Source organism: Hevea brasiliensis, chromosome 5 (genome assembly GCF_030052815.1).
Source record: "Hevea brasiliensis isolate MT/VB/25A 57/8 chromosome 5, ASM3005281v1, whole genome shotgun sequence".
NCBI classification, from domain to species: Eukaryota; Viridiplantae; Streptophyta; class Magnoliopsida; order Malpighiales; family Euphorbiaceae; genus Hevea; species Hevea brasiliensis.
This window is the reverse complement of record NC_079497.1, coordinates 12,991,101-13,126,799: the sequence shown is the minus strand read 5'-3', so window position 1 is coordinate 13,126,799 and position 135,699 is coordinate 12,991,101. Positions and strand designations below refer to the sequence as shown.

The 135,699-nt window shown below is 35.3% G+C and overlaps 3 protein-coding genes, 1 long non-coding RNA gene, 2 other non-coding genes and 2 pseudogenes across 12 annotated transcripts; 4 read left to right on the top strand and 4 right to left on the bottom strand.

Moving 5' to 3' along the window:
• Window positions 1-9,461: 9,461 nt before the first annotated feature.
• On the bottom strand, window positions 9,462-11,198 carry LOC110661946 (uncharacterized). The gene has a single exon (XM_021820786.2). The coding sequence runs from the start codon at window positions 11,079-11,081 to the stop codon at window positions 9,807-9,809; it is 1,275 nt and encodes a 424-aa protein (XP_021676478.1). The 5' UTR covers window positions 11,082-11,198; the 3' UTR covers window positions 9,462-9,806.
• A 31,193-nt stretch (window positions 11,199-42,391) lies between these two features.
• Window positions 42,392-61,205, top strand: LOC131180077 (probable LRR receptor-like serine/threonine-protein kinase At3g47570; annotated as a pseudogene).
• LOC131180412 (small nucleolar RNA R71) lies at window positions 56,523-56,630 on the top strand. Its single transcript, XR_009149187.1, has one exon. It is a non-coding gene; the product is annotated as a small nucleolar RNA R71 (small nucleolar RNA).
• A 6,352-nt stretch (window positions 61,206-67,557) lies between the features above and the next one.
• LOC131180509 (small nucleolar RNA R71) lies at window positions 67,558-67,665 on the bottom strand. The gene has a single exon (XR_009149276.1). It is a non-coding gene; the product is annotated as a small nucleolar RNA R71 (small nucleolar RNA).
• Window positions 67,666-83,971: 16,306 nt separating this feature from the next.
• Window positions 83,972-87,606, top strand: LOC110634785 (putative receptor-like protein kinase At3g47110; annotated as a pseudogene).
• A 171-nt stretch (window positions 87,607-87,777) lies between these two features.
• LOC110651797 (uncharacterized) lies at window positions 87,778-90,589 on the top strand. Of its 5 annotated transcripts, none has more exons than XM_058147033.1 (6): window positions 87,784-88,150; window positions 88,306-88,351; window positions 88,453-88,613; window positions 88,689-89,501; window positions 90,090-90,145; window positions 90,194-90,589. In XM_058147033.1, exons 1-6 carry the CDS (start codon window positions 87,944-87,946, stop codon window positions 90,309-90,311), a joined length of 1,401 nt encoding a protein of 466 aa, XP_058003016.1. In that variant the 5' UTR covers window positions 87,784-87,943; the 3' UTR covers window positions 90,312-90,589. The 5 variants fall into 5 exon arrangements, with proteins under 5 accessions (XP_021662903.2, XP_058003016.1, XP_058003017.1 ...); XM_058147034.1 differs by having other exon boundaries at window positions 90,094-90,145; window positions 90,194-90,331; XM_021807211.2 differs by having other exon boundaries at window positions 87,778-88,150; window positions 90,090-90,589.
• LOC110652223 (uncharacterized) lies at window positions 90,547-95,300 on the bottom strand. Of its 3 annotated transcripts, none has more exons than XR_009148865.1 (5): window positions 95,001-95,300; window positions 94,498-94,574; window positions 92,800-94,010; window positions 91,107-91,295; window positions 90,547-90,762 (listed from the first exon to the last, which is right to left on the bottom strand). It is a non-coding gene; the product is annotated as an uncharacterized LOC110652223 (long non-coding RNA). The 3 variants fall into 3 exon arrangements; XR_009148864.1 differs by lacking the exon at window positions 95,001-95,300 and having other exon boundaries at window positions 92,800-92,919; window positions 93,812-94,010; window positions 94,498-94,781; XR_009148863.1 differs by lacking the exon at window positions 95,001-95,300 and having other exon boundaries at window positions 94,498-94,781.
• Window positions 95,301-127,242: 31,942 nt separating this feature from the next.
• LOC110652222 (RNA polymerase II C-terminal domain phosphatase-like 2) lies at window positions 127,243-130,513 on the bottom strand. Its single transcript, XM_021807780.2, has 7 exons — window positions 130,405-130,513; window positions 130,030-130,302; window positions 129,268-129,478; window positions 128,278-128,435; window positions 128,114-128,184; window positions 127,905-128,010; window positions 127,243-127,500 (listed from the first exon to the last, which is right to left on the bottom strand). The coding sequence occupies exons 2-7, from the start codon at window positions 130,189-130,191 to the stop codon at window positions 127,297-127,299; spliced, it is 912 nt and encodes a 303-aa protein (XP_021663472.2). The 5' UTR covers window positions 130,192-130,302; window positions 130,405-130,513; the 3' UTR covers window positions 127,243-127,296.
• Between the last annotated feature and the right edge of the window lie 5,186 nt (window positions 130,514-135,699).

The following is a 135,699-nucleotide window of genomic DNA, read 5'->3' as shown; positions in this document are numbered from 1 at the left end:
AGACTTGGCCACAAAGGTCAACAACGCATGCAAGGATTGGCTAAAGAGGGCTTACTCAGTATTGTCTACTTGTGAATATTGCCTAATGAGAAAAACATCTAGAAAACTATTTGGAAAAGGAACTAGAGCTAAATTTTCATTGTAATTAATTCACTCTGACATATGTGGTCTAATGAATGTAAGGGTTAGGCATGAGGCTATTTATTTCATCACATTTATAGATGATATCACTCGATATGGTTATGTTTATTTGATATCTCATAAATCTGAAGCTTTAAATTGCTTCATTAAATTTTTGAATTTAGTTGAGAATCAATTAGACAAAAAAGTTAAAGCTTTAAGAATCGATCAACGTAGAGAATATCTATCTGATCAATTCAAGGAATTGTATGATGAAAGGGGAATAGAACAATAGTTGACTATTTCTGGAACTCCACAATAAAATGGTGTTGCAGAAAGGCAAAATAGGATCATATTAGAAATGGTTAGGTCAATGATGGCTCAAGCTAATTTGCCAATTACCTATTAGGGTAATGCACTTTTAACTGCCACTTTTGTACTTAATCATGTGCCTACCAAATCAGTTACTTCCACTCCATACGAGCTTGACAAAAAGCAAACCAAACCTAGGCTTTATGAAACCTTAGGGATGTGTTGCATTTGCTTATGATCCATCCCATAGATTTGGAAAACTAGGTCCAAAAGGAAGGAAATATATCTTTATAAGATACTCTGAATAATTAAAAGGATATGTTCTAATAGGTGAGCAAGAAAATGGAAGTATAAATAAATTTGAATAACAAGATGTCACATTCTTGGAGAATTATTTTCCAAAGCAGGATGAGATAAGTCAAGACTTATCTCTATTTGAAACTCGTGACCAAGAAGCTTTCGCTATAGAAATTCAAATGGATACGCTTCTGAGTGGGAGCAATATGAATATAAATGAATATGTTCATTCAGATTCACCATTGCACCCTGAAGTGAGTCTAACTTTGATGCCCATTCTGAGTGGGAGTAACATACCCATTGATAAGTCAATGAATTAATCTCAGCTCTAGTGAATTAGTCGTACAAGGGTTCCTCGTCGTCGTTTTGAGATCGAAGGAGAAGCATTTATAGTTACTTTCGATGAAGAAGAGCCAAGGAATATAAAGAGGCTCTTCAAGAGCCAAGGAATATAAAAAAGGCTCTTTCATGCCCAGCTAAAGAAAAATGGATTAAGGTAATGGAAGAGAAAAAGGAGTCTATGAAATCCAATCAAGTTTGGGAACTTGTTGAATTACCTAAAGGACGTAGGGCAATTGGGAACAAGTGGGTTCTCAAGATAAAGCGTATGGCTGATGTCACACCTTACCCCTCTGTAAGGCATAACAAGATCCCGTAGAATACCTAATGAACTACCGAACTTTACCTACCGATAACTTGTTAAGTACACTACAAGGGATTTTGAAACCATTTTCTTACTTTTTAAAAGTGGTGAGCATTTTTGGTAAGAACTAAAAATATTTAATTGAAGATTAAAAGCTAGTTAAAATTATTGTCCATTTTATTTTTTCGCAAATTCTGGAAAAATTTCGACAGAGTGCCGGCAGTAATTGAGAAAAACCAAAAATTTTACCTGTAGGAAAAATACTTCCAATAATATTACACTTCACCAATTCAATCTCCAAAACTCAAATCAACACAATTCTCATCCTTCTCCACAATTCAAAATAAAATTTTATCTCAAATAGTTCAAATTAAGCTATGCACAATGCATTTAAAATAAGAAATTTACATTTGCAGTTAAATTTGCAGACATAAAAATCCAAAAGATAATAATATTACATATTAACTATACAACTGCTCACTTACAAAAGTACATATCAGTAAAAAATTATTTACATCAAATAATTACAAGGGTATAATCAAATACCCGTACAAACGTCTCTGGATAGTCCCCACAATCAGCAGCTCACTCTACTGCTTTTTCCTTGCCTCTATCTGCGACAGTAAAAGGAGCTATTGTTGAGTATAAAAATACTCAGTGGTGCACAATAATATGTAAAATGCATAATATAAAACATTTATGAATAATTTACAATTCAAAAATCTCGCAATCACATTTCACAATTTTTCAAAGCTCATTATAACAAAGTTTTGGTCAAACAATTTAATAAACACAATGTTGCCAATTCATACACAACTTAAGCCATGACACAAAATTTCTGATCAATGCCATGTTGTACACCACGGCAAAGCAATCTACAACCTCACTAATCAAAATCAATGAGGGAGGTGGCTAGCTAGCTAATGAGTACTTATCCGATCTCGACCTCAACTGGTAAGCCAGAGAGGGAGGAAAATAAATGATCTCAACCCCATAAATGGAGGAGGAATAATGTGGTATTGTCATGCTAAATGTAAACACAAAATCAATTCAAAACAATTCATTCAAATAATTTGTGAGAAATTTGGTCAATTTTCAAAGTCATATTCACAATCATAAATGGCAACACAATTCATAATTAACTCAAAAATCAAAATTTCAAGAATCATATATTTAAACAAAAATTACTGTGCACAGACCTGATATGAGTAGCCTCTAGGCCTTGACTCAGTCCCTTAGCCCTTCCGGGTCTTTTTCAGCTGAAACACACAATTGACGGTGTTTCAGTATCTTCTCTCACAATAAATCCAATAATTAATTTATATATGCTCAATTCTGGCCATAACATGTTTAAACTAACATTCTTGGAGTTTTTCATTTCGGAGTTACTATTCATGGTACTATTCAAGTCAAAATATTGACTTTCTTATACTTAATAGGTATGTGAATTTCAACTACACCCACATACCACATTTTGGTTACCTAATTTGTTGGTTTTAGTTGCCCCTTCAATTTCTAGGTCTCCTAAGTGCATTTCCAAATTTTCAATTTTGGTGTCCTGTTTTGCACTGTTCCATTGGTCAAGTTGCTATTAGAATTTTACTAAGTATTATTCATCAAAGTTGTTCCTTATTGTCTTATCTTTAATTCCCTTTTTGAATCACTCCATTTGGAGTTTTGTAGCCCAAGATATGGCTATTTGAACATAGCTGGTCGGATTGGTTTAACTCAGATTTCTGGGCACCTAATTTGGTTCTGGTAGTTTTAGACCACTAACTTTAGGTGGAAAAATGACTGGGTTATGGGTAGAATTTGGGTTGGTGTTCTTCATGAAAGTTGTAGTTCTATGTCATACCTTTTCAATTCCACAAAAATTAGGTCATTTGGACCTGTATAGCCCAAGTTATGGCCAAATGAACAAATGTTCATTTGGTCATTTTGGTACAGTGGTAGTACACTACACCCGGGTTTGACCTAATTGTTCACTATGTTAATGTTATTTTCTGGGCATGGTTCCTGAATGAAAAATGTGCCATTATGTGTCTATTTTCATTTCCAATTGACCTCACACCAATTGGATTGGTAAAATTCTAGTTTTAGTCCCTGAAAGGGACCTAGGTCAAGCTGCCAGAATAGTGACCCTAACCAATCCGAATTGCAATCTCATTCTACCAATTCAAACACATCACAAATGGTCCCAATTGACCATTTTAAACCTCAATCAAGGTCATTTGCATCATTTAACTATTTCTCAATTTTTCCCAAATTTTCAAGAGGTTAAGAACCCTAATTACACAATTATGCAAACTAATGTAATTAAAGTGTATAATCATTGTCTATACACCTAATTCACCTCAATGAGCCATTCAATTTCACCAAATTCATGCAACATTTACCCCCCTCATAGGCTGTCTGAAATTCACTAAAAGTCCCCCAACAATTGTTTTTGTTTTAACTTTCCATAATTTCTATGTTTACTTAACCAAAACATAGGCATTAAATTAACAATTTCAATTTAAATTACTAACCTTAAACTTTGGTATCCAATTGCTCCAATTCTTCAATTTCTCCTTTCTTTTTCTTCTTCAATCTCTTTCTCAAGTTGAATTAACAAGCTTTTATGAGGAATTTTTGGGAAAAACTAGGTTTAATTGGGTGGAATCAAGCTTGAGTTCAAGCTTTAATGGAGTGTGTTAATGGAGGTGGCAAAGGGGAGGATTCGGCCAAGCTTGAGGAGGAGGAAGAAAGTGTTTTCTTTTTTATTTTTTTTATTATTTTATGTCTCTTATACTTAAATTGACTTAGTCAAATATTGTGGGAAAATAAAAATTACTTTTGACATCATGTGTGATGTCATAGGTATGATGTCATAAATCATATTTCAATTCTTTTTCTTTTTCCTTTATTTTCCCTTGTCTCTTTAATTTAATTTTAGACTCTAAAATTTTTATTTCTCTGATTTTATTGAATAGTTAGGTCAAGAGTCATCTCTAGGGGTGAATTAACCAAATTGCCCCTCGCCGGTCTAATCCTGTTTGTAAGTTATTCAATATTTCTTTCGGATCCCTGACTTAATTATTTGACATGCTTAACAATTCTTTTCTGTGATTTTCTCTTTTTCACTGTGTTTGCAATAGTCCTAAGGACTGCGGCGTCACATTTTCTGGTTCAAAATTTGGTTAAGACTGACCTCGTAGTCACTTCCCGGGAAGGTCACCCATCGCTATGACTCCTAGCTCATTTAACCTTTTATGTTCTATTTTTTTTATTTATACTTACCTATCAGGTAGTCACTATTTATTTTTATTCAAGGCTTATCTAGGTGTCTTAGATGTGATTCTAATCCCCTTAATCATCCAGACCGACACCGATCACCGGAACAGTGAAATACACCAGGCCATGCAAATAGGGGTGTTACAGCTGATGGCAGTATTGAAAGATACAAAGCTTGCCTAGGGGCTATGGGGTATACATAATAGGAAGGAATAGATTATGAGAAAACTTTTTCACTTGTTATGAGATTTACTTCAATAAGATTAATTTTGATTATAGTAGTTAATTTAGAACTTGATTTACATTCAATGGATGTGAAGATAGTCTTTCTCAATGGAAAATTGGATGAGAAAATATACATGGAATAACCCATAGATTTCATCAAAGAAGGCCAAGAACACAAAGTGTGTCGACTTTTGAAGTCAATTTATGGCCTTAAATAGTCTTCAAGGCAATGGTGTATTAAGTTTCATAATGCAATCATGTCATCTGATTTCACTATGATTTGTGAGGACCATTGTGTATATATTAAGCAATCTAAAAATAAATTTGTAATCTTATCATTGTATGTAAATGATATACTTATAGTCAGAAATGACAGTGAGTATCTTAAGACTATCAAAGGATAGTTATCATCTAAATTTGAGATGAAAGACATGGGTGAAACTGCATATATTCTTCGAGTTAAGATTTTAAGGGATCACTCAAAGAAATTATTATCTCTTTCGCAAGAGTCATATATCCAAAAGGTTTTAAAGCGATTTAATATGTAAGACTGTAAACCCATAGATAATCCCATTTCTAAAGGTGAAGCTCTAAGCCAAGGACTAGATCCTAAAACTCCTCAAGAGATAGAGCAAATGAAAAATATTCCTTATGCCAGTGCAGTCGTAAGTTTAACATATGCTATGATGTGTACAAGGCCTGATATTTGCTATGCTGTTAGCATGGTGAGTCGATATCAATCCAATCTTAGGTAAGCACATTGTAAAGCAGTTAAGAGGATATTAAGGTATCTTAAGGGCACAACTGATTACCCATTGTGTTATCAAAGAAGTGGTTCGCAATTGAAAGGCTATACAACTGCTGATTGGGAAGGTGATTTAGACGAGAGAAAATCTACCTTTGGCTATGGCTTCTTACTAAACAATGAAGCTATATATTGGTGCAGTAAGAAACAATCATGTATAGCTTCGTCAACAATGGAAGCTGAGTTTGTAGTGTTTTCAGCTGCTATCCAAGAAGCTGTTTGGTTAGAGCGATTCTGGTACACTTGTTAATTTCTGACAGTGTTGTTGAACTTGTGACTATTTATTGTGATAGTCAAGCAGCAATAGCTTATATAAAAAATCCCAAGTATCATGGAAAAACCAAACACATTAACATCAAGTACAACTTTGTTAAGGATATGGTTGCACACAAAGAAGTAAACATGAAGTATATTTCTGGGCATGAGAAGATAACAATACAGTTACTAAGCCTATAGCAAAAGATGTTTTCTATAGGCATATAAATTCATTAGAATTGCGTAGATGTTAAATGTACTAGTACATTTTTTTATGTTCATGTAAGTCATATTATTATGACAATGTTATTAGCACCTAATTGCAATTTATTGCAAAATATACATACATATTTTTGTTTATGTTTAAGGATTTTTATTATAAGTAGTATGTCGGATAGATAAAAAGACTAGCCTTCTCATTCAGGTAGTCGCTTTCATTGACTAAAGAGAAAATGAAGATGAGACAGTTATAAGTTTTATATTACCTGTGAGATAATATTGAGAGCTCAAAACTTATAAAACACAAAGTCGTCTCGAAAAGTAGAGATCATTTGGTTATTGTAATAAGCACATTGACATCATGTGAATGAGTCACATTATTTGTCTTAAATGCCAGATGTGAGTTCTGAATGAACAAACTATATAAGAGAACTCAAATTTGGGAATTAGAAATGCCTAAATTATCATAAGTACGATGTCTAGAGTAAAGACATACGCTGCATGAGAAAGGAGTTGATACTATAGCATGTGATTCATACCAAATGTGCTAGTGTCCAACTAGGGAAATACAAGTGAAGATCTTTGCTTGTAATTGTGTGAGACTCTAAAAGATTATGAGTAATCTTTGCCCGTACCCTCATGACTCCAATATGTTACTTGAAACTTAGTTTAATGTTTGCTATCTTAGGGTGTTGTCAAAGGACTATGAAAGATACGGTATACGATATGGTGGGGCATTCCTAGAAAAGCGAGTTAAATTAAGGTTGAGAGCATCAGGAGAAGAGGAAGATCATGGAGTACTATCACATTAAGTTTGTGTTCATAGATCGGTCAAATACATCTAATGAGTTCAGAAGAGATGTAAATGTGATATAATGATCTAAGGTACTGCATATTGCATCTACTCTATTTTCTGTATTCAAGGAGCTATATTATCCTTATAGATATATAGCACTTGAACTCTTGAAATATGCACTGGTCACACAGTCTATTTATTAAGTATGAAGATTGCAGTAACTGAGAAAGAAAGCTGATCCTATCATGAGTAAGTGGGAGATAACGGCATGAACATCCATAATGGGTTCTATTTAAGTAAGCACAAAATACAAGATTTAGAACTTTATTATTATAAGAGTCCATTATGAGTAGATTTCCTATTGAAATAAGAATTGCGTAGAGCAATTCTCTGTATTTTTACTGTGTGAAGTATTACAATAAAGTAATACAAGTTGACACTAAATAAGAGAATAGAGTTATATATAAACCAAAGAAAAAAAGCTGAAAAAAATAGATATGCATTTTTTGGCATAATTTCAACAACACAAAGGAGAAAAAAAAGGTTCTTTTCTTTATGTTTCTATATTAGTATTTTTCCTTGGTGTGATTTTAGTTCTATAAAGGTGCTTTCATCCAGTACTTTATTCTCTATAACTTCTTTGGGAATTATTTGCAATCTAGGTAATTTAGACTGTGAATTTTATGTTTAATTCGTGAGTACCATGTAAATAAATATGGATTAGTGATATAAGGTTAGTTATAGGTTACTATATTTGATCTAACATGGTTGAGCCATATTGATTTTTCTAACACATACACTCTATCTTTTCTTGCGTGCGGACTAGTTAATTATCAACATTATATAGTTCCAAAGTCAATCCATTCAATTAGTCTCTTATGTACATGCATTCCTGACAAACGCTAATCATAACTAGACCTGTTAATGTGATGCCATTATCATCTTCAATATTATTATAACCATCGTGAAAATGGACAAAATTTATCAAAACTAGGATGATCTGCTAAAAATTGAGGAATTTTGAAAGATAATATTCAAGACTTTATCTTTTTAAAGATATTATTACCAATGTTAGGGAACAATAGAAGCAGAAGATTAATCCTGTCGCATGGTGGAATTTTGCCAACGATAATTAATATTTTTATTCATTCTCATATTTAGATGAAAGAATTCAATTTTTTAATTAAAAAAAATCATTTTAAAGGAAATAAAATCTATGCGTGATTGTGTGGAAATTATTTTGATTCTTTTTTGCAATTGATTTATTTCAAATAAAACCCATTGTGAAATAAAAGCCTGGAAAGGTGTTTTTGTTGCTCATATAGGGAGATGCAATTCTACATGAGTGGAATGATGGAGGGGAAATGTAGCTTTCAATTAAATTATGTCTAGACTACCAAATGTTTTAAATGACTTTGGTGAAGCATCGTTTAATTAGATGGGGTTTGTCTTTATTTCATAGAATGGAATCACAAATTTTCCTTGATTTGCCTCTGCTCGTCGGATAAACATTTCTTTGTTTGGCTTGTTGCAAGAGAATCTTCAATATATTATTATTTCTTTTACAATTCTATTAGTAGCTCAGCAAGATTACTTCCAAATGAAGATATGCATTCTGAATTAAATAATATTGAACACTTCAGCTGGCCAGTGTTTTTCAATCTTATCATTGTAAACCATACCTTCCTGAAGACAAATGGCACTACAAAATATTTGTTACAGCCGGCTTTCGTTCTCATTCTTCAGTGTTTTCCTTCATTATCTCCAGCTAAAAAAAAAAGGAAAGAATTGTTGTTTTATCTGCTTATTCATTTATCACACCTGCTTAAAAAAAGGAAGATTTCTAGACTACAATGACATCAGAGATAATAGAAGAGGAGAAGGATGATGAAACGACTTGCTTCATCAACAGAGAGGCTCAAAAGAAAAGGATCAGACAGATAATAGAGTACCAAAAATCATTGTATTGGTCTTCCTATTCTTCCTCTTCCTTCTCCTCTTCAATTGCTTCCTCTTCCTCATCCTTTTCGTGTAATAAAAGTGGCAGGTTGCTGGACTTGATGAAAAGCGGAAATACTTCTCTGAGGAGATTATTTGAGATGGAGCATACTACTTTGGCAACGCATTTTCAGGATTATAGCGGCTCGCCAATCATAAAGCCTATACCTCTGTGGGGCAGTGAAACAGATGATGAAGTCCATGATCCGTGGGCAGCCATAAAACAGATTGGGACATTTAAAGATTTTGGGAATGATGGAGTCAGTAATTTTGCCTCAGACGGTAGCTTCATGGGTAGAGAGTTTGGCCTCAGGGATAAAAAGCTAAGGAGCAAATTGACCAGAAAAAAGTCATTTAGAAGATTGCCAAGATTTCGCTTTTGGGGATTCATGAGATTTGGATTCAGGTTGAGATTGAAACGGCTTAGAATTATGATATGTGGTAAAAAGTTCTGAGATTGGACTCTATTCTTTTGATCAAATATTGTGAACTACTTTCATAATTGCACATAATAGAAATGTAAGATAACTGAGCTTCTTTGCAATTTTACTTTATTCCTTGTATGAAATTTGTCATCAAATAGTGACCATATTTACATGGGTATCAAAGATCCAAAAAGATTGAAAAGGGAAAGAAAAATGGAATCAAGAAATGAAAAATATAAAATATTGTCAGAAAGAAAGAAATGAGTGCTGCGCATATATATATATATATATATAAAGGTTCCTTTCAAGCAAGCAACAGAACAGAGTATACCCATCTTTTAGTCATTGGCTCCTGTCAACTCTTGCTCTGACTTTCACAGGTTTATCAATTATCATCTCCTTGAAGAAGCTTACTGCATTTCATTCCTTCAATAATCTTCAAGAGTTGCAAATGTTTGTACAGATGACACAGTGATCAGAGATTAATTCTGCCATGACACTTCCTCCTTCTATTCTGATTCTACTGCTTTGCTTGTTCCATAAATGTACCCCATAAGTCTCACCACTAAGCTGAAGTAGCTTGGCTTTTACCCATCTGGAATCTGCCTGATTTTCTGGTTTCTTAAAAAATCCGCCTATCCTATTCCAATCAACTGGGTAAAAGGCTATGGGCGGCAAGACTGTAAAGTTATATCCGGGTCTTCCAGCCACTCTCTCAACTACTCTGGAGACCAGGTAGGGTCCATTGTGACCCCATTTATTTCCATCAAAAGTTGCAGCAAATTCCTGTATGAACTTGAATAGAAGCGGATGATTACTATCGAAGACCATAACTGCATTATTCAATCTGGTCCAGTTTTTGGACGCCACATCAATACTTTGTGCTCCAATTGAATTTCTCAATCCTGTGAAACTTTTTAGGACGATGAAATCTGTATCCAGGTAGATGCCTCCATACTTGAATAAAGCTGCGAGTCTAATAAGATTAGAAAGATTCTGAGCTAATGGAATTTCGCCAGGATCTTTGTTCCCACTTTTCATCTCGTTAAACCAAGATTCTGCTGGGGTGTTCTTGACCAGAGAGGCCAAGTCAGGTGCAACTGCAGTAACTTTGAACCCGCGATCAACTAGTGGTTTCAGCATCCTGTAGCCTCGTTTGGAATCCAAAGCTCCTGATAGAATCACTAAGCATCCATGAGGGTGGACTTTGAATAGGCTCTCCATGGCCGAGAAATCTCTTCTTCCAAAGGATTCTGCCGGTGAAATCCATGTCATGAAAAATTGAACCTCACATTTATCGTCGAAAAATGTCTGAATTCGACTGTGAAATTTCTTAGACAAGTTGTTGGACTTGAAAATCTCAAATTCTGGAATCTTTTTCCTGAACCACTCAATTCTTTCTTCTTCTGAGACATTGAAGGGAGGAATTAGAGAATTCTGATTTGCACTAAGAACTTCTTTGTTCTCTCCCTGTGTAGAACGAAATGGTAAGCCAAAAACAGTTGACTTGATTGTTTTTTCAGTTGAATGAATCTGAAGAACATCTGAAACTTCATCAATTTCAATGGCAGAAGATTGCAGATAAAACTTAGAGACAACACAATCTGCAGAAAAAATAAAGAATATAGCAGCAATTGTAGTAACACAGAGGGTAATAGTTTTGGCATGGCTAAGTAGCCTATAATCCAACACCTTGTGAGAAAAGGTTCTCATCCTGATATTGATGAAAATTGGGAATCGGAAGAATGAATTTCTAAAGAATTTTCATTGTGATGAGACAAAAGCCAAACTTAGACAGACATAGTCTCTACATTGGCTTTGGTCCGAGTTTGAAAAACAAGCTTTAATTCTGAGACCTGGTTTCGTCAGAGTCATATTTGGCAGGTACAGAAGCCGCCATTGACGCGTGAGAGAATTTTCGACATTATAAATGGGGAAATTATTCAATAGACCTGGTATACCATGTCATTAGATGACATAGTACACCCAATCAATAATAATATGACACATCATATTTTTTAATAAAAAATTTAATAAATAAAATTAATATATTTAATATTTTTATTGATTCCGTTAATATTAAAAATCTACCGTTAACTTAATATTCACTTTCTTATTTAGAAAAATAAACAAGAGCCGATAGCTTTTACATTCCCTCATTCAGCACGACTCCTATTTCTAAAACTTTTTCAGAACAGCACGTAACCTAAATATGCATAACAATAAAACAAAAAACATAGGGAACTAAAAATCTAAGCACTGCAAAATCAGATTCTTAAGTGCAGGTGTTTTCTTATTAGTGGAAGCTTTCTCAAATCACACTATGGACAAACAAAAAGGTACGCCTCCATATAAACTTGTATATAAATTTTAATTATATATTAGCCATGGCATGACAAATCGTAGTAATCAAAATATATTGTAATTTGTTGTTATCTTAGGCATAGGAATTAGGATACATAAATCAACTACAGTGGAGGATTATTATGTGAAGAATTTTTAAAATGCGTATTATTATTATTATTATTATTATTATTATTATTATTATTATGTTAAGTGGAGAGGATTGCTATTAACTTTTCATAATCTTTTGGATTAATTATAAAAATAATATAAAAATAAAAACTACTTAAAAATTTAATGTGGATTTTAAATTATTTACAAAAATAATATTTATTTAGAAAAACATCACCGACTTTTTATTAAAAAGTTATATATTTTCAAAAATATCACTTTCAATAATATTTTTAGAAGTATGTAATTATATACTTTTAAAAATAGCACTTCCAATCGGCATATATTTTTAAAAACGCTATTTCTAATAGCATTTTTAGAAGCACATGAAATAAAAGATAAAATTATTTAAAAGTGTATAATTATTATTTTGTTTGTATTCTTTCTTTTATTTTTATTTAATGATTTTCTTTTTAATGAGTGTACAGTAAATATATTTTAAAATTATTTAAATAAAATGATTTTTATAATTTTTAAATTATTTAAATTAAAATCAAATAAAAAAAATAACCTAATGGATAAATTAGAAATTTTATTTTATTTTCAGTGTGTTTTATTTTTTTTAGGGTAAACTCCAATATAATCTCCGAAATTTGATAAAATTAATAATTTAATCTCTATATTTTAAAAATAAAATAAGTTAGTTTATTATTTTTTATTCTGTTAATAGATTCATCCATTTGCTCAGCTTTTATCTAATTTTAATTAAAAGTTTTTAAGATATGTATGTAAAATAATTAATATCTTTTTATATATGGAAAGGTATTTTTTTTTATTAATTATATAGAAAGGTATTAAAAAAAAAAGGATCCTAATATTTAAAAACTATATATTCTTTATGGAAGAAAGCTCAATTTTATTTTATCAAACTCAATTTTATTTTATCCTTAACTTTTAACTGATGACCAAATAAAATTTGTTAATTGTTATTCAAACGATTAAAAAAAAAAAAAAGAGGGAGATATGAATTTTCACTAAAATAATATAATATTTTAAATAAAATTAAATATATTCATAAACAAATTTTATATCAATTTTTAATTGCAATTTAAATTAGCAATTAGATGGGTAGTAAAAAATGATAGGTATTTTTCTATGCTTCGAAATTGTAATATGTTATTATTTATTATCATGCATTTTATTTATAAAAATACTTCATGTAAAATAATGAATTTGAAGAAAATTAATTTCAAGCACAAAATTAAATTTATACTAAATAATGATAATTTAATAGAAAATTTTTAAAAAGTAATAATGCAACATCCTGAATTTTTAAATAATTATTTTGTGCAGTCACTTGAGTATTGTCTGGTTTGGCAGATATTGTTGCTATTGTGGGCCTGAGGCCCTGTGTGTTGCGTTTTGTTGAATTTTCATGCAGAGAGTTAGGTCTAGTTACAAGGAAAACTCTGTTGAAATTTCAGCAATACCTTAGGATTTATTCTTACTTTTATAGATTAAATTAATTAGTTAATTCTATCAGTTAATTGATAGAGGTCAATGTATATGTATAGGTGAACAGTACTGACCGGTCTTCTTCTATCCAGTCGGACTAGCTATAGTCGGGTCATTCTCTCAGTGAGTAGATATTGATTTTAGTTATAATTTCAATATTATTATATTCAAAGCATGTTCATGCATTACTTAAATATATATGTATGTAGTAAATATTAGGTACGTTTTATATTGCATTTGTTCTTGATGATATTGCTGTGATTATTGTTTTATAGTGATCTAGAGCTGTGTGTGTGAGTGGGTGTGTACGTGGTGTGTATATGGATATGGGTAGGATGGGTAGATGTGATTAGAGCTTGACTCGCTGGGACTCGATCCTTTTTATGGATAAGTCGGGGTAGGCACGACTTTGAGTTGATCTCGCTGGCCCCCGCATTTGGATATTAAGAGAAAGTTCAGCTTTGAGTTGATCTCACTAGCAGAGGTTGAAACTAAGAGAGCTGTATAGGGGATCAGCTCCTATATATATGTGTGTGTGTGTGTGTGTGTGTGTGGGTATAGATATGACATACGGGTGTGTGAGTACTCTAGATTGCTTTTAGTACGATTATGACCTGACCTGTTTGAATTGTGTGAAGGTGTTGCATTCATTTTTAAGGATGCACTAGACTTAGGTAGTTATAGAAATTATAAGTAAAATCAATATTTTACTTTATGAGTCGAATACTCACTCCTGTTCACCCATTTTTTTAGGATATAAGAGAGTTTATCCTTGTGTTTAATCTGCTTCCTATCTCACAGGTCTACTAGCTGTTATTTTTGTATTTTGTATTATTAAATTTAAATTCTAGACCTCCGCATATATAGAACCATTTTACCTAGCTTGGGATTGTAAGATTAATTATTTTGGAATTGTAAACTTATTAATCTATGTATGTGGAATGAGTGGATGGATGATCATGTTGGATGAGGGAGTTGGACTCCTATTTGATCTTATATTGAGTAATTGATGATTGTGAGGGAGAGCTGAGCTCCATATATATATTGTGATCACAGATCTAGTGAGCTAAACACTCCACGTTGGATGGTCCAGTTTATGGCTGGACTTTGTCCAATTGATTTCTTGAAAATGGGATTGTATATGGGCTTCAAGGTTGAGCTAATGAATAGTTAGGCTTACTATGGCTTTGGGGGCCTTATACTGACCCAAGTCCTAGTGCCGGTCTGGCCCATAATTTGGGTTATGACAATAATGGTATCGGAGCTTAGGCTCTAGATTCATAGGAAGTACATGTCTAAGGCTTAAGAAGAGTCTGGTTAGGAGTTCATATGCGGAGTATAGGATCCTGTTTCGTCTTCTTCTATAATTCCTTGTTTCTAGATTCTACATTATTCCTTATATAATGTGAGAGTGATTCAGTTTAGTATCTTAGTTTTTATGAAGTACTTGGTGATGTAAACTAGAGTTAGCAAACATGTTGAGGTCTGCCATGGGGATACGTACTCCAAGAAATGCTATGTTTCAGTCAGTATGGGTTTAAGTGGTGTGCCTATCTGGTGTAAGGCGCGAGGACATAAAGGTGGCTTTTGGCTGTATAGCTGCCCTAGATGGGAGTGAGGGTATCACTGCTGGCAGTCATCAGTGGATAGCCCAATTAGAGAAAATTATAGTATCAGTAAATCCGAGAGAGATAAAAGATTGGGAAATTAGTCTTTTGGGATGTACCGTAATGACTATGCAATATTCTCGATGCTTGTGTTGTAAGCTGGAGATTATAATACCAACATGAGATTATTGTATAGAGTTGCATGCTTTCTCATGGTGAACCAAGATGAGGGTGTTTGTAGACTGTCTCTGTTTTGGTATAGTTATGCCAGAACAGAGTTCTATTTCTGCAGAAGAGTTTAGAACTCTTAGTTAGCAGTTTAAAACCCTTGAGCTAAAACCTTGAAGGTCACAGTTGGGTGGTAACTAGAGCCAGTAACTCAGTTATCCTAACTTGAGCATAGAATTATAGCATAAGTAGAACGAGACTAGAGGTTATTAGTATAGTTGTAGTGTAATGATGACACCTACTTAGTGAAATCATCTAGTCTTCGATATGAGATCGTTAGCAGTATTGGTGTTATAGTGAATATATTGCCTAAAGTTTAATGAAGATAGCACCTTCTTTGCGTGACAATGGAGCATAAGTATGGCTCTACTCCCTAAAGGAGACTGGAGGTTATGAATAATATTCGTAGCCTATGAAGTGATATTCTTGGAAAGTTTACAATATAAAAAAAAGAGTAAATAGCCTTGTATAGTTATGGTAATGCGGTAGAGGTAATACCTCTCTTGTAGTCAGTTATGCTATAGAGTATGGTAATGTCTTCTCAGGAGAGACAGAACAGTACTGCTAATATAATGATCTATGGAATGATGTCCTAAATGAGATTGTAGCGTAATAGGAAATAGTGGCTCAGGTATCCCCCCTTTAGGGAAAGTACAATTTTCATTGTAAGGATCATAAGAGATCAGATCATAATGGATTTAAAGCTTTAGAGTAGTGTTATGGAAAGTCAATCACTATGTTATGGAAAGTCAATCACTATATTATTTCTCTGTATATTTTGTATTCTGTATTCCTATTTAGGATTTCTTATTTAGGATTTCTTCCTAATTAGTAGAACACAATTATAGGAATCAATTGTATATATATACCTATGTACAGATTAATTGATATCAATGAGAATCATCTCTTTCTACATGGTATCAGAGCAGGTCATCAATCTAAGGTGACTATTTGTTCTCACTACCCAGCTCAGGAGAGACCTTGGCCGCCGACCGGCCGTTTCAACCCCGATCAATATCGCCGGCGTCATCTCAACCCCCTCATTCCACCACTGTGTGCTGTTGCTTGATCCAGTATAACCATTAAAGGACTTCTGAGGTTTGGCTCTCAGATCTTATTTCGGTATTTGCTTGATTTGTGATTTTGGGTTATTTTGCTGCTATAAGCACTTTGGATTAGCGTTTCGGTTAGTTTTCTTTGTCTCAACAAATGGCAGACAATAAGAATGTTATTTCTGATGTGATTCCGGTGATGACTAAAATCACGGAACACAAACTTAATGGTTCGAATTACCTGGAGTGGAGTATAACTGTTAGGGTCTATTTAAGGACGATCACCTTACTAAAGATCCACCCACTGATGATACACGACAAACTTGACTAAGGGAGGATGCTCGGTTTTTTTTACAGCTTCGGAACTCGATTCATAGTGAGGTAATTAGTTTAATTAATCACTGTGAATTTGTTAAGGAATTGATGGATTACTTAGATTTTACGTATTACGTAAAGGGAATATCTCCCATATTTATGATGTTTGTAAGGCATTCTACCGTGCTGAGAAAGAGGATAAGTCTCTCACAGCTTATTTTATGGATTTTAAACGGGTATATGAGGAACTTAATGTATTGTTGCCTTTTAGTCCTGATGTGAAAGTTCAGCAGGCCCAACGAGAACAATGGTCATATGAGTTTTCTTGCAGCCTTCCTTGAGTATGAGACTGCTAAATCTCAGATTCTCTCCAGTTCTGAGATTTCCTCTTTGCATGAAACGTTCACACGGGTCCTTCGTACAGAGAGTACTCAATCTTCACAGCCTGCCAGTAGTGCTCTTATTAATCGTAATCCAAATGGACAACAGGGTAATAGAAGAGGAAGTAGAGGAGGAATTACAGGTAATGTAATCGGCATAATGGAGAGGTTAGTTCTAATCGGGACTCAAGAGGAGTCATTTGTTATTATTGCCATGAGCACAGCCATACAAAATATAATTGTCCGCAACTTGGAGAAAAAATCGGTGATCACAGATGGCAAATATGGCAGTGAGAATTCTCTGATATCTTCCTCTAGAAAACTATTTTGGTATCTGCAGAGGATTTTGCACAATTTTCCCGATGTCGTGCATCTCTAAAGCCTACCGGTTCCTCACATCGCGATCACGAGTCGTAAATCCACTACACGCCTTGTGTCTTTTTCATCCAAATGGGTTATTGATTCTGGTGAGACAAATCACATGACAGGTAATTCTAGTCTTCTATCTGCTTTTCAGTCTAATCTCACTTCCTCTCATTACTTTAGTGATGGTTCTACTTCTTGTGTCATGGGTTGAAGGCTGAACCCGATTTCGTCAATTTCTTTGTCTTCTGTTTTGTGTCTACCAAAATTCTCTTTTAATCTACTTTCTGTTAGTAAACTTACTCGTACCTTAAATTGTTCTGTTTCCTTTTTTTCTGACCAGTGTTTGTTTCAGGATCTTACGACGAAGTAGATTATTGGTAGAGGACGCGAGTCAGGTGGTCTCTACATTCTGGAAAATCATGTACCGCGGTCGCTTGTTTGCTCCAGTACCTTAACACCTCTTGAAGCTCATTGTAGATTGGGTCATCCTTCTTTGTCTACCATGAAGAAGCTGTGTCCCCAATTTCAGTCTTTATCAGTACTAGAATGTGAGTCGTGTCAGTTTGCAAAACATCATCGTTTGCCTTCTTTGTCTAGAGTCAATAAACGGGCTTCATCTCCTTTTGAGTTAGTTCATTCTGATGTTTGGGGTCCTTGTTCTGTTACATCTAAAATTAGATTTCGTTATTTTGTTACTTTTGTTGATGATTACTCTCGTGTTACCTGGTTATATTTAATGAAGAATCGTTCTGAGTTGTTTTCTATCTTTTGTGCCTTTTGTAATGAAATCAAAACTCAATTTAATATTTCTGTGCGCATATTAAGAAGTGACAATGTCAAAGAATACTTTTCAGCACAATTTCAGCCTTATATGACACAAAATGGCATTCTTCATCAGTCTTCCTGTGTGGATACCCCATCCCAAAATGGCGTGGCCGAAAGAAAAAATCGTCATCTTCTTGAGGTAACTCGTGCTCTTCTTTTTCAGATGAAAGTACCTAAACACTTTTGGGCGGATGCAGTTTCTACGGCATGTTTTTTGATCAATCGTATGCCGTCTTCTGTCCTTAATAGGGATATTCCTTATACTACTTTGTTTCCTACAAAATCTTTGTTCCCTATTGAACCCCGTATTTTTTGTTGTACCTGTTTTGTGCGTGATGTTCGTCCACAGGTTACTAAATTGGATCCAAAATCTCTCAAATGTGTCTTCCTTGGGTACTCCCGGCTTCAAAAAGGGTACCGTTGTTTCTCTCCTACTCTTAATCGTTATCTTATTTCTGCAGATGTCACATTTTTTGAGTCCACTCCATTTTTTCCTCCATCATCTGTGTATGAGAATCAGGGGGAGGAGGATGATCTCTTAATATATACTGTCCAACCAATGTCTAGTCCTCTCCCACAGCCTGTTCCTTCTGTCTCTAGACTTACTCGACTTCCCGTTGTTCATGTTTATTCTAGGAGATTAGAGATTCCTGACTCAGATCCTCCACCAGCTACTTCGTTGGGAGATCCTATACCTCATACTAATCATGATTCTGATCTAGACTTACCCATTGCTCTTCGTAAAGGTAAACGTTCATGTACTTACCCTATCTCTTCTTTTGTTTCTTATAATCAATTGTCTTTTTGTTCTCGATGTTTTGTTACTTCTTTAGACTCTGTTCCTATCCCTAATACTGTTGATGAGGCACTGTCTCATCCTGGCTGGTGTGATGCTATGAAAGAGGAAATGGAGGCTTTAGATGCTAATGGTACATGGGAACTATTGCCTTTGCCCACTGATAAGAAAGCTATTGGTTGCAAATGGGTATATACAGTAAAGGTAAATCCTGATGGTTCTGTGGCTAGGTTAAAAGCACGCCTTGTAGCAAAAGGATATGCTTAGACATATGGAGTTGATTACTCTGATACTTTTTATCCTGTAGCTAAACTTACTTCTATTCGCTTGTTTATCTCTTTAGCAGCTACATATGATTGGCCCCTGCATCAATTGGATATCAAGAATGCTTTCCTTCATGGTGATCTTAAAGAGGAGGTGTATATGGAGCAACCACCTGGGTTTGTTGCTCAGGGGGAGTTGGGTAAAGTTTGTAGGCTTCGAAAGTCTCTTTATGGCTTGAAACAAAGTCCTAGGGCATGGTTTGGGAGATTCATTGAAGCAGTACAGGAATTTGGTATGCAAAAGAGTAAGTGTGATCACTCAGTATTTTATAGGCAATCTGAGGCTGGTCTAATTCTCTTGGTAGTCTATGTGGATGACATTGTCATCACTGGGAGTGACTCTGCAGGTATTTCATCTCTTAAAACCTTCCTCCAAACTCAGTTTCAGACCAAAGACTTGGGATTGTTGAAGTATTTCTTGGGTATCGAAGTTATGAGAAGTAAGAAGGGTATTTTCTTGTCTCAAAGAAAATATGTCCTCGATCTATTGACAGAGACAGGAAAATTAGGTGCTAAGCCTTGTAGCGCACCAATGACTCTAACTTTACAATTGTTAGCAGGGGACAGTGAGTTGTTTGAAGATCCAGAGAGATACAGGAGATTGGTAGGAAAATTGAACTACCTTACAGTCACTCGTCCTGACATTGCTTATGCCGTTAGTGTGATAAGTCAGTTTATGTTTTCCCCAACTGTTGCTCATTGGGAAGCCTTGGAACAAATCTTGTGTTATCTGAAGGGCGCTCTAGGAAGAGGTTTGCTATATGTTAATCATGGGCATTTGAATGTTAAATGTTTTACAGATGCCGATTGGGCTGGATCTAAGGTTGACAGGAGGTCAACTACTGGATATTGCGTTTTTATTGGAGGAAATTTGGTGTCTTGGAGAAGCAAGAAGCAGAGTGTAGTTTCTCGTTCTAGTGCTGAATCCGAATACAGAGCCATGGCATAATCAGTATGTGAGGTAATATGGATACTTCAATTACTAGATGAGACAGGTTTTAAGACCTCCCTGCCTGTGAAATTGTGGTGTGATAATCAAGCTGCTCTTCATATTGCTTCTAATCCGGTGTTTCATGAGCGGACCAAACATATTGAGATTGATTGTCACTTTATTCGTGAAAAGATTCAACAACAGATTATCTCAACAGGACACATCAAAACTGGAGAGCAGTTAGGAGATATTTTCACAAAAGCTCTGAATGGAGCTAGGATTAACTACATTTGTAACAAGTTGGGCATGATTAACATCTATGCTCCAACTTGAGGAGGAGTGTTATGGAAAGTCAATCACAATGTTATGGAAAGTCAATCACTATATTATTTCTCTGTATATTTTGTATTCTGTATTCTTATTTAGGATTTCTTATTTAGGATTTCTTCCTAATTAGTAGAACACAATTATAGGAATCAATTGTATATATATACCCATGTACAGATTAATTGATATCAATGAGAATCATCTCTTTCTACAAGTAGTAAGGGAAAAAAGGGATCCTATAGATTCCCTCCTTGAGGTATTAGAGGGCAGTTTATAGCTAAGAAGAGGAAAGGACAATGACTACAAGTCAATGAGAATAAGTCATAGAATGTCAGTTGTAACGGCCCGGCCCACTAGTGATATTGTCCGCTCTGGGCTGAAGCCCTCACGGTTTTAAAACGCATCACTAGGGGTTACGAACCGCCAACTTATAAACCCAGCTTCTCTCCCGTGTTTTGCCGATGTGGGATTTGCCTAGGGTGTTACAATCCCCACCCCCCTTATGGGACTCAGCATCCTCGCTAAGGTTTGCCCCACCATTGCTCAAGGTTGCACGCGGAGCGGCTCTGATACCACAAATGTAATGGCCTAGAGCTAACAATATCACTAGTGGGCTGGGCCATTACATTTGTGGTATCAGAGCCGCTCCGCGTGCAACCTTGAGCGATGGTGGGGCAAACCTCAGCGAGGACGCTGAGTCCCATAAGGGGGGTGGATTGTAACACCCTAGGCAAATCTCACATTGGCAAAACACGGGAGAGATGCTGTGTTTATAAGTTGACGGTTCGTAATCCCTAGTGACGCATTTTAAAACCGTGAGGGCTTCAGCCCATAACGGACAATATCACTAGTGGGCCGGGCCATTACATCAGTAGATAAAAGTAATTATAGAAATAAAAATTTGGATAGTTGGTTTCAGATATAACATCAGTAGAAGTGCTAATTAAAAGATCAATTCTGAGTAGTATAAAGGTGAAGATGACCTAGCAGAGACACTACAAAGTACTGTTATCTAACATAGCTATTAGGTTAAGAAGAAGAATGGAACTAGGGAATAAAGTAATCAAGGTTTTATTTTGGATAGATAAAAGAGATGAATTAAAGAACAAACTGAATAGCCAATAATAGAACAAGATTAGGAAGAGTAAAGTCAAGATTAGGTTAAGAAAAAGAATGGAACTAGGGAATAAAGTAATTAAGGTTTTATTTTGGATAGATAAAAGAGATGAATTAAAGAGCAAACTGAATAGCTATGAATAGAACAAGATTAGGAAGAGTAAAATCAAGATATAAAGGAGGCAAAGTGCAGTTCTAGGAAAGTTAACAAGATAAACAAAATAATAAGGATAGAGAGCTTAGAAAAGGATGACACTAAGGAGGATGTTTGTCATAGTATAAGACCCAGAAGTGCAGAACTCAGAGCAGATCATAACTGATGCAGTGTTAGGAGCTTGAACCTAGAGCTCAGAGTTGTAGGTTTGGATTATACTTCATTTGTTTTCTATCCCCAAGGTGGAATGAGGGGCAATGGGATAAGAACCCTTTAGATTATTGACAATATAAGGAAAGTTAAGTAAAGTATGCAACTAAAGTAGGTAGTAGCTATAGGGTGTGTAATGGTAGCTTGAACTGTCCTATTAGGCAGAAAAACAAAGTCAGTAGGTATTAAGTAGAATAAAAGTCAACCTAATAGATTCAATTATGCTTGATGAGAAAAGAATAAGGGATAATGACACATAGGCTTTAGGTTAGACTATTGAGATGATGAGAAGGTAGTTAAAGATTTGTTATGAATGTTAGGCGAATGTCTTTAGTGTGATCAATAGAGTCACTTTGTAATAAAAGCAATAGTAATAGAAAAACAGTAGGGATAGAACGAGAAGCGATGTGTATAGGTGGTTATAAGTCACTAGGAAGTTTAAGGATTCAAGGATACCTATCTAATCATGAAGGGTAATTCCTTACAAAGGATAGTAGGGGACGATAATGTTTTGATGGTCATATTAGGAAGGAGGAACAGGAAGAATCATCCATGGTGAATGGCTTGTGTTCCATAAAATGAGTAGTAGGTTAGTACTATAGTATGATACTATATAGTAGATGTACTGGTGAAAACCAATCGCAGAGTTAAGATTAAGAAATAACAAAAATGTGTATTTCTATATTCTTAGAGTGAAAAAGTTTAGCTTTGATGATGACAGGAGTGTAGCTCCATACAACTTAGTGTTAGGGGTATTTAGCACTAGTGAGGGACACATCTGTTGAAGGTACTGATGTGAAAAATGTACTTATTGTCCAAGAATTTGTAAATGTATTTCCTGAGAAGTTTCCAGGATTGCCACCGGATAGGGAGATAGAATTCTGCATAGATATTGTGCCAGGTACAAATCCCATTTTTATGTCACCTTATAAGATAGCACTAGCAAAGCTAAAGGAACTAAAGGAGCAACTACAAGAGTTGTTGGATAAGGGTTTCATCCGGCCAAGCACTTCACCTTAGGGTGCTCCTATTCTGTTTATGAGGAAGAAGGATGGAACTTTGAGGTTGTGTATTGATTATAGATAGTTAAACAAAGTGACTATTAAGAACAAATATCCACTTCCTTGGATTGATGACCTGTTTGATCAGCTACAAGGAGCAAGTTATTTTTCAAAAATAGACTTGCAGTCAGGTTATCACTAGCTGAGGATTAGAAGTGAGGATGTGCCAAAGATAACGTTCAAGACTAGGTATGGTCATTATGAGTTCCTGGTGATTTCTTTTAATGCACCAGTGGCCTTTATGGACTTAATGAATAAGGTGTTTAGGCCGTTCCTATATCACTTTGTCCTTGTATTCATAGATGACATTTTGGTCTATTCTTGAATTGTGGAAGAGCATGTGTGGCATCTGAGGATGGTGTTATAGATATTGAGGAAGTATCAGCTGCGTGCAAAATTTTCAAAGTGTGAGTTTTGACTGGAAAGCATTTCATTCTTAGGACATATGGTTTCTAGTGAAGGTATTCGGGTGGACCCTAAGAAAATTAAAACAGTAATCGATTGACTTAGGTCTATCACAGTCAATGATGTACGGAGTTTTCTAAGCATAATAGGCTACTACAAGCATTTTGTGTAGAATTTTTTAGAATAGCAGCTCCTCTAACGCAGTTAACTCAAAAGAATGTCCCGTTTGTCTGGTCAGACGAGTGTGAGGAGAACTTTTAAAAGCTTAAGGAATGTTTAACTACAGCTCTAGTGTTATCCTTGTCAGTGAGTGGAAAAGGGTATACAGTGTATTGTGGTACTTCCAGAGTCGGGTTGGGGTGTGTTTTAATGTAGCACGGTAAAGTAGTGGCTGCTTTAAGGTAATTAAAGAGGCACGAGCAAAACTACCCTACTCATGATCTGGAGATGGCAGTTGTAGTTTTTACATTAAAGATCTAGAGACACTATTTGTATGGTGAGGTGTGTGAGATATATACTGACCATAAAAGCTTAAGGTACATTTTCCAACAGAGACACTTAAATTTAAGGTAAAGGACATGGATGGAGCTTCTGAAAGATAATGACTGTATCATTCAGTACCACCCCGATAAGGCGAATGTAGTGGCAGATGCCTTGAGTAGAAAATTTTCTGGCAGCTTGACACATATATTAGTAGAAAGGAGACCATTGATTTGAGAGTTAAATGAGTTGATGGATCGGGTTTGATCTTAGCCATAACAGATTCGAGTGCACTTTTGGCATATTTTAGAGTAAGGCCAGATCTACAGGACCGGATTAAGGTTTCTCAGCACAGAGACCCACAATTGATGTGGATTATAGAAAGAGTACAATAGGGGAAAATTGTGAATTTGGATTTAATGTAGATGATGCCCTTATGCAAGGCTCCAGGATATGTGTGCCATATGTGGACAACCTCAGGCATGAGATCATACAAGAGGAACACTACATACCTTACAGTGTTCACTCATGATCCACCAAGATGTATCATGATGTGAAAAAAAGTACTGGTAGAATGGCATAAAGAGAGAAACAGTAGATTTTGTGTCCAAGTGCTTGACTTATCAAAATGTGAAGTTTGAACATCAGAGGTCATCAGAAAAGTTACAGGAGATTCTCATTCTAGAGTAAAAGTGGAAAATGATTACTATGAACTTCGTGATTGAGTTGCCTTGTACCACACGAGGACACGATTCTATATGGGTAATTGTGGATCGTCTAACTAAGTCGGCTCACTTCTTACCTGTGTGGACCACCTATTTTATTGCCCAATGCACCAGGCTTTATATTCGTAAAATAGTTAGATTACATAGAGTTCTTGTATCCATAATATCTTATAGGAGGCCCTAGTTCACTTCTTAGTTCTGGAGGAAGCGACAGGAGGCACTTGGCACACAATTAAACTTTAGTATAACCTTCCACCCTCAGACAGACAGGTAGTCTGAAAGAACCATTTAGACATTGGAAGACATACTTTGCATGTGTGTCCTAGATTTTGAAGGTTAGTGGGATGATTAGTTGCTATTAGTGGAGTTTTCGTACAATAACAGTTATCATTCCAGTATTGGAATGCCACCTTATGAGGCATTATATGGCAGGAAGTGTAGGTCCCCTATGTATTAGATAGAAGTTAGAGAGGCGAGAGCACATGACTTAGATCTAGTGTAGTACACTTCAAAGATGGTTTTTTTGATCAAGGAACGTTTAAAAATAACTTTCAGCTGACAAAAGAGTTATGCAAATCTAAGGAGGAAAGATGTAGAATTTGTAGTGGGTGATTATGTGTTTTTAAAGGTCTCTCCTACGAAAGGGGTTATGAGATTTAAAAAGAAAGGTAAGCTAGCACCCCGTTACATAAAACCTTTTGAGATCACGGATAGAGTGAGAGCAGTTGCTTATCGGTTAGAGTTGCCATCAAGCCTTTCTCATGTCCACCCAGTATTCCACATTTCCATGCTTAGAAAGAATGTTCCTGACTCTTCTCATGTGCTGCAACTAGACACAATGGAGTTAGATGAGAATTTAACTTTTAAGGAACAACTAGTAGCTATAGTGGACTAGCAGCTGAGACAGTTTCGGTCAAAGCAGATCCCCATAGTTAAAGTTCTGTGGAAGAGTCAATCTGCAGAGAAATGTACCTGGGAGTCAGAGCGGGATATGCGCAACAAGTACCCATATTTGTTTAATATGTAGTTCTTTATTATTATTCTGCCTTGTGCAGAATTTGAGGACGAATTTTCTGTAAGGGGAGAATAATGTAGTACCTTGAAGTTTTAAATAATTATTTTATGTAGTCACTTGAGTATTGTCTGGTTTGACGGGCCTAGGAGAGGCCGTATGATGTTGTTGCTATTGTTGGCCTGAGGCCCTGTGTGTTGCATTTTATTGAATTTTCATGCAGGGGGTTAGGTATAGTTACAAGGGAAATTTTACTGAAATTTTGGTAATACCTTAGGATTTATTCTTGATTTTATAGATTAAATTAATTGGTTAATTTTGTCAGTTAATTGATAGAGGTCAATGTATATATATAGGTAAATGATGCCAGCCAATCTTCTTCTATCTAGTTGAGCTAGCTGTAGTCGGATCATTATCTCAGTGAGTAGATATTGATTTTAGTTATAATTTCAATATTATTATATTCAAAGCATGTTCATGCATCACTTATACATATATGTATGTAGTAAATATTAGACACGCTTTATATTGCATTTATTCTTGATGATATTGTTGTGATTATTGTTTTATGGTGATCTGAAGCTGTGTGTGTGAGTGGGTGTGTACGTAGTGTGCATATGGATATGAGTAGGATGGATAGTTGCGGCTGGAGCTTGACTTGCTGGGATCTGATCCCTTTTATGGATATGTCAGGATAGGCACAACTTTGAGTTGATCTCGCTAGCCCCTGCATTTGGATATTAAGAGAAAGTTTAGCTTTGAGTTGATCTCATTGGTAGAGGTTGGAACTAAGAGAGTTATATAGAGGATAAGCTTCCATATATATATATATGTGTGAGTATAGATGTGACACATGGGTGTATGAGAGCTCCAGATTGCTTTTGGTGTGATTATGACTTGACCTGTTTGAATTATGTGAAGGTGTTGCATTCATTCTTAGGGATGCACTAGACTTAGGTAGTTATAGAACTTATATGTAAAATCAATATTTTATTTTATGAGTCGAACACTCACTCCTGTTCACCCATTTTTCCAGGATACAAGAGAGCTTATCATTGTGTTTAACCTGCTTCCTACCTCGCAGGTCTACTAGTTGTTATTTTTTATTTTGTATTGTTAAATTTGAATTATAGACCTTCGCATGTATAGAACCATTTTACCTAGCTTGGGATTGTAAGATTAATTATTTTAGAATTGTAAACTTATTAATCTATATATGTGGAATGAATGGATAGATGATCATGTTGGATGAGGGAGTTGGACTCCCATTTGATCTTATATTGAGTTGTTGATGATTGTAAGGGAGAGCTGAGCTCTCCATATATATGTATATTGTGATCACAGGTCCAGTGAGCTAAAAACTCCCCGTTGGATGGTCCAGTTTATAGCCAGACTCTGTCTGATTAATTTTTTGAAAATGAGATTGTATATGGGCTTCAAGGTTGTGCTAATGAATAGTTAAGCTTACTATGGGTTTTGACGGCCTTATACTGACCCAGGTCTTAGTGCCGATCTGGCTCACGATTTGGGTTGTGACAAATAATAACAACAAACAAAATAAAAAGAAATAGATTATAAAAATGATACAAATTCTTTTCACTTAATAAGAACAAATTCTTCCCCTTTTTATTATTTTTCTCCTTTATATCTTCTCTTTGGGCGATCATTGGTAAGTGAGAAACTCACCAGTAGCTACACCAAATTATTATTTTTTTTTGTTTTTTTAAAATAAATCTCTAGATTCATCTGTTTATAATAGATTTGAATTTATCTTCTTAAATCTATGTACGTTAGAAATGAATCTAAGTTCTCTCATCAATATTGAGGTCTTAATTTGTTAAATTTGGAGGGAGTATTGGTCAAATTATACTTTGAACTTATATAAGTTATTAGATTGCTTTACACATCAAAATGATTAGTTTATATTTTTAACCAGATACGGGCCCAATTATACAGTCTTATAAATAGTTGAAACCTCAACCCAGTCCATGCTCTAATAACATGTTAAATTCAGAGGGAGTATTAGTTAAATTACAATTTATTTAATTCATTTTAATTTGAGTTTGTATAAGTTATTAAATTATTTTACACATTAAAATGATTAGCCAAATCAATGTTACAATCTAACTATTTATATTTACTCTTCAAATTTAGACTTTCCCGATGTAAGATTTATAATCTCAACATAATCTCTCATTATTAGGAGTCCTATCTTCCCTTAATGGAGTTTTGTTTTTATTTTTATTTCATACAATTTTGATGAGCTTTTTGACAATTCAAAATATAATGTTGATCATTGATTCTTTTAACAATGGAAACTAATAGCGTAATGGAGGTTGATAGTGTAACCTATTGAAATTTAGTGGTTTAATCTTTTATGCAAGCACAGAGATAACAAGCTCCTAAAAGAGCCCGTTATTATTTATAGGATTATTCTTCTCTGTCTAAATAATCTTTTAACAGAAATTTTCAATTTTCTGTATTTTCTGTATTTATATTTTTTCTATAATTCTTATGGATGAATTGTTAAATTTAAAGAAAAAAATTGAAAAAAATAAAAATTTTAATATTTAATATAGAAAAACAAAGTATAAATTTCTAATGCCATTGATTTAAACAGTAACTTTGAAGTTAATCCTATATAATAATTAACATTTATTATTAATTAATTAATTAGGAAACTGTTTGTAAATAATTAACTTGCCTTTTTTGAATTGCTAAAATTAACTTGCTAGTTCTCTCTCTTATCGTTCTATTTGGAAATTGTGATATTAACTTGACAAAGTCAAATCCATTGCATCATGTGGAAAGGAAATAGGATCTCCTATGGAAACTTCAAATCAAATTGAAAATATGCTGGAAAGGGTTTTTAATTTATTGATTAATCTTTAATTAATATGTGGCAGATGGGGTCTCAATATATTAATACCTTTTATTTTATCCGTGACAAATAAATTAAGAAGCCTAGAAGAGACATAAAAATGGAGAGAGTACATTAATTTCAAATTTTAAAGTCTTCGCAATTCAATCACTCAAACCTTACCAGAGAATTTTGGAGTAGAAGATTCATTGCAAAACAAGAATTTTTAGACCACACAGCAAAGATTTTTTTTAAGAAAAAAATTCTCATTGAAATTTAAATTCATTCAAATCTCACAATTGTAAAAATAATTTTGATATTGTTCAATAGGCTTAACTTTAATATATATATATATATATATATATATATATATATATTGAATTGTACATTTTAGTCTTTTTTAATTAATTTTGAGCTAATTTTAAAATTTAGTGTTTATTTTGGCGAGAATTCAAAATTAGAAATTTATAAGACTGATGTAGTAGATGACATAATAAAAATATTATTAATTTAAATGGTGTTACTAACGTGGCGGATAAGACGGCGATTGACTAAGACATTGTTCTGATGTAGTAAAAATATTATTATTTTATATGTTTTTGTAAAAGTGGCATAAACTTTAATAATAAAAAAATCAAATGTTTTCATTTTTTATCAATTTTAGCCAATTTTATTTGACTTTTATTAATTTTAACAAATTATATTTTGATGGGAGAAGATACACAAAGAGAGGTAGGTAGAAGGCAGGTGAGAGATGTCATTTAAAAAAAATTTTATATTATTTAGCACAATAAAATATAATTTATTATTATTTTCAAAGAGTGTAGCTCTCTCTTCCCCGCTCTCCACCTACCTCTCTCTTTGTATCTCTCTCTTTGTGTCAATTTTTGCCCTCTCTCTCTCTCGTTGGAAAATGATAAATTATTTTTATTAAAAATATAATTTAAAAATAGTAAATTATTTTTATCATAGAGAGAGAGGAGCCGTGGGGTTGGGGGTGGGGGGGAGGGAGGAAGAAGAGGCACTTCAAATTAAATATTTCTCTCTCTATCTCTCTCTTTGTATGTGTTATTTTTTAGAGGATGACCTCTTTCCACCATGCTCTAGCTCCCTCTTTCTGTGTCTCTCCTCTCATTCAAATAGAATTGACAAAAATTAACAAAAATAAACAAAATATTAGTTTTTTTTATTATCAAAATTTGCACTACATCAACAACAATGTCTTAGCCAGTTGTAATGTTATTCGCAATACTTTGTAAGATAATAATATTTTGACCACATTATGCCCCCCATTAGCTTCTCAAATTCCCAATTTTAAGGCTAATCAAAATAAATAGTAAACTTTAAAATTGAATCAAAATTAAAAAAAGAAAAAGCCAAAATTGGCGATTAACATAGTGGTTAGACTTTTTTTTTTTTTACAGTTTAGCTTATTCAATATTACGAAAAATTATAAATCAATTTTTTAACTTTTTCTCATCTTTTATTGCTAAAAAAATATAAAATAATGTTCACTCACACACATATATAGAGAACAAAAACTTAATTTTTATCTCAAAGAGTAAATCAGGAAAAGTAATGCATTCATAAAAATATTAATAGATAAAATATGTTCAGATAATATATATATTCCACCTCAAAAATGTGTTATTAATACATAATCAATTTTAATTAGTTTAAAATTAAGATTTACTATTGATTAGTCAATGAGAGATGTCTAAATACAGAGATGAGGCCAAAAAAAAAAAAAAAAACAAGACATATCCTTCGATTGTTCTCTCAATATAAAAATAAAAGTCTAAAATTAGCAGTCTCAATCAAATTTCATTCTTCAATAAAATTTTTCTCTGCAGAAGTTTCCACCTGAATTCTAAAATCGCTTCCATAGTTGAAAAGTATTTACATGTTCTATTGTTATTATTTGAGTTGAAAAGTATTATTTTAAATGTATTAATTAGAAGCTATTTAAAAATAAAAATTTAAAATAATTAATTTATTTTTTAATAATATCTAAATATTATTTTTCTAAAAAAAAAAAAATTAGAATCACAATAGACTCTCTAATTATATGGTGTCATGGATAACTTTTATTAATTATGTTATTTTGTATGACTCTTTTATTTGAGATTCATTTTCATTATATTGAGGTGAATTCTACATAAATTTTTAAAGAAATAATAATAATAATTTTTCTACTCTCTGCCAAGAGCCAACCATCTGGTCTGTATTGAGGCAAAGTCCAGGCTTTTCTTTTTTGCTTCCCATAGGCCCATGACAGAGGAAAGGGAAGGATTGGGCTTTTAGCCCATTTTTAATGTTTAGGGGAAACATTGATATATGATACTTTTTAAAGAAATTTCTAGCCTATCCCATTAGAGGGCTCAGCCTTCTTCCTCTAGCACAGCTCCTCGTCGAAGCCTTTTTTTCCAATGTTACCTTAACATACTAGAAGGGGGGCTTTGGGATCCCTCAGTCTCCCCCAGCTCTATATTTAAAATAAAAGAATTTAATTTTTTAAATTAAAAAAAAATACAATTTAAAAGAAATATAAATCAAATATAATTTTATGAAATTTCAATTGAATTTTTTTTTCGTACAAATAATTCATTCCAAATGAAATCTTCTATATGATTAACAGTGTTTTCAAACCATTTATATCACTTAATCTCTTTATTAAATTAGTCCAAGTATATTTAAGATTTTTAAATAATCTGTATATTCTCTAGCAAAATTGAATTCTAATTAATATATATGAAATTATAATTTTTCATTTTGGTCAATTGAAGTGATCTTGTTGAATAAGCATAAAGAATCATAATCTTCCAACTAAATGGAATATACAATTACAGGAATTTGACGATTGTTGTGAATTGTTGAGATAGCTAAGCTAGAAGTAACTCTATTTTTATCAGCTAAAAAGCAAAATTTTTTAAATATTCAAATTTAAAATCTTATGGTTTTAAAATTATTTTTTATTTTATTAATCTAACGTTCACTAACAATAAATAATTAAATTTTATTAAAATATAGAAAATTATGTATTACAAATACATGTTGCCTTTATCTTTTATAATTTACAATTAAAAGGAAAATTAATAAGTGTAATAAATAAAGAAAAATTATACACAAAATTTTGATTTTTTTTTTCCATTTAGTCTTATATTAGCAAAATTTTTATACATTTTTATTTTTCACTAAAAAAATTTTAAAATAGTGAATATAAATAAATAGATTGCAATATCAATTCGACTAGTCATTTTGATGTGTAAAATAATTCAATTACTTCTATAAATTTAGATTAAAATCAAACGAATGTATAATTTATCTAACACTCTTCAAAATTTAACAATTACGTAGATAAGAAATTGAAGTAAGCCAAACTCATTTGAATGAAGCCAAGGCTATTGAAAAATTATATCCTACCATGGTGATTCCATGTAGGTAAATTTATATAGAATGACAAATAAATAAATTAATTACAAGTAAGTAAAAATAGTTATTAAATTTTGAAAATAAAAAAACTACTGAATAGTTATTCGATGGTTATAATTTTTAAAGACTCACTTATGTATATATGTTTAATTCTTATTGGATTACCATTTTATGTAAAATATCCTATAGGGAATCACTGCTGTACAGTATAATTACTTCAAGGCTATTAGATATCAAACCTCATAAATATATAAGTGTGAAAATAAAAAAGAAAAAAATATTAAAAGAAAGTATGATGATTATAAATTGAGATTGAATTGTCTATCCTAATTAATGAGGTTTGAATTTGTGCAAACTGTGGTTGGAATTAACATCAGATTTCTCATCTTGAATTAAATGAAATCAAAATTGTCTATCCTAATTAATGAGGTTTGCATTTGTCCAAATTGGGGTTTGAATTAACATTAGATTTCTCATCTTGAATTAAATGAAATCAAATAGGCATTTATTACATTGGACTTGCCATTGTGAATTTTAATTTTTAAGCCCTTTAATTTTTATATAATACTAAAAAAAATGTCGTGCTTCCCTACCAAAAATAAAAAATACTGTCTAAAAAAATACTAAACATGAATAAAATTAGACTTAACTATTATATATAATTTATTAATTTTAGTAATATCACAATCTAGCTTAATTATGAAGAAACGAAAGCGTAAAAAATACAAATTTATACTATTGAATTCAAAAATTTTCACCTGGGATCACATGCATCATGCAAGATTTATTTTTATCTATTTGATTTCAATGATAAACAACATATTAAAACTCTTTTAATATATTTTTGGATCTGTATTTGCCATTTAATATTTTAAAATTAATCAGATTAATTTTAAAACCCTAGATTAAATCAAGAACGATTACACTAACCTCTTGATGCACTGCAGCGTGTCTGCGCCTTTGAGATTTGTCTTCAGGACACCAAATGTTGTCCTTCTAGCTTGTCCACATCAAGAACACCTATCGCAGCCCTTGAACAGCTTCTAAAACTTTTTCTATTAATTAGAAATTCAAGTTCTGCCTTTTAAGAGATTAGAGATGTAAACAGGATACTAGAAATAATTTCTAGTGTTCTTAATTCAAGAGATTGATGGCTAATCTCTTTGAATTGATGAGAGATAAAGAAGAATAGATGGAGAGCCTCAAAATGGCGTGACAAAGGAGAGGAGTGGTTGCTTGTTACTTTTCTTTTCATAACAACACTTATATAGCTAGGTTAACACATTGAACCCTTGGCACATGTTACCCTTTGATTAGCTCTAGGTTTAAGTGACCCAATCACATTGTGCCAAGTGTCAAACCTATATTTAATCTTGATTTTAATCATCTTACATGATTAAAAAATATTTGGCAAGCTTATGTGTAATCCCATGTGTCACCATCTCATGGTGCCACGTGTCACACTGTGAAATGACCAAAATGCCCCTATGTCTTAATTTTGAGTTCTTAACCCAAAATAATTATTTTTCTTCTTCTAATCAATTTATATCAAATATAAATTAATTAATTAATCTCTATTAATTATTTCTCATTAATTAAATTCATATTTAAACACTTTAAATATAAATTTAACTTATATTATACATCCAATAATCTAGATTTGGTTTCAAGTCATGCTAGGGACTTTGCAATTTAATTGCAAACCAAACCTATTTAATTAATCAATTAAACTCTTTAATTAATTAATTAAATCATATTTAAATAGGTGATAACTTGTGTATGTGTGTGACTTACTAGGCTCATCACTAATTGGCAATGAGATATGATATCAACTCTTAATATCATCAGAACTCTTTCTTACCATAAATGATTTCTCTAAATCATTTTATGAACCTCATAGACCATCGATAACACCTAGAATAGCATACCATGGCCACCAAATTAGTAATAAGGTTTACCTTAAATGAACCTATAATCATATGTTACCATGCACTAGAATCTCTCTGTTACAAAATCCCAACTCAAGCTGGAGTCATGGTTTATGTCAAACTCCATTTGCTATGAATATTATGTTCTCTTTTAATTCCAGTTCTTGATTAAAAGATTTTCTCATCGAAACTCTTTCGAATAAATCTATCTGTCTGGCCAGAACTTGAAACATCAAGAACAATTAAATGAACATAGGATTTTATCTCTATTTACTTAGAGGAACAGATTCCATCTTGATCAACACCTACCTCCATATATAACTAGTAGGAGCCAACACATGCCCATATACCCATACACAGTACAAGTATGAAAGCAGTATCAAACTCAAACTACCTATATACAAGATAACTGTGCTATCTCAGGTCTAAAGATTATATGCACTGATATGATTTATGACAAAACATTGATAAGAGTAAACTCCATGTGCTTGTCATAAGTGTCACAGGTTCGGCCTACTTATCATTTATAAGTGCCTATCATGTTTGTTATATGGCATGAGACTCACCATTCCATCTTATTTATATCTCATATAAATAACTTGGGAACAAATATGAATACAATCTTTCTGGATAAGTCATGTCCTTATTATGAAGTATCCTCGATTGTGAACCTATTTATGATACTTTGTGCTAGAAATACTGTCACTCATGTTCTTAACAACTTAAGAATAATATTTCTAACAAAATATCAATGGACCTTTTCTATTACACATAAATATATTATGTAAACGGAAAAGTGGATATGGCTTTTATTAATAAAAATATGTACAAGATACATACTAAATGATATGCTCTAGGGCATACTACTAACAATCTCCCACTAGCACTAGAGTCATTCATTACAATATCTTAGACCCATCTTCTCAAGATGTCAGTCTAACTGAGCTTGTGACAAAGGCTTAGTGAATGAATCAGCTGGATTTTCAGCTGATGCTATTTTCTGCATGGCTATATCGCCTTGCCCAACTATATCTCTGATAATGTGGTAGTGCCTTTCTATGTGTTTGGATTTTGGGTGAGACCTTAGTTCCTTAGCCTGTATGACTGCTCCATTGTTGTCACAGGGCTGGAACCGACTCAATGGAAGGAACTCTTGTAAGTTCATCATGAACTTCTTTATCTAAATGACTTCCTTTGCGAGATCGATGCAGAATATACTCACTCAGAGTGGAATCTGCAATGTGCTCGCTTGGAACTCTTTCAACTGACTGCACCTCCTTTACAAATGAATACATATCCAGAGGTAGACTTTCTATCATCGATATCTGATTGGAAATCAGAATCAGTATAACCATCCAATTGCAAGTCTCCACCTCCATAAATCAAGAATAAATCCTTAGTTCTTCTCAAGTACTTAAGGATATTCTTGACAGCTATCCAGTGTTCCAAACCTGGATTGGATTGATAATTGCTAGTCAAACTAACAGCAAATGCGATATCCGGCCTAGTACACAATATTGTATACATTAAACTTCTAATAGCCGAAGCATATGGAATCCTGGCCATCTTATCTTTTTCTTCAGGTGTCTTTGGAGACATCTCTTTAAAAAGGTGGATACCATGTCTCACTGGTAACAATCCTCTCTTGGAATCAAGCATGTTAAACCTCTTTAACGCTTTTTCCAAGTATAGACTTTGGGATAAATCAATTATTCTTTTCGCTCTACCTCTATATATGCGAATCCCAAGAATATAGGTTGCCTCCCCTAAGTCTTTCATGGAGAATGTATTTGATAACCATACCTTTATAGTTGTCAACATATCTGTGTCATTATCCATCAACAGTATGTTATCCACATATAAGATAAGGAAAGTGATAGCACTGTCACTAACCTTTTTATATACACATGGCTCATCCTCATTTTTTATAAAACCAAAGGATTTAATGGCTTCATCAAAACGGATGTTCCAACTCCTCGAAGCTTGTTTCAACCCATAAATGGATCGCTTTAGCTTGCATACCTTGGAACCATATTGGGATTCAAAACCCCTAGGTTGTTCCATGAAAATGTTTTCTTCAATGTATCCATTGAGAAAAGCTGTTTTGACATCCATCTGCCAAATCTCATAATCATAGTATGCAGCTATTGCTAATAAAATCCTAATTGATTTAAGCATGGCAACGGGCGAGAAAGTCTCCTCATAGTCGACTCCTTGCCTTTGGCGAAACCCTTTCGCTACTAGCCTTGCCTTATAGGTCTCTACCTTTCCATCAGAACCAATTTTCTTCTTGAAAACCCATTTGTTCCCTATAGGTATAATACCTTCAGGTGGGTCAACAAGATCCCAAACTTGATTCTTATACATGGAATCAATCTCAGATTTCATAGCATCAATCCATTTTGAAGAGTCTATATCTGATATAGCTTCTTCTTAGGTAAGTGGATCATCTCCATGATCTACTTCTTCATGAGTAGACAACTCTTGTTCTTCTTCATGAAGAAAACCATATCTCACTGGTGGGTGAGATACCCTGGTTGTTCTACGAGGAACAGCTGTAGATATTTCATCAACGGGTATAGGTTGACTAGATGGATCTATATCCATCTGATCTGTTGGTTGGTCAGAATTCTCCAATTCTAACTCTATTTGCCTTCCTTTGCCTCCTTCTTGAATAAACTGTTGTTTAAGAAATGTGGCATCTCTACTTATCACAACTTTTGTGAAGTAGGCAAATAAAAATAATATCCAAAACTATCTTTTAGATATCCAACAAATCGACCTTTTTCTGATCTGGTCTCCAATTTATCAGTGTTCAGCTTTTTGATATGAGCTGGACAACCCCAAATCTTAACATGCTTAAGACTTGGTTTTCTTCCATGCCATATCTCATAAGGTGTGGAATAAACTGATTTTGATGGAATCCTATTCATAATATACAAAGCTGATTCTAATGCAAATCCCCAAAAGAAGATTGGCATATCAGTATAGCTCATCATACTACGTACCATATCCAATAGGGTACGATTTCTCCTTTTAAATACACCATTCAGCTGTGGCGTTCCTGGAGGAGTCAGCTGAGAAACAATGCCAAGCTCTCTCAAGTATTCATCAAATTCAGTACTCAAATATTCACCTCCACGATCTGATCGAAGAGCTTTAATACTCTTTCCTGTTTGATTTTCTACTTCAGATTTAAATTCTTTAAACTTTTCAAAGGATTCATGTTTGTATTTCATCAAATACAAATACCCAAATCTTGATTTATCATCAGTAAAGGTAATAAAATAATGAAAGCCCCCTCCAGCCATTTCTTTAAATGGACCACATAGATCACTATGTATTAGCTCTAAAATATTTTCAGCTCTTAGCCCTTGTCCAACAAAGGGTGATCTAGTCATTTTGCCCTGAAGGCAAGATTCACAAGTTGGAGTAGGCTCAGAGCCTAATGAGGATAGAATCTCCATTTTCTCTAATTTTGTAATCCTATCTTCTGCAACATGACATAACCTTAAGTGCCAAATATATTTTGAACTTGAGTTGGTTTTCACCATGGCATTGCATTCATTTAGATTGCTATACTCTGGCCAGTGGAAACACTTTCTTACTGGCAATGGAAACACTTTCCTGTTGGCAGTGGAAACACTTTCCTTTGCCTTTGTCAGCTTTGGTCTTCCCTTTCTGTTTAGCTACTTTCTTTGAAGGACCAGGAATCTGAAGTTTCTTTTTCTTATTGCCCTTCTTCTTGTTGGACTTTCCAGCAAAAGAAGATGCAATTAAAGCTACCTCTTTTCCTTTATTGCCCAGCATATTCTTTTGAGCAATAACCAGCATGTTGAGTAAACCAGCTAAGGTGCATTCCTGTTTAGTCATATGGAAATTTGTCACAAAGTTCCCAAAAGACTCGTGAAGGATCAAGGATCAAATCCGTCTGTAGTTGGAAATCCATGTTGAATTCAAGATGTTCCAACTGCTCAATCAGCCGAATCATCTTGTGGACATGATCCCCAACATTCTGTCCCTCAGACACCCTCATACGGAATAGCTGTCTAGATATCTCATACCTAGCATTCCTGCTGTGCTCACCATACAACTCTTATAGATGAAGGAGGATCTCACTCACACTCAACATGTTCTCATGCTGTTTTTGTAACTCATTACTCATGGAAGCAAGCTTGTAACACTTAGCTCTCATATCATGCTCCTTCCACTAATCCAAAGTTTCATGTTTCTCTTATGTGGCCTCTGGAGGTAAGGGACCAGGAACATTTGAATCTAGAACATATCCTATATGTTCAAGGTTCAGGACAAGTTTCAAATTTCTTAGCCAATCAGAGAGATTAGGTCCTGTCAACCTATTGCGATCAAGTAAGCTTGCAAGGATATTGGATGGTGGTGGTTGTTCTGTGCTCATTATTATCAGAAAATTAATTGCAGAAATAACCAGATTAATTAGTAAATGTATCATGTAATTAACCAAAAATGATTATGGTCTTTTAATTAAATTGGTCCTTCCACTAACTTAGCGAATCCTACACTTCCAAAGTAGAAAACGGAAATCCTAGTTGGATGGATTTCTAGTGGGTGATTGAATTCTTATAATTCTATTGATCATCCTCAGGTACATCCATTATTGGAATTACAATAAACTATAAGTGAGCAACTCCTTGCCCATCACATCTCATGTGAGATTCAATCCTTTACCTAGCCCCTAATGCTCAAAATCTCAGGTACATCCATTATTGACTTATCTTGCATTAGTTAAGTTGATCCCATTGAGCCAGTAATTATGCAAATAATTTTAATATCCTCAGATACATCCAATATTGGCCACCAAACCATTTACATATTTACAACATCTCATGCTTAACAATTATTCTTAAGAAAATCTCTTAAATTAATTGCATCTTATGCAACTATTTAAAATTTCTTAAAATAATTACCCCAATGGAGGGCCTATGTTATAATTACTTTAATTATAGCATTTCCAACTTAATCATTTGTTTGGAAGATTTTATAGTCATCATAATTACTATTAAGGTCTCACTTTGCACTTTATCCATTTAGCATGCATATATCAGATAATTGCATACATTCACATGCATCTCATGCATTCATGGATAAGCAGTAAATATGGTATGATCATGGACTTTCTAAGGGATTCAATTCTGAGCCACCAAGAATTGAATCAGGGCATTCCTAGGTGCATTTCATTCATTCATTTTACAAGAGTTGCTGAAGGAGTACATAATCAACACTTGATCTTGAATTCCTCCCACTGGTCCCACCAATGCTCTTGACCTCCTTGAACTTCTTGCAATCCAATATTACATAGTAATCCTTGGCATACCAAGGCGAATTTACAAGAACTTAAATAAATGAAATTACAACCCAAAAATTAATACAAACTTAATAATACATGCCTAAAATAAATTAAAATAAATTAATTAATTTACAATCCCAAAGAAATATAAAAGAAATAAATCCAATCACATTGGTCTTTTATAGTCCATGATCATCCATCATGCATATCACTATTTAACAATTAAATAAAACATACATACTTAAATTAAATTGAATATCTCATATTCAACTTAAAAATTCAGATTTGAATATGATTCAAATAAATTTAAAAATTCAGATTTGAATCTCATTCAAACATTTTTTAAAAAATCATATCTGAATTTTATTTAATCAATTTTAAAAAATCATATTTAAATATGATTCAAATAACTTTAAAAATTCAGATTTGAATCACATTCAAACAACTTTTAAAATTCAGATTTGAATCACATTCAAACAATTTTTAAAATTCTGATTTGAATCATAATTTAATTGTGTGATAAAAAATTCTAATTAAACAATTTAATTAGACATAAAATGGATCTTAGATCATACAACAATTGCACATTCACCATCCATTTTCCTTTGCACACCATTGTGGTGTATCAACCATGCGCACCATGGTGTTCATCATTTGTGCTGCCACCTTGGCTTTGCAACCAGCAATGAACTTTTGATCTCATGATCAAACACACAATTAAATCATATAAACATCAATCTAAATGGCAAATATAGTGGCTCTGATACTAATTGAAGGAACGGAAGTGTAAAAAACACAAGTTTATACCATTGAATTCAAAAATTTTCACCTAGGGTCACATGCATCATGCAAGATTTATTTTTATCTATTTGATTTCAATGATAAACAACATATCAAAACTCTTTTAATATGTTTTTGGATCTGTATTTTCCATTTAAGATTTTAAAATTAATCAGATTAATTTAAGAACCCTAGATTAAATCAAGAACGATTACACTAACCTCTTGATGCAATCGCAATGTCTCGCCTTTGAGATTTGTCTTCAGGACACCAAATGTTATCCCTCTAGCTTGTCCGCACCAAGAACACCTATCGCAGCCCTTGAATAGCTTCTAAAGCTTTTTCTATTAATTAGAAATTCAAGTTCTGCCTTTTAAGAGATTAGAGATGTAAACAGGACACTAGAAATAATTTCTAGTGTTCTTAATTCAAGAGATTGATGGCTAATCTCTTTGAATTGATGAGAGATTAAGAAGAATAGATGGAGAGCCTCAAAATAGCGTGACAAAGGAGAGGAGTAGCTGCTGGTTGCTTTTATTTTCATAACAACACTTATATAGCTAGGTTAACACATTGAACCTTTGCCACATGTCACCCTTTGATTAGCTCTAGGTTTAAGTGACCCAATCACATTGTGCCAAGTGTTAAACCTATATTTAATCTTGATTTTAATCATCTTACATGATTAAGGAGTGGCTGCTGGTTGCTTTTCTTTTCATAACAACACTTATATAGCTAGGTTAACACATTGAACCCTTGCCACATGTCACCCTTTGATTAGCTCTAGGTTTAAGTGACCCAATCACATTGTGCCAAGTGTTAAACCTATATTTAATCTTGATTTTAATCATCTTACATGATTAAAAAACATTTGGCAAGCTTATGTGTAATCCCATGTGTCACCATCTCATGGTGCCACGTGTCAATCGTGAAATGACCAAAATGCCCCTGTGTCTTAATTTTGAGTTCTTAACCCAAAATAATTATTTTTCTTCTTCTAATCAATTTATATCAAATATAAATTAATTAATTAATCTCTATTAATTAATTTCTCATTAATTAAATTCATATTTAAACACTTTAAATATAAATTTAACTTATACTATACATCCAATAATCTAGATTTGGTTTCAAGTCATGCTAGGGACTTTGCAATTTAATTGCAAACCAAACCTATTTAATTAATCAATTAAACTCCTTAATTAATTAATTAAATCATATTTAAATAGGTAATAACTTGTGTATTTGTGTGACTTACTAGGCTCATCACTAATTGGCAATGAGACATGATATCAACTCTTAATATCATCAGAACTCTTTCTTACCATAAATGATTTCTCTAAATCATTTTATGAACCTCATAGACCATGGTTAACACCTAGCATAGCATGCCATGGCCACCCAATTAGTAATAAGGTTTACCTTAAATGAACCTATAATCATATGTTACCATGCACTAGAATCTCTCTGTTACAAAATCCCAACTCAAGCTGGAGTCATGGTTTATGTCAAACTCTATTTGCTATGAATATTATGTTCTCTTTTAATTCCAGTTCTTGATTAAAAAGATTTTCTCATCAGAAACTCTTTTCTGAATAAATCTATCTGTCCTGGCCAGGAACTTGAAACATCAAGAACAATTAAATGAACATAGGATTTTATCTCTATTTACTTAGAGGAACAGATTCCTTCTTAATCAGTACCTACCTCCATATATAACTAGTAGGAGCCAACACATGCCCATATACCCATACACAGTACAAGTATGAAAGCAGTATCAAATTCAAACTACCTATATACAAGATAACTGTGTTATCTCAGGTCTAAAGATTATATGCACTGATATGATTTATGACAAAACATTGACAAGAGTAAACTCCATGTGCTTGTCATAAGTGTCACTGGTTCGGCCTACTTATCATTTATAAGTGCCTATCATGTTTGTTATATGACATGAGACTCACCATTCCATCTTATTTATATATCATATAAATAACTTGAGAACAAATATGAATACAATCTTTCTGGATAAGTCATGTCCTTATTATGAAGTATCCTCGATTGTGAACCTATTTATGATACTTTGTGCTAGAAATACTGTCACTCATATACTTAACAACTTAAGAATAATATTTGTAACAAAATATCAATGGACCTTTTCTATTACACATAAATATATTATGTAAACGGAAAAGTGGAAATGCCTTTTATTAATAAAAATATGTACAAGATACATACTAAATGATATGCTCTAGGGCATACTACTAACAAATTATACCACAATTAAAAATTGCATTAAATCTGCATATGCATGCCGTAACTTGACTCGATGAAATGTTAAGATCACAAAAAAAATATTGAATTATCTTATTAATTTTAATATATATAGATTTGATGAAATTTGTATTTGAAGAAAAAAAAAATGGAGGTTTCTTGGTTGAATTCCAAGTGGGTTTTCATAAATCTTCTCCATGGGATTCTGGTTTTATGCATGAGCTTTGGCTTGGAATCTGCAATAGTTGCTGCTAATCGTGGAAATGAGACTGACAGACTCGCTTTACTCGACTTCAAGAATCTGATAACTCAAGATCCTCTTCAAGTCATGAGTTCCTGGAATGATTCAGTCCATTTCTGCAATTGGCTTGGTGTTTCATGCGGCTTGTCTAAGGATAGAATAGTAACTTTGAACCTGGAATCTCAAAGATTGGCTGGCTCCATACCACCTTCTATAGGAAACCTCACCCATCTGACAGGAATCAACTTGTACAACAACAGTTTTTTTGGTGAGCTTCCTCGAGAAATGGGTCGCCTATGGCGCTTGCAGCATTTAAACTTGACCTACAATTCCTTTGGCGGGAAAATTCCAACTAACCTCACTTACTGTAAGGAACTTACAGTAATTGAAGCATCTGTCAACAACTTCATAGGGGAGATTCCAGAGCAGCTTAGCTCATTGTCCAAGCTGGTTGCCTTTGGTCTTGCAGAGAATAACCTTACAGGAAGCATCCCAACCTGGATAGGGAACTTCTCTTCTCTGACTGGTCTTTCACTTGCCCTGAATAATTTTGTGGGAAAAATACCCAATGAAATCGGTCGGCTTTCAGGCTTGGGCTTTTTTCAACTTTATGGCAATTATCTTTCTGGTACGATCCCTTCTTCAATTTATAATATCTCTTCCATATACTACTTCTCTGTCACTCAAAACCAGCTTCATGGGGAATTACCACGAGGCGTTGGCCTGACTCTTCCGAGGCTTAGAGCGTTTGCTGGTGGTGGTAACAATTTTACAGGGGTTATTCCTGTATCGTTGTCAAATGCTTCTGGACTTCAGGTGCTCGACTTTGCTCAAAATGGTCTCACTGGGACTATTCCCGGGACTCTACAAAGATTGCAAAGCTTAGTTAGACTTAATTTTAATGATAATAACCTGGGAGATGGGGAAGTTGATGACTTGAATTTTCTTAGTTCGTTGGCTAACTGCACTAGTTTAGAGGTTTTGGGTCTGGCAAGAAATCATTTTGGAGGAGAATTGCCTAGCTCCATAGCCAATCTTTCAATCAAGTTACAAAGATTTACTGTAGGAGAGAATCTGATTCATGGAAGCATCCCTATTGGAATTGAGAACCTAGTTAGCTTGTACTCTCTGGGATTGGAAGGTAACTACCTCAGTGGAAATGTGCCAGCTGTAATTGGGAAACTGCAGAAATTAGAAGGTTTGTATTTGAATGTTAACATATTCTCTGGATCAATCCCACCCTTCCTAGGCAACTTGACTAGATTGACTAGGCTTTTCATGGAGGAAAACAGATTTGAGGGTAGCATACCTGAAAGTCTTGGAAACTGCCAAAATCTTCAAAACCTAGATCTCTCAAGTAATTATCTTAATGGAAGCATTCCCAAACAGGTCATCGGTCTTCCTTCCATCTCAATTTCTTTGGTCATGTCTCATAATTCCTTGACTGGTTCCATACCATTAGAAGTAGGTAACTTAGTCAATCTCGGGGAGTTGGATTTGTCACAAAACAAATTGTCTGGTGGAATTCCTAGCTCGCTTGGCAGCTGTGTTAGTTTGGAACGCCTAAATTTGGAGGGTAATGAACTTGTAGGAACAATTCCTGAGTCTTTGAAAAACTTAAGAGGTATAGAAGAACTTGATCTTTCAAGCAATAACATGTCTGGTGTGATTCCTGAATTTCTCAGCAAGTTACTGTTCCTCAAGCGTCTCAATCTTTCCTATAATGATTTTGAGGGAGTGATGCGTCCCAACCGCAAGTGCACGGGTCGTACAAGTAGTATAGAAAAATATCGATCCCACGAGGAGTTGTGTTAATGATTGAATTTTCGATATAAAAGTTGACTAAATTGAAGTATTTATGAAATTAAAATAATGACTTAATGGGTAATGGAGTATGAAATCTAAATGTGCAAATTTAATAATCTATTCAACTATGTAATGATTTAACTAAATTTGCATCAAATTAAAATAAAGCAAATTCAAATATGGCAATATTCAAAATGGCAAGTAATTAAATTCGATTAGAAATTAACAATGATAAAAAGGTGATTCCGGAGTTCGGGATTTCATATTCGAGCTATTTTGGGATTTTAAATTGGTTGTCCAATCTTATGAAACTTATGAGTTTTAAGGAGATTAATTCTTAAATCCTTTGAATTCCCTTTCGAGTGAGACAAAGAGTGCCTTAATCAAACTAATCCTACTTTCGTGGAGTTAGAATTAATTAAGACCCATTAAGTTCCTTAATTAATCTGTGAATCCTCTTAATCCTTAGCCTATTTCTAGGTCTAAGTTAATTAAGTCCAATTTCCTGATTATCTATCACAAGGCCTTCTCCTTTCGGTGCTTCAACCATGGATTAAGAACATTACTCAATGGGATCCTACATTAAGCATGTCATAAAGCATACAAGAAATGAATAAAACTCATTAAGACCACAAAATATGGATTACCCAATCAAAATTCACAAAATATCTCAAATATTACAACCCTTACTCCAGAATCAAAAGTAAACTACTCACTATCCATAATGCTTACAAGATATGATGAGTTTAAATGGAAATAAAGCTTTAATCTAAGCTAAGAAGTAAGGAATTAAACACTAGAAATGTAGAAAAGTGTAAAGAAAGAAAGAAATCTGCAAATCTTAGTTGAAAATGGTGTGGAAGGTGAAAATGGCTCCTCAAATTCTGCTCAGCCTCCTCTTCTTCTTCTTTGCTCCTTGCCTCCTTCTAAAATGAGAAAATGGGACTATATATAGCATTTTTCTGACATGGAGCCCTAAAATAGTATGTTCTAGGAGGAATACATTAAGGGAATCTTCTGCCAGCTCATTAATGAACTCTTTATGGGACTGCATAAGTGGACTGCATAAGTTATGCAGTCCTTATGCGATTTTACTGGTTCTGGGTCACTTATGCGGAGCTGCATGACTTGGTGCATAGGTTATGCACAAATTCGTGAATGTGCATAAGGGAGGTGAGAATGTGCATAAGCTATGCAGTCTCCTTATGCACATTTCGGCTGGTTCTGGAACAGTGATCTTCCTCCTTATGCAGAACTGCATAGCTTATGCGGCAAGTTATGCACAGTTTGGTCAATGCATATTTCAGCTTGAAAACTTGTTTTTGGCATCTTTTTGCTGTAGAAGACACTCCTCAATGGCAAAATTCTCTTTAGTCCTTCAAAAACACCATTTTTCCTACAAAACAAAGTAAAAATTACAAATTAGTGCAAAATTGACAACTATGAAAAACTAACTAATTAACTAATGAAATTAGCTAAAAATGACTAATAACCAAATAAAATGATTATGAAATTAAACCTAAATGATTATGCATAATGTATGCATCAAATACCCCCAAACTCAAGCTTTTGCTTGTCCTCAAGCAAACTTTAAAATGTGATGCAAAGTTTTTAGGGGTGCCTTATCCAAAGAGTTATGAAAATTACCAATTAAAGTAACTTAACACACCTTTAGCCATACCAACAATCCATATACCCATCCTTCAAAATGCAAAGAATCTAATGCTTATCCAAGCTTTCACCGCTTAGCCATCAAGTCAATTATCATTCAAAATCCCCAAACCAACCAATCAAAATAGAGAGTCATGCTCAAAAGGAATTCTAGAACAATCAATAGTCAAAGTGTCTCCATATGGAATGATGGAATTGAATGAATGAATGACTAATTTCCCAATCCCATAGGCAAATTCCCTACTCCTATCTCCACTAATGTAGCTAGTACCATCAAGAGATCAAAGGTCTTTTTAGAGATGTAATGGGGCCATGGGGTTCAAAATGAGGCTAAGAAGAAAGATGGGTAAAAGGATTCAAAGCATGAGAATATTTTCAATTTTGAAACATAAGGTACACTTTATTATATATTTTTTTCTTTTTCTCTTTTTTTATATGTGGGAGAGAAGAATACACAATGAGGATTGTCAAGTGCTAGAATAGTTTACAAAACACATACAAAATAGAGGGACATTTTTGATACTTTAACTTGTATTTTGCATTTTCTTTTGATGATTGTCCCTAAAATTGCCACCCCCAAACTCATTTCTTTTAATACTTTGGGTGGATTTCTTTCATTTTGAATGGCAATAGTGAAAAGCACATATACTAGCACTTTTACAAGATGACAAGCATTTCTTCTCCCTTTTATTGTATATATTTTTTTCTTTTCTTTTTCTCTTTTTTTTTTTATGTACCTAATATTGTAAATAATTATTCTCATGAAAAGGGTTGTAGTGTTTGGTTCATTAGCTAGGTAGCAATAAGGGATTCAAGAAAAATTAGGGATAAAAAGGCTCAAAAGGGGTTTGCAAGGGTAATTTTAATTAGGAAAAGGGCCAAAGGTTTAAAATGAGAAGGTTTAAATCAAAGAATGCCTAATCATCTCTCTTTTCAAGTACAAGCTGGTATTTCGCCTTGAAAGGTTTAGAAAATTTGTTCTAGGATTGGTAAGACATCATTTGACTACCTTATATCCAATAACTCCCTCTAAACACTCCAATCTCTAAAGGACTAGTTGGGTGGCTTTTTGGCTAAGAAGATATAGACAAGGGATAGACACTTCAAAACCTTGCACCTTTTAGGAACTTTCAATCCACAAACCCAACTAAAAGGTGAGTCAAATCACTCTCATAGGCACATTTTCAATACTCAAGGGATTTGGCAAAAGATTTTAATGCATGGTGTATGATTCCTAAAATGAGTAATGCATGAACTAAATGGAGGAAGCCTATTTGTATGCAATTTGTACAATTTCTAAGTGATGTATAATGTGTGTGTAAATGTGTAATGAATATGTATGTATGGATGTATATGTAAAATATTTACAATATATGTAAATGAAATGGGATGAGATGCTCTTATACTCAAAATGTGAAAAATAAAGCTAAAAATCAAAATGTGCACCCCCAAACTCAAAATTAGACATTGTCCTCAATGTCTCAAACAGTAGATATCCAAAACTCAAAGCAAATAATATTGACCAGGAATTGTAAAAATTAAGAACAAAAAGAAAGAGTTACCTGGTATGAGAATTCAAGTTAAAGGGATGCATAAGAAGTCGCAGTGTTATGCAGAGTTAAGTCTTCATCGAGCATGTGCATAGGTAAGGTGCATAAGCCATGCGGTGCTGCATAAGAGGCAATAGATGTTGCATAGGCTATGCAGGACAGTTGCATAAGGGAAATACAACCTGTGCAGTTCTGCAGAAGTAGCAGAAAGAGTTGCACAGGCTATGCAAAGGTTATGCATGAGGAAATTCATAGCTGTGCAGTGTATACAAAAAGCTGCTGCATGGGAATTTGCAAGGGGAAATGTACAACCAGCAGTAAAAGTATGGAAATATAGACAGAGTATGGGCAAATATGTACAAAAAGGCAATAAGTGCAATAAAAATCAAAGAAGACTAATGTAATAGCTATTCAATAAAACTTCAAAAGAAACAGAATTTAAAAGAAACTAATTCAGAACAAACAAACAAAATCCAAAACAAACTATAAATGTTTGAACATATTTACAAAGAAAAGGTCCTACAAGATTGAACAAAAGTAAAATAAACACTAATCTATGTCTATTGTTTTTCCTTTGTCCAAGGATGTTGCTAAGTAATGGTCAGCCACTGTCCGAAATGATGGTGCAGGAGGAGGTGATGGAGGTGGGGTGGCATGCCCAGAAGATCATGAGTTGTTTCACCATCTCCTTCGCTTCTTCTCGCTTGTCCCTGGTTTCCATGACAAGGTCAAATAGTTGATCATGACGATCCTTTAGTGTATCAAGACCACTGTCAAGCTTTCTATCCACAAAGTAGATATCATCACTAAGCCTGTCAAGGTAGGTGAATAAGGCTTTAGTGTTGAATGCAGGAGGTGCTGTGGATGAGGTAGGTTCAGCTGTAGGAGGTATGGGCTGAGCAGAGGTAGCTGGAATGTCCTGAGTAGGCTGAGGGGGTGGGGTAGGTGTAGTAGGGTGCTGTGGGACTGGTGTGAAAGGTTGGGTTTCTGGTTGTGCAATAGGCTCAGTTTCTGCTGCAGGGTGGCCAGTATCAAAATATGATAAATGGAACCCTGTTTTGGTTAAGTGTGCAGTATCAAAATAGGAAGTGTCCTCAAGTGCTGGGATTGAGTGCTCTGCAGGATTAAAGCCAAAATGCTTGGCTATGACAGTAATGAGCCCACCCAAAACAATGTCACCAATGGATTTGGTGGCAATATGCAGCACATGTTCACAAAAGAAGTAACCAGGAGATACCTTAACTTTGTGAAATGCACACCATAACATAAATAGTTCAGATTTGCCCACAGCACCAGAACTAGTCCCTCTGCCCAATATGGTGCTAGCCATCAGCCTATGAATAAACCTAAGTGCAGGATCAAGGATTTGGGATGTTTTGGATCTACCAGCAGAGAAAGTTTGAGGTTGGTTTGTTATGATTCTCCAAAATTGGGCAGGATTCCAGATGCCCTTGTTGGCTACCTCTACTCCAGTGTGTGGTACTCTAAAGAACCCATCAATTGCAAAACCAAAAATGCCATGAAATTGGTCTAATGATAGTTCTCTATTTTGCCCCAAGCATCTAAATGTCATAATTGGCTTATGGTCTACATCATGCAAGTTGAGGGTAGCAGAGAATGAAGAAATAAACTCCAAGACTAGAATCGGATAAACTACCTCTTGCTTATGCACAAATTCTGTCCAACCCATACCGTCAAGAAATGCAACTACATTGTCAAATAAACCCAAAGATTGTAGAGCATCAGCAGATATATACCTAGTAGGTTGTACCCTTCTATCTTTGAGTCTTTTGAAAGCAGCTTTTTGAATAGTATCAGGGAGAGGCCAGGGTAGCTTTGATACAAATGGGGTTGCTGAAATTGGCTTTTTGCTGGAAGAAGGTGTAGAGGCTGGAGCTTTTGGCTTTTTAGGAGGTGGTTCCGAAAATGGGGTGGGTGGGTCTTTGCGTTTGGACAGAGGAGGAGCAGAGGACATGGGTCGCACGGATTTGGATCAGATTTTGCGTCTGTATGTGGTTGGTGGAGGTGGTGGGGGTGTCGTTTGTGGTGGAGGATTGGGCGTGGGATGTATGGATGACAATGGAGAGACTTCGAGAGGAGAGGCGGGGCGGGAATGTGGAGGGGTATCCATTGCCGATGGAGAAGAGATAGGGGGAAATGAAAATGTAGGGGGATTTAGGGTTTTCGTGATGAGAGCGCTGGTGGAGAAGATGGGAGAAAGACGGCGAGATGCTGGAAGAAATGGAGGATGAAGGGCGGTCGTGGGGTGAAGAGTCGGGAAGTGGAGGTGGTGGGAATTTTCTTTGCCGAAAATGAATTTGAATCGGGTTTGTAGGAGACTGCATAAGGGAAAATGATTTATGCATAACCTGTGCACTCTTTTGTACATGTGTTAAAATGATTTAAACTTCAGAGAAATGCTTATGCACAAGTGCATAGGTTATGCACTGTCCTTATGCATGTTTCGGTGACCCTTGAAATGTGGAGGAGCGAAGTCATGCGGGAGTGCATAAGTTATGCACTCCCCTTATGCATCTCTCGGCAGAAGTGGTTGTTCAGAAAATTGGGTCATGCAGAAGTGCATAGGTTATGCACTCTGCTCATGCACTGTTCGGCAAGTTTTGGAATTTTGGTTGGTGGTCATGCAGATGTGCATAAGCTATGCACTCTGCTTATGCACTCTGCGGTGGGTTTTGAAATTCAGAATCTTTGGTTATGCGGAAGTGCATAGGCTATGCACATTGCTTATGCAGGTCTCGGCAACTTTTGGGATTTTCTGATTTCTGGTTATGCAGAAGTGCATAGGTTATGCACTCTGCTTATGCACCCCTCGGCAAAGTTGTATTTTTGGAGTTCTTGGTTATGCAGAGGTGCATAACTTATGCACCTTCCTTATGCACCCCTCGGCAAGGTTGATTTTTCTGGGTTGTTGGTCATGCAGAAGTGCATAGGTTATGCACTCTGCTTATGCAACCTTCGGCAGAATTGGAGCATTGGATTTTTGGTTATGCAGGAGTGCATAGGCTATGCACATTGCTTATGCAAGACTCGGCAGAGAGAGAAAATGAAGGATTTGAAGCTATGCAAGTGTGCATAAGTCATGCACTCACCTTATGCAAGTTTTGACAGATATGAAATTTGACAAAATGAGGTTATACAGAGTTGCATAAGCTATGCACTTTCCTTATGCACTTGCAATAAAGGTGAAAAATGGCAAGAATTTTGGTTATGCAGGATTGCATAAGCTATGCAGTTGCTTATGCACAATTCAACAAGATTAAGATTGCAATGGAACATGAATTGCAAGTGTGAAAAATACCCTAGAATGATGAAATATAATTTTATGAAGCACAAACCATGAGAAATTTTCACCAAAAACACATCAATATATTCAAAGTTCATCAAAAGTGCATCACACAAGCATGTAAAAATGGATCCTACATAAAAGACCTTTGAGAGCTATGCCATTTTGACTCAAATTCTGCAAATCAACATTTAGCACATAAAACTCCATAAAATTTGCATGAAGTTGCATCTAACCACAAATGATGAAATGAAGTCTCCAAGTTTTGCCAAGAAAATGCAACATTTCTACCTTGAATCCTACAACCCTAAAGGAGCTCGAAATTGCAAAAATGACCAACTAACCACCATAATATCATTATAAGCACAAATATTAGAAAATTACCCACCCAACCTCACCAAAAACACATGTAATCTGCTGCAGATTCTATTTTTCTGCTCTGCATAAACCAGATAGCAATTTCAGCAGTTCACCAACCTTTCTCCATTGATATACATCCAACCTCATCAAAAATACAAGCCATTTGCTGCAGACACCTTTTTTTTTTTTTTTTTTTTTTTGCTGCAGATTTTATTTTTCCTCTGTATGAACTAGATTGCAGCTCCTGCACAGATTATGCAGCAAAAGCTTATCAGTTCTTTTGAAGGACAAAATTTTTCAAGTTAAGAATTACTTCCCCAACAGTTCACCAGCCCTTTCTTCATTGAATTACATCTACAAGAGACAAAATTTAACAATGTCAAAAATTGAATTTGGGGAGATTTAAGATAAAAACAAAATTAATGAAGATGAAAGTAAATCAACAAAAGCAAAATAAAAGGACTTGGGATGCCTCCCAAGAGGGCTAATTTATAGTCCTTAGCTGGACTCTTCATGAATTTTACTGAAAAGAGGTGAGGGATTGGAGAGCTTGTAACAGCTTGCTCCTAGTATTGGGTCTCCAGTTATGTAATGCTTCAATCTATGCCCATTGACCTTAAAATTCTCAGATTTTTCACTCCAAATTTCTATTGCTCCATAAGGGAAAACCTTAGAAACTCTATACGGACCAGTCCACCTTGACTTGAGTTTTCCAGGGAACAATTTCAATCTTGAGTTGAACAACAAAACTGAATCACCTTCTTTGAATTCCTTTTTCCTCAGATGCTTATCATGCCAAACTTTAGTTCTTTCTTTGTAAATACGGGCACTTTCATAAGCATCCATCCTCAATTCCTCAAGCTCATTAAGTTGTAACAACCTTTTCTCACCAGCTTGCTTAAGATCAAAATTCAAGGTTTGAATGGCCCAATATGCTCTATGTTCTAGCTCCACAGGTAAATGACAAGACTTACCATACACCAACCTAAAGTGAGTAGTTCCTATAGGGTTTTGTAGGCGATCCTATATGCCCATAAAGCATCATCTAGTTTGATAGACCAATCTTTCCGAGAATTATTCACTGTTTTCTCCAAAATATGCTTGAGCTCTCTGTTAGAAATTTCAACTTGTCCTGAAGTTTGAGGATGGTATGGGGTAGCTATCTTGTGCACTACACCATACTTCCTCATTAAGCTCTCAAATTGCTTATTACAAAAATGGGAACCCCCATCACTAATTATAGCCCTAGGAGCTCCGAATCTGCTCAAGACAAATTTCTTCAAGAATTTCACTACCACTCTAGCATCATTAGTTGGAGTTGCAATAGCTTCCACCCACTTTGACACATAGTCAACCCCAACTAAGATGTATCTATTACCATATTAAGGAGGGAATGGCCCCATAAAATCTATTCCCCAAACATCAAATAATTCCACTTCAAGAATATTATTTAGGGGCATTTGATCTCTTTTTGACAAATTTCCACTCCTTTGACATTTATCACAATCCAACACAAATTTCCTCACATCCTTAAAAAGATTTGGCCAAAAGAAACCAGCTTGCAAAATTTTACTAGCTGTCTTAGAGATTCCAAAATGACCTCCATAATCAGAAGCATGGCAATGATGCAAAATACTCTGGACTTCCTCTTCAGGAATACATCTTCTAATTAGACCATCACAACATCTCCTAAAGAGTAAAGGGTCATCCCATCTATAAAATTTCACCTCATGCAAGAACTTTTTCTTTTGTTGCCATGTCATACCTAGAGGTAATATTCCACAAGATAGATAATTCACAAAGTCTGCATACCAAGGTAGTTTAGCAACAAGAGAGAAAAGTTGGTCATCCAAGAAGAACTCATCAATAGGGATTTCATCCAATTCTTCACCATCCAATTTCAACCTACTAAGATTATCAGCAACTACATTTTCAGCTCCTTTCTTATCTCTAATCTCCAAATCAAATTCTTGTAGCATCAGAATCCACCTAATGAGCCTAGGTTTAGCCTCCTTTTTACGGAGCAAATACCTGATGGCTGCATGATCTGAAAATATAACCACCTTTGAGTCAATAATGTAAGGTCTGAACTTTTCCAATGCAAAGACAATTGCCAAAAATTCCTTTTCAGTTGTTGCATAATTTGTTTGAGCCTCATCCAGTGTTCTACTAGCATAATAAATAGCATAAGCCTTTTTGTCCTTTCTTTGACCAAGAACAGCCCCAATTGCATAGTTGCTAGCATCACACATAATTTCAAAAGGTAGGCTCCAATCAGGTGGTTGCATGATTGGTGCAGTGATGAGAGCTTGCTTCAACCTGCAAAAGGCATCCAAACACTCTTGGTCAAATACAAATGGTGTGTCATTACTTAACAAATTAGACAAAGGTTTAGCTATTTTAGAAAAATCCTTGATAAAGCGTCTGTAGAACCCGGCATGTCCTAGGAAACTTCGAATTCCCTTGACATTGGTAGGAGGGGCCATCTTCTCTATCACTTCAACTTTGGCTTTATCAACCTCTATTCCTCTATTAGACACCAAATGTCCAAGCACTATCCCTTCCTGAACCATGAAATGACACTTTTCCCAGTTTAACACAAGGTCAGTATCTGCACATCGCTGCAAAATTTTAGAAAGATTAGCCAAGCATATATCAAAAGAAGTTCCATAAACAGAAAAATCGTCCATAAAAACCTCCATTATGTCTTCAATGAAATCTGAGAAGATTGCCATCATGCACCTTTGAAAAGTGGCTGGTGCATTACACAACCCAAATGGCATCCTTCTATAGGCAAAGGTTCCATATGGACAAGTAAAAGTGGTTTTCTCTTGATCATTTGGATGGATAGGGATTTGAAAAAAACCTGAATATCCATCTAAATAGCAAAAGTAAGAATGCCTAGCTAGTCTTTCCAACATTTGATCAATGAAGGGAAGTGGAAAGTGATCTTTTCTAGTGGCAACATTTAATTTTCTGTAATCTATGCACATTCGCCAACTAGTCACTGTTCTGGTGGGAATTAATTCATTATTTTCATTTTTAACAACTGTCATTCCACCCTTTTTTGGAACAACATGTACTGGGCTCACCCAAAGTCTTTATGCGAGATGGGATATATGATCCCTGCATCAAGCAACTTCAAAATTTCCTTTTTAACAACTTCTTTCATATTTGGGTTCAACCTCCTTTGATGTTCAATAGATGGTTTACAATTTTCTTCCAAACTGATTCTATGCATGCAAAAGTGTGGGCTTATTCCCTTAATGTCATCTATGGTGTATCCCAAAACTTTCCTAAATTGTCTCAACACTCTTAACAACTTATCAGCCTCTAAAGTACTCAAATTTGCATTTACAATTCTTTGGATAAGTGTTATTAGTGCCAAGAAATTCATACCTGAGCTGAGAAGGAAGTTGCTTAAGTTCTACCTTAGGTGCATCTTCTTCCTTGAATGATGGTTGCTTAAATTCTGCTTTTTCCTTTTGTGTGAGTTGAAAAACTGGAGCAGAAATGAATGGTGGACTTCCCTCTAAGTGTTGAGCATATGCAGCTACATGAGGGTTGTCATAGTCTATGCCTCCTCCATGAATCAAACAATTTTCAAGTGGATCTTCTGGATATTTCTTCCTGAAGTGTTCTTCAACCAGCTCATCAATGATATCAACTCTCAAGCAAGTATCAGCTTCAGAATGATGCTTCTTCATAGAGTTATTAATATTGAAAATTAATTGCTCTTCACCAACTCTAAGAGTAAGCTTTTCTCCTTTCACATCAATCAATGCTCCTGCTGTAGCTAGAAAGGGTCTCCCCAAGATAATTGGAATATTAGAATCTTCCTCCATGTCCAAGATGACAAAGTCAACAGGTATGTAGAACTTTCCAACCTTCAGGGGCACATTCTCCAAAATCCCTTCAGGATACTTGATTGTTCTGTCAGCTAACTGAAGAGAAATGTGGGTTGGCTTTAGATCTCCCATGTTGAGCTTCTCATAGATGGAAAGGGGCATAAGGCTAACACTAGCCCCTAAATCACATAGAGCTTTTGTAGAACAAGATTCTCCAATGTGGCATGGAATTGAAAAACTCCCTGGATCCTTAAGCTTTGGAGGAAGTTTCCTTTGGAGGATAGCACTACATTCTTCTGTCAAAGCTACAGTTTCATCATCTTCAAGTTTTCTCTTGTTTGAGAGAATTTCTTTCAAGAATTTTGCATAAGAGGGCATTTGTGAAAGAGCATCAACAAAAGGCACATTTATATAAAGTTTCTTCAAAACCTCTAAGAACTTCCCAAATTGCCTATCAAGCTTGGCTTTGTGAAATCTTTGTGGAAAGGGAAGTTGTGGCTTGTAGGGCTCAGGAGGTATATATTTCTCTTCTTTTTCTTCAAATTTCTCCTTACATTTTTCTGCACTCTCTTGTTTTTCACTCTCATCAGTCCCTTTTTCATTTTCTCTCTTCTCACTGTTTTCACTCTTCTCATCATTTATAACTTTACCACTTCTTAAAGTAATAGCTTGACACTGCTCTCTTGGATTTTCTGGTTGACTTGGAAGCTTTCCAAAAGATTTGGCACTTGAGGAAGATGCTTGTTGTGCAATCTGGTTTTCCAAAGATTCATTTGTGTGTTTGCATCTGCTCCACCTTGCTTTCACCTCTCTCATCTCCTCATCATGCTTGTTTTGGTTGGCAAGTATCTGTTGCAATAAAGCTTGATGGTGGAATTTCGTTCTTCTTTGTTTTGGTGGAGGGTTCATATTTTTCTGCTGAAAATTAGGCAATGGTTGCCTATTTTGCTGATATGGAACTTGACTCTGCTGTTGTGGTTGAAAATTCTGATTTTGAACTTGATTTTGCTGATTTCCCCATGAAAAGTTGGGATGATTCCTCCAATTTGGATTGTAAGTTTGAGAATAAGGATTCCCCATTTGCTTGTTTCCATAATTACCAACATATGCTGCTTGTTCCCCATAATCTACTCCACAGCTGGTTGTTTCCTCTGCATAAGCCACTTGTTGTGAACTTCCAGCTGATGATGTTGAACTAACCAACATACTCAAATCTTCCATCTTCTTAGCAAGGACATTTGTAAGTGCATCAAACTTTGCATTAATCATGTTGAATTGATCAAGATCATATATTCTAGCAGCTTGCCTTTTCTGAGTTGGAGCTGGTCCTCTTGGACTACTCCAAAGATGAGTATTCTTTGCAATTTTCTCCAATAGCTCATAAGCCTCATCTTCATGCTTTATAATAAATTCTCCTCCGGTTTGAGCATCAATAATTCCTCTGATTGCAGGAGTGACATTTGTGTAGAAATTCTGATTTATCATCCATTTTGGAATGGCATGATGTGGGCATAATCTTTCCAATTCCTTCCATCTCATCCATGACTCATAAAGAGTTTCATCTTCTCTTGGTCTGAAAGCTGTCATTTGATTCCTCAACTCTTGAGTTTTCAGTGGAAAATCATGCAAGAAATGTATCAGTGAGTTGCTCCCAATTTGTAATGGAGTTGTGAGGTAAAGAATCAAGCCAATCCAATGCTCTATCTTTCAAAGAGAATGGGAATAGCTTCAATCTTGCAGATACTCCAGGTTGTTTTTGCATATCACAAATCATAGCAAACTTCTTCAAGTGTGTGTGTGGATTTTCAGAAGGATGTCCTCCAAATTGAGAATTTTGAATCATTTGAAGAACTCCAAAATCCATCTTGTAACTATTTGCATCAATCCTTGGTCTTGCTATGCTCTCTCTCAAGTCATCAAACCGTGGAAAAGCATGATCCATCATACTTCCCCTAGGCACGTTTGCATTAACAACTTCTTCCCCTTGGACTTCATTTTCATTGTTTTGACCATTTCCAGCATTACCAACACCAATTCTAACTCTTTCATCAGCCATGCCTGCTTCAATTTCAATCTCTCTCACAGCTTCCTTCCTTTTTCTGGTCTCTTTCTTATTGGCCTTACAAAATTTCTCTATTTCCGGATTGAACAATAAGGTTGTGTCAGTTGTGCTTCTAGCTCTTCTCATAAAAAAAAATTAAAGTACCTGAAAAAGAACAAACAAACACAAAATGAAAAGATAACAAAGATAAAACTAAAAACAACTAAAATGATCAAAAACTCAATCTTAAACAAACAACTCCCCGGCAACGGCGCCAAAAACTTGATGCGTCCCAACCGCAAGTGCACGGGTCGTACAAGTAGTATAGAAAAATATCGATCCCACGAGGAGTTGTGTTAATGATTGAATTTTCGATATAAAAGTTGACTAAATTGAAGTATTTATGAAATTAAAATAATGACTTAATGGGTAATGGAGTATGAAATCTAAATGTGCAAATTTAATAATCTATTCAACTATGTAATGATTTAACTAAATTTGCATCAAATTAAAATAAAGCAAATTCAAATATGGCAATATTCAAAATGGCAAGTAATTAAATTCGATTAGAAATTAACAATGATAAAAGGTGATTAGGAGTTAGGATTTCATATTCGAGCTATTTTGGGATTTTAAATTGGTTGTCCAATCTTATGAAACTTATGAGTTTTAAGGAGATTAATTCTTAAATCCTTTGAATTCCCTTTCGAGTGAGACAAAGAGTGCCTTAATCAAACTAATCCTACTTTCGTGGAGTTAGAATTAATTAAGACCCATTAAGTTCCTTAATTAATCTGTGAATCCTCTTAATCCTTAGCCTATTTCTAGGTCTAAGTTAATTAATTCCAATTTCCTGATTATCTATCACAAGGCCTTCTCCTTTCGGTGCTTCAACCATGGATTAAGAACATTACTCAATGGGATCCTACATTAAGCATGTCATAAAGCATACAAGAAATGAATAAAACTCATTAAGACCACAAAATATGGATTACCCAATCAAAATCCACAAAATATCTCAAATATTACAACCCTTACTCCAGAATCAAAAGTAAACTACTCACTATCCATAATGCTTACAAGATATGATGAGTTTAAATGGAAATAAAGCTTTAATCTAAGCTAAGAAGTAAGGAATTAAACACTAGAAATGTAGAAAAGTGTAAAGAAAGAAAGAAATCTGCAAATCTTAGTTGAAAATGGTGTGGAAAGTGAAAATGGCTCCTCAAATTCTGCTCAGCCTCCTCTTCTTCTTCTTTGCTCCTTGCCTCCTTCTAAAATGAGAAAATGGGACTATATATAGCATTTTTCTGACATAGAGCCCTAAAATAGTATGTTCTAGGAGGAATACATTAAGGGAATCTTCTGCCAGCTCATTAATGAACTCTTTATGGGACTGCATAAGTGGACTGCATAAGTTATGCAGTCCCTTATGCGATTTTCAGCTGATTACAGGTCACTTATGCGGTCGCATGACTTGGTGCATAGGTTATGCACAAATTCGTGAATGTGCATAAGGGAGGTGAGAATGTGCATAAGCTATGCAGTCTCCTTATGCACATTTCGGCTGGTTCTGGAACAGTGATCTTCCTCCTTATGCAGATCTGCATAGCTTATGCGGCAAGTTATGCACAGTTTGGTCAATGCATATTTCAGCTTGAAAACTTGTTTTTGGCATCTTTTTGCTGTAGAAGACACTCCTCAATGGCAAAATTCTCTTTAGTCCTTCAAAAACACCATTTTTCCTACAAAACAAAGTAAAAATTACAAATTAGTGCAAAATTGACAACTATGAAAAACTAACTAATTAACTAATGAAATTAGCTAAAAATGACTAATAACCAAATAAAATGATTATCAAATTAAACCTAAATGATTATGCATAATGTATGCATCAGGGAGAAGTGCCAGGAGAAGGTATATTTTCAAATGCCAGTGCCATTTCAATTATTGGAAATGATGAACTCTGTGGTGGTATCCCAGACTTACATTTGTCTGCATGCTCCAAGAAAAAGCAAGAAAAACCTCTAAAGCTCAAGGTAATAATCTCTGCAACAATCGCAGTTGTATTTTCAATTGTTTCAATATTATGTTCTATTGCTATTATCCGCATGGGCAAAAAATCAAGAAAGAAAAGTTCCAAAGCTCCTCTTTCAGAGGAACGGCAAGCAGGTATGTCCTATTCAAAAATTGTGAAATCAACTGATGGCTTCTCTGCTGAAAATTTGATTGGCTCGGGGAGTTTTGGTTCCGTATACAAAGGAACTCTCTCTGGTGACGGAAAAACTGTTGCCATTAAGGTACTGAACCTTGAACAGCAAGGTGCTTCACAGAGTTTTATTGATGAATGTGATACATTGAGAAGCATACGGCATCGTAATCTCTAAGAATCATCACTGCTGCTCAACCATTGATCATCAAGGCAATGATTTTAAATGTCCGTTTTGAGTTCATGTCAAATGGAAATCTGGACAAGTGGTTGCATCCTAAAGCGGATGAGCAAGATCAAAAAAGAGATTGAGCCTTATCCAAAGATTGAATATAGCCATTGATATTGCTTCGCATTGGATTATCTACATCACCATTGTGAAACTCCAATTGTTCATTGTGATCTAAAGCCAAGCAATGTACTCCTTGATGAAGATATGACAGCCCATGTGGGTGATTTTGGATTGGCAACCTTCCTCCTTGAATCATCAAGAAATCCCTCAAAAAATGAAGTAGTGTCAGCTACATTAAAGGGCTCGATTGGATACATCCCTCCGGTATTTGTTTGACTGAAAATCAATACATGCATAATATGCTTCTTAAGTTAACAGTAGTACAATTGCCTTAATTGCTTATCTTAATGCCAAAGTGCAAAGCACAAGTGGATTTTTGTCGTGCTAACGACATACTATACCATATTGCAGTATGGAATGGCGGACCAAGTCTCTGTACTTGGAGATGTTTACTGATTTCGGGATCTATTCTTTGGAGATGTTTACAGGAAAAGGCACGGCGATGAATTGTTCATTGATGATCTAAGCATTGACTCTTTTGTTGCCATGGCTTTGCCTGAACATGCCATGAATGTTATTGACCCAACAATGCTTGAAGAAGAAGAAAATGATGATAATGAGGCAAATGAAGATGAAATTGAAGAAAAGGCAATAATCAGAAACAATAATGCACAGGCCAATGCAAATAGAATAGAAGAATGCGTAATCTCAGCAATGAGAATTGCACTCTCGTGTTCTTCAAGGGCACCAGGAAAGCGAATGACTATGAACTTAGTTGTCAACAAATTACATGACATTAGAGATTCGTTTCTTCGATCAAAGAACAGAAGTTGAAGAAGTATGAATAAATGTTTACCCAACACAGTATCAACTCATTTCTGCGGTACATGTAATTTGAGATCAGTCATTTCTTATTATGCGGTTGATTAATTATTATTCAAGCTGTTGTAATCATAGCTGTTAAAATCTGCTCCACCCAGTCAATCAAATCGATTTAGCTAGAAATCTGACTAATAAAATTATCAGATATAAAGAAGAACCATGAAGAAGAGCTGAGCTGACGTGGAGTGAAGGAGTTGAAGTTTAACTTATTCTGTTAATTAGTTTTAGATTCTGTTAGTTAGTTTTCAAGTTAGCTTCTGTTAGTCACTGAATTGTATATAACAGATGATTGATTAATGAATGATCAAGATTTCAGTTCCACTTTCATTTCTCGTTATGGTATCATAGCAATAGCTATTGTTCTCTTGATTCTTCTCTATTCACAGATCTCAGATCTATTCTTCGACAGTTATTTTTTTTTGTTGATATCAGTTACTTTGTTCATCTGATCTTATCTGCTATGGCTATTGAATCCAGCATTCCTTCACAAAATCAAGTTCCTGATCACTTGACCAATCCATCAAATCCTTTCTTTCTTCATCCCAATGAAAATCCAGCTTGGGTGCTTGTTTCACCGGTTCTTGCTAGTTCCAATTATCATTCCTGGGCAAGAGCTATGAAAATGGCATTGCAATTTAAGAATAAAGTGAAATTCATAGATGGAACATTGAAAATGCCAGCAAGCACAGATCCATTGTTCTCAGCTTGGGAAAGATGCAACACTATGGTATTATCTTTGGGCGATCATTGGTGAGTGAGAAACTCACCAGTAGCTACACCAAATTATTTTTTTTTTTTTGTTTTTTTTAAAATAAATCTCCAGATTCATATGTTTATAATAGATTTGAATTTATCTTCTTAAATCTATGTCCGTTAGAAATGAATCTAAGTTCTCTCATCAATATTGAGGTCTTAATTTATTAAATTTGGAGGGAGTATTGGTCAAATTATACTTTGAACTTATATAAGTTATTAGATTGCTTTACACATCAAAATGACTAGTTTATATTTTTAACCAGATACGGGCCCAATTATACAGTCTTATAAGTAGTTGAAACCTCAACCTAGTCCATGCTCTAATAACATGTTAAATTTAGAGGGAGTATTAGTTAAATTATAATTTATTTAATTCATTTTAATTTGAGTTTGTATAAGTTATTAAATTATTTTACACATTAAAATGATTAGCCAAATCAATGTTACAATCTAACTACTTATATTTACCCTTCAAATTTAGACTTTCCCAATGTAAGATTTATAATCTCAACACAATCTCTCATTATTGGGAGTCCTATCTTCCCTTAATGGAGTTTTGTTTTTATTTTTATTTCATGCAATTTTGATGAGCTTTTTGACAATTCAAAATATAATGTTGATCGTTGATTCTTCTAACAATGGAGACTAATAGTGTAATGGAGGTTGGTAGTGTAACCTATTGAAATTTAGTGGTTTAATCTTTTATGCAGGCACAGAGATAACAAGCTCCTAAAAGAGCCCGTTATTATTTATAGGATTATTCTTCTCTGCGTAAATAATCTTTTAACAGAAATTTTCAATTTTCTGTATTTATATTTTTTCTATAATTCTTATGGATGAATTGTTAAATTTAAAGAAAAAAATGAAAAAAATAAAAATTTTAATATTTAATATAGAAAAACAAAGTATAAATTTCTAATGACATTGATTTAAATTGTAACTTTGAAGTTAATCCTATCTAATAATTAACATTTATTATTAATTAATTAATTAGGAAACTGTTTGTAAATAATTAACTTGCCTTTTTTGAATTGCTAAAATTAACTTGCTAGTTCTCTCTCTTATCGTTCTATTTGGAAATTGTGATATTAACTTGACAAAGTCAAATCCATTGCATCATGAGGAAAGGGAATAGGATCTCCTATGGAAACTTCAAATCAAATTGAAAATATGCTGGAAAGGGTTTTTAATTTATTGATTAATCTTTAATTAATATGTGGCAGATGGGGTCTCAATATATTAATACCTGTTATTTTATCCGTGACAAATAAATTAAGAAGCCTAGAAGAGACATAAAAATGGAGAGAGTACATTAATTTCAAATTTTAAAGTCTTCGCAATTCAATCACTCAAACCTTACCAGAGAATTTTGGAGTAGAAGATTCATTGCAAAACAAGAATTTTTAGACCACACAGCAAAGATTTTTTTTTTTTTTTAAATTCTCATTGAAATTTAAATTCATTCAAATCTCACAATTGTAAAAATAATTTTGATATTGTTCAATAGGCTTAACTGTAAAATATATATATATTGAATTGTACATTTTGATATTTTTATTATTAATTTTGAGCTAATTTTAAAATTTAGTGTTTTTTTTAGCGAGACTTCAAAATTAGAAATTTGCAAGACTGATGTAGCAGATGACATAATAAAAATATTATTAATTTAGATGGTGTTACTAATGTGGTGGATAAGACGGCGATTGACTAATACATTGTTCTGATGTAGTAAAAATATTATTATTTTATATGTTTTTATAAAAGTGGCATAAACTTTAATAATAAAAAAATCAAATGTTTTCATTTTTTATCAATTTGTCACGACCCAACCTATGGGCCGGACCGGCACTAGGACCTGGGCCAGCCTAAAGCCCCCGAGGCCCGTAGTAAGCCTAACTGTTTATTAACCCAACTCTAAGGCCCATTTGGGCCCAAATTCAAGAAATCAAACGGACAGAGTCCGGCCATAAAATGGACTTTCCAACGGGGAGTTTTCGACTTACCCGACCTGTAAACACAATAAATACTCAATTGGGGAGCTCAGCTCACCCTCCACATACTCGTCAGCATAAAAATAAATGGGAGCTCAGCCCCCTCATCCAATCCATCAAACATGCATAGAATATTAAGTTTACAGGTCCAAAATAATAATTTAGATTACAGACCCAAATCAAATAAACATTTCTAACACATGCGGAAATTCTAAGATTTAATAAGTTTATACAAACATTAGTAATCGACCTGCGAGGGAGAAAGCAGGTTAACCTCAAAAATATCCTCCTGTGGCCTGGAAAAATTTTTGAACAGGAGTGAGCGTTCGACTCAGAGAGTAAAATATCAATTTTAACCATAATCTCTATAACTATCTAGTACTAATGCAACCTGTGGAGTGAAATGCAACAGCAACAACATTTTCACATCATAACATCAAAAAGGTAATTTGGAGCACTCACGCACCCGGTAGCATCAATCATAATATATGGGAGCTGATCCCCTATACAGCTCTCTTAAATCCAACCTGGTGCCAGCGAAGAACTCAAGCCGGACTTTCTCTTAATAAACCAAATCGGGGGTCCCAGCGAAGAACTCAAGCCGTGACTACCCCCCGAAGGATCGGGTCCCAGCGAAGAACTCAAGCCGTGACTACCCGTCCATAGTCCACACCACATCACACGCACACCAACGCACGCACACTGCTCCAAATTACCACAACAACATCATGGCACTTTAACAGTTATCAATGCAACATAAATCGTGCCTAGAGTTTAACTACATAAATATATGCATATAAGTGATGCATGGGCATGCTGAACATATAATAATATCGAAATTACAATTAAAATTAATATTTTACTCACAGACTTGACGACAATCACTGTGGCGGCTGGGCGGCGGCAGAAGGCTCTCCCGGCTCACCTGACAATTATATAACAATTATTTAAAACAATTGACTCAAAACAATTCAAGAAAAGACCAATAACGTCTAAGTCGTGCGAAAATCCGGTGAGTCTCCCCTATACCTAGGACCTATCCAACCTGCAAAAGGGCTCAAAACACACTTCTATATTCACAATCCATATGTCCACAACTCAATCATATCACACAGCCCCTCCTGGGCCCATCAAATCAATCATCCATCACAGTATGTAATATTTCAATTTAGTCCTTATAATTGACCATTTTTGCAAAAACTGCCCAAATAAGTTCTAAAAATTCTAAAACTTTGCCCCGCGGTCCTTAGCAATATTACTAAGCTATTGCAAAAAGAATCATAATTTTCTAAGCTACCACGAATATTTTATGGATTTTTAATCCTATTTAAGCACTAGAAAATTACGAAAAAGCAAGGTTCGGGTTTACCTTTGCCGATTCCGACTTCGGGAATGCGCTCGGGACGTCTGACAATGGGGGGCTAGCCAAAACCTCGGCCCAATTCGGAGACTTTTCCAGAATGCAGTGCGCCGAATTTCACGCACCGGTCAACTGTCGAATTTTCGCGAATTGAGGATACCTACACGAAGCACATAACACGGGGGTTAGTACATAAATTTTTCAGAATTTTCTAAGTTCATTAAATGCTCGGAAAAGCACTGCGAAGTTCCGTGGGACCCACTGAAAAACGGTGTCGGAAAAATTTGAAATTTATGTCGCCGCGAAGGTGGAGCGTGCTGGTACCCTCGGTTTTCTCGTGGGATTCACGATTTTCGAGAAATCTAGCCCAAAATTCGAAATGGGCTAAAAACTTCCCGAGCAAAAATTGGACAAACCGCTAGATGGATTTCGGCGTTCTTGGTGTCTATGGAAAGCTCTCGCAGAGTAGATAATTTTAGACACAAAACCCGGTCCAATTGGTGGCCGGATCGATCGAATTTTGGCCAGAGAAGCCGAAACGCCGCGCGCACGAGGGAGGGAATTCGCGCGCGGTTTCCGGCCGTTTGGGGCGGCGGCCGGCTGGCTGGGGAGGCTGGGTGGTGGCGCCGGTCGGCTGGGGTGGCAGGGGGAGGTGATGCGCACATTTTGCATAGTCATTTAGGTCTAATTTTATAACTATTTTATTTGATTATTAGTCATTTTTAGCTAATTTCATTAGTTAATTAGTTAGTTTTTCATAATTGTCGATTTTGGATTAATTTTTTATTTTTACTTTGTTTTGTAGGAAAAATGGTGTTTTTGAAGGACTGAAGAGAATTTTGCCATTGAGGAGTGTCTTCTACAGCCAAAGATGTCAAAAACAAGTTTTCAAGTGAAATATGCATTGACCAAATCGTGCATAACTTGCCGCATAAGCTATGCAGATCTGCATAAGGAGAAAGATCATCGTTTCCAACCAGTTAAATGTGCATAAGGAGATCGCATAGCTTATGCACATTCTCGCCTCCCTTATGCACCTTCACGGAATTGTGCATAACCTATGCACCAAGTCATGCAATTCGCATAAGTGACTCGAACCAGTAAAATCGCATAAGGAACTGCATAACTTATGCAGTCCACTTATGCAGTCCCATAAAGAGTTCATTAATGAGCTGGCAGAAGATTCCTTCAAATAATTCCTCCTAGAACATACCATTTTAGGGCTCCATGTCAGAAAAATGCTATAAATAGTCTCATTATCCCATTTTAGAAGAGGAGGACAAGGAGCAGAAAAAGAAAAGGGGAGTAGAGGCAGAATTTGAAGAGTCACTTTCACCTTCACACCATTTTCAACCAAGATTTGCAGATTTCTTTCTTCCCTTAAATTTTTCTATACTTCTAGTGTTTAATTTCTTATTTCTTAGCTTAGATTAAAGCTTTATTTCCATTTAAACTCAATATATCTTGTAAGCATTATGGATAGTGAGTAGTTTACTTTTGATTCTGGAGTAAGGGTTGTAATATTTGAGATATTTTGTGGATTTTGATTGGGTAATCCATATTTTGAGGTCTTAATGAGTTTTATTCATTTCTTGTATGCTTAATGACATGCTTAGTGTAGGATCCCATTAAGTGGTGTTCATAATCCATGGTTGAAGCACCGAAAGGAGAAGGCCTTGTGATAGATAATCAAGAAATTGGACTTAATTAACTTAGACCTAGAAATAGGCTAAGGATTAAGAGGATTCACAGATTAATTAAAGAACTTAATGGGTCTTAATTAATTCTAACTCCACGAAAGTAGGATTAGTTTGATTAAGGCACTCTTTGTCTCACTCGAAAGGGAATTCAAAGGATTTAAGAATTAATCTCCTTAAAACCCATAAGTTTCATAAGATTGGATAACCAATTTAAAATCCCAAAATAGCTCGAATATGAAATCCCGAACTCCGGAATCGCCTTTTTACCATTGTTAATTTCTAATCGAATTCAATCACTTGCCATTTTGAATATTGCCATATTTGAACTTGCTTATTTCAATTTGATGCAATTTTAGTTTAATTAATACATTGTTGAATAGAATATTGATTTTGCACATATAGATTTCACACTCCATTACCCATCAATTCATTACTTTAATTTCATAAATACTTCGATTTAGTCAACTTTTATATCAAAAATTCAATCATTAACACGACTCCTCGTGGGATCGATATCTTTTCTATACTACTTGTACGACCCGTGCACTTGCGGTAGGGACGCATCAAGTTTTTGGCGCCGTTGCCGGGGAGTTGTTTGTTTAAGATTGAATTCTTGATTATTTTAGTTGTTTTTAGTTTTATTTTTGTTATCTTTTCATTTTGTGTTTGTTTGTTCTTTTTCAGGTACTTTTAATCTTTTATGAGAAGAGCTAGAAGCTCAAGTGACACAACCTTATTGTTCAATCCAGAAATTGAGAAATTTTGTAAGGCCAACAAGAAAGAAACCAGAAAAAGAAAGGAAGCTTTGAGAGAAACCGAAATTGAAGCAGACATGGCTGATGAAAGAGTTAGAATTGGTGTTGGGAATGCTGGAAATGGTCAAAACAATGAAAATGAAGCCCAAGGGGAAGAAGTTGTTAATGCAAACGTGCCTAGGGGAAGTATGATGGATCATGCTTTTCCTCGTTTTGATGACTTGAGAGAGAGCATAGCAAGACCAAGGATTGATGCAAATAGCTACAAGATGGATTTTGGAGTTCTTCAAATGATTCAAAATTCTCAATTTGGAGGACATCCTTCTGAAAATCCACACACACACCTGAAGAAGTTTGCTATGATTTGCGACATGCAGAAACAACCTGGAGTGTCAGATGATGCAGCAAGATTGAAGCTATTCCCATTCTCTTTGAAAGATAGAGCATTGGATTGGCTTGATTCTTTACCTCACAACTCCATTACAAATTGGGAGCAACTCACTGATGCATTTCTTGCACAATATTTTCCACCTGGAAAAACTCAAGAGTTGAGGAATCAAATGACAGCTTTCAGACCAAGAGAGGATGAAACTCTATATGAGTCATGGATGAGATGGAAAGAATTAGAAAGATTATGCCCACATCATGCCATTCCAAAATGGATGATAATTCAGAATTTTTACACAAATGTCACTCCTCAATTAGAGGGATTATTGATGCTCAAACAGGAGGAGAATTTATTATTAAGCATGAAGATGAAGCTTATGAGCTATTGGAGAAAATTGCAAAGAATACTCATCTTTGGAGTAGTCCAAGAGGACCAGCTCCAACTCAAAAGAGGCAAGCTGCTGGAATGTATGATCTTGATCCATTCAACATGATTAATGCAAAGTTTGATGCACTTACAAATGTCCTTGCTAAGAAGATGGAAGATTTGAGTATGTTGGTTAGTTCATCATCATCAGCTGGAAGTTCACAACAAGTGGCTTATGCAGAGGAAACTACCAGCTGTGGAGTAGATTATGGAGAACAAGCAGCATATGTTGGTAATTATGGAAACAAGCAAATGGGGAATCCTTACTCTCAAACTTACAATTCAAATTGGAGGAATCATCCCAACTTTTCATGGGGAAATCAGCAAAGTCAAGTTCCATATCAGCAAAATAGGCAACCATTGCCTAATTTTCAGCAGAAAAATATGAACCCTCCACCAAAACAGCAAGAACGAAATTCCACCACTGAAGCTTTATTGCAACAGATTCTTGCTAACCAAAATAAGCATGATGAGGAGATGAGAGAGATGAAAGCAAGGCTGGAACAGATGCAAACACATAACAGAATGCTGGAAAACCAGATTGCACAACAAGCATCTTCCTCAAGTGCTAAATCTTTTGGAAAACTTCCAAGTCAACCAGAAAACCCAAGAGAGCAGTGTCAAGCTATTACTTTAAGAAGTGGGAAAGTTATAAATGATGAGAAGAGTGAAAACAGTGAGAAGAGAGAAAATGAGAAAGAAACTGATGAGAGTGAAAAACAAGAGAGTGCAGAAAAATGTAAAGAGAAAATTGAAGAGAAGGAAGAGAAATATATACCTCCTGAGCCCTATAAGCCACAACTTCCCTTTCCACAAAGATTTCACAAAGCCAAGCTTGATAGGCAATTTGGGAAGTTCTTAGAGGTTTTGAAGAAACTTTACATAAATGTGCCTTTTGTTGATGCTCTTTCACAAATGCCCTCTTATGCAAAATTCTTGAAAGAAATTCTCTCAAATAAGAGGAAACTTGAAGATGATGAAACTGTAGCTTTGACAGAAGAATGTAGTGCTATCCTCCAAAGGAAACTTCCTCCAAAGCTTAAGGATCCAGGGAGTTTTTCAATTCCATGCCACATTGGAGAGTCTTGTTCTACAAAAGCCTTATGTGATTTAGGGGCTAGTGTTAGCCTTATGCCCCTTTCCATTTATGAGAAGCTCAACATGGGAGATCTTAAACCAACCCACATTTCTCTTCAGTTAGCTGACAGGTCAATTAAGTATCCTGAAGGGATTTTGGAGAATGTGCCTCTGAAGGTTGGGAAGTTCTATATACCTGTTGACTTTGTCATCTTGGACATGGAGGAAGATTTTAATATTCCAATTATCTTGGGAAGGCCTTTCCTGGCTACAGCAGGAGCATTGATTGATGTGAAAGGAGAAAAGCTGACTCTTAGAGTTGGTGAAGAGCAATTGGTTTTCAATATTAATAATACTATGAAAAAGCATCATTCTGAAGCTGATACTTGCTTGAGAGTTGATATCATTGATGAGCTGGTTGAAGAACACTTCAGAAAGAAATATCCAGAAGATCCACTTGAAAATTGTTTGGTTCATGGAGGAGGCATAGATTATGACAACCCTCATGTAGCTGCATATGCTCAACACTTAGAGGGAAGTCCACCATTCATTTCTGCTCCAGTTTTTCAACTCACACAAAAGGAAAAAGTTGAATTTAAGCAACCATCATTCAAGGAAGAAGATGCACCTAAGGTAGAACTTAAGCAACTTCCTTCTCAGCTCAGGTATGAATTTCTTGGCACTAATAACACTTATCCAGTAATTGTAAATGCAAATTTGAGTACTTTAGAGGCTGATAAGTTGTTAAGAGTGTTGAGGCAATTTAGGAAAGTCTTAGGATACACCATAGATGACATTAAGGGAATAAGCCCACATTTTTGCATGCATAGAATCATTTTGGAAGAAAATTGTAAAACATCTATTGAACATCAGAGGAGGTTGAACCCAAATATGAAAGAAGTTGTTAAAAAGGAAATTTTGAAGTTGCTTGATGCAGGGATCATATATCCCATCTCGCATAAGATTTGGGTGAGCCCAAGACATGTTGTTCCAAAAAGGGTGGAATAACAGAGTCAAAAATGAAAATAATGAATTAATTCCCACGTAATGCTGACTAGTTGGCGAATGTGCATAGATTACAGAAAATTAAATGTTGCCACTAGAAAAGATCACTTCCCACTTCCCTTCATTGATCAGATGTTGGAAAGACTAGCTAGGCATTCTTACTTTTGCTATTTAGATGGATATTCAGGTTTTTTTCAAATCCCTATCCATCCAAATGATCAAGAGAAAACCACTTTTACTTATCCATATGGAACCTTTGCTTATAGGAGGATGCCATTTGGGTTGTGTAATGCACCAGCCACTTTTCAAAGGTGCATGATGGCAATCTTCTCAGATTTCATTGAAGACATAATGGAGGTTTTTATGGACGATTTTTCTGTTTATGGATCTTCATTTGATATATGCTTGGCTAACCTTTCTAGAGTTTTGCAGCGATGTGCAGATACTGACCTTGTGTTAAACTAGGAAAAGTGTCATTTCATGGTTCAGGAAGGGATAGTGCTTGGACATTTGGTGTCTAACAGAGGAATAGAGGTTGATAAAGCCAAAGTTGAAGTGATAGAGAAGATGGCTCCTCCTACCAATGTCAAAGGAATTCGAAGTTTCCTAGGACACGCCGGGTTCTACAGACGCTTTATCAAGGATTTTTCTAAAATAGCCAAACCTTTGTCTAATTTGTTAAGTAATGACACACCATTTGTATTTGACCAAGAGTGTTTGGATGCCTTTTGCAGGTTGAAGCAAGCTCTTATCACTGCACCAATCATGCAACCACCTGATTGGAGCCTACCTTTTGAAATTATGTGTGATGCTAGCAACTATGCAATTGAGGCTGTTCTTGGTCAAAGAAAGGACAAAAAGGCTTATGTTATTTATTATGCTAGTAGAACACTGGATAAGGCTCAAACAAATTATGCAACAACTGAAAAGGAATTTTTAGCAATTATCTTTGCATTGGAAAAATTCAGACCTTACATTATTGATTCAAAGGTGGTTATGTTTTCAGATCATGCAGCCATCAGGTATTTGCTCCGTAAAAAGGAGGCTAAGCCTAGGCTCATTAGGTGGATTCTGATGTTACAAGAATTTGATTTGGAGATTAGAGATAAGAAGGGAGCTGAAAATGTAGTTGCTGATAATCTTAGTAGGTTGAAATTGGATGATGAAGAATTGGATGAAATCCCTATTGATGAGTTTTTCTTGGATGAACAACTTTTCTCTCTTGTTGCTAAACTACCTTGGTATGCAGACTTTGTGAATTATCTATCTTGTGGAGTTTTACCTCTAGGAATGACATGGCAACAAAAGAAAAAGTTTTTGCATGAGGTGAAGTTTTATAGATGGGATGACCCTTTACTCTTTAGGAGATGCTGTGATGGTTTAATAAGGAGATGTATTCCTGAAGAGGTACAGAGTATTATGCATCATTGCCATGCTTCTGATTATGGAGGACATTTTGGAATCTCTAAAACAGCTAGTAAAATTTTGCAAGCTGGTTTCTTTTGGCCAAATCTTTTTAAGGATGTGAGGAGATTTGTGTTGGATTGTGATAAATGTCAAAGGAGTGGAAATTTGTCAAAAAGAGATCAAATGCCCCTAAATAATATTCTTGAAGTGGAATTGTTTGATGTTTGGGGAATAGATTTTATGGGGCCATTCCCTCCTTCATATGGTAATAGATACATCTTAGTTGGGGTTGACTATGTGTCAAAGTGGGTGGAAGCTATTGCAACTCCAACTAATGATGCTAGAGTGGTAGTGAAATTCTTGAAGAAATTTGTCTTGAGCAGATTTGGAGCTCCTAGGGCTATAATTAGTGATGGGGGTTCCCATTTTTGTAATAAGCAATTTGAGAGCTTAATGAGGAAGTATGGTGTAGTGCACAAGATAGCTACCCCATACCACCCTCAAACTTCATGACAAGTTGAAATTTCTAACAGAGAGCTCAAGCATATTTTGGAGAAAACAGTGAATAATTCTCGGAAAGATTGGTCTATCAAACTAGATGATGCTTTATGGGCATATAGGACTGCCTACAAAACCCCTATAGGAACTACTCCCTTTAGGTTGGTGTATGGTAAGTCTTGTCATTTACCTGTGGAGCTAGAACATAGAGCATATTGGGCCATTCAAACCTTGAATTTTGATCTTAAGCAAGCTGGTGAGAAAAGGTTGTTACAACTTAATGAGCTTGAGGAATTGAGGATGGATGCTTATGAAAGTGCCCGTATTTACAAAGAAAGAACTAAAGTCTTGCATGATAAGCACCTTAGGAAAAAGAAATTTAAAGAAGGTGATTCAGTTTTGTTGTTCAACTCAAGATTGAAATTGTTCCCTGGAAAACTCAAGTCAAGGTGGACTGGTCCATATAGAGTTTCTAAGGTTTTCCCTTATGGAGCAATTGAAATTTGGAGTGAAAAATCTGGGAATTTTAAGGTCAATGGGCATAGATTGAAACATTACATAACTGGAGACCCAATAATAGGAGCAAGCTGTTACAAGCTCTCCAATCCCTCACCTCTTTTCAGTGAAATTCATGAAGAGTCCAGCTAAGGACTATAAATTAGCCCTCTTGGGAGGCATCCCAAGTCCTTTTATTTTGCTTTTGCTAATTTACTTTCATTCTCATTGATTTTGTTTTATCTTAAATCTCCCCAAATTCAATTTTTGACATTGTTAAATGTTGTCCCTTGTAGATGTAATTCAATGAAGAAAGGCTGGTGAACTGTTGGGGAAGTGATTCTTAACTTGAAAATTTTATCCTTCAAAAGAACTGATTGGTTTTTGCTGCATAACCTGTGCAGGAGCTGCAATCTGGTTTATGCAGAGGTAAAGTACAATCTGCAGCAGATAGATTCTGTCCTTGGGCTGCTATCTGGTTTATGCAGAGCAAACAAAATGGAATCTGCAGCAAAAAGGGTGTTTGCAGCAGATGGCTTATGTTCTTGGTGAGGTTGGGTGTGTAACTTTTAAGTATATGTGCCTTGAATGTTAATATGGTGGTAAGTTGGTCATCTTTGTAGTTTTGAGATTATTTGGGTTGTAGGATTCAAGGTAGAAATGCTGCATTTTCTTGGCAAAACTTGGAGAGTTCATTTCTCATTTGTGGTTAGATGCAACTTTATGCAGATTTTATGGAGTTTTATGTGCTAAATGTTGATTTGCAGAATTTGAGTCAAAATGGCATAGTTCTCAAAAGTCTTTTATGTGAGATCAATGTTTACATGCTTGTGTGATGCCTTTTTGATACACTTTGTATATATTGATGTGTTTTTGGTGAAAATTTCTCATGGTTTATGCTTCATGGAATTATATTTCTTCATTCTAGGGTATTTTTCACACTTGCAAATCATGTTCCATTGCAATCTTAATCTTGTTGAATTGTGCATAAACAACTGCATAGCTTATGCAATCTTGCATAACCATAATTCTTGCCATTTTTCACCTTTATTATAAGTGCATAAGGAAAGAGCATAGCTTATGCAACTCTACATAGCCTAATTTTGTCAAATTTCACATCTTTCGAAACTTGCATAAGCAGCGTGCATGACCTATGCACATTTGCATAACTTCAAATTCTTCATTTTCTCTCTCTGCCGAAGTTTGCATAAGGGGAGTGCATAACTTATGCACTTCCGCATGACCAAAAACTCTGACTCTCAAAAACTGCCGAGGGGTGCATAAGCAGAGTGCATAGCTTATGCACTTCTGCATGACCAGAAACCCAGAAAAACCAAACTTGCCGAGGGTTGCATAAGCAGAGTGCATAGCTTATGCACTTCTGCATAACCAAAGACTCTGAATTTCAAAAGCTGCCGAGACATGCATAAGCAGAGTGCATAGCTTATGCACTTCTGCATGACCTCATACTCTGAATCTCAAAACCCACCGAAGACTGCATAAGCAGAGTGCATAGCTTATGCACATCTGCATGACCACCAACCCAAATTCAAAAAAAAAATTGCCGAAGAATGCATAAGGAAGGTGCATGACCTATGCACTTCTGCATGACCCGATTCTCTGAAAAACCAATTCTGCCGAGAGATGCATAAGGGGAGTGCATGACTTATGCACTCCCGCATGACTTCACCTCCCAAATTTCAAAAGTTGCCGAGACCTGCATAAGCAACGTGCATGGCCTATGCACTTCTGCATGACATATTTTCCTGAACTTCAAAACAGGGCAACACTTGCATAAACTGGTGCATAAGCTATGCACATGCACTTTCCCCTTATGCAGTCTTTTACAAAACCCATTTAAATCAAAATTTTTTTTCCTTTTTCTTTCCCACCTTCACCCCAATAAACCCTGTTCACTGTCCTTCTTCTCTCACAATCCTCATTCCGGCATAACTCCTCCTCCTCACACCTTCTTCTCCATTTCGATTCTCACTACATTTGCCCTAATTCTCATTCTTCTTCGATTTTCATTTCCGCCCTTATCTCTCCATCTTCTCCATCGGCAATGGAGTCCCCACCCCATTCCCGTCCAGCTTCTCCTCTCGAAGTCTCGCCATTGTCAACGATACCCCCCACTCCCAATTCTCCTCCACAAGCGACACCCCCACCACCTCCCCCAACCACATACAAATGTAAAATCCGGTCAAAATCTATGCGACCCATGTCCTCTGCCCCTCCTCTGTCCAAACGCAAAGACCCACCCACCCCATTATCGGAACTGCCACCCAAAAAGCCAAAAGCTCCAGCCTCTACACCCTCTTCCAGCAAAAAGACAATTTCGGCAGCCTCACATGTATCAAAGCTACCCTGGCCTCTTCCTGATACAATTCAAAAAGCAGCTTTTAAGCAACTCAAGGATAGAAGGGTACAACCCACTAGGTATATATCTGCCGATTCTCTACAATCCCTTGGTTTATTTGACAATGTAGTTGCATATCTTGATGGGATGGGTTGGATGGAATTTGTGCATAAACAGGAGATTGTTTATCCAACTCTAGTTTTGGAGTTTATTTCTTCATTCTCTGCTACCCTTAAATTGCATGATGTAGACCATAGGCCAATTATGAAATTTAGATGCTTGGGGCAAAATAGAGAGCTGTCATTGGACCAATTTCATAGCATTTTTGGTTTTGCAATTGATGGGTTATTTAGAGTACCACATACTGGAGTAGAGGTAGCCAACAAGGGCATTTGGAATGCTGCCCAATTTTGGAGAATAATCACAAACCAACCTCAAACTTTCTCTGCTGGAAGATCAAAAACATCCCAAATACTTGACCCTGCACTTAGGTTTATTCATAGGCTGATTGCTAGCACCATATTGGGCAGAGGGACTAGTTCTGGTGCTGTGGGAAAATCTGAACTATTTATGTTATGGTGTGCATTTCACAAAGTTAAGGTTTCTCCTGGTTATTTCTTTTGTGAGCATGTGCTGCATATTGCCACCAAATCCATAGGTGACATTGTTTTGGGTGGGCTCATCACTGTCATAGCCAAGCATTTTGGTTTTAATCCTGCAGAGCACTCAATACCAGCACTTGTGGACACTTTATATTTTGATACTGCACACTTAACTAAAACAGGGTTCAATTTGTCATATTTTGATACTACCCAACCTGCAGCAGAAACTGAGCCCATTGCACAACCAGAAACCCAACCTTTCCCATCAGTTCCACAACACCCTACTACACCCACCCCACCCCCTCAGCCTGCACAAGACACCCCAGCAGCCTCCGCTCAGCCCATACCTCCTACAACTGAACCTTCCTCATCCACAGCCCCTCCTGCATTCAACACTAAAGCCTTATTCACCTATCTTGACAGGCTTAGTGATGATATATACTTTGTGGATAGGAAGCTTGACACTGGTCTTGATACACTCAAGGATCATCATGATCACCTATTTGACCTTGTCATGGAAACCAGGGACAAGCAGAAAGAATTGAAGGAAATGGTGAAGCAACTCATGATCTTTTTGGGCATGCCACCCCCACCTCCATCACCTCCTCCAAAGACCATCATTTCGACAATGCAAGAAGCAGCCACCATTTCTTAGCAACATCCTTGGACAAAGGCAAAACAATAGACATAGATTAGCTTCTGTTTTACTTTTGTTCAATCTTGTAGGACCTTTTCTTTGTAAATATGTTCAAACATTTATAGTTTGTTTCAAATTATGTTTGTTTGTTTTGAATTAGTTTGTTTTAAATTCTGTTTTTCTTGAAGTTTTATTAGATAGCTATTACATTAGTCTTCTTTGATTTTCATTGCACTTATTGCCCTTTTGTACATATTTGCCCATCCTCTGTATATATTTCAATACTTCTACTGCTGGTTGTACATTTCCCTTGCCAATTCCCATGCAGCAGCTTTTGTATACACTGCACAGGCTATGAATTTCCTCATGCAACTGTTTTGCATAGCCTGTGCAACCCTTTCTGCTACTTATGCAACACTGCACAGGTTGTATTCCCCTTATGCAACTGTCCTGCATAGCCTATGCAACATATATTGCCTCTTATGCAGCACCGCACGACTTATGCACCTTACTTATGCACATGTTCTGGACAGCACTTAACTCTGCATAACCTGTGCAGTTTCTTATGCATCCCTTTATCTTGAATTCTCATCTGCTCCATACCAGGTAACTCTTTCTTTTTGCTCTTAATCTTTACAATTCCTGGTAATTACTATTTGCTTTGACTTTTTTTAATACATTGCATGAGACATTGAGGACAATGTCCAATTTTGAGTTTGGGGGTGCACATTCTGATTTTTGCTTGATTTTTGCTTCATTTTTCACATTTTGAGTATAGGAACATCTCATCCCATTTCATTTACATATATTGTAAATATTTTACATATACATCCATACATACATATACATAACACATTTACACACACATTATACATCACTTAGAAATTGTACACATTGCATACAAATAGACTTCCTCCATTTAGTTAATGCATTACTCATTTTTAGGAATCATGCATCATGCATTAAAATCTTTTGCCAAACCCCTTGAGTATTGAAAATGTGCCTATGAGAGTGATTTGACTCACCTTTTAGTTGGGTTTGTGGATTGAAAGTTTCCTAAGAGGTGCAAAGTTTTGAAGTGTTATCCCTTGCCTATATCTTCTTAGCCAAAAAGCCACCCAACTAGTCATTTGGAGATGGAAGTGTTTAGAGGGAGTTATTGGATATAAGGTAGTGAAATGATGTCTCACCAATCCTAGAACAAATTTTCTAAACCTTTCAAGGCGAAATACCAGCTTGTACTTGAAAAGAGAGATGATTAGGCATTCTTTGATTTAAAACTTTCTCATTTTAAACCTTTGGCCCTTTTTCTTAATTAAAATTGACCCTTGCAAACCCCTTTGAGCCTTTTTATCCCTAATTTTTCTTGAAATCCTATTTACTACCTAGCCAATGAACCAAACACTTCAACCCTTTTCATGAGAATAATATTGAATATTAGGTACACTTTCTAAAAAAAAAGAGAAAAAGAAAAAAATATACAATAAAAGGGAGAAGAAGTGCTTGTCATCTTGTAAAAGTGCTAGTATATGTACTTTTCATTATTGTCATTCAAATTGAAAGAAATCCACCAAAAGTATTAAAAAAAATGAGTTTGGGGGTGGCAAATTCTAGGGACAAGCATCAAAAGAAAATACAAAGTACAAGTCTAAAGTATCAAAATGTCCCTCCATTTTATGTGTCTTGTAAGATATGCTAGCACTTGACAATCCTCATTGTGTATTTCTTTCTCCTATGTATAAAAAAAGAGAGAAAAAGATATAATAAAGTGTACCTTATGTTTCAAAATTGAAAATATTCTCATGCTTTGAATACTTTTTACCCATCTTTCTTCTTAGCCTCATTTTTGAACCCCATGGCCCCATTACATCCCTAAAAAGACCTTTGATCTCTTAATAGTATTTGCTACATTAGTGGAGATAGGAATAGGGAATTTGCCTATGGGATTGAAAAATTATCCATTCATTCATTTAATTCCATCATTCTATATAGAGACACTTTGACTATTGATTGTTCTAGAATTCCTTTTGAGCATGACTCTCTCTCTTTTGATTGGTTGGTTTGGGGATTTTGAATGATAATTGACTTGATGGCTAAGCGGTGAAAGCTTGGATAAGCATTAGATTCTTTGCATTTTGAATGATGGGTATATGGATTGTTGGTATGGCTAAAGGTGTGTTTAGTTACTTTAATAGGTAATTTTCATAGCTCTTTGGATAAGGCACCCCTAAAAATTTTGCATTACATTTTAAAGTTTGCTTGAGGACAAGTAAAAGCTTGAGTTTGGGGGTATTTGATGCGCACATTTTGCATAGTCATTTAGGTCTAATTTCATAACTATTTTATTTGATTATTAGTCATTTTTAGCTAATTTCATTAGTTAATTAGTTAATTTTTCATAATTGTCGATTTTGGATTAATTTTTGATTTTTACTTTGTTTTGTAGGAAAAATGGTGTTTTTGAAGGACTGAAGAGAATTTTGCCATTGAGGAGTGTCTTCTACAGCCAAAGATGTCAAAAACAAGTTTTCAAGCTGAAATATGCATTGACCAAACTGTGCATAACTTGCCGCATAAGCTATGCAGATCTGCATAAGGAGAAAGATCATCGTTCAGAACCACCAAATGTGCATAAGGAGATCGATAGCTTATGCACATTCTCGCCTCCCTTATGCACCTTCACGGAATTGTGCATAACCTATGCACCAAGTCATGCAGTTTCGCATAAGTGACTCAGAACCAGCCGAAAACTGCATAAGGGACTGCATAACTTATGCAGTCCACTTATGCAGTCCCATAAAGAGTTCATTAATGAGCTGGCAGAAGATTCCTTCAAATAATTCCTCCTAGAACATACCATTTTAGGGCTCCATGTCAGAAAAATGCTATAAATAGTCTCATTATCCCATTTTAGAAGAGGAGGACAAGGAGCAGAAAAAGAAAAGGGGAGTAGAGGCAGAATTTGAAGAGTCACTTTCACCTTCACACCATTTTCAACCAAGATTTGCAGATTTCTTTCTTCCCTTAAATTTTTCTATACTTCTAGTGTTTAATTTCTTATTTCTTAGCTTCGATTAAAGCTTTATTTCCATTTAAACTCAATATATCTTGTAAGCATTATGGATAGTGAGTAGTTTACTTTTGATTATGGAGTAAGGGTTGTAATATTTGAGATATTTTGTGGATTTTGATTGGGTAATCCATATTTTGAGGTCTTAATGAGTTTTATTCATTTCTTGTATGCTTAATGACATGCTTAGTGTAGGATCCTATTAAGTGGTGTTCATAATCCATGGTTGAAGCACCGAAAGAAGAAGGCCTTGTGATAGATAATCAAGAAATTGGACTTAATTAACTTAGACCTAGAAATAGGCTAAGGATTAAGAGGATTCACATATTAATTAAAGAACTTAATGGGTCTTAATTAATTCTAACTTCATGAAAGTAGGATTAGTTTGATTAAGGCACTCTTTGTCTCACTCGAAAGGGAATTCAAAGGATTTAAGAATTAATCTCCTTAAAACCCATAAGTTTCATAAGATTGGATAACCAATTTAAAATCCCAAAATAGCTCGAATATGAAATCCCGAACTTCGGAATCGCCTTTTTACCACTGTTAATTTCTAATCGAATTCAATCACTTGCCATTTTGAATATTACCATATTTGAACTTGCTTATTTCAATTTGATGCAATTTTAGTTTAATTAATACATTGTTGAATAGAATATTGATTTTGCACATATAGATTTCACACTCCATTACCCATCAATTCATTACTTTAATTTCATAAATACTTCGATTTAGTCAACTTTTATATAAAAAATTCAATCATTAACACGACTCCTCGTGGGATCGATATCTTTTCTATACTACTTGTACAACCCGTGCACTTGCGGTAGGGACGCATCAGGAGGTGGCTGGCCGGCGGCAGGGGCAGGGGGAGAGAGAAAACGGGAGGAAGAGAGAAGAGGGAAGGGACGCGCGCGGGAGGAAGAAAAAGGGAAGGGAGCCGGTCCGATTCGAACGGTCCGATCCGGTCTGGTTCAATTCGGCCGGTCCGATTCAAGATACAAAATTTTGAATTTTTACTCTTCCTCGGGACCGAAAACGAGGTCCAAAAATTCCGAAAAAAATTCCAAGAAACTCAGAAAAATACGTAGACTCCAAATATATTTTTAGTTTTGCCACGTGGTCTTTAAATTAATTTTTTAAAAATCATCAAAGTTTATATTTTCAGAAAATCGAACCCGATTTTTAAAATCCGAAAAATCTCAAAAAAAAATTTCAAAAATTTAATAAAATTAAAATACCAAAAATGCTCATAAAATTTAAAATTTTGGGGTGTTACACAATTTTAGCTAATTTTATTTGACTTTTATTAATTTTAACAAATTATATTTTGATGGGAAGAGATACACAGAGAGGTAGGTAGAAGGCAAGTGAGAGATGTCATTTTTAAAAAAAAAATTTATATAATTTAGTATAATAAAATATAATTTATTATTATTTTCAAAGATTGTAGCTCTCTCTTCCCCAATCTCTACCTACCTCTCTCTTTGTATCTCTCTCTCTTTGTGTCAATTTTTGCCATCTCTCTCTGGAAAATGATAAATTATTTTTATTAAAAATATAATTTAAAAATAATAAACTATTTTTATTATAGAGAGAGGAGCAGGTGAAGTGTCGCCGGGGTGGGGGGGGGAGGGGAGGAGAGGGGGAGGGGGGCGCGGTTGCGGGGAGAGACACTTCCTCTAAAATTTAAATCTCTCTCTATCTCTCTCTTTGTATGTGTTATTTTTAAGAGAGAGAACCTCTCTCCCTCATGCTCTAGCTACCTCTCTCTGTGTCTCTCCTCTCATTCAAATAGAATTGGCAAAAAATCAACAAAAATAAACAAAATGTTAGTTTTTTTATTATCAAAATTTGCACTACATCATTTACAATGTCTTAGCCAGTTGCAATGTCATTCGCTACATCAGCAATACTTTATAAAATAATAATATTTTAGCCACATTATGCCCCCATTAGCTTCCCAAATTCTCAATTTTAAGGCTAATCAAAATAAATAGTAAACTTTAAAATTGAATCAAAATTAAAAAAAAAAAAGCCAAAATTGACTATTAACGTAGTGGTTAGACTTTTTTTTTTGACAGTTTAGCTTATTCAATATTACGAAAAATTATAAATCAATTTTTTAACTTTTTCTCATCTTTTATTGCTAAAAAAATATAAAATAATGTTCACTCACACACATATATAGAGAACAAAAACTTAATTTTTATCTCAAAGAGTAAATCAGGAAAAGCAATGCATTCATAAAAATATTAATAGATAAAATATGTTCGGATAATATATATATATATATATATATATATATATTCCACCTCTAAAATGTGTTATTAATATATAACCGATTTCAGTTAGTTTAAAATTAAGATTTATTAATTGATTAGTCAATGAGAGATGTCTAAATAGAGAGACGAGGCGAAAAAAAAAAAAAAACAAGACATATCCTTCGATTGTTCTCTCAATATAAAAATAAAAGTCTAAAATTAGCAGTCTCAATCAAATTTCATTCTTCAATAAAATTTTTCTCTGCAGAAGTTTCCACCTGAATTCTAAAATCGCTTCCATAGTTGAAAAGTATTTACATGTTCTATTGTTATTATTTGAGTTGAAAAGTATTATTTTAAATGTATTAATTAGAAGCTATTTAAAAATAAAAATTTAAAATAATTAATTTATTTTTTAATAATATCTAAATATTATTTTTCTAAAAAAAAAAAATTAGAATCACAATAGACTCTCTAATTATATGGTGTCATGGATAACTTTTATTAATTATGTTATTTTGTATGACTCTTTTATTTGAGATTCATTTTCATAAATTGAGGTGAATTCTACATAAATTTGTAAAGAAATAATAATAATAAATTTTCTACTCTCCGCCAAGAGCCAACCATCTGGTCTGTATTGAGGCAAAGTCCAGGCTTTTCTTTTTTGCTTCCCATAGGCCCATGACAGAGGAAAGGGAAGATTGGGCTTTTAGCCCATTTTTAATGTTTAGGGGAACATTGATATATGATACTTTTTAAAGAAATTTCTAGCCTATCCCATTAGAGGGCTCAGCCTTCTTCCTCTAGCACAGCTCCGTCGAAGCCTTTTTTTCCAATGTTACCTTAACATGCTAGAAGGGGCTCTGGGATCCCTCAGTCTCCCCCAGCTCTATATTTAAAATAAAAGAATTTAATTTTTTAAATTAAAAAAAAATACAATTTAAAAGAAATATAAATCAAATATAATTTTATGAATTTTCAATTGAATTTTTTTTTCTTACAAATAATTCATTCCAAATGAAATCTTCTATATGATTAACAGTGTTTTCAAACCATTTACATCACTTAATCTCTTTATTAAATTAGTCTAAGTATATTTAAGATTTTTAAATAATCTGTATATTCTCTAGCAAAATTGAATTCTAATTAATATATATGAAATTATAATTTTTCATTTTGGTCAATTGAAGTGATCTTGTTGAATAAGCATAAAGAATCATAATCTTCCAACTAAATGGAATATACAATTACAGGAATTTGACGATTGTTGTGAATTGTTGAGATAGCTAAGCTAGAAGTAACTCTATTTTTATCAGCTAAAAAGCAAATTTTTTTACATATTCAAATTTAAAATCTTGTGGTTTTAAAATTAATTTTTATTTTATTAAACTAACGTTCAATAATAATAAATAATTAAATTTTATTAAAATATAGAAAATTAGGTATTACAAATACATGTTGCCTTTATCTTTTATAATTTACAATTAAAAGGAAAATTAATAAGTGTAATAAATAAAGAAAAATTATACACAAAATTTTGATTTTTTTTTCCATTTAGTCTTATATTAGCAAAATTTTTATAGATTTTTATTTTTTCGCTAAAAAATTTTTAAAATAGTGAATATAAATAAGTGGATTGCAATATCAATTTGACTGGTTATTTTGATGTGTAAAATAATTTAATTACTTCTATAAATTTAGATTAAAATCAAATGAATGTATAATTTATCTAACACTCTTCAAAATTTAACAATTATGTAGATAAGAAATTGAAGTAAGCCAAACTCATTTGAATGAAGCCAAGGCTATTGAAAAATTATATCCTACCATTATGATTCCATGTAGGTAAATTTATATAGAATGACAAACAAATAAATGAATTACAAGTAAAAATAGTTATTAAATTTTGAAAATAAAAAAATTATTGAGTAGTTATTCGATAGTTATAATTTTTAAGGACTCACCTATATATATATATATGTTCAATCCTTATTGAATTACCATTTCATGTAAGATATCCTATGAGGAATCACTATTGTACCGTATAATTACTCCAAGGCTATTAGATATCAAACCTCATAAATATATAAGTGTGAAAATAAAAAGAAAAAAAAATATTAAAAGAAAGTATGATGTTTATAAATTGAGATTGAATTGTCTATCCTAATTAATCAGGTTTGAATTTGTCCAAATTGTGGTTTGAATTAAATGAAATCAAAATTGTCTATCCTAATTAATAAGGTTTGCATTTGTCCAAATTGGGGTTTGAATTAACATCAGATTTCTCATCTTGAATTAAATGAAATCAAATAGGCATTTATTATTTTCTCGAGTACTTATTGTTAGCCACCCAATACATTGGACTTGCCATTGTGAATTTTAATTTTTAAGCCCTTTAATTTTTATATAATACTAAAAAAAATGTCGTGCTTCCCTACCAAAAATAAAAAATACTGTCTAAAAAAATACTAAACATGAATAAAATTAGACTTAACTATTATATATAATTTATTAATTTGAGTAATATCACAATCTAGCTTAATTATACCACAATTAAAAATTGCATTAAAATCCTAGGACTAAAAACAGTTGGGTTTGTCTGCATATGCACGCGGTAACTTGACTCGATGAAATGTTACGATCACAAAAAAAAATTGAATTATCTTATTAATTTTAATATATATAGATTTGATGACATTTGTATTTGAAGAAAAAAAAAATGGAGATTTCTTGGTTGAATTCCAAGTGGGTTTTCATAAATCTTCTCCGCGGGATTCTGGTTTTATGCATGAGCTTTGGCTTGGAATCTGCAATAGTTGCTGCTAATCGTGGAAATGAGACTGACAGACTCGCTTTACTCGACTTCAAGAATCTGATAACTCAAGATCCTCTTCAAGTCATGAGTTCCTGGAATGATTCAGTCCATTTCTGCAATTGGCTTGGTGTTTCATGCGGCTTGTCTAAGGATAGAATAGTAACTTTGAACCTGCAATCTCAAAGATTGGCTGGCTCCATACCACCTTCTATAGGAAACCTCACCCATCTGACAGGAATCAACTTGTACAACAACAGTTTTTTTGGCGAGCTTCCTCGAGAAATGGGTCGCCTATGGCGCTTGCAGCATTAACTTGACCTACAATTCCTTTGGCGGGAAAATTCCAACTAACCTCACTTACTGTAAGGAACTTACAGTAATTGAAGCATCTGTCAACAACTTCATAGGGGAGATTCCAGAGCAGCTTAGCTCATTGTCCAAGCTGGTTGCCTTTGGTCTTGGAGGGAATAACCTTACAGGAAGCATCCCAACCTGGATAGGGAACTTCTCTTCTCTGATTGGTCTTTCACTTGGCCTGAATAATTTTGTAGGAAAAATACCCAATGAAATCGGTCGGCTTTCAGGCTTGGGCTTTTTTCAACTTTATGGCAATTATCTTTCTGGTTCGATCCCTTCTTCAATTTATAATATCTCTTCGATATACTACTTCTCTGTCACTCAAAACCAGCTTCATGGGCAATTACCCCGAGACGTTGGCCTGACTCTTCCGAGGCTTAGAGTCTTTGCTGGTGATGTTAACAATTTTACAGGGGTTATTCCTGTATCGTTGTCAAATGCTTCTGGACTTCAGGTGCTCGACTTTGCTCAAAACGGTCTCACTGGGACTATTCCCGGGACTCTACAAAGATTGCAAAGCTTAGTTAGACTTAATTTTGATGATAATAACCTGGGAGATGGGGAAGTTGATGACATGAATTTTCTTAGTTCGTTGGCTAACTGCACTAGTTTAGAGGTTTTGGGTCTGGCAAGAAATCATTTTGGAGGAGAATTGCCTAGCTCCATAGCCAATCTTTCAATCAAGTTACAAAGATTTACTGTAGGAGAGAATCTGATTCATGGAAGCATCCCTATTGGAATTGAGAACCTAGTTAGCTTGTACTCTCTGGGATTGGAAGGTAACTACCTCAGTGGAAATGTTCCAGCTGTAATTGGGAAACTGCAGAAATTAGAAGGTTTGTATTTGAATGTTAACAGATTCTCTGGATCAATCCCACCCTTCCTAGGCAACTTGACTAGATTGACTAGGCTTTTCATGGAGGAAAACAGATTTGAGGGTAGCATACCTGAAAGTCTTGGAAACTGCCAAAATCTTCAAAACCTAAATCTCTCAAGTAATTATCTTAATGGAAGCATTCCCAAACAGGTCATCGGTCTTCCTTCCATCTCAATTTCTTTGGTCATGTCTCATAATTCCTTGACTGGTTCCATACCATTAGAAGTAGGTAACTTAGTCAATCTCGGGGAGTTGGATTTGTCACAAAACAAATTGTCTGGTGGAATTCCTAGCTCGCTTGGCAGCTGTGTTAGTTTGGAACGCCTGAATTTGGAGGGCAATGAACTTGTAGGAACAATTCCTGAGTCTTTGAAAAACTTAAGAGGTATAGAAGAACTTGATCTTTCAAGCAATAACATGTCTGGTGTGATTCCTGAATTTCTCAGCAAGTTACTGTTCCTCAAGCGTCTCAATCTTTCCTATAATGATTTTGAGGGAGAAGTGCCAGGAGAAGGTATATTTTCAAATGCCAGTGCCATTTCAATTATTGGAAATGATGAACTCTGTGGTGGTATCCCAGACTTACATTTGTCTGCATGCTCCAAGAAAAAGCAAGAAAAACCTCTAAAGCTCAAGGTAATAATCTCTGCAACAATCGCAGTTGTATTTTCAATTGTTTCAATATTATGTTCTATTGCTATTATCCGCATGGGCAAAAAATCAAGAAAGAAAAGTTCCAAAGCTCCTCTTTCAGAGGAACGGCAAGCAGGTATGTCCTATTCAGAAATTGTGAAATCAACTGATGGCTTCTCTGCTGAAAATTTGATTGGCTCGGGGAGTTTTGGTTCCGTATACAAAGGAACTCTCTCTGGTGACGGAAAAACTGTTGCCATTAAGGTACTGAACCTTGAACAGCAAGGTGCTTCACAGAGTTTTATTGATGAATGTGATACATTGAGAAGCATACGGCATCGTAATCTCCTAAGAATCATCACTGCCTGCTCAACCATTGATCATCAAGGCAATGATTTTAAATGTCTGGTTTTTGAGTTCATGTCAAATGGAAATCTGGACAAGTGGTTGCATCCTAAAGCAGATGAGCAAGATCAAAAAAAGAGATTGAGCCTTATCCAAAGATTGAATATAGCCATTGATATTGCTTCTGCATTGGATTATCTACATCACCATTGTGAAACTCCTATTGTTCATTGTGATCTAAAGCCAAGCAATGTACTCCTTGATGAAGATATGACAGCCCATGTGGGTGATTTTGGATTGGCAACCTTCCTCCTTGAATCATCAAGAAATCCCTCAAAAAATGAAGTAGTGTCAGCTACATTAAAGGGCTCGATTGGATACATCCCTCCAGGTATTTGTTTCAGCCTGAAAATCAATACTGTGCATAATATGCTTCTTAAGTTAACGGTAGTACAATTGCCTTAATTGCTTATCTTAATGCCAAAGTGCAAAGCACAAGTGGATTTTTGTCGTGCTAACAGCATACTATACCATATTGCAGAGTATGGAATGGCAGACCAAGTCTCTGTACTTGGAGATGTTTACAGTTTCGGGATACTATTGCTGGAGATGTTTACAGGGAAAAGGCCTGACGATGAAATGTTCATAGATGATCTAAGCATTCACAAATTTGTTGCCATGGCTTTGCCTGAACATGCCATGAATGTTATTGACCCAACAATGCTTGAAGAAGAAGAAAATGATGATAATGAGGCAAATGAAGATGAAATTGAAGAAAAGGCAATAATCAGAAACAGTAATGCACAGGCCAATGCAAATAGAATAGAAGAATGCGTAATCTCAGCAATGAGAATTGCACTCTCGTGTTCTTCAAGGGCACCAGGAAAGCGAATGACTATGAACTTAGTTGTCAACAAATTACATGACATTAGAGATTCATTTCTTCGATCAAAGAACAGAAGTTGAAGAAGTATGAATAAATGTTTACCCAACACAGTATCAACTCATTTCTGCGGTACATGTAATTTGAGATCAGTCATTTCTTATTATGCGGTTGATTAATTATTGTTCAAGCTGTTGTAATCATAGCTGTTAAAATCTGCTCGACCCGGTCAATCAAATCGATTTAGCTAGAAATCTGACTAATAATTTACGTGATTTATATATTTTTTTTCATTAATATTTTAGAAATTTAGGAAAGTGAACTGCAATTATTTTTAGAGTTAGCTGAATTTGAAATTGAGTCAAATGAACAGAAAAATAACATAGCAAATAGCAAGAGTTTATCGAGGAACACTTTAGAGCCCAGCCCAAGTTTTAAATGTGGAAGAAATTCTTTTATTTTCCCCTTCTCAATTTCTTTCCCAATTAATTGTGTGGCTATGATCCAGGAGGCAGGAGCTGTTGGATGCAGATTGTCACGTGTATTTTGTTGCTGATGACACGTTTCCCAATGCTACCTTTATTTGTCCTCTCAAGTCTCAATGCCCCAACCTTTCACATAACAGTATGACTCATCATCAAATGATAATTAATAACCACCACTACCACACAGACAATCCTCAGATAAATAAAATAGCACTAGCAAACAGAATCAGTATCTTCCATTTCTTGAATATTCATCATCGTCTCCCTTCTTTCTGCAACTCAGTTTGCTCTACTAGTCTGAGTGATGAAAGCTCTGGTAAATTCCTCTTCTTGGTACAAGATCGCATTCCAAAGAAATGGTGATTACCGAGCATTTAATCCCACTACACATGAAATTAGTTCTTTCCGATCCAAGAAGTTTCTTAATGTTGGGTTTCGTATCTGCTTTAAACACAAGCCTCTCCGCCCAATTTCTGCATCTACTCGTCCTTCTCTATCAGCAGACTCCAAGGCATGTTCTCTTTGCTTTTTGCTTAGATGTCGATTTTGATCGGATGCTAGCTTTTTCATTTTGTCAGTTTTCAGCAACTTAATCTTTATCTATGTATATCTTTTTTACTGAGAACTGAGCCTAATCTGTGAATTTGTTTTGATTTCTTCTGCTAGACGGACTTGGAGTTGGAGGAAGCAAAGACCAAAACCCGAGAAACACGTAAGTCGCTTCCATTCTTCGTCTTGCCTTTTCTCCTGTTGTTGACAATCTTTGGAAAATTCTTAATTAGTCTGAATATGGAGCTTCTCATCAATGTGCAGACCAATCAAACACGGTTGATGTCAAATTCCACCTAAAGAAAGAGTGTTCTTTTGGTGAGCAATTTGCTCTAGTAGGGGATGATCAAATGTTCGGCATGTGGGATCCTGAAAATGCCATACCATTGAACTGGTCAGACGGGCATGTTTGGACTCTTGAGCTGGTAAGCTGAATACCATGTCAAAGAGCTTCGGCAGATTGATGATATGCTGATGCCTTTCCGTTTTCCATTTTTTAGGATATACCCATTGGAAAATCCATCCAGTTCAAGTTTATACTAAAAGAAATCAATGGGAAGATTTTGTGGCAACCAGGACCTGATCGAATTTTCAAAACCTGGGAAACTAAGAATACAATTGTTGTTTCCGAAGATTGGGAAGATGCTACGCTTCAGCAATTAACAGAGGAAGAATCGATGGCTAATAAAAAAGGGGAGCCTACTGTTAATTCAGAAATGTTGATTGTTGCTGACGAATTGTCTACTAACTCAGAAATTGTGGTTTTTTCCGAGAACTTGACTCACGAAAATGAGGAATTGATCTCCGATGTTAATTCTTACCCAGCAAAGGAATCATTACCATCGACTCCTGATAAACCAATTATTGCTGACGAGATTCCTCCTCCAGAAAAGGAGCCCCTGGTTATTGTAGCAGATAATATCACGCACACAAAGGAAGATCCTGATGTAAGTGCAATTCTCCAAATGCCAAGTGGAAAGGGAATCAATCATGAGAAGGATGAGAATGAGGCCAATTCAAACAAGGAAGCAATGATAGCAGAGGAGATTGTCGGAAATAGTGGAAGAACTCCAACTGACATGAATTTAGCAACCATTAATGTCGAAGGAAATCCGGTTTCTCATGAAGGAGATCCTGTTCTGGTACCTGGATTGACTCCATTATCAGTGTTTTCAAGTGACCCAGTAACTCATGATGAAGTTGAAATAAGCAGTGCCTTTGATGCCTCAGTTGGAGTTAATGAAGGTGAGAAAAGCAGTGCCTTCGATGCCTCAGTCGGAGTTGATGAAGTTAAGGATAACAATTTGCCAGAGGTAACTGCTTGATGAATGGTGATACTCTGATTCGTGTTTGTCTTCATTTCTCTTTTTCTTTAATTTCTTTTGCTACTTTCACTTCGTGTCAGTCTGCAGAATCCCAAAAATTTCTCTAGTTTTGGGAGATTCATGGCACAGAAGAAAAAAAAAAAAAAAAAACCGAGCTTTAGTTTGTATCCTTTTGAAATTGATGTTTTATAGAATATGAACTATTTCCGATAAGAAATAAATAAAAAGACCACTCTTGGAGCTTTAGAAGATCATAGGTTCATATTCACTTATGGTCAGCAATCAAAGAACTTGTGCACTTGCGATTATACATACCATTGCCTCAACTTCCACTAAGAGATGGGATTGGTTTGGTATCCTTTCCACCTTGTCCCACTATACAATTAAAGATTACCACTGTAACCTACTAGATTAGAAAATTTTCCATTAAATCCAGATTATCTGTTAGAAAAACATATAACGTGTGACCATAGTAATTTACCACGTCACGATTAGCAATGGTGCGCAACGTCCCTCTCTATTCCTCTCACTTTCGTTAGTCTTCTTATCTATTAACCGAGTTCTAATAATAATCAGTCAGATGAGAAGCATGAAATTGTTGGCGATCCAAGTCAAGAAGAAGCAGTTGAGGTGTTCAGTGATCAGGAGCAGCTTCACAATGAATTCGAACAAAAGCCAGTAGCTGATGACGGAAAGCAGAAAGAATCAGAGTCCATTGAAAATGTTGTTCCGCAAAATGACACTCAATGGGGTCGAAAAACAATACAGAAGCTGCTAGTTAATTTAGGACTTCTGTAGCATCAAATGCGACGACAGTTTATTCAAGTGCTTATGACTATGCTATTGCTGCTTAGTTGCCTACATTTTTTAAGTGGCTAGCAAACAGGAGTGAGTATTGAGATGATCGTGGTAGCTAATAGCTATCACACTGTACAGAAGTTTGCAACTCATTCATGATTAGATTGCTTAAAGTTTTTTGTATTGCCTAATGATGTATCATGTTTTATGCATACAATGAGATCATTTCCTTGCGTGCCTTGAGATATAGAAAATATTTTGAATGCTTACCTCTCACATATCTTTGACTATTGTTTTTATTTGGCTTCTGAGGAGTTTTGGGAGAGGTCAGAGGTGAGAAGGGATAAGAAATTTGTCGTATTTTTTGCAGAAACCAAAGTGATGAAATTAAGATAATGTAAATATTTTTAACAGGATACAAGCTTCCGGCTCTGGAGCCCATCCTTCTGCGCTGCAATTAAAGAATGCAGAAATTTTAGATTGGCAATTGGCAATAAAGAGAGAGCAAATTTAACAGCATTCCAGTCTCTGAATATGAATCAATGAAAAATGTTAGTTAACTCTGTCGCAGATGGTATAACTAATGCATTTAGACTATGGATTCATAATGATCTCATATATAATAAATGATAAAATTCAAATGAAATCATATGCATGGCTAGATCTTCTAGAGAGAAAAAGGAGATTAAATTAATGGTGTTCTGTCTCCATATTCATTTATGAACTTTTATGAATGTCCGGTAGAGAAGTGATCATAGCGGTGATGATTAAAGTAGAAAGAGGTGGAACACATACCAAGATATTTACAGAGAACAATGTTGTTTAACTACAACACGGCATTGGAATTTCAACAAATTAGGGCTTCTGGTGAAATCAAGACCACGAAAAAAGGCGCACGTCAAGGCCAGTAACCTTTTTTCAATAGGTTTTGCATGCTTCCATGTAGCATACAACTAAGTTGCTACTTCCCATGAAATTTGAAAACTGCATAAAAATAAATAAATAAATTTTACATGATTTAAAAAAAAAAAAAAAAAACCTATAAATATTAACATGATAAAGCCTATGTAGCGGTCCTTGGTCTTGCCTTCAGGATTCAGGGTCACCCAAACAAATCTTCATCCAGATTTTCAACACTACAAAAAGTTGAAGAGCGGGCGATGGCAAAATGGTTTCAATACACTTCAATGATATTCCCACCCCCAAATCTACCTCGTTTAGGACGTTAAAAAGCCATTTTCAAGTATCTACATTAACTTCCAAATTTATAAACATAATCACATAATAACGTGCATATTCTTACAAGTTCATACTTGTGTTTATCCTCTTTTTTTCTTCTTTAATTCTTGATCATGATCATATATATCCATGAATATAAATAAATAAATATATATATATATATATATATATATATATATATACAAAAAATTTTATTTAAATTTTTTATATACTGCAAAAATACTTATGGAAAAGATGGTGTCAGGTTGAACCCCTAAACAATTTTATTTATGAAAATTTTATGTTATGCTTCAAACTTTTTTAATAAATTTGTATAATTGAAAATCCTTCGCACTAAAAAATTGTCAAGTTAATTTTCATAATTTATTAAACAAACATAAGAATTATTAAAGGCTTACATATTGATTTAATTATTTTTAATGAACTGTTGTCCAACCAACTGCCAAATCAAACTATCCTTTGAAAAAAAAAAAAAACCCAAGCAATCAAAACAACTACTGATTCAAATAAAAATCTCTTTAACTTGATAAACTGGTTATAAATGCCAAATCATGAGACCAACCCAATTATCTTCTGAAGCTTGTTAAAATAATGTGATTCTCTAGAATTTTGTGATTGATTAGCTATAATAGTGTCTTCTCGCTCTCTTGTTCATTGTGGTTTTTTGGTCTTACTTTCAAATTGGGATTTTGTAGCTATTCGAGACTTGCTGTTTTGGTTTTATTACTGCTAACTTCATTCAAACAATCAGTTAACAGATAGCTTCACAGATTTATTACGTTTGTAAGTGCCAAAAAAAACTACAAGAAAATTTCCTCCATTCCCCAATTTCCTTCTACTTTCACAAAGCTACAATGAGAAAAGGAAACTTTACGTTAAAATCATCAAATGCAATGCTTTCAACGTCATAAATCAGAATTACAATATCTAGGAGACTATAACAATAATTGGATGAAGAAACTATTGCCTGAATGAAACCATAAATTTATTATTATCAACTACATAAACCAGAAAGATGGGGCAAAATGAAATATATATATATATATAAGAAAAGATAGAAATCCTTTTCGAAGAGAGACGAAATTGAAAAAGGAGAGAGGAGAAAAATGCGTTTGCCTTGACATAAGCAAATTGCAATTTAGCTAGAATCTGGAAAAAAAAAAAATAAATAAAGAAGATGAAGAAGAAGAAGAAGAAGAAGAAGCAAGATTGCAGACCTCAAAAAACCTTTGGCTTAGTTAGCACTTACATTTTATATTGCTTTCATGAAACATGATTTCCATTCTTCTGTTACCGAGGAAACAGAAGACTTTGTGAACCACGCGTTAATTCTTCCTTTGTTATTTTACTCTGAATAAACCGTGGCAATCTGGAAAGCGAAATTTAAAAAAAAAAATAAAAAAAAAAAAGAAATTAAGAGAAACCACATCAGGAAGGCATGGACATGACTAATGGTTGAAAAACAGAGGAGATGGAGAGGAGAACTCAAAATAAAACTCAAGAACATAAAATTAACAGAACCATAAATTCTGTAGAGTATAGAGTAGAAAAAGCAAGGACAAAAACCAAGGGAAACATAAGTTCATAGATTAAAACAGGAGATACACAACCAGAGCTACATTTAAAATAAGTTCTTTCTCTTTTTTTTTTTCTTCATTTTCGCGGCTTAAATTCCCCTCTCAACAGCTTACATTTTCTCTCTGCTCCACTCGCATATTCAGCAGCATTCTCTTCTCTTTTATAGAGAAAGATTGCTTGCTTTTGTCAACATATGCCCACACTTGGGTATGGCTATATTTCTTTTCTTGTACACAAAGTTTTTCATCTAATCTTTATCCAAAAATCACAACAACTTCCTACACTAATTTACAAGTAATTCCTCTTGATGCTATCATCTCCGATCAGAGATAAAAGATGCTTGCCAAAAAAATTGCCTATCAGAAATGAATTGGTAATTGGCCACTAGATAGGAAGTGAGACGGCTTTGAAAAATGCTTTCCAGGAATTTGAAATTACATCATCAACATCATGTAAAAATAAAATTGCTAATATTACATGCACACCCAAAGATAATCCGAGCAATATAACACAGGAAAATGCGTGCACCATAATGATAGACAAAGAAAATATGCAACGGTCCCAAAATGCCAAGAAAAATCACTGCTTCATGGAAATCCAACAATGGATCTCAGAGACAAGTTAAACAAAGGCATAAAAATATAGGAAATGCATCAAGCAATATACGAAAAGGAGGGCCTCACTTATCTATTCCACTATGCCTGGCATGCCTACAAAGTAGCAAAAATGAACATTTCCACCTCGAGTCAAGTGGTCATTAATTTCCAAGGCATGTAATAACATCCGCTATGCACACACCATACGAAGCATAAATAGGAAACTAATGTCGAGACTTGGCATGCAGAATATTTGTGGAAGTTCCATACAAGGCCCTACAAAATACTTCAAACACAAGACAAAAAACCCTCGTGAACTGCCAATAAAGGTCCAAAGGAAAGCACAGATCATCAGATTACCCATTATGCATCCCACTATTTCACCAAGCCAATAAGGCATACAAACTAATTTAACAAATAAAAGATCATGAAAATCCAAAGAAAGACTTTGTATGATATCCTTCAAAGAAGGCAGAAAGGGATGATGCATTTTTATGGCTATTAAAATGAGCTTCCTGGCACTCAACCACTCATATAAGCCGTCTCATCCACAAAGCCCACAACAGATAACCAGATTTTTCCATTGTGAAGCATACTGAAGCCTAAATGCTGAAAATCCTGAGAATGATTCCCAAATAAAAACGAAACATAATTTACAAGAAAACTGGTAGAACCTCTTATTCAGACGCAATAAAAAGCAAGCAGAAACACTCACAGACTAACTTTAGGAGTCTCAGTAGCTGAAAAGAAAAGTGAACCTTCTTCAATCTTACCTAGGAGAGTTGGCACGCTTCTGTTGTTGCTGATTCACAAAATTAGATGAAGTGTTCACAGGTTCAACTTCAATATCCTGAAAATCATTTTTCAACCATACAACATATTAAATACAGCCTTTCAGTCGAGTATTAAATGGAGATTTTTTGGCATTCTCCAGATCTAAAAAAAGAAAGGCAATTAAATGGTTTTTTAAGTACACGCATTTAATATAGTCCTTCAAGGTTAAGCCTGTCCAATATAGAAAAAGGTTTTCACTTGCTTGAAGAGAAAGAGGTTTTAAAACCAACTTAATTTGTCATGTACAGATGTACTAGACACTATTACAGTAAATCAACTCTAAAAAATATAAATAAATAAATAGAAAGATTTTCAGATTCAACATGGGAATACTTGGACAATGGGTACAAACAAGAGTCTGACCACTAAGTCTTTACTCTTAAACAGGAATAAATGGAGCCTGCATAAGGCATCAATAGCAGACATGAAGCCAACTCAATACCTTCACTGTTTTAACTCCCACATCTTGGTGCATCGCAAACTTCATAAAAGGAGTGGTTTCTGTCTAGATAACCACTAACCCTCATCTGGAAATTTCTTGCCCACATACCCTTTATCCAAGAGTCACCTATGTTTTTGAACAAATAAATCAAATCAACTACTCTGGGCATCATAAAAAAATCCCCACCTCAGGCGTACATTCTTTAGGTAATCCATCTTCTGGCGCTTCCCTTGATCCAGGATCGACAACATCCCACAGAAATCCATTCTCATTCCCATGCGACAGCTTATTGAAATCATGGTCTACAGCTCCAAAATAAGGCACAATATATGCAACATATTTTTCTGAGAACAATAACCATCCAGCCTCTTATCATTTGTTAATACATTACACATCATTATTTGAGAACCAAAATCAACCAGATGAAGAGCTAGAAAGCACAAAGTCTTACAATTAATGCATGTTAAACTCATAAAATAAATTCAATAAAGACCATTAACATATGCATAGGCTACTGACCACCCACATCAACCACTCAACATTTTGTTGAGATATCATCAGTTAAAAATAAAATCTACAAAATAATGTCCTAACAAGGAAACCATGTTAAAAATGAACTGAAGAATTATCCTACCAGCCAAGCAGTGAAGGGCATTCTCAGCTGCTTGCTGATGAGCATCCTTCCTGGTGTTACCCATTCCAACACCTATCTTTTCACCAGTAAACAAAACCTTAATCATTTAAGTCAGCAAAATGAGTTATGGAAGCCCATAGAAGCAAGATAATCCAAGCAACAAAGAGGGAACAAATGATAAGAATATTATATCATTTCAAAGCTTTTTTTTTTTTAAAAAAAAGGGGGAAACTGCTTGTGTTACAGAAAAATATTCTCATTAAGTAATTATTTAAATACAAATATATGATCATATCACCCCTATATATTGAAAGAGTTAATATGAATTTCTGATATATCTTTTCTTATTCACCAGAAAACGTGTGTGTGTGTCTTTATATATATATATATATATATATATATATATATATATATATTGTGCCGTTGCGAGTTGATATACAAAAGATATGGTTTAGCCTTATCTAAGTTTGTTACAACAAAATATATTGGAAAGGATACAGATCCCTCATCATGGCCCCTCAATTCAAGCTGAGGGATGAAGTTCGAATTGTTAATTTGTCTTGAAGAGAATTGTGATGTTGTCTAGACACAGCTTTTGTTAACAAATCAGTAAGATCACAAGAGGAGATGAAACGAAGTTGAAGCTTCTTTTTAGCAACCTTATTGCAAACAAAATGGTGGTCAACCTCAATATGCTTAGTGATGGCATGAAACACCGGATTGGAAAATAGAGATGTGGCTCCTATATTGTCAAACCACGAAGTTGGTGGTTGTGTAGACATATAAGAAATATCTTGAAGTAACAATTGTAACCATGTTACTTCAGTGGTGGCAAGACCAATAGCCCGGTAATCAGCTTCCATAGAGGTCCGGGCAACAGTTTTCTGTTTCTTTGTACCCCAACAAACTAAATTATTGCCAATAAAAAGTGTAACCCGTAGTAGACTTGCAATCATTTTGACCACTAGCCCAGTCTGCATCCGTTTATATATTAACATGGTTGTGTGGTGACTCAGACTGTGACACCCCTTACCCGTCTACAGTGTAGCCGAGCAAGTTATGTCACTCAGCGTGCCGGAGCACCAATTTATGTTTCTATTACAATTTATCCCTTTATAAGAAATTTATTTTTCAATTTTGATAAATCTGAATTTATCCGCAATTTTATAAAAAATCCGGCAGATTGCCGACTGTAAATTGGAAAAACAGTTCTTCTAAACCTGTTTAAAAATACTTCTAAAATAATTTCCAAATCCAAACTCCATTATACACATTCAAGTCAATCTCAAAATCTCAATCTCAAATCACAATACTATTTTCAAAACTTTTCTGTTCACTTCATCACTTGAAGCATATTCACAAATAATTCTCAACATTTCATTTATCAGCATACATTATGCAGAAAATCTTAATAATATGAAATTTCATATATTTACATTAATACATAATTACAGGAGTTTATAGTTACAATCTAAACTAATACAAAATGCAAAAATACAAAAGGGCCACCTATAGTCCTAATGTCCTACCATATGCAGCGCAGATGTGAGGTGACTCCGGACCCCGGATGCAGCTCTGAGGGTTCACCCCGTCTGATGTCTGCTGGGCTCCCCAGTTAGGTCTCCAGTACCTGTGCGTGGCAAAAGCAACGCGCTAAGCAATTCTACTTAGTGGTGACAATATAAAATAAAATAAAATAAAATAAAATAATTATGCAGAATGTATGATTTCATTTTATCGTAGACTTAATTTCTGGTATTATTTGTAGTATTATTCACTTAAAATTTGATAAGGTTTATTATCATTGCCCGAGTAACCCATACTAGTTGACTGGACTGGATAAACGGGTAAATCGGCACTGGGTACTAAGTACCTCGGACCATCACACCATCGGTCACATTGTGTCTCCCGGTGTGCAACAGAACAGCTAATAAGCTGTAATAATGATCAGGGTTAAAAACCCAAGTATATCAACTCAAATAACATAGCCAAAGGCTATTATTTCACAGAATGGCATGGGAAAGCCATGAAACACAGAATGGCATGAAGCCATATGTAGTACTGCTAACAGAACCCTATTAGCATGCCAAGCTATCCAAACTAATTTTGTTAGGTATACTAGGGTATTTTACACTTTTGAGTTTTACAATTTTTGAATTTCAAGTTTTGATGTTACTATTAACTTCATTAGTCAACCAAAATGTTGACTTTTGCATAGACAATAGGTATATTGGTTTTATACTCCCAACATACCACATTTTGCATTCAAAATTTGTTGGTATTGGTTGCCAATACCATTTCTAAGCTTAAAGTTAATTGAGCAGAATTTTCAATTTTCATACCTTATTTTTACTGTTCCATTTGTCATTTTTGCAGTGGGAATTTGGCAAAATGATCAACATGAAAGTTGTTCCTTATTTTGTCTAGTTTAATTTCCTTTTTTAAATCACTCCATTTGGAGTTTTGTAGCTCAAGTTATGGTCCAAAAACCACAACTGGCCAGATTGAAATTTTTCTGGACTGACCATATCTACAGTGCAGTGAACAGTGATTGCAACTCACTTTTTGGATAGGTTCTGGTCATAATTTGGGTTAGGTTTCTTCATGAAAGTTGTTGGTCTATATCTCAACTTATTGCTGGTAAAATTTCAGGTCAATTGGACCATTCTACACTGAGTTAAGGTCAAATGTTCATTTGGTCATTCTGCAGAAACAGACTGTAGTTCACCCGGATTAGGGCAAGCTTTTGGTCCAGTTGGTTTGGTTTTATGGGCATGGTTTCCTCACCAAAGTTGTGCTATTATGTGTCTAGTTTCATGTCCAATTGGCCTTGCACCAATTGAACCTCTACAATTCAAGTTATGGCTGCCCAAACCTGCTAGACTCATGTCCAATTCTGCAGGTCACCTTGGGCAGCCACACCAACTGCAATTCCCACTAATCAAACCACCTCATTTCTTGTTTACACATAACCAAATGGTCACTAATTGACCATTAAAACTCACTTTCATAATTACATGATTCAAGTCTCCATTTTATACCCAAACCTTAACCCTAACATCTCAAATCATGCATTTAACTTGCATTTCATCAATCCACTTAGTGGGTACATATTGTGGGCTGCCATGATGGTCTTTTAACTTCATTAAGTCACTACAAACAAACCCTAACCATGGCTGCCAATCCAAATGGTATTCAACAATTTTTCTTTGCAATTTACACATATTCAAAGTTCTTAACATAAATTTAAAGAAAAATTCATGGTTAGGTCACTAACCTCAAAGGAGTGAGATTTTCCCACTTGCTAAAGCTCTTGTTTTCCTCTTCTTTTTGCTCCCAAAAGAATCACCAAGGTGTAAGAGCAAGTTTTTGTGTTTTGAAATTTAAGTTTTAATGGATAGAAACCCAAGAAATCAAGCTTAGGTAAAGCTTGGTTATGGAGGGCAATGGTGGAGGTTTTACGTCAAGGAGAAGAAGAGAGAAGAGGTCTGATTTTTCTTCTTCACTTTCTGCCCATTTAGTCTCTTTTATATACCTTGGTGACATGTGTCAACACTTGATTGGGTTGGAGACTTTTATTGACATCCTTATGATGTCATAATTTCAATTTCTTTCATTTTTCCATCATTTTCTTGTCCAATTAATTTCAATTAAATTTTTAACAACATTTAATCATATTTTATGTTATATAAATTATTTATTTAACAGGACAAGTTGGCCCAAAAATCATCTCTGAAGACGAAATGACCAAAATGCCCTCCGTTTGGCTTAACGGGCCAAAATTGTCTTTACCTATTGAAAAATTTTTCTAAGTATTTTCTTGGCATTCTAATGCCATAAGAACCTCAATGACCCTTCTCTGAAATCCCAAAAATTATTTTATAATTTTTTCTACATTTTTTTCTTATTAATTATTTGAGTTAATTTTTAGTTCCTCACTTTAGTTTTAAATATTTTTCCGAACGTTCTAGCTGTCCGGATCAACACTGGTCACCGGAACAGTAGACTATACGGACTAGCTAAAATGAGGATGTTACAACTCTTCCCCTCTAATAAAAATTTCGTCCTCAAAATTTACCCGATGCAAACAGTTGAGGGAACTGTTGCCTCATTATCTCTTCACTTTCCCAAGTTGCCTCTTCAGTGTTGTGGTGCCTCCCAAGCACTTTCACCTGTGGAATTTGTTTATTTGTCAGTTCCTTCACTTCCCGAGCTAGGATTTGTATAGGTTCTTCTGTGTATGTCAAGTCTGGTCGGATTTGAATCTCTTCCAAATGACATGTGAAGGGTCTAAGCGATATCTTCTCAGCATGGAAACATGGAATACATTATGAATTTTATCCAGTTCTGGTGGTATAACTAGCCGATAGGCCACTGGTCCCACACGTTCAATGACTTCATATGGGCCAATAAACCTAGGGCTTAACTTACCCTTTCTTCCAAATCTCAGTACTTTCTTCCATGGTGAGACTTTGAGAAACACTTTATCACCAACTGCATACTCTATCTCTTTTCTCTTCAGGTCGGCATAAGACTTTTGTCCATCTGAGGCAACCTTCAAGTTAGCTTTGATTATCTTCACTTTCTCCTCAGTCTGTTTCACCAGGTCTGGTCCTACCAGCTTATCTTCGCCCAATTCAGTCCAGCACACTGGGGTTCTACATTTCCTCCCATACAGTGCTTCATACGGAGCCATTTGAATGCTAGCTTGGTAGCTATTGTTATATGCGAATTCTGCCGGTGGGAGGTATCTATCCCAACTCCCCTTAAACTCAATGACACAACTCCTTAGCATATCCTCCAAGATCTATCACATAATTCAAATTTTTACTATCATTTCAATTTATTAATTGCAAAAATTCAATTAGTTTTTAGGTTTACCTGGATTACTCGTTCTAACTGTCCATCCGTCTGGGGATGAAAAGCCGTGCTAAAACAGAGTTGTGTGCCCAAGGCTTCTTGCAACTTTTTCCAGAATCTCGATGCAAACCTTAGGTCTCGGTCAGATATGATGAAAAGTGGGATTCCATGCAGTCTAACCATCTCACTGATATACAATTCTGCTAGCTTCTCCAATGAGTAGTCAGTCCTAACTGGCAGAAAATGTGCTGACTTCGTCAATCTATCCACTATCACCCACACTGCATCATGCTTCCTTTGGGTGAGAGGTAGACCACTAACAAAATCCATAGTGACCTGGTCCCATTTCCATTCAGGTATGCTTATAGGCTGTAGCAATCCTGATGAAACTTGATGTTTTGCTTTAACTTGCTGACATGTCAAACACTTAGTCACATAGTCAGCTATATCCCTCTTCATACCAGGCCACCAATAATGAGGCTTTAAATCATTATACATTTTTGTGCTCTCCGGGTGCATAGCATAAACACTAGTGTGTGCTTCTTTCAGAATACTAGCCTTCAGTTCCCCATCATCTGGTACACACACTCTTCCTCTGTAGTACAGACACCCATCTGCTTTCACCTCATATTCGCTTCCTTCCTCGTGAATTTTTCCCACAATGGCTATTAGTTTTTCATCCGCCTCTGCCCATTTTGTATCTCACAGTGTGGTTGGCATCACTTGTAACTCAGCCAAAATAGCTCCATCTTGAGCTAAGGACAGACAGGCATTTAGTGATCTTAAAGCTGTGATGGACTTCCTGCTCAAAGCATCAGCAACTACATTTGCCTTCCCAAGATGATAATCTATCACACAATCATAGTCATTGAGGAACTCAATCCATCGCCTCTGTCTAAAATTGAGCTCCTTCTGGGTTGGCAAATATTTTAGACTCTTGTGGTCTGTATAGATGTAGCATTTTTCACCATATAAATAATGCCTCCATATCTTCAGTGAGAAGATAATTGCTGCTAACTCCAGGTCATGAGTAGGGTAGTTCTGTTCATGTGGCCTTAACTGCCTGGAAGCATAGGCGACCACTTTCCCCTCTTGCATCAATACACACCCTAGCCCATTATGTGAGGCATCACAGTAAACCACAAAGTCTTTTCTCGACACTGGCTGTGTTAACACTGGTGCTTCTGTCAACATAGCCTTCAGCCTCTCAAAACTGGCTTGGCACTTGTCGTTCCAGCCAAATTTTACACTCTTGTGCAACAACTTGGTCATTGGAGCAGCTATAAGAGAGAACCCCTTCACAAATCTTCTATAATACCCAGCTAGCCCCAAGAAACTTCTAACCTCAGTTGTATTTCTAGGAGGCTTCTATTCCATCACTGCTTCTATCTTTTTGGGATCCACTCTAATCCCCTCTGCTGATACAATGTGTCCAAGAAAAGAGATTTCACTCATCCAGAAGTCACAATTGGACAACTTAGCATACAGCTTCTTTTCTCGCAGGGTTCGCAGAACAATCCTCAAATGTTCATCATGTTCTTCCCTGGTCTTGGAATACACCAGAATATCATCAATAAAGACCACTACAAACCGATCTAAGTATGGATGGAAGATACGGTTCATAAGGTCCATAAATGCTGCTGGTGCATTAGTCAAACCAAACGGCATCACTAAAAATTCATAATGTCCATACCGGGTTCTGAATGCAGTTTTTGACACATCTGCATCCTTTACCCTCAACTGATGATACCCTGATCTGAGATCAATTTTTGAAAATACACCGGCTTCCTTCAACTGATCAAACAGATCATCGATTCTGGGCAATGGATATTTGTTCTTCATAGTTACTTTGTTCAACTGCCGGTAATCAATACACAATCTCAAGGTTCCATCCTTCTTCTTCACAAATAGCACCGGAGCTCCCCATGGTGACACACTGGGGCATATGAACCCCTTATCAAGCAAATCTTGCAACTGAGTTTTCAACTCCCTCAATTCAGTGGGTGCCATCCTATAAGGAGCAATAGAAATGGGTGTTGTACTCGGCATTACCTCAATAGCAAACTCGACTTCCCTTACTGGTGGTAAACCAGGCAACTCTTCAGGAAATACATCTGAGAAGTCTCTTACTGAGGGTATATTACGCAGGTTTGGCTTAGCTTGCCTAGTATCAACCACGTGTGCTAGGTAAGCTTCACAGCCTTTTCTCACTAATCTTCTTGCAACTGTGGCTGAGATAACATTGGACAGGAAATCTGTCCTTTCACCCACAACAGTGATCTCATTACCCTCAGAAGTTTTTAGAGAAATCATCTTCAATTTGCAATCAACTATTGCCTGATGACGTGAAAACCAGTCCATTCCCAAAATCACATCAAACTCGTGGAAGGGCAACTCAATTAGGTCTGCAGAGAATTCATACCCTTGAATCCTCAACGGGCAGCTTTTATACACTTTATTCACTACCACACTGTGGCCTTGTGGATTTGTGATCAGAATGTCTTGATCACATTCCTCTACTGGAATTCCCCTCTCTATGGGTAGTTTGATGCAAATGTAGGAATGAGTGGATCCTGGATCCACCAATGCATGCACAAAAGTGTTGTAGAGGGAAAACATACCCCTGATGACATCCGGGGCATCTTGCTCCTCCTGAGCTCTGATGGCATAGGCCCTGGCTGGTATTCTAGTGTCTAGCCTCTCAGCTGACTCAGATGCAGGCCTCAGTGATGGACCAGCTGCCTCAGGTTTACCAGGCTTCCTACCCCTTTATGGTGCAGGAGCAGGTCTGTCAGTTTGCGTTGGAGCAACAGTCCTCTTCAGACAATTCTTGATCTGGTGTTCTGTCGATCCACACCGTAAGCATGCACCGGTCACTCGTCAACATTCCCCCTTATGCCACTTCTGACAGTACTGACAAGCAAAAGATGCAGGGGCTGGTCCCCTAAACACCGTCCCTGGAGAGCTGCCCATTAATGGTGTGGACTGGCCTCTCCTAGATGTGAACTGTGGTCTGGGCCCCTGAGACTGGCCTTGACCCTGTGGTGGTCCTGAACTCTGAGCAGGAGGACCCTTACTCTTCTTGCTGGGAGCAGAAAATGTACTGGACTGACCCAGACCCCTCTTCTGCTGTCTTTCCCTTCTATTTTGTTCATTGATTCTGACCCTTTCCACTTTTGATGCTGCATCTACCAGTTTAGAAAAATCCGTAATCTCCAGTGCTGTGATCATGACTTTGATGTTGTCATTGAGCCCTTCTTCAAACCGTCTGCACCTCTCTGCCTCTGTAGGGACTATCTCCCTCCCATATCTGCTCAGTCTGACAAATTCACGCTCATACTCAGCCACTGACAACTGTCTCTGTCTCAGACTGATAAATTTCCTTCTTCGCTCTTCTAAATACACTTTGCTAATATATTTCTTTCTGAACTCTGTGAGGAAGAATTCCCAGGTGATCCGTTCAGGTTGCACCTCACTAGTTACTGTGTCCCACCACTGATATGCATCATCCTGAAGTAGGGACACAGCACCCACCAGGTTCTGCTCAGGGGTGCAGTTAAGCTGTTTCAGTACTCTGATGGTTTTATCCAATCAATTTTCTGCGGCCATGGGATCATCTTCCCTTTTCCCAAAAAAGTCCACAGCCCCATGCTTCCTCAATTTCTCCAAATGAGATTTCTGTGGTGCTGGTGGAGGTTGTAGCTGTGGTTGTGATGGTGGAATTGCCCCCATCACTTGCCGGTAAAACTCGGTCATTTGTTGAAATAGTGCAAACTAAGGTTGGGCATGTGCCTCAGCTGCTGGTGGAGCAGATTCTCCCCTGCCCCCAGACTCAGCCCTTGGTGGAGCATGACTCTCCACCTCTTCATCAACTGCTCTTTGCGAAGTAGGATTTATGTCTTATTCAAAATAAGAAAACAAACAGATCTGCATCAGCGTCACCTCAACACTTACAAATGTAATGCAATGATATGCACTCTATCTAGGCCCAGAAACGCCTATACCGATGCTTTGATACCACTAAAATGTGACACTCCTTATCCATCTACAGTGTAGCCGAGCAAGTTATGTCACTCAGTGTGCCGGAGCACCAATTTATGTTTCTACTACAATTTATCCCTTTATAATTAATTTATTTTTCAATTTTGATAAATCTGAATTTATCCGCAATTTTATAAAAAATCCGATAGAGTGCCGGCTGTAAATTGGAAAAACAGTTCTTCTGAACCTGTTTAAAAACACTTCTAAAATAATTTCCAAATCCAAACTCCATTATACACATTCAAGTCAATCTCAAAATCTCAATCTCAAATCACAATACTATTTTCAAAACTTTTCTGTTCACTTCATCACTTGAAGCATATTCACAAATAATTCTCAATATTTCATTTATCGACATACATTATGCAGAAAATCTCAATAATATGAAATTTCATATATTTACATTAATACATAATTACCGGAGTTTATAGTTACAATCCAAACTAATACAAAATGTAAAAATACAAAAGGGTCACCTATAGTCCTAATGTCCTACCATATGCAGTGCAGATGTGAGGTGACTCCGGACCCCGGATGCAGCTCTGAGGACTCACCCCGTCTGATGTCTGCTGGGCTCCCCAGCTAGGTCTCCAGTACCTGCGCATGGCAAAAGCGACGCGCTAAGCAATTCTGCTTAGTGGTGACAATATAAAATAAAATAAAATAAAATAAAATAATTATGCAGAATGTATGATTTCATTTTATCGTAGACTTAATTTCTGGTATTATTTGTAGTATTATTCACTTAAAATTTGATAAGGTTTATTATCATTGCCCGAGTAACCCATACTAGTTGACTGGACTAGATAAACGGGTAAACCGGCACTGGGTACTAAGTACCTCGGACCATCACACCATCGGTCACATTGTGTCTCCTTGGCAGGCAAATGTAATGACTAATAAGTCAGATAATGATCAGGGTTAAAAACCCAAGTATATCAACTCAAATAACATAGCCAAAGGCTATTATTTCACAGAATGGCATGGGAAAGCCATAAAACACAGAATGGCATGAAGCCATATGCAATACTGCTAACAGAACACTATTAGCATGCCAAGCTATCCAAACCAATCTTGTTAGGTATACTAGGGCATTTTACACTTTTGAGTTTTACAATTTTTGAATTTCAAGTTTTGATGTTACTATTCACTTCATTAGTCAACCAAAATGTTGACTTTTGCATAGATAATAGGTATATTGGTTTTTATACTCCCAACATACCACATTTTGCATTCAAAATATGTTGGTATTGGTTGCCAATACCATTTCTAAGCTTAAAAGTTAATTGAGCAGAATTTTCAGTTTTCATACCTTATCTTTACTGTTCCATTTGTCATTTTGCAGTGAGAATTTGGCAAAATGATCAACATGAAAGTTGTTCCTTATTTTGTCTAGTTTAATTTCCTTTTTTGAATAACTCCATTTGGAGTTTTGTAGCTCAAGTTATGGTCCAAAAACCACAACTGGCTGGATTGAAATTTTTTTGGACTGACCATATCTACAGTGCAATGAACAGTGACTGTAACTCACTTGTTGGATAGGTTCTGGTCATAATTTGGGTTAGGTTTCTTCATGAAAGTTGTTGGTCTATATCTCAACTTGTTGCTGGTAAAATTTCAAGTCAATTGGACCATTCTACACTGAGTTATGGTCAAATGTTCATTTGGTCATTCTGCAGAAACAGACTGCAGTTCACCCGAATTAGGGCAAGCTTTTGATCCAGTTGGTTTGGTTTTATGGGCATGGTTTCCTCACCAAAGTTGTGCTATTATGTGTCTAGTTTCATGTCCAATTGGCCTTGCACAAATTGAACCTCTACAATTCAAGTTATGGCTGCCCAAACCTGCTAGACTCATGTCCAATTCTGCAGGTCACCTTGGGCAGCCACACCAACTGCAATTCCCACTAATCAAACCACCTCATTTCTTGTTTACACATAACCAAATGGTCACTAATTGACCATTAAAACTCACTTTCATAATTACATGATTCAAGTCTCCATTTTATATCCAAACCCTAACCCTAACATCTCAAATCATGCATTTAACTTGCATTTCATCAATCCACTTAGTGGGTACATATTGTGGGTTGCCATGATGGTCTTTTAACTTCATTAACTCACTATAAACAAATCCTAACCATGGCTGCCATGAATCTAGGGTTTGTATTCAACAATTTTTATTTGCAATTTACACATATTCAAAGTTCTTAACATAAATTTAAAGAAAAATTCATGGTTAGGTCACTAACCTCAAAGGAGTGAGATTTTCCCACTTGCTAAAGCTCTTGTTTTCCTCTTCTTTTTGCTCCCAAAAGAATCACTAAGGTGTAAGAGCAAGTTTTTGTGTTGAGAAATTTAAGTTTTAATGGATAGAAACCCAAGAAATTAAGCTTGGGTAAAGCTTGGTTATGGAGGGCAATGGTGGAGGTTTTACGTCAAGGAGAAGAAGAGAGAGAAGGTATGATTTTTCTTCTTCACTTTCTGCCCATTTAGTCTCTTTTATATACCTTGGTGACATGTGTCAACACTTGATTGGGTTGGAGACTTTTAATGACATCCTTATGATGTCATAATTTCAATTTCTTTCATTTTTTCATCCTTTTTTTGTCCAATTAATTTCAATTAAATTTTTAACAACATTTAATCATATTTTATGTTATATAAATTATTTATTTAACTGGACAAGTTGGCCCAAAAATCATCTCTGAAGACGAAATGACCAAAATGCCCTCTGTTTGGCTTAACGGGCCAAAATTGTCTTTACCGATTGAAAAATTTTTCTAAGTATTTTCTTGGCATTCTAATGGCATAAGAACCTCAATGACCCTTCTCTGAAGTCTCAAAAATTATTTTATAATTTTTCCTAAATTTTTTTTTATTAATTATTTGAGTTAATTTTTAGTTCCTCACTTTAGTTTTAAATATTTTTCCGAACGTTCTAGCTGTCTGGATCGAAACTGGTCACCGGAACAGTAGACTGTATGGACTAGCTAAAATGAGGATGTTACACAGACAAATAAAGTCCATAGTCCTAAATGCACTTAAGGTGCCGTAATATTCGTTTCACAGCACACCAGTGATCTTCTATAGGATTATGCATGTATTGCGAAGCTTTATGGATAGAGTATGAAATATCCGGTCGTGTGAAGGCTAGATATTGTAAACCCCCAACAATACCCTTGTATAAGGTGGAATCTTGGGCTGGTTGACAACGATGCATGGTGAATTTAACACTTGATTTGAAAGAGTAGAAATTCCTTTACAGTCCAGCATGTTAGCTTATTGGAGCAAATCTGCAATATACTTACTTTGACTCAACAGTAAACCCTGAGGTTGAGGAGTTGCTTCAATGCCTAGAAAACAGTATAGGACACCAAGATCTTTTCACATAAACTGATGATGGAGTTTGATGATGACCGATTGAAGAAACATGCTATCATTCCCTGTTAAGAGAATATCATCAACGTATACTAGAGCAAAAGCTGTAGTAGCACCACAATTATAAATAAATAATGAAGTATCTGCATTGGATGGATGAAACAGTAAGTGAATGAATGCATCCTTCAGCTTATGATACCATTGGCGAGGGGCTTGTTTGAGCCCATAGAGTGAACGCTTCAAACGGCAAACATGTTAAGGTTTGTCTTTATCTAGATAGGTCGTGGGTTGTTCCATAAAGACAGCTTCAGGAAGATCACCATGTAGAAATGCATTGCTTACATCTAGGTGCTTGATAGGCCATGAGTTAGTAATAGCAGTAGAGAGGATCACATGTAAGGTTACAAGCTTGATCACAGGTGAAAAGGTGGCTATGTAGTTAATGACGGGGTATTGATGAAACCCCTTGGCAAAAAGACGTGCTTTGTAGCGGTCCACACTACCATCTAGCTTCGTCTTAACTCTGAAAATTGATTTTGAACCAATGACATTTTGAGCATAAGAGCGTGAAACTAGGTCCCACATACCAATTTGCATGAGGGCAGTATCCTCGTCCATTGCCTGTCACCAATGCTTGTGTGGGGCAGCTTGCGAATAGCATGTGGGTGCTTGAGTGGTGTTTGCAGCAGTAAACATTCGTGGCTTGAGATGATCAGTTTTGGACAGAGTCTGCATGGCATGGGTTTTAGTAGCTTGAGATTCGACAACTTGGGTTTCAAATGATAAGTAGCATTTGAAGGTAGGGTCCCTTGTTGAATAGGAGAAGGATGACATGTTTCTATGGTGGGAGAAGAGTGAGATATTATGGGTTGGGAAGAAGATGTGGCATGAATTGTAATTGGTGCATGGGATTGATTGTGTGGTGTATTTGGAGTAGGATTTGTGGCATTTGGTGAAGAAGTGGATAGAGTAAGCGACACGTGTGGGATTTGTTTGAGGTTGAATGGTAGTGGATGGTGGCTCTTGAGTGTTGATAGGTGACTAACTCAAAATGCTTGGCAAGGTAATTTGTAGAGGATTGTTATTGGTGAAAGATGGACATGCTTCATGAATACCATGCACCAAAGATTTTAATACCGTGGGCAAATCACCAATATTTTGCTAAAATGGAAATACCTGCTCAAAGAAAACTACATGTCGTGAAATGTGCATTTTGCCAATATAGGAATCTGGACAATAATAGCCTTCATGCGATTTGCTGTGTCCTAAAAAAATATAGGGGGTAGAGTGAGGGCAAGTTTATCCTTGGTACATGGATTGAGGTAAGGGTAGCATAGTGAGCCAAACACTTTTAACTCATTATAAGCAGGTGTAACTTAAAGAGTTTTTCATATGGTGTAATGGGATGAGCATGAATCAAAGGAAGGCGATTAATAACATACACAACACTCTCAAAAGCATATGTCCAATATTTATTAGGTACATTAGTATGTTGTAATAGAGCTCAACCTGTCTCAACAATATGTCTGTGCTTACGATCAACACAGTCATTTTGTTCAGGCGTGTATGGACAAGACACGCGTTGGGAGATGCCATTTTCTAACAAATATTTGGTAAGGGCTTGAAATTTCCTATCCCATTCGGCTTGAAAGCATTTAATTGGTAAAGCAAAGTACTTTTCTACAAGATGACGAAATTTAATAAAAATGTTAAGCACTTCCGATTTCTATTTAAGAAAAAAGATCCAACAATACTTGGAAAAATTGTCTTAAAAAATAACATAGTAGCAATATCCATTAACAGACACAATAGGTGCAGGCCTCCACATATCGAAGCAAATTAATTCTAACGGTTGACGCACTGTAGAAGAGGACTCAACAAAAGGTAATTTATGGGACTTACTAACTTGACAAGCATTACAAGGAAGAGAAGACTCAATTTTATTGACACTAAGTTTATTGGTAGAGAGAACATGTTGAACAATGCGGTGATTTGCATGAGCAAGACAACAATGATAGGTAGTGTAGAAAGAGATGATTCTCATTGATATCAATTAATCTGTACATGGGTATATATATACAATTGATTCCTATAATTGTGTTCTACTAATTAGGAAGAAATCCTAAATAAGAAATCCTAAATAGGAATACAGAATACAAAATATACAGAGAAATAATATAGTGATTAACTTTCCATAACATAGTGATTGACTTTCCATAACACTCCCCCTCAAGTTGGAGCATAGATGTTAATCATGCCCAACTTGTTACAAATGTAGTCAATCCTAGCTCCATTCAGAGCTTTTGTGAAAATATCTCCTAACTGCTCTCCAGTTTTGATGTGTCCTGTTGAGATGATCTGTTGTTGAATCTTTTCACGAATAAAGTGACAATCAATCTCAATATGTTTGGTCCGCTCATGAAACACCGTATTAGAAGCAATATGAAGAGCAGCTTGATTATCATACCACAATTTCACAGGCAGGGAGGTCTTAAAACCTGTCTCATCTAGTAATTGAAGTATCCACATTACCTCACATACTAATTGTGCCATGGCACTGTATTCGGATTCAGCACTAGAACGAGAAACTACACTCTGCTTCTTGCTTCTCCAAGACACCAAATTTCCTCCAATAAAAACACAATATCCAGTAGTTGACCTCCTGTCAACCTTAGATCCAGCCCAATCGGCATCTGAAAAACATTCAACATTCAAATGCCCATGATTACCATATAGCAAACCTCTTCCTGGAGCGCCCTTCAGATAACACAAGATTTGTTCCAAGGCTTCCCAATGAGCAACAGTTGGGGAAGACATAAACTGACTTACCACACTAACGGCATAAGCAATGTCAGGACGAGTGACTGTAAGGTAGTTCAATTTTCCTACCAATCTCCTGTATCTCTCTGGATCTTCAAACAACTCACTATCCCCTGCCAACAATTGTAAAGTTGGAGTCATTGGTGCGCTACAAGGCTTAGCACCTAATTTTCCTGTCTCTGTCAATAGATCGATGACATATTTTCTTTGAGACAAGAAAATGCCCTTCTTACTTCTCATAACTTCGATAACCAAGAAATACTTTAACAATCCCAAGTCTTTGGTCTGAAACTGAGTTTGGAGGAAGGTTTTAAGAGATGAAATACTGTGAGTCACTCCCGGTGATGACAATGTCATCCACATAGACTACCAAGAGAATTAGACCAGCCTCAGATTGCCTATAAAATCGAGTGATCACACTTACTCTTTTGCATACCAAATTCTGTCTTTGCTTCCGAATCTCCCAAACCATGCCCTAGGACTTTGTTTCAAGCCATAAAGAGACTTAGAAGCCTACAAACTTTACCAACTCCCCTGAGCAACAAACCCAGGTGGTTGCTTCATATACACCTCCTCCTGAAGATCATCATGAAGGAAAGCATTCTTGATATCCAATTGATGCAGGGGCCAATCATATGTAGCTGCTAAAGAGATAAACAAGCGAATAGAAGTAAGTTTAGCTACAGGAGAAAAAGTATCAGAGTAATCAACCCCATATGTCTGAGCATATCCTTTTGCTACAAGGCGTGCTTTTAACCTAGCCACAGAACCATCAGGATTTACCTTTACTGTATATACCCATTTGCAACCAATAGCTTTCTTACCAGTGGGCAAAGGCAATAGTTCCCATGTACCATTAACATCTAAAGCCTCCATTTCCTCTTTCATAGTATCACACCAGCCAGGATGAGACAGTGCCTCATCAACAGTATTAGGGATAGGAACAGAGTCTAAAGAAGTAACAAAACACCGAGAACAAGAAGACAATTGATTATAAGAAACAAAAGAAGAAATAGGGTAAGTACATGAACGTTTACCTTTACGAAGAGCAATGGGTAAGTCTAGATTAGAATCATAATTAGTATGAGGTATAGGATCTCCCAACGAAGTAGCTGGTGGAGGATCTGAGTCAGGAATCTCCAATCTCCTGGAATAAACATGAACAACGGGAGGTCGAGTAGGTCTAGAGACAGAAGAAACAGGCTGTGGGAGAGGACTAGACATTGGTTAGACAGTATATATTAAGAGATCATCCTCCTCCCCCTGATTCTCATACCGGATGATGGAGGAAAAAATGGAGTGGACTCAAAAAATGTGACATCTGCAGAAATAAGATAACGATTAAGAGTAGGAGAGAAACAACGGTACCCTTTTTGAAGCCGGGAGTACCCAAGGAAGACACATTTGAGAGATTTTGGATCCAATTTAGTAACCTGTGGATGAACATCACGCACAAAACAGGTACAACCAAAAATACGGGGTTCAATAGGGAATAAAGATTTTGTAGGAAACAAAGTAGTATAAGGAATATCCCCATTAAGGACAGAAGACGGCATACGATTGATCAAAAAATATGCCGTAGAAACTGCATCCGCCCAAAAGTGTTTAGGTACTTTCATCTGAAAAAGAAGAGCACGAGTTACCTCAAGAAGATGACGATTTTTTCTTTCGGCCACGCCATTTTGGGATGGGGTATCCACACAGGAAGACTGATGAAGAATGCCATTTTGTGTCATATAAGGCTGAAATTATGCTGAAAAGTATTCTTTGGCATTGTCACTTCTTAATATGCGCACAGAAATATTAAATTGAGTTTTGATTTCATTACAAAAGGCACAAAAGATAGAAAACAACTCAGAACGATTCTTCATTAAATATAACCAGGTAACACGAGAGTAATCATCAACAAAAGTAACAAAATAACGAAATCCAGTTTTAGATGTAACAGAACAAGGACCCCAAACATCAGAATGAACTAACTCAAAAGGAGATGAAGCCCGTTTATTGACTCTAGACACAGAAGGCAAACGATGATGTTTTGCAAACTGACACGACTCACATTCTAGTACTGATAAAGACTGAAATTGAGGACACAGCTTCTTCATGGTAGATAAAGAAGGATGACCCAATCTACAATGAGCTTCAAGAGGTGTTAAGGTACTGGAGCAAACAAGCGACCGCGGTACATGATTTTCCAGAATGTAGAGACCACCTAACTCGCGTCCTCTACCAATAATCTGCTTCATTGTAAGATCCTGAAACAAACACTGGTCAGGAAAAAAGAAAACAGAACAATTTAAGGTACGAGTAAGTTTACTAACAGAAAGTAGATTAAAAGAGAATTTTGGTAGACACAAAATAGAAGACAAAGAAATTGATGAAGTCGGGTTCGCAATTCCAGAACCCATGACACAAGAAGTATAACCATCAGCTAAAGTAACAGTAGAGGAAGTGAGATTAGACTGAAAGCAGATAAAAGACTAGAATTACCTGTCATGTGATCTGTCGCACCAGAATCAATAACCCATTTGGATGAAGAAGACACAAGGCATGTAGTGGATTTACCTGACTCGTGATCGCGATGTGACAGGAACCGTAGGCTTTAGAGATGCCTGATACTGGGAAATTTGTGCAAAATTCTCTGCAGATACCAAAATAGTTTTCTCAGAAGAAGATACTGTAGAATTCTCTGCTGCCATATTTGCCATCTGTGATCGCTGATTTTTTTTCTGAAGTTGCAGACAATTATATTTTGTATGGCCAGGCTCATGACAATAATAACAAATGACTCCTCTTGAGTCCTGATTAGAACTAGCCTCTCCATTACGCTGATTACTTCTGTTGCCTGTAATTCCTCCTCTACTTCCTCTTCTATTACCCTGTTGTCCATTTGGATTACGACTAATAAGAGTACTACTGGCAGGCTGTGAAGATTGAGTACTCTCTGTACGAAGGACCCGTGTGAACGTTTCATGCAAAGAGGAAATCTCAGAACTGGAGAGAATCTGAGATTTAGCAGTCTCATATTTTGAAGGAAGGCCTGCAAGAAAACTCATAACAGCCAGTTGCTCCCGTTGAGCCTGCTGAACTTTCACATCAGGACTAAAAGGCAACAATACATTAAGTTCCTCATATACCTGTTTAAAATCCATAAAATAAGCCGTGAGAGACTTATCCTCTTTCTCAGCACGGTAGAATGCCTTACAAACATCATAAATACGGGAGATATTTCCTTTACCAGAATACATAAAATCTAAGTAATCCATCAATTCCTTAACAAATTCACAGTGATTAATTAAACTAATTACCTCACTATGAATCGAGTTCCGAAGTTGCAAAAACAACCGAGCATCCTCCCTTAGCCAAGTTTGTCGTGTATCATCAGTGAGTGGATCTTTAGTAAGGTGATCATCTTTATCAATGCTACGCAAATAGACCCTAACAGTTTTACTCCACTCCAGGTAATTCGAACCATTAAGTTTGTGTTCCGTGATCTTAGTTATCACCGGAATCACATCAGAAATAACATTCTTATTGTTTGCCATTTGTTGAGACAAAGAAAACTAACCAAAACGCTAATCCAAAGTGCTTATAGCAGCAAAATAACCCAAAATCATAAATCAAGCAAATACCGAAATAGGATCTGAGAGCCAAACCTCAGAAGTCCTTTAATGGTTATACTGGATCGAACAAAGACACAGTAGTGGAATGAGGGGTTGAGATGACGCCGCGATGTTGATCGGGGTTGAAAGCAGCGGTCGGCCAAGGTCTCTCTGGTGGGTAGTGAGAACAAATAGTTACCCTAGATTGATGACCTACTCTGATACCATGTAGAAAGAGATGATTCTCATTGATATCAATTAATCTGTACATGGATATATATACAATTGATTCCTATAATTGTGTTCTACTAATTAGGAAGAAATCCTCAATAAGAAATCCTAAATAGGAATACAGAATACAAAATATACAGAGAAATAATATAGTGATTGACTTTCCATAACATAGTGATTGACTTTCCATAACAGGTAGCAAACTTAGCAATATTAGCAACAGGAGAAAAATCAGCAGCAAGACGAAGAGGCATGGTGATGCTTCTCACATCGGTTCTACAGTGAGGTCTTGGGTGTTATATATATAGGTTTGCAAACCTCCTCTTATAAGCTAACTTTTGAGGTGGAGTTAGGTAGGTTCATGTCATTTGGTATCAGAGCCTCACTCTGTATGGGTAGATGGACCAGGGCCATGTGCAAAGGTTCCCTAACGTTCTTCGAAGAGGTAGAGGTGAACGAGTCATGACCACGTTTGCTTCACGAGGACATTTAGTCTAAAGGGGTAGGGAATGACGCGTCTCACATCGATTCTGCAAGAAGGTCTTGGGCGTTATATATATGGATTTGCAAATCCCCCCTTGTGAGTTAGCCTTTGAGGTGGAGTTAGGTAGGTTCATATCACATGGTGTATAGGCCATTATCACTCTGGCCTTGGTACAGTATCCGTCTTGTGTGGATATCCTTTACAAAGAAGACATCAACGAAAAATTCAACAAAAACAAAATTTTGATTAGTCAATGCATGAACAGACAATAAATTGCAATTAAGATTTGGAGAACAAAGGATATTGTTGAAATGAAATAGATTATGACCATTAGGAAAGAGGATGAGTGAAATCGGAAGTGAATTAACATTTCCAATTAAAATATCATTCGAGCCACGATAAGGAGTTTGCTGAACAAGATTTCCACAGTCGGCAGTCAAGTGGTAATTAGCCCCAGAATCAACAATCCATGTTTGAATTAGTTCAATATTAGCAGAAGCAAAATTCAAAATAGGACGAGGCTTAGGCTGTGCGGACAAGGTCTTCTTCCTTGGAGAGGGACATTGTTTGAACAAGTGCCCATTTCCATTGCAATTATAACATATGGTATCAGGATGAACCAAATGATTAATGGGCAAGATAGATGAAGGGCTATAGGACACACGTCCTCCACCGTGTCCTCCATGACTTGAGCTTCCACCACGAGAATATGAATTTGTGACACCAAGGTGAGCAGTAGCTTGAAGTGATGAGTTTGTCGTCATAGAGTCTAACTTCAATTGACTCTCTTCACTTAACAACAGAGCAAATAAATCATCATAAGTGATAACACAATGGTGAGCTTCTATGGCACACACAAACGGACGATAATCAGAACCTAGGCCCTCCAGTATGTCATTGACAAAGCGTTCCTCAGTAATCAGAGATTGCAAGGCAGCCAACTAATCAAAAAGGGACTTAGCACGCTTCATATGAGTTTCAATAGAATCAGTCCCACACTCCCACGAGACAAGTGTTTCATCTATTTACGGATTTGCTGCATCTGAGTGCGCAAAGCAGAGGAGAAAATTGTGGCTAATTTTAACCAAGCTTCCTTAGCAGATGTGGTACCAATAAGTTGTGGAAGAAGAGATTCAGAAATAGAGCTATAAAACCAGCTAAGAACAAGTTGATCCTCACGAAACCATTTCTTATACAAAGGATTCAAATCACCATTCTCAAGTATCTTAGTGGGAGGAACAACAGATGCAGAAATATGATCATGGAGATTGTAGCTATAGAGTAGTGTCATGAACTGTGCTTGCCACAAGAGGTAAATGCTAGAGGTTAACAAAGAGAGATTGAGTAGCATTTGGATAGGAAATGGTTTTGGGAGGAAGAAGAACCAGTAAGGGTAACTTGCCCGTTAGCCATGTTATAAGGTTATAACCTCTAATACCATGAAAGAGCTAATATGAATTTCCAATATATCTTTTCTTATTCACCAGAGAATGTATATATATATTGCGCCATTACAAGTTGATATACAAAAGATACGGTTTAGCCTTATCTAAGTTTGTTACAACAGAATATATTGGATGGGATAGACATCCCTCATCATACATAACCATAATTCAGCACAGCAAAATCACAAAACAGAGAATCACAATGAAACAAACACTGAAAAAGAAAAGTTAAAAACATAATTACATATTTGAAGCATTTATCTTCATCCAATTACTGAAGCAAAAATTTTGGTCATGCCAATCAACCTTGATCAAGCCCATGGATATAATTTGTCGAGCTAGTAGATGTAGACAAATTTAACCACTTTAAAAATATGCATTAGCCAAACACAATATAGTACACATTAAGCAATACAGGCAGATGTATAAACCATTCTTTAAACAACATAAAATGAGTGTTTCGCAAGTTTCAGTACCAATATCCATTAATTTCACAAGTAACACATTTGAAGCAACAGATGAAGACTTACGCTGACTCAAGGATTAAACTTCCCCAAAAATAATCACATTTACAACAACACAAAATTCTGACAATGCACAAAGAATATCAACAATTGGAGGAGAAAATATGTCGTAACAGGAAAATGCTTTTCTGTAACTGAGCTCAACAGAAAATTGCAAATCCTTAGTGGTGCTTGCACCTGAACTCCACCTGCACATAGGATGCAATTTGGTAAGCCCACGAAAAAATAAACCAAGAAAGCCATCATCAAGGCCTGAACCCATCTGTACGTTCGAGTTACATCTCCGTCCAATTTCTTGCAGCACCCCAACAGACAACTGGGATGGTAGAAGGTTCAATTTCACAGCTTCAGGTCAAAACTCTCTGCTATTAGATGATACAGGATTCTGTGAAACACCAACCTATGCAAGAAATTTCGATTGGCAATTGGTACAAAAATTAGCATTTGTTGCAAAATAGAGTGCAATAGTGAAAAATACTATTAGAAGTTCTTAAATTTTCAATAACTGCTATTTATGAAGGTATCCTGTCTGAAGTGTGTCTTAGTCATGGTCATCAATGACACTGTTGTCAAATAGAAAATGTCAAAATTTGCCCTCAAACTTGAAGTGTTTTCTTGTAATTAGTTTGAGCTTTTAACCTTTGATTTCTGCAATCAAGTCTTCCAGCTTTTCAATTTTATTGAATTAAGTCCTCCATTGTTTATCACCACTGGATGACATTTACATTCCCATCTCAAATTTTGCCATGTGAACAAATTAGCTAAGGACTATAAAAAGAAAATTCTACAAGGACTTTGTTGGAATTGGTGAGATTAAATTTTAAGGGAGAGTGTTATATAAAGTCAATATTTGTATTTAGTTATATTCCTGTTTAGTGTAGGATTTATATTCTTAAATAGATATTTTTTGTATTCCTAATTAGTAGAGTAATTATAGTATGATCTATATTCCTAAATGGATATGATTTGTATTCGTAATTAGTAGTGTAATTATAGTTGGATTTATATTCCTAATTAAGTGGAGTAATTATAGGAGATTATTATATATAAATATGTAATCTTTTATTTATAGAATAATGAGAATAAAGATGTCGTCTTTTGAGTTCTTTCCTTTCTCTTCCTTCTTTCTCTCTCTCTCTTCTTAATCTTAAAAATTAAGAGACTTCATTTAACATTTTTAGAAGCTAAGGCCTACATTAGGAAAATACTACAAGTTTGAGGCTAAACCCAAAGAATTCCTCAACAAGAATGTATAATAGTAAATGTTGAACCTAAACATGTTTAGCTCAATATGACTTAAAGCATAACTAAAGGCTTAAAATATGGTTAAAGAAAAATTTTGCTTCCCCATTCTGTCAAGTTCAATACAGATATGGAAGGGATTCAGCCTTCAACATAATTAGGAAAATAAAAAATGGTGCAGAAGAAATGGAAACAATATATTAGGTTCTGAAAGACCTACATAGTGCAGAACAAAAAAAAAAGGTATAGTTCTAATATTGAAAGCTATCAAAGATCAACCTTTTTTAATACATGAAAGCACATATTAAAGGTGAATGATATAGGAAATGATGTGATTTAATAAATGTTGAAAAACTGCATGAAACCAAATGCAAAATTTTTCCACCAAATGTTGAAAAAAACATGTAGTAGGAATCATTTTACATACTTGAGCCTGGAAGACACAGGGTTTACTGTTGTGCTAGCAACCACATAATATGATTGCTAGATTGAACTATATATTATTAATCCATGTTGTAGAAAGAGATGATTCTCCTTAATTTCAATTAATCTGTACATGGGTATATATATACAATTGATTCCTATAATTGTGTTCTACTAATTCGGAAGAAATCCTAAATAAGAAATCCTAAATAGGAATACAGAATACAGAATATACAGAGAAATAATATAGTGATTGACTTTCCATAACACTCCCCCTCAAGTTGGAACATAGATGTTAATCATGCCCAACTTGTTACAAATGTAGTCAATCCTAACTCCATTCAGAGCTTTTGTGAAAATATCTCCTAACTGCTCTCCAATTTTGATGTGTCCTGTTGAGATGATCTGTTGTTGAATCTTTTCACGAACAAAGTGACAATCAATCTCAATATGTTTGGTCCGCTCATGAAACACCGGATTAGAAGCAATATGGAGAGCAATTTGATTATCACACCACAATTTCGCAGGCAGGAAGGTCTTAAAACCTGTCTCATATAGTAATTGAAGTATCCACATTACCTCACATACTGATTGTGCCATGGCTCTGTATTCGGATTCAGCACTAGATCGAGAAACTACACTCTGCTTCTTGCTTCTCCAAGACACCAAATTTCCTCCAACAAAAATGCAATATCCAGTGGTTGACCTCCTGTCAACCTTAAATCCAGCCCAGTCGGCATCTGAAAAACATTCAACATTCAAATATCCATAAACATATAACAAACCTCTTCCTGGAGAGCCCTTCAGATAACACAAGATTTGTCCCAAGGCTTCCCAATGAGCAACAGTTGAGGAAAACATAAACTGACTTACTACACTAATGGCATAAGTAATGTTAGGACGAGTGACTGTAAGGTAGTTCAATTTTTCTACTAATCTCCTGTATCTCTCTGGATCTTCAAACAACTCGCTATCCCCTGCTAACAGTTGTAAATTTGGAGTCATTGGTGCACTACAAGGCTTAGCATCTAATTTTCCTGTCCCTGTCAATAAATCGAGGACATATTTTATTTGAGACAAGAAAATACCCTTCTTACTTCTCATAACTTCAATACCCAAGAAATACTTTAACAATCCCAAGTCTTTGGTCTGAAATTGGGTTTGGAGGAAGGTTTTAAGAGATGAAATACCTGCAGAGTCACTCCCAGTGATGACAATGTCATCCACATAGACTACCAGGAGAATTAGACCAGCCTCAGATTGCCTATAAAATACTGAGTGATCACACTTACTCTTTTGCATACCAAATTTCTGTACTGCTTCACTAAATCTCCCAAACCAAGCCCTATGACTTTGTTTCAAACCGTAAAGAGACTTTCGAAGCCTACAAACTTTACCCAACTCCCCCTGATTAACAAACCCAAGTGGTTGCTCCATATACACCTCCTCCTGAAGATCACCATGAAGGAAAGCATTCTTGATATCCAATTGGTGCAGGGGCCAATCATATGTAGCTGTTAAAGAGATAAACAAGTGAACAGAAGTAAGTTTAGCTACAGGAGAAAAATTGTCAGAGTAATCAACCCCATATGTCTGAGCATATCCTTTTGCTACAAGGAGTACTTTTAACCTAGCCACAGAACCATCAGGATTTACCTTTATTATAAATATCCATTTGCAACCAATAACTTTCTTACCAGTGGGCAAAGGCAACAGTTCCCATGTACCATTAGCATCTAAAGCCTCCATTTCCTCTTTCATAGCAGCACACCAGCCAGGATGAGACAGTGCCTCACTAATAGTATTAGGGATAGAAACAAAGTCTAAAGAAGTAACAAAACACCGAGAACAAGAAGACAATTGATTATAAAAAACAAAAGAAGAGATAGGGTAAGTACATGAACGTTTACCTTTACGAAGAGCAATGGGTAAGTCTAAATCAGAATTATGATCAGTATGAGGTACAAGATCTCCCAACGAAGTGGCTAGTGGAGGATCTAAGTCAGGAATCTCCAATCTCCTGGAATAAACATGAACAACGAGAGGTCGAGTAGATCTAGAGACAGAAGGAACAGGCTGTGAGAGAGGACTAGACATTGGTTGGACAATATATATTAAGAGATCATTCTCCTCCCCTGACTCTCATACACAGATGATTGAGGAAAAAATGGAGTGGACTCAAAAAATGTGACATCTGCAGAAACAAGATAATGATTTAGGGCAGGAGAGAAACAGCCGTACCCTTTTGGCAGCCGGGAGTACCCAAGGAAGACACATTTGAGAGACTTTGGATCCAATTTAGTAACCTGTAGACGAATATCACGCACAAAACAGGTACAACCAAACAAGCGACCGCGGTACATGATTTTCCAGAATGTAAAGACCACATGACTCACGTCATCTACCAATAATCTGCTTCGTCGTAAGATCCTAAAACAAACACTGGTCAGGTAAAAAGGAAACAGAACAATTTAAGGTATGAATAAGTTTACTAACAGAAAGTAGATTAAAAGAGAATTTTGGTAGACACAAAACAGACGACAAAGAAATTGACGATGTCAGGTTCGCAGTTCCAGAACCCATGACACAAGAAGTAGAACATCAGCTAAAGTAATAGTAGAGGAAGTGAAATTAGACTGAAAAGCAGATAGAAGACTAGAATTACCTATCATGTGATCTGTCTCACCAGAATCAATAACCTATTTGGATGAGGAAGACACAAGGCATATAGTGAATTTATCTGACTCAGCGATCGCAGTGACAAAGGAATTGGTAGGCTTTAGAGATGCCTGATACTGGGCAAACTGTGCAAAATCCTTTGCAGATACCAAAATAGTTTTCTCTAAGGAAGATACTGTAGAATCCTATGCTGCCATATTTGCCATCTGTGATCGCTAATTTTTCCTCTGAAGTTACGGACAATTATATTTTGTATGGCCAGGCTCATGGCAATAATAACAAATGACTCCTCTTGAGTCCTGATTAGAATTAGCCTCTCCATTACGCTGATGACTTCTGTTACCTGTAATTCCTCCTCCACTTCCTTTTCTATTACCCTGTTATCCATTTGGATTACGGCTAATAAGAGCACTACTGGCAGGCTGTGAAGATTGGGTACTCTCTGTACGAAGGACCTGTGTGAACGTTTCATGCAAAGAGGAAATCTCAGAACTGGAGAGAATATGAGATTTAGCAGTCTCATACTCTGAAGGAAGGCCTGTGTAGAAAGAGATGATTCTCCTTAATTTCAATTAATTTGTACATGGGTATATATATACAATTGATTCCTATAATTGTGTTTTACTAATTAGAAAGAAATCTTAAATAAGAAATCCTAAATAGGAATACAGAATACAGAATATATAGAGAAATAATATAGTGATTGACTTTCCATAACACTCCCCCTCAAGTTGGAGCATAGATGTTAATCATGCCCAACTTGTTACAAATGTAGTCAATCTTAGCTCCATTCAGAGCTTTTGTGAAAATATCTCCTAACTGCTCTCCAGTTTTGATGTGTCCTATTGAGATGATCTGTTGTTGAATCTTTTCACGAACAAAGTGACAATCAATCTCAATATGTTTGGTCCGCTCATGAAACACCGGATTAGAAGCAATATGGAGAGCAGCTTGATTATCACACCACAATTTCGCAGGCAGGGAGGTCTTAAAACCTGTCTCATCTAGTAATTGAAGTATCCACATTACCTCACATACTGATTGTGCCATGGCTCTGTATTCAGATTCAGCACTAGATCGAGAAACTATACTCTGCTTCTTGCTTCTCCAAGACACCAAATTTCCTCCAACGAAAACGCAATATCCAGTAGTTGACCTCCTGTCAACCTTAAATCCAGCCCAGTCGGCATCTAAAAAACATTCAACATTCAAATGCCCATGATTACCATATAACAAACCTCTTCCTGGAGCGCTCTTCAGATAACACAAGATTTGTCCCAAGGCTTCCCAATGAGCAACAGTTGGGGAAGACATAAACTGACTTACCACACTAACGGCATAAGCAATGTCAGGACGAGTGACTGTAAGGTAGTTCAATTTTTCTACCGATCTCCTGTATCTCTCTAGATCCTCAAACAACTCACTATTCCCTGCTAACAGTTGTAAATTTGGAGTCATTGGTGCACTACAAGGCTTAGCACCTAATTTTCCTGTATCTGTCAATAGATCAAGGACATATTTTCTTTGAGACAAGAAAATACCCTTCTTACTTCTCATAACTTCAATACCCAAAAAATATTTTAACAATCCCAAGTCTTTGGTCTAAAACTAGGTTTGGAGGAAGGTTTTAAGAGATGAAATACCTGCAGAGTCACTCCCAGTGATGACAATGTCATCCACATAGACTACCAGGAGAATTAGACCAGCCTCAAATTGCCTATAAAATACTGAGTGATCACACTTACTCTTTTGCATACCAAATTCCTGTACAGCTTCACTGAATCTCTCAAACCAGGCCTTAGGACTTTGTTTCAAACCGTAAAGAGATTTTCGAAGCCTACAAACTTTACCCAACTCCCCCTGATTAACAAACCCAGGTGGTTGCTCCATATACACCTCCTCCTGAAGATCACCATGAAGGAAAGCATTCTTGATATCCAATTAGTGCAGGGGCCAATCATATGTAGCTGCTAAAGAGATAAATAAGCGAACAGAAGTAAGTTTAGCTACAGGAGAAAAAGTGCCAGAGTAATCAACCCCATATGTCTGAGCATATCCTTTTGCTACAAGGCGTGTTTTTAACCTAGCCACAAAACCATTAGGATTTACCTTTACTGTAAATACCCATTTGCAACCAATAGCTTTCTTACCAGTGGGCAAAGGCAACAGTTCCCATGTACCATTAGCATCTAAAGCCTCCATTTCCTCTTTCATAGCAGCACACCAGCCAGGATGAGACAGTGCCTCACCAACAGTATTAGGGATAAGAACAGAGTCTAAAGAAGTAACAAAATACCGAGAACAAGAAGACAATCGATTATAAGAAACAAAAGAAGAGATAGGGTAAGTACATGAACGTTTATCTTTACGAAGAGCAATGGGTAAGTCTAGATCAGAATCATGATCAGTATGAGGTACAGGATCTCCCAACGAAGTAGCTGGTGGAGGATCTGAGTTAGGAATCTCCAATCTCCTGGAATAAACATGAACAACGGGAGGTCGAGTAGGTCTAGAGACAGAAGAAACAGGCTGTGGGAGAGGACTAGACATTGGTTGGACAGTATTATTATGGAAAGTCAATCACTATATTATTTTTCTGTATATTCTGTATTCCTATTTAGGATTTCTTATTTAGGATTTCTTCCTAATTAGTAGAACACAATTATAGGAATCAATTGTATATATATACTCATGTACAGATTAATTGAAATTAAGGAGATCATCTGTTTTTACATGGTATCAGAGTAGGTCATCTATCTAGGGTGACTATTTGTTCTCACCACCCAGCTCAGGAGAGACCTTGGCATGGCCAAGCGTTTGACTCAATCAACATCGCCAGCGTTGCCTCAACCCCCTCATTCCACCACTGTGTGCTGTTGCCAAATCCAGTACACCATTAAAGGACTTCTGAGGTTTGGCTCTCAAATCCTATGTCGGTATTTGCTTGATTTATGATTTTGGGTTATTTTGCTACTGTAAGCACTTTGGATTAGCGTTTCTGTTAGTTTTCTTTGTCTCAACAAATGGCAGACAATAAGAATGTTATTTCTGATGTGATTCCGGTAATGACTAAGATCACGGAACACAAATTTAATGGTTCGAATTACCTGGAGTGGAGTAAGACTGTTAGGGTCTATTTGCGTAGCATTGATAAGGATGATCACCTTACTAAAGATCCACCTACTGATGACGCACGACAAACTTGACTAAGGGAGGATGCTCGGCTGTTTTTGCAGCTTCGGAACTCGATTCACTATTCTAATTACCTCACTGTGAATCGAGTTCCGAAGCTGCAAAAACAACCGAGCATCCTCCCTTAGCCAAGTTTGTCGTGCGCCATCAGTAGGTGGATATTTAGTAAGGTGATCATCCTTATCAATGCTACGCAAATAGACCCTAACGATCTTACTCCACCTGCAATTCGAACCATTGTTTGTGTTCCGTGATCTTAGTCATCACCGAATCACATCGTAAATAGCATTCTTATTGTCCGCCATTTGTTGAGACAAAAACTAACAAACGCTTAATTCGGTGCTTACGGCAAAAAATAACCCAAAATCACAAATCAAGCAAATCGAAATAGGATCCGAGAGCCAAACCTCGTGTCCTTTAATGGTGTATCGGATCGTGCAACAAAGACACAATGGTGGAATGAGGGGTTGAGGCAACGCCCGGCGATGTTGATTGAGTCGAACGCCGGGCCATGCCAAGGTCTCTCCTCGAGCTGGTGTGAGAATAAATAGTCACCCTAGATAGATGACCTACTCTGATACCATGTAGAAAGAGATGATTCTCCTTAATTTCAATTAATCTGTACATGGGTATATATATACAATTGATTCCTATAATTGTGTTCTACTAATTAGGAAGAAATCTTAAATAAGAAATCCTAAATAGGAATACAGAATACAAAATATACAGAGAAATAATATAGTGATTGACTTTCCATAACAGCCTGCAAGAAAACTCATAACAGCCAGTTGCTCCCGTTGGGCCTGCTGAACTTTCACATCAGGACTAAAAGACAGCAATACATTAAGTTCCTCATATACCCGTTTAAAATCCATAAAATAAGCCGTGAGAGACTTATCCTCTTTCTCAGCACGGTAGAATGCCTTACAAACATCATAAATACAGGAGATATTCCTTTACCAGAATACAGAAAATCTAAGTAATCCATCAATTCTTTAACAAATTCACAGTGATTAATTAAGCTAATTACCTCATTGTGAATCGAGTTCCGAAGCTGCAAAAACAACCGAGCATCCTCCCTTAGCCAAGTTTGTCATGTATCATCCGTAGGTGGATATTTAGTAAGGTGATCATCCTTATCAATGCTACGCAAATAGACCCTAACAATCTTACTACACTCCAGGTAATTCGACCCATTAAGTTTGTGTTCCGTGATCTTAGTCATCACCGGAATCACATCAGAAATAACATTCTTATTGTCTGCCATTTATTGAGACAAAAAAAAAAACTAACCGAAACGCTAATCCGAAGTGCTTACAGCAGCAAAATAACTCAAAATCATAAATCAAGCAAATACCAAAATAGGATCTGAGAGCCAAACCTCAGAAGTCCTTTAATGGTGTATTGGATCAGGCAACAGCACACAATGGTGGAATGAGGGGGTTGAGGCGACTCCGGCGATGTTGATTGGAGTCGAAACGGCCGGTCGGCGGCCAAGGTCTCTCCTGAGCTGGGTGGTGAGAACAAATAGCCACCCTAGATAGATGACCTGCTCTGATACCATGTAGAAAGAGATGATTCTCCTTAATTTCAATTAATCTGTACATGGGTATATATATACAATTGATTCCTATAATTGTGTTCTACTAATTAGGAAGAAATCCTAAATAAGAAATCCTAAATAGGAATACAGAATACAGAATATACAGAGAAATAATATAGTGATTGACTTTCCATAACACATGTGATATATTTTCTAGTGTAAATAAATCTGCAAGTTCATACATCCATCAATATCTTATCTATGCTCCAAATTTATCACATCACATCCTATATATCATCAATTAATGGCTTATCACTGCAGTAACATTACATTTCAACAACATTTCATGTCAAATGAATTGCTTTATTGGGCATTTAAATTGTCTCTTGATCAATGAGATGATATGAAATTATGAATTATTAAAAGACTTCATACATGGTGTAGCAAGGTGTTATATTATGTCATTTAAATGGTCTATTAGTCAATCGGATGAAATGAATCATTAAAAGACTTCATGCATAGATTAGCAAAGTGTTATACACATATCCTTGCACCCTTAGCAAGCCTAATTGATACAAAAAGCAAATATTCAATTGTTTAAAATTCAAAATAATATAGTAGATGAAAGATTTACAGGCCTGATGGATGACTTCTAGGAGGAAGACTTTGTTTTTGCATGTCATGTCCAGCAAATGCCCGCAAATAAACAAAAATCTCATTCATTTATAATGTTCACAGAAATCACTAAATATATTTAACTTTGAAACTAGAAAGTACTTTCCACTAGAAATTCAGACACAATTTAGACAAACCTCTTCACCCTTCACTTGTAATGCATGTGAGACTAAACCTGTGGAAGTAGACACAGGTGGACTGTGAGCAAATGGACTCTGAAGTGCTTGCAGTTTACCAGGTTTTTGTTGTGAATCACTTTCCTGAGCAAATCCTGAAGGTTGATTATTTAGATGAGCTGTGCTGATATCTTCCTCCATCAACCAGCCTCCTTGTCGCTGTATAGAGGATGATGGTATTGGTACAGGTGACGAGGATGATGGCATTGGCACAGGTATCCTGGACAGGAGTGGAGGCTGACCTGAATTTTGATTTCTTAAATCTCGTCTCACAGGAACTTCAAGCAAACTTGGTCCTGAAATATAACCATATTAATTATGAGAACTTTCAAAAAAAATCAGATATCAAAATTCAATATCAAGCACAAATGAAAATAAATAAAACAGAAAGAAAATGGATTTCATACTCTGTGAAGGAATGAGTGTTGTCAAAGACACTGGTCGAACGACATTAGGAATTATTGCAACAGGTGACTGGGATATTTCAGATCTCAACTCAGGAGTATTTGTCATAGAATGACCAGCTGGGTTAATAACATTCTTCTCGTCCTTATAAATAAAGGATTTAAGGACAGCAAAAAAAATTTATAGAGGGTCAATTACAATCAGAAAAAAATAATAGAAGCAGAAAATATCTTATTTGTAAGCACTGATGCTTATATATTATTCTCCACCAATTTGTTAGAAACCAAAGTGAAATGCAGATGAGGCCTTTTAATTACTCAAAAAAGTCAAATAACCGTTAGTCCTGATTAATTAGGATCAAGTAAATGAACTAACCAATTGGTTCAATCTCTGTTCAACTTCAATAACATTCATGCCTTCATTAATGGGAGCGTTGGTAATACCATTGGGTACAAAACCTGCATCCTACAGTTTCAGAAACATATATCACAGAATGAGAATGAGATTTCACTCATAAATGAAGAAAAAAAACATTTCAGTTCAAATACCTCTGATATCATGTAATTGCTCACATCAGGAGCATGAGGTAAATTTATTGCCTCATCTTCATAAAAGACTTCAGATATTCTTCGTATTAGATTCTTATTAAATTCTCTACACAATACAGTATACCATGTCAAAAATAAAAAATGCAATTACATATAATCAGGCATCCATTGTCAGATAAAATGCTTTGATCATAAGAAGTGGCTCTTACTTGAAAAAACAACCTCTGACATTGCAAGCAACATTTCTTGCCACACAGAGGACTGGAACAGCATTTGCAGTCTAAGAGCGAGAGAGGAAGAATCCACTTAGGAAGAAAATCAAAGAGAAGAACATACATCAACAATTAAGTTCACACATGATACATGCCAGTACCTCCGCTTGAGAAGCATAGTAGGGTGTGAATGCAGGAACTACATGAACTTGTGGTTGATCCTTGTCTTCCCAAACCTTTGACCGATCATCAATTACCATTCCCATCTTTGGATGACACATGCCATCTTGGAAGACATTTGACAAAGATTTCCTGGATCCTACCATCAGTAATCAAAGGACTTCAAATTGATATGACACTTCATTTGGAACAAATCATGTGCAAGAACTAAATTTAACTCAAATTACATAGAATGCTTAATAAATTTTGTTTTCATAGAATTCAATTAAATTCCATTGTTTGGATTAAATCAATAACAAATCTAAACTAACTATAGAATTAAATCAATAACAAATCTAAACTATCTTATTTCCTATATTGACCTTATCTTGAGCTGGCTAATGAGATAAGACAAGGTATCTTAGTAATTTGATCATGAAAAAGCCACCACTTCTCATGCCAAATGAATTGAATTCTGAGAAATCTTACCACTTATGCCAGATTTCTGTTTCTTCCAAAATGACACTTTCATTTAAAACAGATTGAATTGTAGCACTCATGGACATGCAAAACATGAGAATTGGCCCAAGTAAATTTAACTGAATTTCAGCATTTACGGGGTTTGCATCCATAGTGTAAGTAATAAGAAAGTGGCTAAATGATCCAATAACACAACAAGGGAACAATACTCAACACTGCAGGTTGTTTAATAGCTTGTACAATAACTTAAATTTGTTAACAAGTTTGGCATTTGAACCACCCACTTTCACATTAGAAAACAAACTGATTTCAGAACAATAACTTGCTTGAAAATATCAATTTCATTTTGCTAACAGACAATTGAGTTAGTAATTTCATTTTGCCGACCCCAAATTTTTAGGATAAAGGCTTAATTGAGTTGAGTTGAGTTGAGTAACAGACAATTGCCCATACATAAGATTCCCAAAAAAAAATGAACATCAAAATATTATCAAAATTATAAATGAACTAACCTGATTTAACACAAACTATGTGGTCCAGAAGTTGCTTAGCAGCTATCAGGTGTGACTCAGGGTCAAGAAGCCTCCTCATTTCTAAGGCATAATCTCTTTCAGCCACCGTACAAACATAAACTTCAAATCGTTTGTGTCCTTTTGCAGTTAAATAACTTCGCAAATCCTCCCATGCAGGCCTTAACCTCACAAGCACACTGGTATCACGAATCTATACAAAGAAAATATGCAATAAACATAAGAAAAATGATCTTTGCTTTACAAATCACTTAATCGCACATGGCTAACAACAAATTCAATAAGAAGACTCTTCAACACTTGTTCAGAGACAGCCATAATGGATTTGTCTTCATCATATTAAATCTCATACGAGTTTTATGACACCAATAAGCTCATAAAGATCAAACTAACAAAGTAAGGAATTACACTTAGCTTGACCTTCTTCTAGCTCTCATAAAGATTAAACTAAGTAACACAGAAGGGAAAAACACTTAGCTTGACTTTCTTCAGCTAGAGGAAAGAATTTCTATAAAGACATAACATATGGAAAACATTCATGGTTCCGAGTTCAAAATAATGAATAATGCTAAGGAGATCATCATTTTTTCTTTAAGGGTTTTAAAATAAACTTATTTTATTGAAATTTCAACTGAATGCATTTTGTGTAATCATACACAGTATATCATCAAAACAGCAAGTTCCACAAAAGTGCACAAATTTATGAACAACTGCAACAAACAAACAGCATCAAGCATATTATACCTCAGGATTGATAGGAGTGAGGACAATATTTTTATCTTGCAATCTAATCACAGGTCTAATAAATCTCTCATGAGTTTCAGATAGTGGTGTAACCTCCTCTAATTGAACCTTAAACATTTTTCCATTATCCATATCGCTCTCAGTGTACTGCATCAATAGCATTCAGTCATCCATGTATCGCTTCAGCTCAGCAGACATTCCAGATATCCTCACTGGATCAGTCTCACATGCAATCCGAGTCCTACTACGCACCTCAATTCTATCTTCAAAGAACTTACTTCATAGTGTTCGCAACTATAAGTGTCTCATCAAGATCAAACACAATAGCCAGACATGCAAATTCAGCATGCTTAAGCATGAATCATAGAGACCTACCGGAACTGTAAAGCAACAAAAGCAGGGAAACTTGAAACTTCTTCAGCTTACTCTGCATTGCCACTAAGTGTATATCCTCATCTCCAATAAAAAACAAAGCGTCTGTAATAACAAAAAAGGTAAGTCATCACATTCTCAAACTTTATTTGGTAACCAAAAACAAGCAAAAAAAATGCAGAAATGCACAAACATTTTAGGCCAATTTGAGCAATGGAACTGAATGTAACAGAACAAAATTAAATAACGAAATACTTATAGCCAAAGACCTTGAATTCATCGAAGCAAGCAGCGTGAAGGTTGGTCAAGTGACGCTGTTCATGTGGAGATGAAGATTCATGCTTGCAGAGTACGAAATACGAAGATATGGCTTGTAGAATTGAAAGAGGAGAACAACGCGCGCTTCGCCATATGCGGTGGACTCGTATCTCGTTGTTTGGGAACTGGAAATTCTGGTCCGTCACCTGAATAGCATCCAGTTCTCCCAAACAGAGCTCACCGCGATACACCACAGATTTAAACCCTAAACGACTCATTGAAAACCGCTTCTGATCGGATAAATGAAGAGATAATGTTAGCAGATGAACGGAAGAGGCAATGCGAGAAAATCTTTCCGCGAGTTGAAGGAAAGAGGCTCTGACTCTCCTAATTTTTTTCTTTTTTTTTTAAGCTTTCCCTTCGTCACTTCTCACTAACTGAAAAAGTTTAATAACCATAAAATCACTAATTTAATGAGCAATTTATCTGACAGAGTTAGGTAATTTAGGCACTGTCAGTAAAGTGAGTTTGTCAACGTCAGGATATCACTGTGTCAGTATCAGATATATAAAAATCGTCAGTTAAATTAATGTTTTCAAAGGGCATCAGATTTCTTATAAAAATATCACTTTTAATTAACGTGATACGTAGGAAATTTATTTTCTCAATATAATAAATTTTTAATGTAAATTTAAATTTAATAAATATGACTCATAAATTTTAATTAAATAAAAAAATTATCAAAGTTTTAGATGCATAACACTAAAATTTTTAAATCTTTATTTTAATAAAATTATATATATATATATTAAAATTTATCAAAACTTTACATACATAATATATATTAATAAAAATATCAATTTCGTATCTTTTTAATTTTTATTTTACAAAATTTTTTAAAAATTGACATTTTTATCACTGAAATTACAAAAATTTATCACCTATATTATAAAAATTTATACACTACATCAATAAATTAGCAAAAGTATGTTTATTTTATTTTTTCCAATTATCACAAATTTGATAGCATAAAAAGTAAAATCATAATATTTCACATCATATAAACATATTAATTTAAATTTTAACTAATTACAATAGTTTAAATACATAATACTAAATTTATCACAGAATTTAACATATGTATTACAAAATTATCATAATTGAAATATTAAATAAATATATTATATCAATTATCACATAGTAAAATTGAAAATGTATCTTAATTATAATATTTTTACTTTTTAATATGAAAATCCAAGTAAGAACATAACTTGAAAAATACTATATATATATATATATATATATATATATATATATATATATATATATATATATTAGGTTAAATACAAAGAAAACAATTACTAGATACAAAATAAAAAAAAAAATCAAGAAGATGAGGGAAGAAGAAAGCACCTTATGTTTAAGGAATGGAAAGTCTTCAATTTTGAAGACTTGTTTTTGGATTTTAAAGCCAGCAACAACTTACGGGCAATCAAATTCACGCGTGAGTAAAAGGAATAAATTCTCTATATCCTGTAATATTTCTTTTTTAATGCACTATTAAAGGTGACAATTTACATTTGAATCCGCCAAATAAAATGATAATTTGAGTATAAAAAATTGACACACTTAGTTAATGTGACAATATTTACAAATGATGCAACCGCACATAAAATTATTAGTCTTTTTAAAAATAATTTCACTCTGTCTATCCTAATAAAAATCACGAAAATAATATTTTAATTGATAATTTCTTATTTAAATAAATATACATAAAATTACTTTTTTAATTGATGATTTCTATTAGATTATATTATTTTAATAAATATTTTAAATTTCATATTATGTTAATAAAATATTTTTTAATTTATATTATTTAAATAATTAATCCCTCATCCAGATAAGTTGCTGATAAATTAATTAAAAAATAACCCTTAAATATTATTTAAAAAAATAAATATTTTTTAATACATACAAAAAACTGAATATTATAAACTCATTTTTACTTATTTATATTTTATATAAATTAAATATAATAATTTCTCGTAGGAAAGAGATAGGACAACACATTGTAGACGTGGCTTGCGATGCCGCCGGATCATTCATGTAAGAGAAAATTGCATCTTTTTAAAGGAGAAACAAAATTAATTTTCTTTCACAGTACAAGAAAATATTAATTAATTTTTATATTACATGAAAATTATTATTTTATTACTATAGTCGTGTCTCAAATTATCAATTCTTATTTAAAAGGCATTCCATTTAATTTTAATTAAAAAATCAAAATAAATTTATTTAATTCAATTTTTCAATTTAATTTTCTTTATTATCATTTTAAAAATTCTAATTTTTAACCCAACCGATAGTGTTGCTTACTCAACAGTCCAATCCAATTACAATTTACAAAAATAACAGATGAAATCACAATATAAAAATATCACATCAGCATTTCAAATAGAATGATAAAGTAAGATAAATATATAAATATAATTATTAAAATTTTTAAAAAAATCATATTGGGGTTACAAAATTTTAAAACTCACTCTCTCTGTATTTATTTTTTATTAATTATAAGCTATTCTACATGAAATAATCACTGTATAATATAATTTCTATCTCTTCGTCCCTTACCTCTCTCCTTTGTCATTCTCTCTCACAGTCCCCTGCTGACTCGATGTCAATTAAACCAAAAACATTTCAATCCTATTCAATTTACTTAACCCCTCCTTTAATTCGATTTAATTTTTTATTTTAATTTTAATTCAGAATCAAATTAACTTTTATTGAGTATATTTATTGAGTTTATATTTTAATCTTTATAAGTTTTGAATTATTATAAATAATTTATTTCACATAAATATTTTATTTAAATAAATTGTATGTTATATTGTTGTTTTATTTTTTAAATTACTTTTTATTTTTTACAATTAAAATAAATTTTAAATACTTTATTCAATAATAGTTATTACCAAAATAATATACTTTGTAAAAAGTAAAATTAAAAAGATAATTTAAGTATTATTAAATTTATTAATATTATTTTAATTAAATAATAAATTTGACAAGTTAAAGATATTTATATTATAAATAAAAAAAATGAACATGATGATAAAATTAGTATATTTAAATATAATGCGACTTTTATGGTTACTTTATTTAAACTAGTGATATTTATTTTTTTATAAAACAATCACATTTTAGAAAACATTTTTAAATATATATTTTTTTTAAATCTTGTTTAAAATATTTAAATTTTATGAAATCACTACAATAATTTAGCCTTTAACAACATATTTATTATGCTGTTAAAAATTTAAAATAAATTATTAATAAGAATTATTAATAAGTATCTAATAATATGTATAAATTCCGTAACTTAAAATTTTTAATAATACTTTCATACTAATTTACAATACTATCATGCAAGATGTTATATATATTATTTATTATTTCATATGCTATCTTGATATTTAAATATATTACATTAATGTTTAAATATATTATTTTGATGTTATTTATTAAATAAAATAATATTAACAAAGTGTTATTAAATCTTAAATTTGTTATAGAGAATATATTTATTTTATATCTTAAATTTATGTAAAACAATGAATAGTTTTCATAAAGTAATTATTTTATAAAATTTATTAAATAAATTAAAATTGAATAAATTAATTATTATCATTAATTTAAAATTATATTTTATTATATTAATTTTAAAAAACTATATTTTATATTTTGAAATATCATCAATTTTGTTAGTCTATTTATGTCACGACCTAACCTATGGGCCGGATCGGCACTAGGACCTGAGCCAGCCTAAAACCCCCGAGGTCCGTAGTAAGCCTAACTGTTCATTTACCCAATTCTAAGACCCATTTGGGCCCAATTTCAAGAAACCAAACGGACAGAGTCCGGCCATAAAATGGACTTTCTAACGGGGAGTTTTCGACTCACCCGACCTGTAAACACAATAAATACTCAATTGGGGAGCTCAGCTCACCCTCCACATACTCATCAGCATAAAAATAAATGGGAGCTCAGCTCCCTCATCAAATCCATCAAACATGCATAGAATATTAAGTTTACAGGTCCAAAATAATAATTTAGTTTACAAACCCAAATCAAATAAACATTTATAACACATGCGGAAATTCTAAGATTTAACAAGTTTATACAAACATTTGTAATCGACCTGCGAGGGAGAAAGCAGGTTAACCTCAAAAATATCCTCCTGTGGCCTGGAAAATTTTTTGAACAGGAGTGAGCGTTCGACTCAGAGAGTAAAATATCAATTTTAACCATAATCTCTATAACTATCTAAAACTAATGCACCCTGTAGAGTGAAATGCAACATTAACAATATTTTCACATCATAACATCAAAAAGGTAATTTGGAGCACTCACGCACCCTGTAGCATCAATCATAATATATGGGAGCTGATCCCCTATACAGCTCTCTTAAATCCAACCTGGTGCCAGTGAAGAACTCAAGCCGGACTTTCGCTTAATAAACCAAATCGAGGGTCCCAGCGAAGAACTCAAGCCGTGACTACCCCTCGAAGGATCGGGTCCCAGCGAAGAACTCAAGCCGTGACTACCCGTCCTGTCCATAGTCCACACCACATCACACGCACACCAACGCACGCACACTGCTCCAAATTACCACAACAACATTCATGGCACGTTAACAGTTATGAATGCAACATAAGTCTTGCCTAGAGTTTAACTATATAATATATGCATATAAGTGATGCATGGGCATGCTGAACATATAATAATATCGAAATTACAATTAAAATTAATATTTTACTCACAGACTTGACGACAATCACTGTGGCGGCTGGGCGGAGGAAGAAGGCTGTCCCGGCTCACCTGACAATTATATTACAATTATTTAATACAATTGACTCAATACAATTCAAGAAAAGACCAATTGCGTCCTAAGTCGTGCCGAAAATCCGGCAGAGTCTCCCCTATACCTAGGACCTACCCAACCTGTAAAATGGCTCAAAACACACTTCTATATTTACAATCCAT

Excerpts from the sequence above, each read along its gene's own strand:
- LOC110661946 (XM_021820786.2), bottom strand. The coding sequence starts at position 11,081 with ATGAGAACCTTTTCTCACAAGGTGTTGGATTATAGGCTACTTAGCCAT.
- LOC110651797 (XM_021807211.2), top strand. The coding sequence starts at position 87,944 with ATGAAAGCTCTGGTAAATTCCTCTTCTTGGTACAAGATCGCATTCCAA. Across the intron at positions 88,151-88,305 it reads CTCTATCAGCAGACTCCAAG|ACGGACTTGGAGTTGGAGGA; the intron begins GCATGTTCTCTT and ends TTCTTCTGCTAG. Across the intron at positions 88,352-88,452 it reads GACCAAAACCCGAGAAACAC|ACCAATCAAACACGGTTGAT; the intron begins GTAAGTCGCTTC and ends ATCAATGTGCAG.
- LOC110652222 (XM_021807780.2), bottom strand. The coding sequence starts at position 130,191 with ATGCTATTGATGCAGTACACTGAGAGCGATATGGATAATGGAAAAATG. Across the intron at positions 128,436-129,267 it reads CATAGTTTGTGTTAAATCAG|GATCCAGGAAATCTTTGTCA; the intron begins GTTAGTTCATTT and ends TACTGATGGTAG. Across the intron at positions 128,011-128,113 it reads GTCAGAGGTTGTTTTTTCAA|AGAATTTAATAAGAATCTAA; the intron begins GTAAGAGCCACT and ends TGTATTGTGTAG.